A 127,047-nucleotide genomic window follows, 5' to 3' on the forward strand; every position below is an offset into this window, starting at 1 on the left:
TGTGTATGAGTGAACAGTCTGCAGCACCATCAAACTAACTGGAGATATTAAGAGTAGATGGAAATGTTTTGAACAGTTCTATCAAATTTACTAATTTGCTGTTTTTTTAAACTCAATGATTAAAGGCTTTTTTTCCCCTCAGATCTTCTTGAGAAATTTTCCTTTTGTTCAAGGAATTTTTCTGGGTTTTCACAAATATCAAAAACCTCAAAATGTGAAGTTTTTTTTTTCATTTTAAACAAAGGAAATATCTATATTGGGGGTGGGGAGGTTGTGTTACTTTTTGTTTTTTTGAAACCCTGGTATACCCCCAAAACACTAAAAAAGTGTAAAAGTGACGGTTTTATTTTGTTCAATAAGTTTTATGGAAAATATAATATATTTTTGACTTGCTCTGGTAACAGTTGAGAGAGATTTGCAATTCTTATAACTGGACTGAACCCTCAAACGCTTCTATTTCCATTGCAGAAATACAAACATTTGAAACACACCGAAGCTAACAATGGTGGCCATACCCCCCTGTGTTGCTTTAAATAATCTACCTGCTGTATCTCGTGTGAGGCTTTAGGGCTAATGAACATGTAAGTCAGCATTGTCTCATTACTTACACATTTGCAGAAAGGACGGTCGAAGAAAGCACCTTGGGGTGGATGTTATATGCAGAGATGGCTCAACAGTGTATGCTCCTTTCAGTGGCATGATTGAAAGACGAATTAACCCCCATGGAGGGAGTAGCGTCATTGATAATGGTGTCCAACTTCGTGGATCAGGTAACTGAGCTACCATACACTAATATTTAAATGAATATTTAATAAAGATTTGTCATTAAACAAGATTACCTTCTGTTCTTAACCAATTGGAGAGCTACGGTAGAAGCACAATCTAAACAAATTTAGACGGTAAGCAAATCATAACTGTGTAAAGTAGGCCAATGTCAACGTTTCACTCAAAACTATCTGGTCCTATATTTGAATACAGGTACAACTCTAACTCAAACACAAGGCAGGCCAAATTCTCCAACAAAAGGACCAGCAACACACTCCTTTTCCCCTCTAGCTCTCCACCCACTTAGACAAAGGAACAAAAATGAGGACCTAAAATGAAGGAAAAAAAGATGAAAATAAAAAGAAGGAGCTTGAAATACATGGTAGTTTGGTTCCGTAAGAAAAAAATTCCTCCCCTGACCTCCCAAAGACACCACTCTAATAACACCAACTTCATGAATACTGTTAGCTGGACTGCACTGGTGCTCCCAGCAGTGCTAACTAACACCAATGGCAGTACAAGATTGGAAGATAATCAGAAAATTGTCAGAGTAAAATCAGCCAAGCAGATCAGATGATGATCAAAGTTTGATGTTTCCTTTATCCTTCCTAAATCTTTTTTCCCCCCCTCCTCCTCCTCTCAAGGTTTCTGTGTCCAGATGTTCTATATCAGGCCTGTTAAATACAGAGGTCGGATCAACAAGGGGCAAACAATTGGAGAAATGATGCCAATGCAGAGAGTATATCCTGGTATAACATCTCATGTTCATGTCCAGAAATGTAACCGCTTTAATGTCACTCGCTACTTATAAATGGAAATGTATATTAAATGGAAATGTACAAAATCCCAAATAAAATTATCTGAGCAAACAAAAGCAAGTTTCTTCCGCCCCCTACTCAGATAGGGTAAATTGAAAAAGGTAGTCCATGGGAAAAGACATTTTATACATACAGAAAAATAAAAATGTATATTACTCCCGGGGAAATTCTGCGCCACTGCATGCCCACAGAATTCATGTCCCGCACAGATTTCTTTGCTTCCCCATAGAAAAATGACTTTCTGACAGGAAAGCAAAGGGAAGCCACAGGAGCAGTCACACGTGTCTCCCCAGTGAAGCCATGTGAAGAGGTAAATCACTGTGGGGGTGGGGATGCCCTGGCCAGTGGCTCCTACCCTGCGCTGGGCTCAGCTGCTAGATTTGGCTGGGCCGCAGGGGGAGGGAGGATGATGGGATTTTCTCTTTCCCTGCATGAAACGGCCAGGGCCAGGGGCTGGGCCTAAACTAAAATATGACTTAATTAGCTTCACAGAGACTTAGAGGGATAAATTTTGTGACTCAAATATTGGAATAGAGCAGGATAGCTTTTTTAAGAAAGACAGGCAGGGAATAAAGGAAGGACGGGTTGCATTATACAGCAAGAATACGTATACTTGTTTTGAGGTCCAGAAGCAGGTGACAGGCAGACTAGTTGAAAGCCTCTGGGTAAAAATAAAATGCGGATGTTAGGGGTGACGTTATGGTAAGGGTCTACATCAAATCAGGAAGAGGAGGTGGATGAGACATTTCTAAAAACAAACAACAGAAATATCAAAAACAAATGACCTGGTAGTTATAGGGAACTTTAATTACTGAGGCATCTTTTGGAAAAGTAATAAGGGAAAACATAAAATTTCCAATAATTTCTTGGAATACATTGGGGAACACTTTCTGTTTCAGAAAGTGGAGGAAGTAAGCGGGGAGACAGCCATTTTAGACTTGATTCTGCCTAACAGGCAGGAATTGGTTGTGAATCTGAAGGTAATTTGGGTGAAAGTGATCATGAAATGATGGATGTCATGGTTCATGCTGTTAGTCTTCTTGGCAACAAGGGCACACTGTTGACTCATATCCAGCTTCTCATCCACTGTAATCCCCTGGTCTTTTACTGCAGAACTGCCGCTTAGCCAGTCGGTTCCCAGCCTGTAGCAATGCATGGGATTCTTCTGTCCTAAGTGCAAGACTCTGCACTTGTCCTTGTTGAACCATCAGATTTCTTCTGCCCCAGTCTTCTGCCCCAACCTCATCAGATTTCTTCTGCCCCAATCCTCCAATTTCTCTAGGTCACTGTGGCCCTAGCCCTACCCTCCAGCGTATCTACCTTTCTCCCCAGCTTAGTGTCATCCACAAACTTGCTGAGGGTGCAATCCATCCCATTATTCAGATCATTAATGAAGATGTTCAACAAAACCGGCCCCAGGACCGACCCCTGGGGCACTCCGCTTGATACTGGCTGCAAACTAGACATTGAACTGTTGATCACTACCCGTAGAGTCCGACGATCTTGCCAGCTTTCTATCCACCTTATAGTCCATTCATCCAGCCCATACTTCTTTAACTTGCTGGCAAGAACACTGTGGGAGACCGTGCCAAAAGCTTTGCTGAAGTCAAGGAATAACATGTCCACCGCTTTCCCCTCATCTACAGAGCCAGTTATCTTGTCATAGAAGGCAATTAGATTAGTCAGGCATGACTTGCCCTTGGTGAATCCATGCTGACTGTTCCTGATCACTTTCCTCTCCTCTAAGTGCTTCAGAATTGATTCCTTGAGGACCTGCTCCATGATTTTTCCAGGGACTGAGGTGAGGCTGACTGGCCTGTAGTTCCCCGGATCCTCCTCCTTCCCTTTTTTAAAGATGGGCACTACATTAGCCTTTCTCCAGTCGTCCAGGACCTCCGTCGATCGCCATGAGTTTTCAAAGATAATTGCCAATGGCTCTGCAATCACATCCACCAACTCCTTTAGCACTGTCGGATGCAGCGCATCCGGCCCCACAGACCTGTGCTCGTCCAGCTTTTCTAAATAGTCCTGAACACTTCTTTCTCCACAGAGGGCTGGTCACCTCCTCCCCATCCTGTGCTGCCCAGTGCAGTAGTCTGGAAGCTGACCTTCTTTGTGAAGACAGAGGCAAAAAAAACATTGAGTACATTAGCTTTGTCCACATCCTCTGTCACTAGGTTGCCTCCCTCATTCAGTAAGGGGCCCACACTTTTTTTGACTTTCTTCTTGTTGCTAACACACCTGAAGAAACCCTTCTTGTTACTCTTAACATCTCTTGCTAGCTGCAACTCCAAGTGTGATTTTGGCCTTCCTGATTTCACTTCTGCACGCCTGAGCGATATTTTTATACTTTTCCCTGGTCATTTGTCCAATCTTCCACTTCTTGGAAGCTTCTTTTTTGTGTTTAAGATCAGGAAGGATTTCACTGGTAAGCCAAGCTGGTTGCCTGCCATATTTACTATTCTTTCTACACATCGGGATGGTTTGTTCCTGCGCCCTCAACAAGGCTTCTTTAAAATACAGCCAACTCTCTGGACTCCTTTCCCCCTCATATTAGCCTCCTAGGGGATCCTGCCCATCAGTTCCCTGAGGGAGTCAAAGTCTGCTTTTCTGAAGTCCAGGGTCCATAACCTGATCTGGAGTGCACTGAAGTCCAAGAATAGGCTTCAGGAGGCTTTAGATGAGGGCTGCATGGAAGTAGGGGCTTGGAGCTGCTCGCTTCTTTCCTAGCAATAGTGGAACACTTGCAAACTGCAAATCCCCAGTTGTTATTCAGTATTTATATTACAAAAGCACCCAGGAGTCCCACTCATAGGCCAGAGCTGCATTCTGCCGTGGGCTGTACAAACAACAGACAGAGATTCCCTGCTCCAAAGATTTTACAATCTAAGTCAAGCATGGACATTCTTTCAAAGTTCTGTAAGACAGACTTGGTGGTTGGATCAGTTATTCCTATGTCAGATAATATCAAAATCTTCTCTTCCAAAGTATGTATTCTACTTAAAAGTAAAAGGAAAGGGGGCATGAAAGGAAGAGGGCTGAGAGTACATCCACCATGTCTGAAAGTCCCATAATAAAATTATATGTGACCTAATTTTTCATTTTTTTTTTTTTTTTTTTTTTTTACAGCTAGGCCATTTGGGAAATAATAATTCCTTAAAGGCATACCCCTGGCAGAGGAAGAGCCAAGAATACAAACTTAGCTCTCAGTCCTCAGCTATCAGCAATAGATCACATTCCCTCCCTTCCCCAAAATAGCTTCAGTTTGCCTTATTCATTACTCAGTGGTCACCTTGTGAAGTACATAATTGTCCAACTAGCTGAATTTCTCCCCAAAGGGTGGGGGGGGGGAGCGGTGTTTGTCTGCAGACCTGCCCAAGTAGCTTTACAAATTACTTTGAATTCTCTTCCCACCTTCCATCCAATTAAATTCCTGATTTCAGAAAGATAACTACAGACTGCTGAGTGCAGAGAAAGACGTCTGCCATTTGTCCTTGATTTCTCCCCTTATTATTTTTAAACCCCTTGTTCAGTTGTTAAAAACACCCCAAACAAGTTAATTGCATTGCATTCTCCTATACCACGTAAGTACTTTTGCCAAAGGGTTTGGCATTGCTACACTGTTTATTATCTGCCCTGCTGGGACACCACGAGAGAAAAGGCTCTGTTGCCAGTCAAGATAACTGACACTCCTTAAATTTCCCTGATAATGACTGATTGGCTGGGAAATGAGACAACAAGCTCTTTTGGAGTGCGTAAATTGAAAGCAATGTATTTTACTTGAAACCACAACTCTGGTGATGCAGACAAAGATGCTCATCGTCAGAACAATCATTGTTGCCACCTTGATTTCATCTGGTAAGTCAAAATAATTTTCTAATATTGCTGATTTTGAACTAGAATTTTTTCCTGGAAAAACCACTCTTAAGGAAGTAGGGGCAGATCCGGTCTTAACTGCCACTTGTGCTTTTGAAAATCAGCATCTTAATTTTGTATAATTGCTTTAACAGCAAAATCCTTAAAAGTTACTGATAAAGATTACAGTAAAATAAAGTATTAATCTATGTCTATCGCATAAGAGAGACTATAGACAGGTAACAGTATATTAACTCCATCAGCAATTTGGGGTTTCTCCCAAAAGCCTCTAAATGGTTTTAAATAATGACAAAGATCAAAAGGCTTAGACCATTTTAAACTTTTTCTCTATCTGCAATCCTGTAAGGGCCAGAACCATGGAAGAGGAAACATTCTCTGTTTTTAAGTGAATTGCTGTCATTCAATGTAAGTCTGTTGGGTATAATTACATTTATATATTTTTCAGTTACTACTGTATAAAGGGCCTTTCCTCCAAGTGATCATGTCCTGTGGAAGGAAACAGGTTTGTGTGAAATACACACTTTTTACCCCAACATTTGCTCTATTTTCATTGTGAAGGCCTTTGCAGAACCATTAGTAGCTCACACATATTTCTCACATCCCTTCTTTACTAGTGATTCAGTGCATGTATCCACTTCTGTATAGCCGTTGGATATCGTTGCTTGTGCAGGACACCACCGTAACACCCATTTAACCATAAATTTCTTTATTAAATCTAAAGGCCAAATTGTATTTGTGCAATTGCTCCAAACGTGTTTAAAAGCTTAAGCAGTAAGCAGTTACATCCATACAATAATACACATCCGTAAGTATTTGATCAGAATACTCATGAAAGGATCAGTCTCGGGATAACTCTTGCATCCTGGCTTGCTTCAGCATGTTTGGATAGGATCTGATAAATACCCTTAGCAAGCCTGGTTCCTTTATACAGTGCAGCAAACAAGTGGCTGTTATTGTATAACATGTTGCTGTTACTAAAAACCACATTTTGGACTGTTTGGAGTCCTTACTGGTTCACTACGCACACACCTCCTTTATTGTTAGAACCATCCCGGATAATCTGGACCTTTTCCAAGGACTTTTCCTCTTATGTTTTCAGTTACCTTTTAGGTCCAATTTTTCCAATTAAGCCACATTTCAAGCACAGTATTTCCAATCAAGAGTAACATTTTTTAAGGCCTTCCCATGACTGCTAACGGCAAGCTATAATTTTTTTTAACCAAGCTAATTTAACCCCTTATATACCTATATAACCCTATAGTACCTATACCTACAGTATCTCTTTATACAATCACTTTATCAGGAAATAATAAATGCTCTTGGGAGTTCAACTGGATTCTTTGAATAACTGTAGAGGATTTAAAAATACAATTAAAGTGTGAAACCATAGAACTGTACTCTCCTGTGTGTAGATAAAGGCATGTTATTCTTTTCCATAACATCAGCTACATGATTTCTAGGCGTACTCATCATGGACATGGCATATATGATTAATTTGTTGTGAGTATCAGATATTGTAACCTTTTTCCTCTTCTGCAAATAATAATAACGTGGCTAAAGAGGCATCATTCCATTCAGCACAAGAATATGTCTATAGGTTTGTTTCTCTATTAAATTGCGAAGGGGCAGATTCTGCTACCTATACTCACATTGAAAAATACATTATTCCACAAAGAGTCCATAAAAATAAATGGAGTATATCTGAATAAAGTACTGTTATGAGCTGGATGGAACCTTGTTAAACATAAAACTGCCACCTAGGACAAAAGGACCGTGAGAAACCGCTAGGGAGCTTTTGCCTGAGTACTATTTTGGACAGGTGTGCAGTACGGGGCAAAACTCGGAATATGAAAGAGAGAGCGTGTGCCTAAAGAACTAGGGGTTCCCAAATGAAATTAATAGGCAGCAGGTTTAAAACAAACAATGGAAGTCCTTGCCAGCGGATGTTGTGAAGGCCAAGACTATAACAGGGTTCAAAAAAGAACTAAGTAAATTCATGAAGGATAGGTCCATCAATGGCTATTAGCAAATATGGGCAGGGATGGTGTCCCTAGCCTGTGTTTGCCAGTGGCTGGGAGTGAGTGACAGCGGTGGATCGCTTGATGATTGCTTCTTCTGTTCATTCCCTCTGGGGCACCTGGCATTGGCTACTGTCGGAAGACAGAATACTGGGCTGAATGGACCTTTGGTCTGACCCAGTGTGACCATGCTAATGTTCTTATGTAAAGAAGTATCTGAAAGTGCAGTGGCTGACCCTTGCAAAAAACTGGAGAAAGGTTTCTTGAGTCAGGGAGCTGGCTGAAAAGGATGCTCCTGCTGTTTCCTGCTATTCGATTCCTTCTGTGTTCAGAGACACAGGACTTTATACACTCTTTGTAAAGAAACAAAACTGCATCAGAGAAAATACCAGATCCTATCGAGTTCTACTTCCAACTGGAACATCCCCGGAGCCCCAAAACTTGGACTAGCCGCTTGGGTCAAAAGGGGTAACATTGATGCTAGGAGCAGCATCTAGCTTCTAAGGAGAGAGATTGTGAACTGGTATTCTTATTGGACCAAGATAGAACAAATAACGGAGGCACCAGCAGAATTGTATTGACCTTCTTTGGTGTGGTCAGTAGGTGCCTTTCCCAGCCTGCACAAATACTATATATAGATTCCAAACTCATCTCCTTGCTGGGGTCTGCCTTTCTTTAAAAAAAAGAGAACAGTAAGGAGCAGCTCAAACCATCTTTCTCTGATTCCTCCCTCAGGACGGCTTTCCCTAGACAGAGCTACGCCCACATCTCTTCTCTCTAGGTGGGAGAACAAGTCATTGCCCACTTACCCCTTTCCCAGCAGGGTAATAGGATGATATGTTTCAGGCCAATGACAGCCTTTTACAAGGATCTTCAAGGACTACGCCATATTGCAAGTACTGTGATGACATAGTTACTTATTAACCAAACTCCAGCCTGGGATATGCCCAGCAGTTACTTCAGTGGGTGCCGCACATGTATCTAAAGGCAGAATTTATTCCTTATACAGGAAAGAGACTCCATAACGATATTTATTTCTTCATATTATTAGTTCTTATTCTACACATTCACTCACCTCTTCATTTCACCCATTTTGTTCTTTTATCTGAACTACAAAGGAGTACTAGAGCTGGGGAAAAAAAAACTTTCTGGACACAATTTTTTCTCCCCCCGAAAATGCAGACTTGGGTTGTCATAAACATACAGCTAAAGGTAGCCTAGAATTCCTCCTTACCTGTAAGGGGTTAAGAAGCTCAAATAGCCTGGCTGGCACCTGACCAACAGGACCAATGGGGAAAGAAGATACTTTCAAATCTTGGGAGGGGGGGAAGGTTTTGTTTGTGCTCTTTGTTTTGTGTGGGGGTTCTCTCTTGGGACTGTGAGGGGCCAGACAGAAATCCATCTTCTCCAACCCATCCCAATCCAAGTCTCCAATATTGCAACCAGTAGAGGTAAGCCAGGCAAGGCGGATTAGTTTATCTTTTGTTTTTCTTGTGAATTTTCCCTGTGCTAAGAGGGAGGTTTATTCCTGTTTTCTGTAACTTTAAGGTTTTGCCCAGAGGGGAATCCTCTGTGTTTTGAATCTGAATACCCTGTAAAGTATTTTCCATCCTGATTTTACAGAGATGATTTTTACCTTTTTTTTTCATAAAATCCTTCTTTTAAGAACCTGACTGATTTTCCCATTGTTCCAAGACCCAGGGGTTTGGATCTTTGATCATTTTGTAACCAATTGGTTAGGATATTATTCTCAAGTCTCCCCAGGAAAGGGGGTGTAAGGGCTTGAGGGAATTGCTGGGGGAAGAGGAACTCCAAGTGGTCCTTTTCCCTGGTTCTTTGTTAAATCACTTGGTGGTGGCAACATTAGTTAAACCCAAGGTACAAGGGAGAATTTGTGCCTGGGGAGTTTTTAGCCTCAACTGGTAGAAATAAGCTTAGGGAGTCTTTCATGCGGGTCCCCACATCTGTACCCTAGAGTTCAGGGTGGGAAGGAAACCCTGACATGGTAGTAGCAGTGGGATCATTTTGAACCAGAAGCACAGGGGGTTTAAACAAAACTTTTTTTTCTCTCTCTCTCCCCTTTTGGCTGCTTGGAAGCAGGGAGAGGTTTTGAGCTGAGAGCAGCTGGAGTTCTTCTCTGCCTAAAGGCAGGGTAGTTAACCTCCTACAGGGAACCCTGACAGGTTGACTGAAACATTTCAGGAACATATAATGAATTCACAGAGTGGTTTAAAAAAAAAAAAGTTCCATTTTGACATTTTCAGAACTAAATTTTTTAGTCCAAATTATTTTGTTTGGAAATTTACTTCAGTTTTATTTAAAAATAAAAAATTAAAAAGTTTAAAAAAATGTTAATGGCCAGGAAACAAAAAATAAAAAAAAACAGTTACTCTCACAGTTTTAATCAGCACATCCCCCTACATGTTTCATAACAAGATTTGTGCAACCTGGAGCTCCACACCTCCTTCCCTAGAGGCTTACTAGAGAAGATCAATTTTTCTTGTATGTAACCCTTCCAAAATGTTGGGGCACACCTCTTGTGCTTGACGCCAATTTTCAATACAACCCTAGCTGCTAGTTAAGCTAGTGAGAGACACCCTCAAAATTTGCATACCTGATTTCTAGGTCAATGTTTTGAAGTTAATCAGGGTTAACCCACGCACTCAAATCTGCATCAGAATTTGCAATAAAAAAAAACAGGGCACCACCATTCCCATGATGCACAAATAGCATACAGTGGCGGCTACCCTGAAGAAGCCTGCTAAGAGGTATGGACAGGCTGACCATAGTTCAGCAATGCCACTAGATTGGCATACATGACTGTTGGCATCTCCCTGGTCACTGACAAAGGCCCTTGCAAGACTCGGAGCCTAAATATTTTCGATGGGATTGAGCAATTGTGACAGGTTTCAATCGGTCCACCAGGCCCCTCGGGCGGGGGGGCCCCAAGCCTGCGGCGCGCCCCTCGGGCGGGGGTGGGGGCGCCGGCCCGAGCCTGCGGCGCGCCCCTCGGGCGGGGGTGGGGGCGCCGGCCCGAGCCTGCGGCGCGCCCCTCGGGCGGGGGTCGGGGGGGCCGGCCCGAGCCTGCGGCGCGCAGTTCTGCTACCCAAGGCAGGTTGGCCGGGCAGGGGAACTGCGTTTCAGCCCAGGGCCCTGATAGTGGCGGGAGGCGAAGGTCCCGCCGCTCGGTCAGCGGGGGGCCATCCGCGCCCGCTGACCGAACACACCCACCCCACGGTGCAGTTCTGCCTCTGGGCTACTTCCTACCCGGTCTCTCCAGCGGGTCTCTCCGGTCCCTCCGGCTCATCCGGGTATTCCGCTGCTGGCAGCTCCAGCTCCCCCTCTGTGTCAGGCTCACGCTGGCCCGGGCTACAGCCGGGCCCCTCCAGGTTCTCCAGGTACTCAGCAGCTGGCAGTCCTGGTCGCCACAGGCCTTCCTCCCGGTCCGGTTCCTCCTGGCCCAGGGCCTCCCCTGGGTCAGCAGCAGGATCTCAAGGGAGCAGCCTGCGTCTGTCTCCCTCCCTGGTGCTCTCCTCACTGGGCAAAGGGCCCCACCCTTTGTACTTCCTGTCCCACCCTTCCCTTTCCAGGGATTGGCGTAAGCTTGGCCTGGCCCCGCCCACTCAGGCTGAGAGGGTGGCTCTTTACCCTCTGGTTCGGAGGGAAGCCACCCTGGCTCCCTACAGCAATCAATAGAAATCCTCCACAAGTCAATGGCTGGGAGTATGATAGCAACAAAATGTATGGCTGATTATGGATATTATCTTCAGAAAGAGAGAATGAGAGTAAGCGTGGATCAAATTTAAGCTCCTTGTTCTTGTGTTCAGGGCAATAAACAAACTGGACTCTAACACCTGGTGTGCACACAGTTTTTGTCAGTTAGGAGTGAGATTTTTTTTTTTTTTTTTTTTTACTGAAATAGTTATACTGGTACAACCTCTAGTGTGGATGCAGTTATACCAGTATAAAGGTGCCCTAAACAAGTATATCTTATTCCCCTTCCTCTACAGGAATGCCTATAAGCACCATTATTGTTTATATGAATAGAATTACACCTGTACAAGAGGGTTGATACCCATTTAACTACACTGGTTACTTTTAGGGGTAGACAGGCCCTAACACTTTGCTTTTTTGTCTTCCCACATGCCATGCTCCCCATTTATAAAAATCCACCACTTTCCTGTTGACGGAGACCTATGTTCCCTTCACCCGGTAGCTAGTTTAATCTACTGAATACGAGCATATAAAAACTCCTTCCCCACACATTCTGTACAAACGACATGGAAGTACAAAGCGTGGGATCTGTTGCACAGCTTTTCAGTGCTCCCTTTCCTGCCACCTGGTTTGTTTGTATGTTGTCTGTTAAATGGCAAGCTCACAGGGATAGGGACCCTTCCTTCTTACCTAACTGTAAAGTACTTAGCATGCTGCTAATGCAACACAAATAATAGACTAGATGCTTCACCCTTTGCACTGCTCTGGCTTGGAAGCACAAAGGACACAGAAACCTGGTTTAATCAGCTCATTCACTCTTAAATACATAACAGGCCAAGTTCTCCATCAACAGGACCCGCAAACCACTCCATGTCCCCTACAGCTCTGCACCCGTATAGATAATAGGAGAAAAATAAGGGTCTAAAGTGAAGAAGAAAAGAGCCGGGGGTTGGGGGGGTGGAGTATTTAAAGAGGGAGCTTGAAATATACTGTAGTTCAGCTCTTTAAGAAAACATTTCTTCACCTCTTCTTCCCACCCCATCCCCCAAGAAAAGCCCCAGAAATGCCAATTTCATGAATGAGTCCTGTTGGCTGGACTGCACTAGTGCTGGCAGCCCTGCTAGCACCAATGGCAGTACGAGACTGGAAAACAATCTGAAAATTGCCATAGTACAACCAGCCAAGCAGACCAGATGATGATCAAAATTTGGTGTTTCCTTAATCCCCCCTGTGACCAGGGTCCTAGCGGGGAGCCAGCTGTGGTCACTCAATTAGGGTGAACTGCAAAGAATGGAGCAGACAAACCCCAAAAAGCTGGTGGATATTCCAATACTTCGATTTACCAAGCCAGAATAAAACCGCTTCTTTATTACCTTACTGGTTACTCAGAAGTCCAAACAACACAGTTCCCTGAAAGTGATCCAGCCTCAGGCCTCCATCCAGGTATCCACATCAAATATGATGAAAATTTCTGTAAATCCTATTTCATCATATAAAAGAAAAGGTTCTACCAATCCCAAAGGATCGGACACATGACCTCCTAGGTTACTGAATATTCCAGATCTTACCCAAATACATGCTACAGCCAATTCTTATTAACTAAATTAAAATTTATTAAAAACGAGAGAGTATGGTTAAAAGATCAATATACATACAGCCATGAGCTCAATTCATTGAGGTGCAGATTCAGAGCAGAGATGGTGAGCTTTATAGTTGCAAAGAGTTCTTTCAGAAATAGTTCATAGTTTATAGTCCAATGTCCAAATATCATATTCAGGGCGTACCAGCATAACTGCGCCCTCAGTCTTGTGACTCAAACTTCCCCTAAGCAGATCTGATGAAGCCTAAGCAGATCTGAGATGACAGAACCCAGACTCAAGGATCTTTTATACAATTTCATGTCTTTTGACAAGCTGGGAGTTCAAAAGGTAATTAGCATGACTTTGAAGGTGATCCATCACTGGTACTTAGCTATATGGATTAATATAAGGCCATTTGCTCGTTCCTCCACCATTCACAGTACATTTCAGAGAGAGATGAATACCGAGATATCCCGTGTTTGCAATTCATTTAAATGCTAGGATGTTCTTTTGACCTCTGAACTATCAGAATACAGCATAGACAGGGACTGTTGATTACACTGTCCACCCTACTCATACATAGGTAAATACACAAAAACACAAACATTCTCTCTCCACATGTCTTTTGAGGGTTATTTATGTTGCAGGATGTTTAACCCTTTCAAACCATGTGTCACACCCCCTAAATCTCTTTTTTTCTCTCCCCTCTCCTCAAGGTTTCTGCATAAAAATATTCTACATCAAGCGGTTTACATACAGAGGTCGGGTCAGAATGGGACAAAAAATTGGAGTAATGCTGCTAATGCAAAGGGTATTTCCCGGTATATCATCTCATGTTCAGGTCCAGAACTGTGACTGCTCAGATCCCACTCGCTATTTACGTTGAAATGAATATTAAATGAAAATGTACAAAATCCCAAATAAAATCTTCTGAGCAAATAAAAGCAAATTTCTTCCCCTCCACCACAGACAGGCTAGATTAGAAAATATAATCTATGGAAAAGGAAAAGAAATTTTACATATACAGCAAAATAGAAATGTATACGCCAGCTGCAGTAGCCATGTGTCTCACTATCCACTTAGCATGCCGGTGCTTATTCGTCTACACAATGTCATCTCAAGCTCATCAATAAACTATGCCAGAAGTACAACCTGTCCCACTGCAACCTTTTTGAGTATCAATACTTGTTTTAATATTGTATCTTTGTCCAATACATAAGTTAGGAACTTTTCATTCCATTTATGGATTTTTGGTGTGTACTTTTAAAGAAGAAAGTGCTCTCTCTTTTTGCAATTCCAAATGAGTTCAGGTAATAGCAGAGGCAGGATAAACCTTCATTCAGCTGAAAGGCAGAGAGAGTAGTAGAGTCTAAGAGAAAAGTTTATCCATAATGAGAACAGAAAGGTAATATTTCTTTTTTCTTTGTAACTGACATTTATATGAAATCAATCACATAAAATCAGTAACATACCATACCAGACAGACAGGATTTATATGCTGCGTCTTCTAGTGGTTCTCCCTTTTGCTTTAAAAGGATGCATTTTCCTTCAACTACATCAAATTCAATCTGAATGGCACCCAGGGGGGAAAACGCTGACAGACTTTTGAGAACGTTCTCTTGTAAGCAGGCAGATGCTATGGCAACCCCCGCTATGACCAAGTATGCAGTGATTGTAAGCAGGCACAGGACTGGTATCTCTCCCTCCAAAGAAGTGAGTACTGAAGGACTGGTGAGGTAGGGCAGGGGAGCAGGCAGCTGTCAAGGTGTTTCTCACATGATGTCACACCTCAACATTCATCAATCCCATAATGGCCTGCTTTTAAAGGAACAGCAGAACTATTGCTGATGCCATAAGTACACCAACTTGTGTTTCAAAGTTTGCTTTTGCTTTCTAACATTTAAAACTCCACATTAACAGTTTAGGGAAATTTTCCTAGACCCATTTTTTATTAATAATAAAGCTTTACAAGTTTAATGTTTCTTTTGGGCCAGAGATTATACATGGAGAAAACAAACTAGTTTTGGGTATTTTAGTGTATAAAGGAGCATGGGTGTGAAACGGGAGAGGTGATTATATTTTTAATTAGAAAACACCCTTTTCAAAGAACACCTACTAGAACCAAAATATTTAAATATTGAAAAAAAAAGAAAATGAAAATATTTAAGAGCCTTTTCTCCAAACCACCACTGACACTGTAATGACTGACAATACTCGGGGGAGGAGGGGAAAGATAACAGAGATCTGACGTTCTGATAAACATCCAATAGCTCTAATGCTTGTCCAGATTCTCAGAGCTTCAGTGCATCTATCGTATCCCTTGACCTCCTACAACATCCTTTAGAACAGGCTCCATCTGGTAGCTTCAATACCCTGCACAGTACACTCTTCAGGACTGGGCCAACTAGCACATGGGAGTTTCTCTCACTAGTGACAGCATGATGTTTTGGGAGCAGTTTGTCCATATGCTCAATAAAACAGGAACTGGTGCCAATGCAACTGCAGGGGGAGTAAAAAGGGATCCAGCTAGGGCCATACCTCTCCCCGCAAGGATCCCTTGAACCCAAGAACAAACTGTGCAGGAAAGACACCCACCCACCCACACACGAGACATTAGGACCCAAGAGGTGCCTCCCCTCCTCACCACCACCTGGTCTTCTTGGAGAATTGCGAAGAGCAGCCAGCCAGAGATGCTAGTCACAGACTCCAGCTGTTACCAACAAGAACAGCCAAAGCAGGAACCTTCGGACATTTCAGGAAAAACTGCTGCAATTTTTCTACCTTTCTCTGCCCTGTGACTGTTAGCTCCAGCCCTCCACTAACAACAGGGTATGTCGACACTGTGGTCAGGAAGTGTGACTATAGAGACATGCCCAAGCTAGCTCTGATCTAGCATGGTCGCTGCATGGGCTAGACCCTCCTGCCCAGGATACTGGGTAAACACTCCCATGGTTGCTGGACATGTTGCAGTGGGTTCAGTGCTGTTGTTACTCGAGCTACCTTTGATCTAATTAGAGCAAGGCTAGGTCAGGTATGTCTACGCATGCTGCAGTTACACCTCCCAATTTCAGCACAGACACATCCACAATCTCTTCACCTTCCCTTCACTCCACATCAGGTCATCCCACCTCTCCTCTCCTGCCCTCTCGCACTCAGCCCCCTTCCTTTCCCTTTAGCGGATCCCTTCTTAAGTAATCTCCCCAAACACACATACACAAATCATGGAACTAAGACGTCGTTTGCCACCATCCCATTGCTCACGCTGTGTGGTATTCCCTTTGCCCCAGCCTGTCTCTCTCTTCTCTACCTAGACAATATTCTCTCTTGGTCACTTTGTACTCCCCTGCCAATCTGTTGTCACGTCTTATTCTTGGATTGGAAGCTCTTTGGGGTAGAGACCATCTGTTTGTTCTGTGGTTGTACAGCCCCTAGCACCATGGGGTTCTGCTCCCCAACTGGGGCTCCTACATGCTACAGGAATAGAAGTGATTAATAATAATGACAAGGATATCCATACAACACAGTACGCGACCACCAGATAAACTGCATTTATGCAAGTTTCATCCTGGTACGTCGCCAATGCCACATCAACAACGGGTTCTCTTATTTCCTTCCCAAACAACAAGCTGCTTCAGTTTCTTTCATTTGTTCTGCTGCAGAGAAGCTTGACTAGCCCAGGGGAAGTTAGAGAATGTGTCTTCATGCTTGCCTTTATATTTGTCATTCATGGATCTCAAAGCACTTCAGCCTTCTTTGTGGTTTCAATATTCACATTCCACAGATGGGGAAAATGCAGCCTAGAATGGTGAAATGATTTACCCAGGTAACAGCTAGTGAGTGAGAGTGTCAGGGATAGAACCCAAGGCCATCAGGTTAGTCCTGTCTCCACAGGAGCATGCTGCTCCTGATGTTGAAATAAAGCATGGACTTTTTCTTTTAAACACACAGGACTTTCATTTCACTGAACTGTTGGCAAAGTTACAATATAAAAATACTTTTTTAAGAAGATGCAGGTACATACAACAGCTCTTCTGTGGAGGCAAAGAAGAAAACTGCCCAACCAGCTTTGTTAACATTCAATCAAAAATGTGGTGTGAACTGACCAACTCTGATAGGATGAGGCCAATGGGGTTAAAGGCGTTTTCATGTTATAAAAGCTTGAAAATCAGTGTTCATCAGAGTAAGAATTCCAAACCTATTCTTAGCACAGTCTAGAGCTGAAACAGGGTCTCATATTTAGTTTTAGGGCACAACAAAGTCTTGAGATATTTTGTCACTTTGTGGGGTTGTTTATGAAAATACTTAAATATACAAAAAAGTCTAAACCAGGACTAAAAATGAATGCCAGTGGCTACATAAAACTCAAAACCAGCTAAACATAAATTCCCAAAAATGAAATTAATAAATCCCTCAAAACTATGAAGGGTTGTTTCTGGAGGTTACAATGAGGTCAATAGTTCTCAGCTTTACAACAGTTAATGATACCCCTAACTGCTGTCAAATAAATCTCTTCATGACAAAATTTAGTGCAAAATATAAAATGAAATTCTACTTAGAAAAGTGGCTAAGTAAACATGCAGCCTTCTTACTTCACAGTTCTGCTCCCTTGGCTTCTTCAAAACTGCTTATTTCACAGTGATTATTCCTTTCCTCTTCCCCCACCCCCCACCCCCAGGGGTTTTTACTCCTGTTAGCCCAGCCATCTGTAAGAGAGTGAACTGAATTCTAGCCTACTTGTGTGCAAAGTTACTAAGTTTCATTCACTCATACTTGTAAAAAAAAACCCACAAAAGGTGATGAATTTGGACCAGTATTACTCAGGCATAATCTAGTGAGCAGAAATTGTACTCTTGTAACTAAGGGCAGAATTTGGCCTGTAGATTTGTACAGATTTGCAGCGATATTTAAGAATGCAGCTTGATTTTCACATTTGCAAATTCCACCTGTGATCTGCGGTTAAGAAACATCTTTCATATCTGAACAAATTTAGTACAGGAGCCACACTAACTTTATTTTTAAGTGACTTTAGTAAGTTTTATTTAGACCCAGGACATGCAGAATTTGTTGCTGTTAAAGTTATAACCCTTCTGCCAGATGGAGTTGGCAGCAACAAAGGCCATGTTCATTATTTAGGTGTTCCTCTTAAAAATACAAAACAGTACCAGCTCAAGCCCCCATCCACTAATCAGGGAAAACCTAACAAGACCCCATGGGTTCCTCTAAGAGGGAATACTTCCCCACTTGTGAGCACTGAGTCAGTGTATAAAAAAGCGAACTATTATTAAAAGGGAAAGGGAACCAAGTGTTAATTTGGGAAAACACCAACCACATTCAAAAGCACATGACCGTAAGCAAACCTGATCCCACAGCGCATTGGGCAGTGTCCTTTGCCTTAGTTCCCCACTTTGCAGAGGGCAAATCCCATGAATTAATGGCCCTTTAACACATCACTCCCCTATCCCTCCACGGCACCCCATTCACAGTTGGCTGGCCTTGGTTAGTGAAGACCCAGAGTTCAGAGTTGTCATCAGAATAGGGCCTGGCCTTCTGATTATACTTCCCCGAGAACAGGGAGGTTACAACAAAGCCAAACAATTCCACAGCACATTATAGCTTCAAAGTGACTTGTGACCAAATCTAGTGACTGGAAAACTGATCAACGAGGGCAGCCTGCTGGTTCTTAGTGAAAACTACAATACTAACTGCTGGTGAAAGTGTACAAGCTTTTTAGACACAGCTTATTCAGTCCTATATTGGCGCTTGTCTCCTCTTCATGGGTGGGGGGAGGTGGAGAAGGGGACAATCAACGAAGTCTTGGTCCTTTGATATTTCACAATGGCTCATTTGGTTTCAATGGGTCTTGTTTGCAGGACCAGCACTATTCATTAATTAAGGCTTCTTTCCTGGTTGGTGGGTTACACAGTTACAGAATTCAGAGTAGCAGCTGTGTTAGTCTGTATTCACAAAAAGAAAAGGAGTACTTGTGGCACCTTAGAGACTAACTAATTTATTTATTTATTCTCACGAAAGCTTATGCTCAAATAAATTTGTTAGTCTCTAAGGTGCCACAAGTACTCCTTTTGTTTTTGTGAATACAGACTAACACGGCTGCTACTCTGAAATCTATTACCAGCAGGAGAGCGGGGGGGAAAAAACCTTTTGTAGTGATAATCAAGGTGGGCCATTTCCAGCAATTGACAAGAACGTCTGAGGAACAGTGGGGAGTGCGGGGGGGGGAATAAACATGGGGAAATAGTTTTACTTTCTGTAATGACCCATCCACTCCCAGTCTTTATTCAAGCCTAAGTTAATTGTATCCAGTTTGCAAATTAATTCCAATTCAGCAGTCTCTCGTTGGAGTCTGTTTTTGAAGTTTTTTTTGTTGAAGAATTGCAACTTTTAGGTCTGTAATCGAGTGATCAAAGAGATTGAAGTGTTCTCCAACAGAAGTTTTACAATGCAAACACTCATGAGATACCATAAAATACAGATGTTATAAGTGAGACCAATACATGCAGCATCCTACATGCATTTCATCAACTCTAAACACATTCTTATAAACTGAACTTCTATTTCAGCAATGCTAACATGCCGGTGAGCCAGACTGGTTTCCAGCTGTGCATTTGTCAGTGCTAAGTGAGGCCTTGGGGCCTTGTCATGAGCTGGCACCTGGTCTAGCAGTGTCATATGGGCTACTTCTCCAAACCACTAGCAGATGGTTGCAACCATGGAACAAAGTAGAACAATAGCTTAAGCCTTGCTCTTCAAACAACCACATATAGGTGATCCCTATGCTCCAAGCACTGCATTGGGAAAGAGGAAACGTAATTAATTACTGGATATAACCAGGCAGCAACCATCAGTTTCTCCACACCATTTATATGCCATGCCCCGGCACCAGTGGAAAGGATGAGCAACTGGCTGGCCAGAATAATGGCATTTTCCATCTAAAAGTTGCAGAATATCTACAGAATTTTTAAGTGCAGGTTTATCCTAACCCAACCAGCAATAACTTTGCCTGCTATAATTTCTGTGACCCCATTGAAAGGGTTATAAGGAACACACACATCAAGGGAAGGCAGCAGTGGTTTAGTAGGAGCAGTAGGAGCAACAAGTAAAACAGACATATTGGCTGTGCATAAAAGACCTAGGACATTTCACTGCATTTGGCTCCTCTCTTCAACTCTTGTGGATCCTCAAGGCCTGGGCAACATATTTCTAGTACCGCCCCCGCCCAGCCCCTCTCTGCAGCTCTCTTGGTCCCAGCTTTTGCAGCTGGAGGAAGATGTGGTATAACTGTACCTCCACAAGAGCTGTGCTATTTTTGAGGCTGTTGTTTCATTTCCCTTTGTTTTTATGTTGCAAGGGGCTAATTATTCCATTTCACAACTGGACACATCAACGCCTATATTTTTTCTTGACATCAGAGTTGCGTAATCTGAAAATTCTGCCTTCTATAGTTCTAAACTCTGATTTGCTGGGCAAACAGACTCAGCCTTTCTAGAACATATAAATAGCAGAGACGTTGTATGTTATAACTTTAATTTGGGCAGAGAACTCCGGTGAAACATCTGCAAAATGTTCCCACTCAAACTGATTGTTTTTATTGCCTTGGTTTCCATTGGTAAGTTAAGATTACTATTTCATTCATTTTCTTGAGTCTTGTTTTCAAACAGACTTTTTAGCAGATGGTGGAATATCAGCTTAATATTCTTGAAGCAAAATCCATCCTTTAAAGATTAGATAATTGACAAAATATAAAATTATTCATGTGCATCTATTTTAGCAGCAATTTGTAGTGACTACTATAATACACTACATGGTTTAAAGGGGGTAGCCAACAGGCGGACCGCCAGCCAAATCTGGACCACCGGACGCTTTTGAACAGACCGCGAAGTCTTATTTACTATCATCATTGTTATTTTTGTATTATTTTCTCTGAAGTCTAGACTTTGATTATAGCTTGACCAAGAAATTTGAACCTTGACAAAAAATAAATGATTATCCCTGGCTTAAAGTAACACCACACTAATTTCAAAATTAAGATGATTTTAAATTAGTCTTAATAGGTCTGAAAACTAGAGTATATGCAATCACTCAAGTTATTAGCTCTACATTATTTCTAGAGGAATTTACCTTTTACTGTGTCTTTGTAACACGATATTAGAGAAAGTCATATTGAGCAACTAACCTTCAAAGGTTGAAGAGACGTGACCCAATTCTGATCTCACTTACACCAGTGTAATTTCATTGATTTTAAACAGAATGAGATCAGCATCAGTCCCAGAGTCTCTGGTCTTGTCTGCACTAGGTTTTTTCTTCTTAAGACTTCCTAGAGTTGATTCCATTGGGGCAGCTAAATGAGTGGCAAATCAGGGAGGAGTACTACTTTAGACCAGCTAACAGCAGCGGTTTGCATTTTAACCACCCTGTCATCGAAATTCACACTGGGCTAGTTAGATAACAGGAGGTAAAAACACCAGTGACTGCTCTACACTATCTCTTCTGCTGTTCCTACCGCTAGTAGAAGTAACCATGGGAAATATTAGGAAAAATCTAGCACAGATGGAGCCTCTTTGTGAAAAATGGGGCTGGGAGAAACCAGAGCCTGAGAAGGTTTTTTTGCTGGCACTCAGCAGTTTTTTCTAAGGATTGTGTTTCCAATGAACGAAAGTTCTTCCTCTAACTAGATAAAACATACATTTCAAGTTCAACAGTGCTTTGCTGTCTAGATCCTACATCCTGTTTGCACTGGATAAAATTTATATACTAAATACAGTATTCCAAGCATTACTGCTTCCAAGTCACACTACCATCTTCTGAATTACGGAGTCTGGGTTGTCCATCTCGAAATAGAGAACTGAGTAAGGGCTGAACAACAGCCAAGATGATGGAAACAATGCTATTTATGTTAATATCTGCTTATGAATATATGTATTTTCTATATAAAAAAGATCTTTTCTTCTTAGATGTCTGTCAGATTCCCACCAGCCTTCAGTAACTTCTCCATTATCAACATACACAAACAAATGAAGGAGGAAATAGGTTCATTTTAACTCAGTACACTCAAGTAATTTACTTCTTTTCAGCCTCGCCAAGAACCTGATCTGGAGTGCACTGAAGTCCAAGAACAGGCTTCAGGAGGCTTTAGGAGTTGGGGCTTGGAGCTGCTCGCTTCTTTCCTAGCAATAATGGAACACTTGCAAACTGCAAATCCCCAGCTCTGCAGGTTAACTGTCCTGAGAGTCAGGGTTAGGCAAGCTGGAAAGGCCAAAATATTTATATGTGGTCTCCTGCTGCCCTGAGGCAGCTGCTCAACTTGCAGCTACAAAGGAGAATTCTTTCATTTTTTGACTTTGTGTGCTAAGCTTTCCTGTGAATAGGTCAGCCTGATGGAAAGCCAACATCCATAGCCTCCTGTGACCCCACATGTGTTCTCTTCTACTTCAGAGTTAAATAATGCCCTCAAATGCTTTATTACCATCATTAAATTTCCCCAATCAAGGAAGAGGATAGAATCTGACCCTTAGCCTCAGTTGTTATTCATTACTTACATTACAGTAGCACGTAGGAGTCCCAGTCATAGGCCAGGACCCCATTGCACTGTGGGCTGTTCAAACAACAGACAGATTCCCTGCTCCAAAGATTTTACAATCTAAGTCAAGCATGGGAATTCTTTTCGAGTTCTGTAAAAAAAAAAAAAAAAAGGGTTGGTTGGATCAGTTATCCTTATATCAAATCTCATAATCTTCTCTTCTAAAGTAAAAAACACCACTCTGCTTATATTACAGCAGGGGTCCCAAACTAGGGGTTGGGACCCCTCAGGGGGTCACGAGGTTTTTACATGGGGGGTTGCGAGCTGTCAGCCTCTACTCCAAACCCCGCAATGCCTCCTGCATTTATAATGGTGTTAAATATATTTTAAAGTGTTTTTAATTTATAAGGGGGGTTGCACTTAGAGGCTTGCTATGTGAAAGGGGTCACCAGTACAAAAGTTTGAGAACCACTGCATTAAAGTAAAGAATGAAAGAGCCACTAGTTTCTGGGACTCACACAAGCAATTTGTATTGGAAAGTGTCACTGTACAAAGCAGATTACTAATTAATTCCAATGTCCTCCAATTTTATCCCATTAGTAGCATAGCAAATACTTAATATGTAACTTTCTATCATAGAAAAATAGAAAATATGCTTAAATTTTCTATATTTTTTTAAGTTGTTGCAGGACCGTGGGGACAAATATGTGCTGGGAATCCTTCAAACAAAGTAAGGGGCTGTGATATCAAAGGATGTGGAAAATACGGCGCTACAAGGAAATCAAGGTAGTATGCTTATTAACACATTTTTTTGGCAATGCATTTTTTTCTTGGTTCATTGTTGTTGCTAAAATAACTAAATGTTCACTTAGAACAAAAAAATCTGAGTTTAGCAGCCATCATTTAAAGCACTTAAGCCTTGTGAAGTGTGTCAGAATGACACCACTGTAGACCAACTGATGAAAAAAGAATGTGTCAATGTCCTTCTTCTGTGCAATAACCCTCATGTGATAGACTCACACTGAGCATGGAAGATAGCGGACTCCATGACCCATTCAGTCCTTGACCTTCATATTGTTGGGGCTTTCAAGAAGGATCCTTACATACATTAGTGCTACTTCTAAGTATTTTTGTGATGGGAACAGGATATTTGCCCACTAGGAATTGGACTCAGACCACCAGATGATTATACACACAGCTCTAGACATGGGCAGGACAGAACTAGTTAAGAAATAACATTGAAATGGTCTCAATTCCAAGTGCTTGAGTGATCTGAGTCTCCAGCTCATAGGTCATATGCTCAGCTGGTGTAAGTCAGCAAAGCTCCTATGAAGTCAACTGGAGTGCCGCTGACTTATACAAGTGTAAGGTCAAGTGTTCTTTCTAGCCTCATAAGTGATCAGTCTGCTAGCAACATGAGGCTAACTAGGGATATTAACAGTAGAGTTGGTCAAAATATTTCCATCAAATTTATTTTTTTTAAATGACAAAAGATTTTTCCTCCCATGTCCTTGTGAGAAAATTTGCATATTGTTTATACATTTTTTTCTGGGTTTTCATATAAAAACAAAATCCCCTAGGCATGGGTTATATTCCATCTCTTAAAAAATTTAAAAGTGAATATTTTGATTTTTAAAATATTTTGCATGGAAATTGAAGCCTATGGTTGTTTTTTTTTAAACCAGATCTGATTAACTTTTAAGAGTTTTTCAGTTACTGAAGCTGGACTGAAGCCTCAAATATTTCTACTTGCATTACAAAGCTACAAAATTAAAATACAACTAAGTTAATAATAAAAAGCTGCAGCCCCAGTGTTGCTTTAAATAATCTACATGGTATAAGATATCAGACATTATGGCTATAGAATATGTAAATCAGCAATGTTTCATTACTTACACATGTGTACATTTTCAGAGATGGCACCATAAGACGACATCTAGGAGTGGATGTTGTATGCAACGATGGATCAACAGTGTATGCTCCTTTTAGTGGTACTATTGAGAGAAAAGTTATCCCCTATAAAATCAATAATGCCATTAATAATGGAATCCTACTCCGTGGATCAGGTAACTGAGCTACCATAGTACTGATCTTTGATAAACATTAAATATTTCTCATGAAATAATTTTCCCTTCATGATTCTTTCCCAATTGGAGAGTTGTGGAAGAAGCACAACCTAAACACATTTGGACGGTAAACAAAGCAAAACTGTACAGAATAGGTCAAAGCCTGTATTTCAATCAGAACTGTCTGTTCCTGTATTTGAATCCAAGCACAACTTATTCACTCTTCAAAACATGACAGGCCAAGTTCTCCATAAACAGGACCATCAACACAATCCTTTTCCCTTATAGCTCTCCACCCACTTAGACAATGGGACAAAATGATGACCTAAAGTGAAAAAAACAAAGAGGAAAAACAAAGTATTAGAACATGGATCTTGAAATATACTGTAGTTCAATTCTTTTAGAGAAAATTCTTCCCCACTTTCCGTCAAAGGACAACAGCCCTGAAAACCTCAATTTCATGGATACTGTAGACTGGACTGTACTTGTGCTGAAAGCACTTTTAGCACCAATGAATAGTACTAGAGTGGAAGATATTTTGACTCTGGCCAGAGTAGAAACAGCCAAAGAGATCAGATGACCAAACGTTGACGGTTCCTTTATCCTTCCTTAATCTCTCTTTTATTTTTGTTCCTCCCATCAAGGTTTCTGCGTAAAAATGTTCTATATCAAGCCTGTTAAATACCAAGGCCAGATCGCAAAGGGCAACAAAATTGGAGTAATGCTGCCAATGCAAAAAGTGTATCCTGGTATAACATCTCACGTTCATATTGAGAACTGTAACAAATCAGATCCTACTGGTAACTTATAAATGCAAAGTTACATGAAATGAAAACGTACAAAATTTCAAACAAAATCAACTGAGCAAACAAAAACAAGTTTCTTTCCTCCTTCCCAGAGACGCTGCCAAAAAAATGTAATCCACAGGAAAGGAAAAGATGTATTATGTATACAGCAAAATAAAAAGGTGTATGTCAGCCACAGTAGCCATGTGTCTCACTGCCAGGTTAACAGGCTAGTGCTTATCTGAACATGATGACATTGTAATCTCAAGCTCAGCAATAAACTATCCCAGAATGACCAGCCCGTCCAATTGCAACCTTTTTTGGTATCAATACTTGTTTTAATATTGCATCTTTGTCTAATATGTAAACTGTGAACTCTTCATTAGATGCATGGACTCTTGATGTGAAATATTAGAGAAGAAAAGTGCTCGCTCTCTATTTCTAAATAAGTCCAGGTAATAAAACAGGCAGGACAACCTCTTTATTCAGTTGACAAGCAGAGAGAAGAGTGGAGTCTAAGAGAATAGTTTATCCATAATGGGAACAGAAAGGTAACATTTCCTTTATCTTCTCATTGTGACGGAAATTGATAGAATAGCCCACAAAACCTCTTACACCCCATATGTGGCAGACATGATTTATATTCTGTGTTCTAGTGGTTCTCCCCTGGGCTTTAATAGGATGTGTTTTACTCCGTCTTCACCTAAGTGTGGTGTTTAGATGTTGCTTGTAATTATTAGAATTGGGAGCACTGGCTGTTGGGAGTCTGAAAGGACAGGAAACAGGAAGGAGTGGGGAGGAGTTGAGAGGCTGGAAGAAAGCTACAGAGGGTGCAGCAGCAGTTTGGTAAAGAGGTTTCCACTTTGAAAATAAAGTCCTGTTGAAGCTTGTTAGTACCTTGCCTGGTTGATACAACACTAAGTGGATCTGAATTGTAGCCTGGGGGAAAAAACACTGACAGACTTTTGAGAACACTCTCTTACAAGGCAGATCCCATAAAGGCCCTTTTCTATTACTCCAGTTTAGAAGGTCCTCCAGATCTTCTTGTATGATATTCTTGTCCTCCTCCATATTGGCAATATCTCCCAATCTTGTGTCATCTGCAAATTTTATTAGCACACTCCCACTTTTAGTGCCAAAGTCATGAATTGGTCCCAAGACCAATCCCTGACAAACTCCACTAGTAACCTCCTTCCAGCCTGACAGTTCACCTTTCAGTATGACCTATTGTAGTCTCCCCTTCAACCAGTACCTTATCCACCTTTCAAGTCTCATATTAATCTCCATCTTCTCCAATTTCACTCAATTTCCCATGTGGAACTGTATAAAATGCCTTACTAAAATCTAGGTAGATTAGATATTTGTCTAAAAAATCTGTTACCTTTTCAAAGAAAGATCAGGTTGTTCTGGCACGATCTATTGTTTGTAAAACCGTGTTGTATTTTATCCCAATTACTTTTTAGTTCAATGTCCTTAGCTATGCTCTTTTTCAAAAATTGTTCTAAAACCTTGCATACAATTGAGGTCAAACTAACAGACCTGTAGTTTTCCCGATCGCTTTTTTCCATTTCTTAAAAATAAGTACTATATTGGCAATTATCCAGTCATAGGGTATGACCCCCGAGTTTACGGATTCATTAAAAATCCCTGCTATTGTGCTTGCAATTTCATGCGCCAGTTCCTTTAATATTCTTGGGTGGAGATTATCAAGGCCCCCCTTATTTGGTCTCATTAAGTTGTCCTTCTCATTGTGTTTCACTTCCACCTGGGACGTGGAAATTTCTCCCTCCATATCCTCATTTGTCCCTGCCATTACCCCATAGCTCCCCATTATGTTTATTAAAAGCTGAGGCAAAGTATTCATTTAGCTGTTGGACGATGCCTAGGTTATCTTTAATCTCCAGCCATCCTCAATGCTTAACAGTCCCACTTCTTTCCTTGTTTTCTTTTTGTTGATATGGTTATAGAACAGTGGTCCCCAAACTCTTCACGTGTCGCCCCTGCTAACCCCTGTCCAAACCCTCCCCTCCCCCGGGGCACAGACAAGGGGAAGGGGTCAGTGGCTGGGCCCAGAACCAGGAGCCGAGGCCAGGGCCACAGCTGGGGGCAGGTCTGAGGCTGAGAACAGGGCCAGGAGCCAAGGCTGGGGGCAGGACCGGAGACACGGTCAGGGCTGGGAGCAGAGCCATGGCCGGGGCAGAGCCGACAACTGGGACCATGGCAGCAGCTGGGAGGTGGTGCCACCGCTGTGGGCAGGGCTGCAGCAGAGCTGGGCGGTGCTCCCTCCCTGCCCTCCAGGGGGGCTGGCCCAGGCCCTACTGCACCCCCTGAAACATCCCTCTGCACATCCGTAGAGGGGCACACCTCACAGTTTGGGACCACTGGTATAGAACCTGCTACTATTGATTTCAATTTCCTTTACAAGGTCCATCACTGCCTGGCCTTCGACAGTTCTCACTTTTTCCTCTATGCTTTCTGACCTCTGAGAGATAGCTTTCCTTATAGATCCTTCCCATTCCTTGTAGGCTTTCTGCTTTCTCCCAATAACTTGTTTCAGATGCTTGCTCATCCAGTTTGGCCAGCAGCCCTTCCCTATGAATTTTTTCCCCTTGCTTGGGATGCAGGCTTCAGATAGCTTCTGCAACTTTGACTTAAAATAATTCCAAGCCTCCTCCACATTCAGATTTTTGAGTTCTTCAGTCCAGGCCACTTCCCTAACTAATTCCCTTAATTTTTTTAAATTTGCCCTTTTGAAATCAAAGACCTGGTTGGAGACCTATTTAGTTGAAACTGAATTAGCTCATGATCACTTGAACCAAGGCTTTCCTTTACAACCAGTTTTCTACGAGGTCCTCACTACTTACTAATCTAAAATGTCATCACCTCTTGTTGGTTTAAGAGACTATTCGGAGAAGAAAACTGTCAGGTATCACATCCAGGAATAGCTGGGCCCTACCATTTTTAGTAGTGCTTGTCCTCCAACCTATATCTGGGAAATTAAAGTCTCCCATAATCACACAATTTCCAGTAATATTTATTTCATTAAAAATATTAAAGCAGTCTTTCCATATTCAAATCAGATTCTGGGGGTCTGCAGCAAACCCTAAGCACTATCTCAGTGGAACCACTGTTAGTTTTCTTCCCCAAAGTGATTTTGACCCAAACAGATTCTGTTTTATCCATTCCATCATTTCTAATTTCTTTCCAGTCTACCTCATTAATATACAATGCTACTCCATCACCTTTACCTTTATTTCTGTCTTTCCTGAACAGCACATACCATTCAATACCTGTACTCCACTCATGACTACTATTCCACCATGTTTCTCTAATCCCTATAATATCTGGTTTCACTTCCTACACCAGTAGTTTTAGTTCCTCCATGCTGTTACCCAGAATCCTTGCATTGGTATACAGACAACACCTTAGTTGTTTCTGCTTGACTTCACCCGATTAGGTACAGTCATTCCATTGCCAGTATCATCTACCTGACTGTCACTGGCATTAGCATTATTTTTCCTTTGGACATCCATTCTCCTCCCTTCTGTTGTATCCTCTCTTACTTGATTCCTCCGTCCACCCTCCCACACACACACACAGTGTTAGAATCAGGCATGGAGATTACATGAGCATCTCCCAACCATCTCTCCTGAATTCCTAGTTTAGAGCTTTTTTAATTAGTTGTGCTAAGCTCCATCCCAGAAGTCTATTTCCCTCCCTCGTCAGGTGGAGCCCATCTCGGGCTAGTCCTGTCACCACAGAAGAATGCTGCTTCCTGATGTTGCAGTAGAGTATGGACTTCAAAACAACAACAAAAAACACAGGACTATCATTTCACGGAACTGCTGGCAAAGCTGAAAGATAAAAATACATTGTAGGTACATAAGTAAGTTAAGATTACTATTTCATTCATTTTCTTGAGTCTTTTTTTCAAGCAGACTTTTTAGCAGAAGGTGGAATATACATTGTAGGTACATAAAATAGCTCCCCTGTGGAGGCAAAGGAGAAAACGGCTCATCTGGTTTTGTTAACGTTTAGTTAAAAATGTGGTATTAGCTGACCAACTCTGACAGGCAGAGGCCAGAGTGATTACAAGTGTTGCCATGTCACAATCCCTTGAAATCAGAGTTCATAAAAGCAATAACTCCAAAGCCTTTTTTAGAACAGTCTAGAGCTGAAACAGGGTCTCCTGCTTAGTTTTAGGGCACCACAAAGTGTTGAGATAATTAGTCCCTTTTGGGGGTTCTTTATGAAAATACTTAAAAATATTCCAAAAAAAGGTCTAAATCAGAAGTAAATATTAATGCCTGTAGTTATCGTGAGTTACCACACGCAGCATGAAATACCGCATGTTGCTAACAAATGAGTGAGTAGGAGGAATTTTAGAGGTAAAAGTTTGAGCAGGTTCCATTGTAACACATTTTTTCAGATTCAGGGTTTGAGGCACTCCCACCCAGCTGCTGCATTGTGGGCAAAGAAGGGTGGAAGCAGAGAGTGACTAAAATCCTACAGTATGAGAGAGTCAGCTCTTTCCAGTCTCCCCCCACAAACAACTTGGACATTTGAGATCAAAAAGAAGGTGTGGCGTTTAAGGATGGGATTGTATTCAGGTTAATTTTCCAAACATCCATCCAGTTGCCATTACCTCAGAAGTCTAAGGAACTCAGCCTTTCCCTGTAATTTCACTGCAGCCCCAACAACAAACCAAATTTCTTCCCTTTGGTTTGTGCATGTATGTGCTGGGCTGGGGGAGGAAAGGAACGGAGACTGACAATAAATGGGGGAAAGCCAGCAATTAATTAAGCAAGAATATCAATTAGGTAAGACTGCCATCACCCCTGTCTTGGCAACATTCTTTATCTCAGTCCTATCCTGGCTGTGCATGGCTAATGGGTCAATGCATGGGACCATCATCCACTGCCCTGCTCCCTACTTACAGTTTGTTGTCCAAGAAAGTTGGGCAGGTCCATCTCCAGCCCCTAAGGGAAGAGCCTAAGGTTTCAATGAGGTCAATAGTTCTCAGCTTTACAACAATTAGGGGTGTCATCAACTATTAACTGCTGTCAAATAAATCTCTTCATGACAAAATTTAGTGCAAAATATAAAATGAAATTCTACTTTGAAAAGTGGCTAAGTAAATACGCAACCTTCTTACTTCACAATTCTCCTCCCTTGGCTTCTTCAGAACTGCTTATTTCAGTGATAATTCCCTCCGGGCTTTTTACTCCTGTTAGCCCTAGACTGACAGCTACCACTATAAGAGACTGAACTGAATTCTAGCCCGCTTGTGTACCAACAGAACTGTTTACTAAGTTTCATTCACTCATACTTATAAAAAGCCACTAACAGAACTGAATAAGGACAGGACAAGTATTACTGAGGCATAATCTGGTGACCATGGGTTGTATCTTTGCAACTCAGGGCAGAATCTGGCCTACAGATTTTTAACTGGTGATGATATACAAGACTACAGTTTAAATTTCATGTTTGCAAATTTCACCTGTGATCTGGGGTTAAGAAACATCTTCCACAGTTGAACAAATTTAGTATTCGAGCCCCACCAACTTTTGTTTTTAAGTGACGTTACAGAGTTTGTTACTGTTAGAGTCACACACTTACCCAGGGTCAAAGAACAGTCACATTTACCATAGGTTTCAGAGTAACAGCCGTGTTAGTCTGTATTCGCAAAAAGAAAAGGAGTACTTGTGGCACCTTAGAGACTAACAAATTTATTTGAGCATAAGCTTTCATGAGCTACAGCTCACTTCATCGGATGCATACACATTTACCATAGCCACCTCAACATTCAGCTACAAGACAAGTGTATTTAACATTTTCATTCAGTTGCACAATTTTTCAGTGCTCCCTTTCCCATCACTAATTATGTGGTCTGTTAAACTACAACCTCTCAGAGGCACGGACCTTGTCCTGTTACCTACATTTACAGCATCTAGCAAAGAGATAATGCAATTAATAATGCTGGTCTAGATCCTTGGCCATTTGCACAGTCCTGGAAGCACAAAGGATATAGAAACCTGTCCTAAAGAGCCAGCTAGGAAATACTCTTGCACAGAGAAAGAGACAACACTGCAAATGAATACAGAACATTTCTTTCTCAATCTCATAATTACACAAACTTCAAGAATAAACTATTTTATTGCCCTAATGAGAAGAACGTAAATGGAAAAAACCTCAAATTCTTTGATTCTATCAGAGAAGCTAACAATAAAGTGACAGATTGTGAAAAAAATTTGTTTAGGGCTATTTTTCAAAACCACCAGCTAATAACTGCTGCCATGGAATAAGGTAGACCAATAGCTTGAGCCCTGCTCTTCAAACAACCACATTTGGTGATCCCTATGCTTCAAGAAGTGCATTGGGAAAGGAGAAAGGGAATTAATTACCTGATATCACCATGCAGCCACCACCTGGTGCTCCACACAGTATACATGTCACCACTGGAAAGGAAGAACACCTGGCAGGCCGGGATAATGGCACTTTCCCTCTGAAAGCAGCAGAATATGGAATTTTTAAGTGCAAGTTTATACGAATCCACCCAGCATTTAACATTGCCTGTTACATTCTCTGTGATCCCACTGGAAGGGTTATAATGAGCAGACACATAAAGAGAAGGAAATAGTGGGTATAGGAGCTGCAAAGTAAGAGAGACACATAGGTTATGCATAAAAGACCCAAGGTTTGGCTCATCTGCTCTACTTCTGATGGATCCACAGAGCCTAGGCAATGTGTTCTTGGTACCCTTCCCTTTTCTGCACTTCTCTTGGTCTCATCAAACGTAGCTGGGAGGACATGTCACAACTGTAGCTGCTCAAGAGCTATGCAATTTTTCAGGCTGTTGTTCAATTTCCATCTGTTTTTATGTGGCAAGGGGCTAATTATTACATTTCACAACTGGACATACCAACGGTTATCTTTTTTCTTAACATCCCAGTTGCCTAATCTGGGAATACTGCCCTCCGTAGTTCTAAACTCTGATTTCCTAGGCAGAAAGACTAAGACTTTCCAGAACACATCAATAGCAAAGAGATACCGTACATTATAACTTCAACTCGGGCAGAGAACTCTGGTGAAATGGCTGTAACGTGTTCCCACTCAAAGTGATTGTTTTTGTTGCCTTGGTTTCCATTGGCAAGTTAAGATTACTATTTCATGCCTTGTCTTGAGCTTTTTTTCTAACAGACTTTTTAGCAGAAGATTCAATATCAGCTAAATATTCTTGCATCAGAATCCATCCTGATGTATTTAGTTTTTGAAGAGTTAATGGAACATATATTCTCATGAACTATTAACTGACAATATATAAAAGCATCCATATGCATCTATTTTATCAACTATTTGGTGTAACTACTATAACTCACTACGTGATTTAAAGAAATGCCATGAAAACTGCAAAGTTAAGGTGGTTTTAAATTACTCTTTAGAGGTCTGAAAATGAGAGTATATACAACCAAGCAAATTACTAACTTTGCTTGGTTTCTAGGTGACTTTGTAATCCAAGTGCTACTGTACAGCAACAAGTCACATTGAGCATTTAATCTTCAAGGTTTGGAGAGATATGACCTAATTCTGACCTCCCTTACACCAGTGTAATTTCACGTATTACAACCAGCATGAGATCAGAATCAGACCCAGAGTCTCTACCTTGTCTGCACTAGGCTTTTTCTTCTTAAGACTTCATAGAGTTGATTCTATTGTGGCAGCTGCATCAGTGTTAGACTCTGGGGGGATGAGAGTTTAAACCAGACAACAGCTGCTATAGCCATTGTAACCATCCTGTCATCTGGATCCACCCTGGGTGAATTAGATAATAGAATGGAAAAGGCACCAGTGACCGGTCTACACTATCTGGTCTGCTGTTCCTACCACTAGTGGAGATAACTATGGGAAATATAAAGAGAAATCTAGCATAGATGGAGCCTCTTTTTTTGAAAACTGGGGCTGGGAGAAACCAGAGACAAAGAAGGTTTGGTGAAGCAGTCAAAGGTTTGTTCTAAGGACTGTATTTCCAATGTAAGAAAATTCTTATTCTAGCTAGAAAAACAAACAAGCATATTTCAAGTTCTATAATATTTCACTATCCAGATGCTATGAAAGTGTAAAAACTCCTGTTTATATTGCATGTAGATTTATGCGCTACATTCAGACTGCAGCAGGTTGAGTAGCTCTTCCTCCCCCAAAATTAACATAATACACCTGGAAAAGAAACCTTTGCTGGAGTTCAACATAATACTGGGACTTGCTCTTACAAGTTTAGCATGTATTGATTCCAGTCTGTCAGCCAGTCATCCTACCTCCCACTGAAGTTGAACTTCTGAGGCTGCTGTTACCGTTTAGAGCTGCACCAGTTCTCTGAATGCCCAGCTTTGGAACATGGTGCTGGGTGCAGCTGACACCAGCTCGCACACACAGGCAATGTCTTCTGTACAGATAATCCTATTGAAGAAACCAACCAGGGAAAGGGAGAGCAAAGTACTCTGAGGAATGCATCTCTTACTCTCCATAATCTTCCGAGTTATGGGTTCTGGGTTTTCCATCTCTAAATAGACAGCTGAGTAAGGCCTGTATAATAGCAATGGAAACACCACTACTGATATGAATATCTACCAACGAATATAGATCTTTTCTAGATAAAGAGATTTTGTAGGAACAGAGGGCTCTGCTCCTACATGTCTGTCACATTCACACCACTCTGATAATTTTCCCTCTATCAACACACACAAACAAGTGAAGGAGGCAACAGGTTCACTTTTCCTCAAACTCAAGTAACTTACTTTTCGTTTTGGCCTGGCACAGAACCTGATCTAGAGTCCATTGAAGTCCATGAATGGGCTCCAGGGGAGTTTAGATGAAGGCTGTATAGAAGTAGGGACTTGGAGCTGCTTACTTCTCACCTAGCATTAATGAAACTCTTGCAAGCTGCAAATCCCCAGTTCCGCGGGTCAACTGTGTTGAGAGTCAGGGCTAGTAAAGCTGGAAAAGCAGAAAAGTTATTTATGTGAACTCTCATGCTGCGCTTTGTCAAATTCCCAACATGCAGCTACAGAGAACTATTCTTTTGTTTTCTGACTCCAACGGTGATATAAGCTGACATCTGAATAGGTCAGCATAATAGAAAGCCAGCATCCATGGTGTCTTATGACCTCATATGTGTACATTCTTCTACTTCAGAGTGAAATAATGCCCTCAAATCCTCAACTGTTATCAATACATTTGCATTGAAGGTGGAGGGTAGTGTCTGATCCTTAGCCTAACTTACGGTACGCTATTTGGATTGCCGTAGCATCCTTTTAGAGTTCTGTCAGGAAAACTTGTTGGTAGGATCAGTTACTCCTATCACACAAAAAAAAAATCATAATCTTTTCTTCTGAACAGTGTATTCTACTTAAAACTAAAAACCAGCCATTCTACTTATTAAAGTAAAGAAATGCAGAGCCATTAGTTTGAGAGAGTCACACACGCAACGTGTATTGGAAAGTGACACATTATAACACAGATTTCTAATAAAATTCTAGCATCCACCGAGATTAGCTTCATTAGTTGCACAGCAAACATTTTATATAAACATTTCTGTACTGTTTAAGGCTAGAAAATTTGCTTCACTTTTGTATATTCCATTTCTTTTCAAGTTGCTGCAGGACCATGGGGACAGATATGTGCTAGGAATCCCAGCAACAGAATAAGGGGCTGTGACAGACATGGCTGTGGACATTATGGAGCTCCGGAGGTGGTATGCTGAGAGCCCTTTTTTTGTGAGGAACGGGATGTTTTGTTTGTTCATTGCTGTCGCTAAAATAATGAAATGTTGACTAAGAACAAAAACTTCTGAGTTTAGCCATCATTTATAGCACTCAGGGCTTGTGAAGTGTGTCAGAAGGACACCACTGCTAAGCAATTCGCTGAACATGAACCATGGCAACATCCTTCCAATGTGCATTAATCCCTCATATGATAGAATCACACGGAGAATGGGAGAGCTCTGATTAAGAATGGAGAGAGATTTGCAATTATTACAACTGGACTGGAACCTCAAACCCTTCTATCTCCATTGCAGAAAATACAAATCCGAAACACAACTAAGCTAACAATGGTAGCCATAGCCCCTGTGTTGCTTTAATAATCTACATCAGAGGTTCTCAAACTGAGCTGCACTCAGGTGGTCCATGGATAGTTCCCTCTAAGGTGCGTGCCTGGGCAGCTGCACACAAGAGAGTGAAGCGTCACCCACCTAATTAGCGGAGTCACACAGGCGTGGCTCCACTAATTAGGTGCCTGGATCCTGGAGAAGACGCACATTTAAGGTGAGGTGCTGGCCTTGAGGTGAATATGGGGCAGGTGGGAGGGGGCAGTGGGGTGAGAAGAGGGGGTGGGGGGGAATTTGGGACGTGCAGGGCTGTGGCGGCCAGAGAAAGAGGTGACTTTCTCCAGCTCCAGGGCTGCGGCTGCCGGGGAGAGATGACCCTCCTTCCCAGCCTCAGATCTCTGGTTGCTGCAGTGGGGGAGAGAGGGAGAGACCTCACTCCTTCCCAGCCCCAGCTCGGGGGCTGCCATGGCAGGGGAGAGAGGGCACATCTATCGCACTAGAAAGGTAAGACTACTGATATTAAAATATGAGTTGTGTGCTTTTATTTGTAGAACAAAAAACCCCAATTATTATTAAGGTGTTTTTTAAATATAGTGCTTTTCTCCAAAGCACTTTACAATAGTTAGCTAACGGTTCAAACAAAATTTGGAAAGATCATTAAGTGGTCCACCGAGACCCTCAGCAATTTTCAAGTGATCCGCGAAAAAAAGAAACATTGAGAACCGCTGATCTGCATGGTGTATCCAGTATCAGGCTTTAAGGCTAATGAATACATAAATCAGCATTGTCTCATTACTTGCACATTTACACATTTTCAGACTTGGAGGAAGAAAGCACCTGGGGATGGACGTAATATGCAGAGACAGATCAACAGTGTATGCACCTTTTAGTGGCATAATTGGGGGACCAGTTAACCCTTATAGAAAGAATACTACTATTAATAATGGCCTCTTCCTCCGTGGATCAGGTAACTGAAGCTATCATATCTAAATCTTTGATCAACTTTAAATATTAGTCATTAAATACATTCACCTTCCATTCTTAACCAACTGGAGAGCTATGGAAGAAGCACAATCTAAACGAATTTAAGCAAAACAACTTTATTGAGTAGGCCAAGGCTTGTGTTTCACTTAAAAGGGTCTGGTCCTGTATTAAAATCCAAGTACAATTCATTCACCCTTAAAAACGTAACAGGCCACCTTCTCCATCAACAGGACCAGCAAAACACTCCTTTTCCTCCATAGCTCTCCACCCACTTAAATAATGGGAGAACAATGAGGATCTAAAGCAGGGATCTCAAATTCAAATCACCACAAGGGCCACGTGAGGACTAGTACATTGGCCCGAGGGCTGCATCACTGACACCTTTTCATATAAAGGTACAAAAGCCCCCCACTGCCTCAGCCCCACCCGCACTCCACCCCTTCCATGAGGCCCTGCCCCACCTCTTCCCACCCCTTCCCCGCCCCCATTCCAACCCCTTCGCCAAAGTCCCCACCCCAACTCCACCCCTCCCTCCTCCTATTCCAACCCTTCCCCAAATCCCCGCCCCTCCTCTTCTCTGCCTCCTCCCCTGAGTGCGCGGCTCCCCACTCCTCCCCACTCCCTCCTGGACAGTGCTAAGCACCACCAAACAGCTGTTTGGTGGCAGGAAGCGCCTGGAGGTAGGCAGAGGAGCGGGGACGTGGTGCGCTGGCGGGGGAGGGGGGACAGCAGGTGAAGGGAACTTGGCAGCCGCAGGAAATAACTCCGGGGGGGTCGGAGGTGGGTGCGGGGAGCTTGGCGGGCTGTAGCAAATAACTCCGTGGGCCGTGTGTTTGAGACCCCTGATCTAAAGTGAGGAAACCACAGAGGAAAAAATAGCGCAGGGGGAGGAGCATGAAAACAGGAAGCTTGAAATATACTGTAGTTTGGGTCCATAAGAAAAAAATCTTCACCTTTTCTCCCTCCTCAAATTGCCCCGCTAATCCCAATTTCATGAATGCTGTTGGCCAGACTGCAGTAGTGCTGCCAGCACCAATGGCAGTACGAGACTGGAAGACAATCCTCAAATTGCCATAGTACAACCAGCCAAGGAGATCAGACGATGATCAACTTTGATGTTTTCTTTACCCTCCCTAAATCTTTTTGTTTTTCCTCTGCTCCCCTCAAGGTTTCTGCACATATATGTTCTACATCAGGCTGGTTACATACAGAGTTTGGATCAAGAAGGGGCAAAAAATTGGAGTAATGCTGCCAATGCAAAGTGTGTATCCTGGTATGATATCTCATGTTCAGGTCCAGAATCGTGAGCACTCAAACCCCTCTCGCAATTTATAAGACGGAAATGTACATTAAATGGAAATGTACAAAATCCCAAATAAAATTACTTCCCCACCTCCCCAGACAGGCTACGTTACAAAAGTATAGTGCATGGGAAACAAAAAGATGTTTTAAACATACAGCAAAATAGAAATGTATGTGTCAGTCACAGTAGCCATGTGTCTATCAGTTTGGCATGCTGGTGCTTATGTCACTATAATCTCATGCTCTGCAATAAACTACGCCAGAAATACCAACCTGTCCATTGCAACCTTTTTTGATATGAATACTTGTATTAATGTTGTATCTTTGTCTAATACCTAAACTACAATTGCTTCATTATATGCACGGACTTTTGGTATGAACTCTTTAAGAAGAGAAGTGCTCTCTCTTTTTGCATTTCTAAATGAGTCCAGGTAATAAGAGAAGCAGGACAACCTCTTTATTCCGTTGAAAGGCAGAGAGATTTGTAGAGTCTAAGGGAACAGTTTATCCATCATGCGAACAAAAAGATAATATTTCTATTATCTTTTCATTGTAACTGAAGTTTATAGAGTAGCCCATAAAAATCACTTACACCACCAGCCAGGCAGTCAGGATTTATATCCTGTGTATTCTAGTGGTTCTCCCCTGAGCTTTAAAAGGATGCATTTTCCTTCGCCTAATTAGATCAAGGCTAGGTCAGGTATGTCTTCACATGCTGCAATTACACTCACAGTCTCCTCACCTTCCCTTCACTCCGCATCTGGTCATCCCACCTCTCCTCTCCCGCCCTGTCCCGCTCAGCCCCCTCCCTTTCCCTTTAGCTGACCCCTTCCTAAGTGATCCCCCCCATACACACCAATACCACATCAACGACAGGTTCTCCGACTTCTTTCCCAGGCTACAAGCAGCTTCCGTCAAACTGCCGTGTGTTTCTTTCATTTCTTCTGCTCTAGAGAAGCAACAACCGCTTCTTGCATTGAGTAGCTCAAAGATTAGAGAAAGTGCTCTGACACATGCTTTTCTACTTGTCATCATCAATCTCAAAGCACCTGAGCCTTCTTTGTGCATTCATTATCTCCATTGTACTGATAGGGAACATGCAGCCTAGAATGGCGAAGTGATTTTTCCAAGCTAACAGATGGAGCCGTTTACAATCAATATTTGCATCAGAATAGGGCTTTGTCTTTTGATTATACTTCCCCGAGAACAACAGTAAAACCAATAAAGCCAAATACTTACAATTCCAAAACAAATTATAGCTTCAAAGTGACTTGTGACCAAATCTAGAGGCTGGAAAACTGATCAGCTAGGGAAGACTACTGGTTCTTAGTGAAAACCACAATACAAGCAATTGGTGTAACTATCCAAGCTTTTTGAACACAGCTTATTTAGTCCTATATTGGAGTTAAATTTCATTTAGTTTGGTTTTATTTTTGTTGGGTTTTGAGTTTTATTTTTTCTTATTGTTTCTCCTTTTGTATTTTATCATTCTAATAAATCCTAATATAGGAAACAGAAATCACTAAATCTTGTTCTAGTAGCTGTACACATGGTTAGATATTGAGCCCTAATTTTTTTTTTTTAAATTCAACCAATTCACTTTTAAAGGTACAGAATTGAAAATTTACCCTGTGCTGTCTGTGCATGGATGCACTGAATCCTTCTATAAAATCTATTGCTAAAGATAACAAGTTTCCTATTGAGTAACTACTCAAGGCAGAAGCAGCCTTCACAACACCCCTTTTCATGGGAATCACCTTTTTTAAAATTCTTAAACCAGATTAGGAAAGCATTGAATACAGCTCAGAGGAAACGTGGTGCTCAGAATCAGTTTCTGTGCCACACTAAACACATTTGACTTACTATCATGAGGTAAAAATCAATACACGCTTCAAAATGTTTAAATCTCCACAGAAGATGTCATTTGTTAAATAACCTCACAAGCACTAGAGGCTTGTTACTAGGAAATCAAATCAAATACCTTCAGTGAAGTGGATGTGTAGGTCTTGGAAGTTATGTTGCATCTAGTAAAGAATAAGGTAAACTCTTATGAATGGCTGTGAAGAAGGACTTCATTGGCCAGATCCTCAGGTGCTGTAAATTGGTGTTGATCTACTGACGATCCACATATGTAAAGAAGGATCTCAAAAAAAATTCTCCTCGGGGCTGAAATCAAACCAGCCGGATGGCATTCTAGTCACATTACGTTGTGTAGATTGGCTGGTGTGACTTTGATGAGCTATGTCAGGGGTTGGCAAACTATGGCACGCGTGCACGCTGCTGTCTGCCGGGGACAGCAACGTACCATTAAAAATCCGGCCCGGCCTGGCCCACTCTTCTCCGCCCACCATTCTCTCCTTGCAGGACAGGCAAGCTTCCCCCTCCCCCCACCTCTTCCCCCAGCGTGTGGGGTTCCTGCCCCTCCTTCTCTCCCTCCCTGCGGCCGATCAGCTGACGGCCCTTGCTACGGAGGGGGAAAGGGAAAAGCGGAGCCGCAGCGCGCTCTCTGCTCCGGGGACCTTGGGGAAGGGGTTGGAATCAGGGCATACCCCTCCAGCCCCCTGCCGTGAGCCGCTCAGGGCAGAGGGCTGGGAGCACCCCCACAACCCCAGCCCGCACTCCCAGCCCTCTGCCCCAACCCCTCCTCACACACACCTGCACCCCCCCACACCCCAGCCCCGTGCCCTGACCCCTGCACTCCCCCACAACCCCAGCCCTGACTCCAGCATCCTCCTGACACACCCCCAGCCCCCTGCCCTGACTCCTGCACCCCCCCCACATACCCAGCCCCCCCACACCCCATGCCCTGACTCTTGCACCCCCCACATCCCCACCCCCACCACCAAACGAGAGCTCCTGCACACACAAACCCACATTCCCACCTGCACCCCTCGCACCAAATGGGAGCTGCCCAGGTAAGCGCTCCACACCCAAACCTCCTGCCCCAACCCTGAGCCCCCTCCCTCATTCTAGCTCCTGGCCAGACCCTTCACCCCCAGGCCTGTTCTCAGTGCACTCCCACCCTCATCTCAGTGCAGAGAGAGGAAGAGAATGGGCCAGAACCAGGGAGAAAGTAGGTATCTACTCTATGTGGACAGGGCCGGGACCCCAGACCGGCAGTGGGCTGAGCGGGTCTGGCAGCCGGGACCCTGACTGGCAGGAACTGGCGGATGGAACCCCAGACCGGCAGCAGGCTGAGCCGCTCAGCCCGCTGCCGGTCTGGGGTTCTGGCTGCCGGCCCCTTGCCAGCCGGGGTCCCGGCCACAGGCCCCACTCAGCCCACTGCCGGCCTAGGTGAACGGAACCCCAGGCCGGCAGCGGGCTGAGCAGGCTGGCGGTGTAAGATCAGCATTTTAATTTAATTTTAAATGAAGCTTCTTAAACATTTTGAAAACCTTGTTTACATACGACAATAGTTTAGTTATATAATATATAGACTTACAGAGAGAGACCTTCTAAAAAACTTTAAAATGTAGTATTGGCTCACAAAACCTTAAATTAAAGTGAATAAATGAAGACTCGACACACCGCTTCTAAAAGGTTGCCGACCCCTGAGCTATGCTAATATAGACCAGCTGAATGTCCAGCCGATAACTAATAAAACTGTGCCAGTCAGTGTGCATGCTTTACATGCTCCTCTTCTACTCCTTTTATTTATGATAAGCTGACGTCATTACACCATCTCACTACCCCACTGCCCTCTTTGGTGGTCTCTAAGATAAAACAGCACAGACCATATTTTGTACTTCATTGCCAATGAACTCAAACTAGACCATTTAGTGAAACTACATTGATATTCTGCCAGTTTTGTTTCAGGCAGATAACCCACACACCTCCTGGTGTTCTGTCCCATCTAGTGGCACCGAGACCACTTCGAGAGAGATTAATGAGTCTGCGCTACAGCCTTAGCTAAGTATCAGGGGGTAGCCATGTCAGTCTGTATCCACAAAAACAACGAGGAGTCCGGTAGCACCTTAAAGACTAACAGATTTATTTGGGCATCCATGCATCTGAAGAAGTGGGTTTTTTACCCATGAAAGCTTATGCCCAAATAAATCTGTTAGTCTTTAAGGTGCCTCTAGACTCCTCATTGTTCTTGTAGCCTGAGCTAAGGGCCATATGGCTTTTAACTCATGCGCTAAGCTCCAGAGGTCCCAGGTACGATCCTGCCCGCTGACGACTGGGTCTGTCGGTGTTACAAGTGGGGGCTCATCCAGTATTTCAACTGGGAAGTCTCTGAAGCTTGGGACATGCTTCCTCAGCTAGGGTAAGTATGTAACCCACACACCTCCTGGGTGTGGTGTTCTGTCCCGTCTAGTGGCACCGAGACCACTTAGCTAAGGCTGTAGAGCAGACTCATTAATCTCTCTCTTAGAGCCATAGGGTTTTTAGTGCACGTAGTAGAAGCTCATGCACTAAGCTCCAGAGGTCCCAGGTTCAATCCTGCCCGCCAACAACTGGGTCTGTCGGTGTTACACAGACAGGATATTTTTTATTAGGTCTTTCTTTAAAAATGTTGTGGCTTCAAGTATATGTAATTTTCCCTCAGCTATTAATGACAATTGGTCTCGGAAAAGAAAACAGAGACAACACTGCAAGTGAATACAGCACATTTCTTTCTTAATACCACAACTACGAAAGCCCAATAACAATCTATTTTATTGCCCTCGTAACACGAATGCAAATGAAAAAGAGAAGCTAACAATAAAGTGACAGGCTGAAAAAAAATGATTTAGGGCTATTTTTTGAAAACCACAAGCAGATGGCTGCTGCCATGGAACAACATAGAACAATAGCTTGAGCCCCGCTCTTCCAACAACCACATAGAGGTGATCCCTAGGCTCCAAGCACTGCACTGGAAAGAGGAAATATAATTAATTACCTGATATCACCAGGCAGCCACCACCTGCTGCTCCACACAGTATGCATGTCAGTGCCACTGCACCACTGGAAAGGAAGAACACCTGGCAGCCCGGGATAATGGCACTTTCCCTCTGAAAGCAGCAGAATATCTAGGGACTTTTTAAGTGCAAGTTTATACTAATCCACCCAGCATTTAACTTTGCCTGCTACATTCTCTGTGATCCCACTGGAAGGGTTATAATGAGCACACACATCAAGGGAAGGCAATAGTGGGTATAGGAGCAGCAAAGCAAGAGAGACATATGGGTTGTGCATAAAAGACCCAGGATATTTTACTGGATGTGAGTCATCTGCTCTACTTCTTGCAGATCCTCAGGGCTTAGGCACTATATTCTTGGTACCCTTCCCTTTTTTGCACCTTTTTAAATCCTATCTGTTGTAGCTGGGAGGACATGTCGCAAATGCAGATGCTCAAGAGTTGTGCAATTTTTCAGGCCCTTGTTCCAGCTCCGTCTGTTTTTCATGTTGCAAGGGGCTTATTATTGCATTTTCCTTTCACAACTCGTCATATCAACAGTTGTATTTTCTCTTAACATCCCAGTTTCTTAATTTGAGAATTGCTTTACATAGTTTCAAAGCTCTACTCATGTGTGAAGGGGTAGGCAGACAGATTAAACCTTTCTAGAACACAAATAGCAAAAGACACAGCGTACATTATAATGCTGATTTTAAGAGAGATTTCTGGTAAAACAGCTGCAAAATGTTCACACACATACTTACTGTTTTTTGGCTAGGTTCCCACTGGTAAGTTAAGATCATTATTTCATGTATTTTCATGAGGGTTTAACAGACTTTTTAGCAGAAGCTTGAATATCAGCTAAATATTCTTGCAGCAAAATCCATCCTGATATATTTAGTTTATGAAGAGTTAATGTAAAACACAATATTTTAAAAGACCTATTAACTGACAAAACAAAGCATCCATGTGCATATATTTTATCAACTATTTGGCATGATTAAATATTTTTTGAATATATTATGTTCATTGTGCTGCATACTTTCATTGTGCTTGTTTAAAGAAATGCCATGAGAATTGCAAAGTTAAGGTTGTTTTAAATTACTCTTAATAGGTCTGAAAACTAGAGTATATACAGCCAGCCAAGTCATTAGCTTTGCATCTAGAGGATAACTCGGGGTGGGGTGGGTGTGGGCGTTGTCTGTGTACTGAGAGGGATATTTGGGCTCAGTCCCTGAAAGTATAATCTAAAGAGGTTAACGAAGTTCCAAATGAAGCCATTTTAAATCAGTATTGGGAAACAGAATAGGGCCTCGTCTTCTGCTTATCCATGTGTGATAACAGTGAGGTTACTATAAAACCAAATACTTTGAAGATGCATGCTACAGAACTGCCAATAGAGACTTGCAACCAAATCTATCAGCTAGCACAGCCTGCTGGTTTGTAATGAAACTACAAGAAATTGTTAGTAAATCTATACAAGCTTTTCAGACAAAGCTTATTAAGTCCTGTATTGTAGTTAAATACATCTAGTTTATTTGTAATTTGTCATTATTTCTCTTTCTGTATTTTATCATTCTAGTAAATCCTAATACATAAAACAGAAACAACAGACTCATTCTAGTGGTCAGACACAAATGCACACTGAGCCCTAGTTACTTGTTCTACGGTTAGCCAACGCACTTTTCAGGTACAGAACTGAAATCTACATTATGCTCTCTGTGCAAACGGGATGCATACCCTTCTATACAAATGACTCACTAAACAATTTGGTTCCTACTAAATAAATACTAAAGATAGTAGCTGCCTTCACACTATCCATTTTCATGACAATCCCAATAGACTGTCAATGGGATTTTGGCTCCTAACTGCCTAAATCACTTTTGAAAATGAGATTCAGGATCCTAAATTAGTAAGGAAGCTGAGCACAGCATTCAGAGTCTGCATCCAGACGCCTTCCACATGCCTCTGTTATGCAAGCTGAGCAACTATATTTGCCTTCATTGAACTATGGGTATGAATTTAGGCACCTGATTCCCACTGAAATCTATGGGAGCTAGGGGCCTAAATACTTTAAGGATCTGCAACCAGCTCACTACCCCATTTCTCTTTGGTTGTCTCTAAGATTAAATATTGTAGATCATATTGTGGACTTCATTGCCAATGAAGTCAAGCTAGTCCATTCAGTGTGACTAGACTGCCATTGTATACATTTTGTCTCATACCGGTGGAGAATTTTTTGAGCTCCTGTATATTATAAAAATACAAGACTTTTTAATTTTCCATCAGCTACTAATTACAGTTGGTTTCAAAAGGTGACTGCTAAATGGACGCAACGCTGCAAATAAATGCAGTACATTTCTTTATCTCATAACTGTACAAAGCTCAAAGCACAATGCATTAATTCTCTTTCACTACATCCTTGGCACTAGGGAATCAAAGAAGGTCAGTTTATCAGAGAAGCTAACAACAAAGTGACAGACTGTGAAATACCATTTGGGGCTACTTCTGAAAGCAACCAGCAGATTATAGCTGCCACAGAATGAGGTAAAACAGCAGTTTGAGCCCTGCTCTCCAAAAACCAAATGTTGGTGATCCCTATGCACCAAGCACTGCACTGGCTCTCTCTAATTTCATGGATGTTAATAGCCAAAGTATGCAGCACAATGAAAGGCTTAAATAACTCAGCACCAGTATAGCTGAGGGAATACCTATTGACCTACACCGCTACAGAACAGCGGGTAGGAAATCACCAATATTCCTGAAGTGCAATCCTGACTAATAACGCCTTTGCCATGGAAGGCCCATGACTTCTGGTCCATCGCTTCTCCAGGCACAGATATACTTTTGTGACATTTCTCGCTACAAACTGACAGTTTGTGTTCATTGTAATTTGTGGACTTGTTGCACATACTACACTGTACAGAATGCACAATAGCTGGGAACATGGAGGGGAAAGGTAATTGTCCCATATCACCATGCTCCACACAGTTTACATGCCAGAGCCACTGCACCACTCTTCTATTTCTCATGAACCCACAGGGCATAGGCATTACTTTCTGAGTTCCACTCCCCTTTCTGCCACCTCTCTTGGCACAGTTACAGCCCCTCATCAAAAGCTGTGCAATTTCTCAGGCTGTTTCATTTGTCTGATTTTATGTGGCAAGTAGGTAACTATTGCACTTGACTTTCAACAGTTGTATTTTCTGCTAACATCCTAATTGCCTAATCTGAGAATACTGCCTTATATCGTTTCAATACTCTACTCAAGTCTGATTGGCTGGGAAGACAAACAGCCTTTGTAGAACACACAAATAGCAAAAAGACTATACATTATAACTTTGATTTGATAGAGAACTCTGGTGAAACAGGTGCAAAATGCTCACACTCAAACTGATTGTTTTTGCTGGTTTGGTTTCCGCTGGTAAATTAAGATTACTATGTCATACATTTTCTTGATGCTTTTATTTCAAAACAGACTTTGTAGTAGAAGTGCATCAGGTTTACTATTAACGAAATATTCTTGTAGGGAAATCTATCCTGGAGTATTTATTTTATGAAGGGTTAATGTAAAATACGATGTTTTAAAAATCTATTATCTGAGAAAATAAAAAACGTGTGTCAGTGATATGGAGTTAGTGATTTGACACACTAAGTGGTTTAAAGAATTTAAATTAGTTTTTGAGACCTAAGAATATAGGTATATACAACCATCCAAGTTATTAGCTATGCAACATAATAGCTACGCTGTTAGATAAAATCACATTGAGAAACTCTTGAGATTTAGAGAAATGACCCAGTTCTGATCTCACTCTAGTTTAACTTAATTGATTTATAACCAGAATGAAATCAGAATCAGGCCCAAAATCTCTAGCCTAGTCCACACAAGGTCTTTCTGTAAATTTCCTACAGCGAACCCACGAGAAATTCCAGTAGTAGAATCAGGAGGGTTCAACAATAGCTGCATTGCATTTTAATCACACTGTGGCTAGAGCTGCCCTTGGCAAAGTTGGATAACAGGATGGTTGGAAGACCAGTGATCAGTCTACAGTAACTTTTTTGCTGTTTCCACTAGTAGTAGTAACTGTAGGAAATTTTAAGAAAAATCTAGCACAGATAAAGCCTCATTGTGAAAACTAGGGTTGAAAACTAGCAAACAGCCATAAAATGTTTTGTGAAGCACTCTTCTGAAGATCAGCATGATGAAAACCCAACATCTATAGCCTCCCCCATTATATACTCTATTTCAGAGCTAAATCAGGTCCTTAGATCCTTGATTAACATCAATACATTTCCACTGAAGGCATCTGACCCTTAGTCTAAGTTAATTATTTGTACTGAGGTAGCAGCTAGGAGCCGTAGTAGTGGACCAGGATTCCATTGTACCAGTGCTGTACAAAACAATAAAAAGTTAGTTAAGGAGGCAACAGTGAAGCATGGTAATTTTTTTAGGAGTCTATAAAGAAACTTGTTGGTGTCATTATTTTTTTTAGGTGTAAGAATAACTAAATAAATAAAAAAAATCAAAGTCTTGTCTTCTGAACTGTGTATTCCACTTAAGACAAATACATCTGCTTCCACTAAGTTAAAGAAAGAGCCACTGTTTTGTGCAAGACACACAATGTGTATTGGAAAGTGACACTAACAGATCACTAATGAATTTCAATTTCTTATTTTTAATCAATTATTTGCACAGAAAATATTTAATATGCAACATTCTGTCCTGTACAAAAATAGAAAATGCACTTACTTTTGTACATTCCATTTCTTCTTAAGTTGCTGCAGGACAATGGGCACAAATCTGCGATGGGACTCCTTGGAACAGCATAAGGGGCTGTGATAAGTATGGCTGTGGATATTATGGAGCTCCAAGGTAGTATAATTTGGACACAGGGTTTTTGGTAATGGCTTTTTGGGGTTGTTCATTGTTGCTTAAATAATAAGAATGCTAATAGAGAACAAAATAGACTAGCGAGCTTAGCCGTCTTTTCCAAGCATTTAAGGCTTTTGAAGTGTCAGAATAACACTGCAAAGCAATTGACTAAAGAACAGAGTGAATGTCCTTCCAATGTGCAGTAGCCCTCATCTGGTAGAATGGGAGTAGAAGTTGTCTTCAGACTCATTCATTCATTGGCTTTCATTGATGAGGCTGTCAAACAATTGTCCCAAACTACTTTAGTGCCACTTCAGTTTATTTTTGTGATAGGGACCGGACACTTGCCCAGTAGGATCTGGTCTGGAACCACCAGATAATTTCCCTTTTCTGTTGACTATTGCTATAGATCTGGGGCAGAACTGAACCAGTTAGTAAAAATGATATGGTCTGTAATCTCACTTCCAATCAGCTGAGTCACCTCAATCTCCCAGCTCATGGGTGAGATGATCAGACAGTGTAAATCAGGATAGCGTCAATTAAGTTCCTCATTGCATTTACACCAGTGAAAGGTCTCACTTCAAGTGTTCTTTTTAGCTTCATATGTGAGTGGACAGACAGATAAAATCTCTAATTTCATGGTGCTAACAGCCGAGATGGTCAACTTTCCATAAAATATTTTTGTTTGTTTTAATGAAAGATTTCTTTGCCTCACCCCTAACACAAGCGAAAGAAAATTTCCATTTTGTTCATAGATTTTTTTTTTCCTGGATTTTCGCTGAGAAACAAAATCTCCAAAGTGTGATTTTTGTTTGTTTGTTTTGCTTTTTTTCAGTTTTGAAAGAGGAAAATATTTCAGTTTAGGAGTTTCTTTTTTTTTTTTTTGTTTAGAAAGCTGGGAAAATGCCACACACAAAAATTGAGAGAAGATTTAAAAACAATTCATAATAAAATCAATTTTTGACCAGCTCTGCTTAGCAGTTGAGAGTTTTGCAATAATTAAACCTAGATTGAAACTTCAAACTTTTCTACTTCCATTGCAGAAATACAAATTTTAAGTGTAAATAAGCTAAGGCTAGTCCATTTTGCTTTAAAGAATCTACCTGGTACATGGTAACAGGCTTTATGGCTAGAGAACATGTCAATAAGTAGTGTCACTACTTACATATGCCCATATTTTCAGAAATGGCAAAAAGCACCTAGCAGTGATCGTTAAATGCCAGGACGGATCAGGAGTGTATGCTCCTTTTAGTGGCCTGATTGTGAGATGCATTAAACCCTTTGGAAATAATAATGCCATTGATGATGGAATCTTACTCAGTGAAGTAAAAACAGGTAACTGAGCTACCATAGATAAAAGTCTTTGATAAACTTTAAATACTGGTCATTAAATAATTTTACCTTTCTAGGCAATTGTAGACCTATGGAAGAAGAACAATCTACACAAAAGTTAAAAGCTAAGCAAAGCATAACTATAGAGTAGGCCAAGGCCCATGTTTCACTCAGAACTGTCTGTTCCTGTATTCAAATCCAAGTACAACTCATTCACCCTTAAAACAGTTCAACATCTCCATCAACAGGACCAGAATACACCCCTTTCCTCCTATAGCTCTCCACACACTTAGATGATGGAACAAAATGAGGACTTAAAGTAAGGACAACCTTGTAGAAAGGGGAAAGTAGTATGAGAACAAGGAGCTTGAAGTATGCCATGGTTAATTTAAGGGGGGGAAAAAATCTTTCCCGCCATCCCTCAAAAATACCAACTTAATCTTAATTTTATGTATGCTGCCAGAGTAGACATAGCCAAGGGGATCTGATGTCTATCAGAACGTTGACTCTTCCTTTACCCTCCCCTAAAGGTTCTTGCATAAAACTGGCCTTTATCAGGCCGTTGAGAAGCAGAGGCTGGATCAGGAAGGGATCTAAAACTGGAGTAATGCTGCCAATGCAGTGTGTGTATCCTGATATAATATCTCATGTTCGCATCCAGAACTGTGACCACTCAAATCCTACTGGCAACTTATAAATGGAAACTTACATTAAATGGAAGTGTACAAAATCCCAAATAAAATCTGAGCAACCAAAAGTGAGGTTTTTTTTTCCCTACCCCCCATAGAAAATCTACCTAAAAATTTCGTCCATGGGAAGGAAAAGACATTAGCGCACACAGCAGAGTAAAAGTGTACATGGTGTGTGTAACACGGCCTGTAGTGACTCAAAGAACGTACCAACCTCAGGGCAGACTTAAGAAACAGGGCACATACCCAGTGATGAGCTGCCAAAATCTTAACAACCGGTTTCCTCCTCACCACATGAGGGGGTCCTGCCCCATCCAACCCCCTGCGTTCCTTGATGCCCCTCCCAGGACCTCTGCCTCATCCAACCCCCTCCCCTGTCTGCCCCCAGAACTGGGCAGGAGGGTCTCGTGGGCCACCGTAGTGGGTGCCCACCCCACCCCGCCCCTAAGAGCCAGAGGGACCTGCCAGGGGGCGAGCTGGGGAGTCCCAGCGGCGCTTACCTGGGGCAGCTCCCGGGAAGCATCCGGCAGGTCCCTCTGGCTCCTAAGGGCAGGGTAGCGTAGCTGAGGGGGAGCAGGGGGAGCGGCTGCTACCCCCACTGATCACATCAAAAGTGGCGCCTTAGGCACCAACTCTGTGGGTGCTCCGGGGCTGGAGCCCCCACGGGGAAAATTTGGTGGGTGCAGAGCCCCCACCGGCAGCTCCCCGCCCAGCCCCAGCTCACCTCCGCTCCGCCTCCGCCTCCGAACACGCTGCCCCGCCCTGCTTCTCCGACCCCCCGGCTTCCCGCGAATCAGCTGTTCGTGCGGGAAGCCGGGGAAGGCTGAAAAGCAGGCAGTGGCTTCGCGCTCAGGCCCAGGGTTATTCACGTAGCTGGAGTTGTGTAACTTAGGTCAACTTACCACAGTAGTGTAGACATCACCTCAGAATTCACCAACCAATTCTCAAGTGGAAACACTGCATGCACTGTAACAGCCTAACCATGGAGTCACGGACAGTCTACTTGTGTATGCCAATCTATCTCGCTACCCAGGGGAGCATATTTTTGTGATACCTGGCCACTAACACCAAGCATCACAGCAATATTCAGGTTACTCCAAGCTCCAAAGGAGCAGTCACTTACCCCAGGTCAATTGCACCTTAGATCTCACATCAAAGACAATGAATATAAAGATTCATTAACTAGGAAAAGGAAATTAGAGTGTTATTTACAAGGTTAAAGCAGGTAAACATGTGTACACAAATGAGTTACAGTTTAAGTTTCAAAAGGCAATAGAAGCCTCTATATTCAGCGAGCTCTATACGTCCTTTAGGGCTAACTCAGGCTAAGCAACTGGGGATCTCTTGCTTATGCCTAGAAAATCCCCATCCCCACTTCCCCTGAGTCCAAGCACAGACATTAATCAGTTCCTTCAGGTTAGGGTTTTTTTCTCTCTCTCCTGCTACATGCCCTGAGCTGCAAACTCCCGCCAGGAGGAATCCACTCACAAGACTCGTCTTCATGGGGGAGGGTAGAACACACATCGTTTGTCCTCTTTAATGCCCCACAATATCTATGTCTGGTGTCAATGGACCTTTCCTGTTGGGCAGGACGTAACACCTTCCATTGCATATCAGTACCTCACTTTAATTAATGTCCCTCTTCTGTCTGGTGATTTACATACTCTCAGAGGCTCACAATATAACCGCTCAAATATTACCTTACAATATAGGTGTGACATTCTGTACCTCATGGGAACACCCCACACCACCATGTTCATCCTTATAAAATGATTGTGTGGTATCTAATGCAAAGTTTGTCGTGTCGGCTGTCTTCGGAAGGCTCATGATGCACGGAGCATTGTTATTATAGTGATGGTATAGGTTGTAATTTCATGTATATAGTTATTAGGCTGAAAATGTGTCTTCATGGCTTAAAATAAGTTCAGGCAAAAACTCTCCAAGAGTAGAGGGGCAGTTCACACGTCATCAGGGCACGTATGGGACAAACCCAGCCCAGCCTCACAGGAACAAAGGACACTGGTCTAGGAAGCAACAAAGGATCTGTTGGCTCTCGAGTGAGTCACCCCCTTTTCCTTGGTCCGACAGGCACTACGATGAGGTAATGCTCACCTGACTCCGAGGGGGGGGAGGCGCGAAGCCAAGAGAGAAGAAAGAACATGATAAAAGGGAGAGACGTTTGCCATGCTGTTCCTCTCTCTTCCACCTCCATCTACAGACATCACCGCCAAGCGACTGAAGCACGGATCAAAGGGAAGAGCCTGGCTGAAGGGCAACCAGCCAGCCTGTGGAGAAAAGCATCTAAGTTTGTAAGGGCACTGAAAGCGTTAAGATCAGCTTAGAATGCGTTCTGCTTTTATTTCATTTGACCAAATCCGACTTTTTGACTTATAATCACTTAAAATCTATCTTTGTAGTTAATAAATCTGTTTGTTTATTCTATCTAAAGCAGTGCATTTGGTTTGAAGCATGTCAGAGACTCCCCTTGGGATAACAAGCCTGGTGCATATCAATGTCTGTGTTATATTGACAAACTCATATGAGCTTGCAGCGTCCAGCGGGCATAACTGGGCGCTGCAAGACTGAGGTTCCTAGGGTTGTGTCTAGGACCGGAGATATCGGCTAGTGTTATTTGGTTGTACAATCCAAGGAGCAGCTTACATGCCAGAGGCTGTGCGCGAACAGCCCAGGAGTGGGGTTCTCACATTTCAACTGGTTCACTACTTCAGTGAGGGTGGCTCGACCTTGGGCCACCTGGTTCATCAATAATTGGTTCGTCTCCTGTTGGACCCGTACTGCCTCTTGCTGGGTCACCATCTGTACCCTGGTAGCTTCTTGTTCGGCCGCAGTGGCCTGTACCAACGCCTTCGCTACATCCTCCATTTTTTGTTTTTTTTTAAAAAAACCCCTGCCCTGAGATGGCTTGCCACCGAGCCTTACTCACTCACTATTCCACTTCTGCCGCCTCGTGTGGCAAAGTACCTTGTTCTCCTCAGCAGACTCAGTCCTTTTTAGCCTTGGAGACAGCGGCTTGGGCAAAGTCACCAGCCACATTTATTGAACTTTACAAGTTCAGTGTTTCTTTTGGGTCAGAGAACAACTTTCAAATTCTACATGGGGAAAACAGGCTAGTTTTGGATATTTCCAGGTCTAAAATAATACAGGTATAAAGGAGGGTAGTGTGCTTTTATTTAAAAGCAATATTCAAAGTTTTTTATGTGTGTTCACTTATAATACTAAGTGAAATCAAGATTTTTTTTTTAAATGATGCAGAGAATTAAATATACCTACTAAAGCCAAAATATTTAAAACATTGTAGAAATACAAAGCATGGAAGTATGTAGGAGCCCTCTCAAAACCAATACTAACACTGTAAAAACTTATGATTCTTAGGGGAAGAGGGGAAAGATAAAAGTTTGAAGTTCAGTGTCGATAAATAGTCAAAAGCTCTAATGCTTGTCCAAACTCTGGACTTGGATACATCTACCATATCCCTAGTTCTATAACATTCCTTAGAACAGCCTCTGTTTGGCAACCCCTAACATCGTCCCTGTTGTTTTGCAGTAGCCTACTATCATCTGTTACTTCTAGATGGCATATCCTTTGTCCTCCCACTAGACTCCCTGGGACTTCCCATCTTACTGGTCCCCAACTTTCTCTCTTCCCATAAATCCACCAGGAACTGCACACGCTTTCCCTATGGAAGGTATGATTATCTTTAACTAAAAATGTATAGTATGACTTATTTTATGAAATACAATTCTTTTTTTTAATTGTTGAAAGCAAGTATAGCTCCATCTTGGCCTAAAATAGAAAACTAATTCATATTTCAGAATCAACATATTTTTAGTTAAAAATAGTCTTCATAAAAAATAGGCGTGTGCGTATGTCTCTAAACTCCAAAAGCAACTCAAAGGATCAATATCTCCCTTTTGGCTGTGGGGACAGTATCTAAGATAAATATGATTCAGCAGGGTTTTTTCCTGTGGCACTCAAGGAAAGGTCAGTCAGGTATTTCAGTTACAAAGATCTAGGACAGATCCAACTAACATATGGTAGTTGCCTCACCAGTGAGATTAGGATACTTCAGTGGGCATGTTCAGCTCCACAAAAACCGTCTTGTAGCAGAGTGTGTGTGCATGTGCGTGCAGAGAGATGTACCCAATATAATGATTAGGATGTCCATGCAACACACTGCACAACCATTTGATAAACTGCATGTATACATGTTTGATCATCGCAACTATCCAACAATTCATTACAGATGTGTTCTCTTACTATTCCAAACTGCAAGTAGCTTCAGTCAAAACTGACTTTTTTTCCTCTTTTCTTCCTGCTGGAGAGAAGGTACAACCATCTCTTGAATTTATTAACATTTGGGAAGATCAGAGAAAGTCTCCTAACACTTGATTTGATAGTTTTCATTCACAGATCTAAAATCACTTGTTCCTTCTTTGCAGTTGCACTATCCTCATTTCACAAATAGGGAAACTGCAGTCCAGGGTATGTCTACACAGCTAAGAAAAACCCACAGCTGGCCCATACCAGCCAGCCTGGGCTCATGGTGGTTTCACTGCTATGTGGACTTCCAGGCGTGGGCTCAGGCCCAGGCTCTAGGACTCTTTGAGTTTGGAGGGTCCCAGAATCTGGGCTCCAGCCCGGAATCTACACAGCAATGAAACAGCCCCATAGCTTGAGCCCCGTGAGCCTAAGTCAGCTGGCAAGGGCCAGCCATAGGCTTTTCTTTGCTGGGTAGACATACCCCTACAACGGTAGTCATTAGCTCAAGGTGACATCAAGTCAGTGAGCGCACTAGAGACAGAACTCAGGTCCACCATACTATTCCGATATCCACAGGAGTATGCCTGCTTCCTTATGATGTAATCAAGCGTGGGCAGTTTTTTTAAACATATGGGACTATTATTTCATTGGATTGCTGGGAAATTCAAAAGATAAAAATCCCTTGTTAAAAAAGATATAGGTACATAAAACAGCTCTTTTGGGGGAGACAAATCTGAGGTATGTTTAACCAGTTTTGTGAATCTTTAATTAAAAAGATGTGAGCTAACCCACTGACAGATTGAGGCCAGTGGGGTTAAAAGCAGTCATGTTACACACCCTTGAAATCAGAGTTCAAAACAGCAATAATTACAAACCCCTTTATTAGAGCAGTTTAGAGTTGAAACAAGGTTTCATGTTTAGTTTTAGGGAAAAGCAAAGTCTTGAGGTATTTCAGTTACTTTTTTGGTGGAGGGGTAGTGGACGAGAGTTATGAAAATACTTAAAAATATACAAGTAACTCATTCACTTGCATTAATATTTACTGCTATCGTAAGTGCTTCTATGCTGCATAAAATAACATTATTAACAAAGGTTCAACTTTGAGCAAGCTCCATTTTAATATATATTTTTTTTCAGTTTCAGGATTTGAGGCACTCCCAGCTGCTGTACTGTAAGTAAAGGAGGAAGCACAGGGTGACTAAAACCCCACAGTGAGAGAAAAAGTCAGCTCTTTCCAGTCCCCGAACAACTATGGCAGACGAGGAAAATAAAAAATGATGTTAATTTTAAGGATGAGAATGTACCCAGGTTGACATTTCAGCTAATAATGCAGTTATATTAACTAACAGAGAAACAACAGTCTTCCCCTACTATTAACCTCCCCCCCCAACAATAAAAAACCCCCCGATTCCCTTCCATTTGTACTCCTATGTATGTTTACCTTCACCTGTCACTTATTCTAAAATGTTGCCCTTTAACTACTTTCATTAAAACCAATAGAAAAATTTTCAAAATCAGTGGGCAAATTAGATCAGTTTATTAAATTTACAGTTTAAACAAAAATTACAAAAATCTTCATTAAAATAATATTTGGAACTAATTTAGATTATTAATTTACCACTTACGAACTGCTTGGTTAACAAGTGATATTACACAGTCTCTACTACAATATTTGTCTTGTATAGTTTGTAAAAACTCACTACTGATCAATTCAAATACATTTAGTGTGTTTTATCCCGATTAGCTCTTATTTTATGTTGTGTATAAAACTTTTCAAACCATTCTGTTTGAAGGAATGGAGGAGTTAGCCAACACCTAACCCAAAATTATTTGTACAGCAGAGAAGTTAGATTAACGAAGGAAGTAACTCTACTTGGCTTTTACTTTGATGTGACAAACCTAATACAGATCAACCAAATGCACACATCTCTGATTTGCTGCTACAAGCAGGTAGCTAGACAAACTATGGTACAGTGCACTACAATTTACATTAGTGTATAAAAGTGGATCACAAAAAACAAACACATGATCTACTTTGTACTAACAACCTTTACCCCATTTCAAGTAAAAGAAAGATCGCCTTCACCACAGGATTCTTTAGTGTGGATATGCAACAAGTCAATCCTGCAGTCCTTACACAGGCAGGACATTCATTTAGGTTGCAAGTCTTGCTTACTTAGGGCTTGGCTACACTTGCAGATGTAGAGCGATTTGGGTTAAACCAGCCTCGTACAGCGCAGTAGGGAAAGTGCTGCAGTCTGTCCACACTGACAGCTGAAAGCGCACTGGGGTGGCCACATTTGCAGCTGTACTGGAAGCAGTGCATTATGGGCAGCTATCCCCGCGTTCAAGTGGCTGAAGTGTGCTTTTCAAAGGGGGAGGGGGTGGCGTGGAGTGTGTTGTGAGTATGTGGGGGGAGAGAGAGTGGGTTTTTGTGGTGCTGAGAGTGTGTCAGCACACTGTCTTGTAAGTACAGGTTCCCCTCCCTCCCCCGCCTCTCTCTCACTCAAAGCAAATATTAGCTGTTTGTTTTTTTTTCCTCAGAGCTGATAAGCAGCCGGCACCGAAATGGAGCTCTGAAAGGGCCACTTCCGCATTCCTGCCGGAGTTCACAACAAAGACAAGAGAGGCCACTTCAGTTAATGGCATTATGGGACACTTCCGGAGGGCAATCAGGGCGCTGTACCGTAACTCCTCGTTCACACTGACGTTGTAGCATCTCACCCAATACGCAGCAAACCGTATCCCTCTTGGGGAGGTGAAGTACCAGCAGCGCTCTAGCCAGGGAGTCAGAGAGCTCTACGTGCCTTGCCAGTGCGGACGGGGAGTAAGTTAGAGCACTCTGGGCGGCTTTATTGCGGTATAACGTGCAAGTGTAGCCAAGGCCTTAATGAAAACAGGATCAGCCCCCGACACTCACTATAGGAGGATTTAGTGGTTATGGCAGAGTTCTGCGAGGCACAGCTGAGGCGCCCCAATTCCCAGGGGTTAATGGGGCCAGTTTGGCCCCTAGCGTTAGAAAAGCCTTGCGTTGCTCTAAGCTTTCAATTTTATGCCAGGTGGGGAAAGAACTGGATCCAGGTGGTATACCCCAATCACACACTCCTCCCTACCAGCATACTTCTGTGCTGGTGTCGCTGAGATATCATAGCAATCCCTACACCAGGAAGAGGAATACAACCGTGACCATTTCGGGACATCTTAATAGACCCTTTGTGAAGGGAGCATGGGCCAGAATCCTGACAGTTTAGTATTTAAGATAAAAAAACTGGTCTTAAAGATAAAAGTATACACTTTATCAAATGAAAGAGCTACTATTTCCTATATACAGTTACCAAAGTGCTTCATTGCTTAGCCAAGAACTGAAACACCATGAATTAGGTACATCAATTTTAACAAGGTTTTTTTTTTCCCTGTACAGGTAAGTCAGTACATAGGAAGAGAAACAATGAATTATACAACACTATCTTTATGGTATAACTTACTGATAAAGTAAAAATTGAGTACAGAGTTAAAATCAAAAACTTTTTCTTTATTGCGGCATAGGTCCTTAATTTGCCACAATATTCAAACACATGTATACAAGCACATTAAAACAGATTTAATTAGCTACACTATTTCAGATTGCTATTATGATACAAAGTATTTGTTCTGCATGTTCACTAATAATTTTCTGATGAACAAGTGGATAAACACTGCAAGTAATAATTTACCTGAAAGTTCCATTTAACTCCCTATCAAGCAGGCTAGCTTCAGACTCCCTTTAACCACATCAGAAAGACTAACATCATAGAACACCTTAAAAAACTTTGTACTAAGTGTGTTTAATGGAACAATTTAATTTAACAGAGGCCAAATGAATATGCTTAATTTAATTGGAGGAAGAAACATCTCTAACCCACAGACATCCTTTCAATGTATCTACTGTAAACTATACGAGCTTCTGTTTTCTAATTTAATGTAACACTGTCACTCAAGCACTTCGCTTTAGCCTATACGCAGTTCATTAAACTTGAGAAATTTAAAATTAAGTTTTGATGCTTTATTTTATAATTTCTTATTTGCATAGTAAGCAACATCTTGATCTAACCAGTTTTAACCATATAGTAATACTTTCTATAGCTAGTTTACCAGGTAGGCATCATATCAGGGAACCACATTCTTCCAAGGTGTTTGGAGACTTCTGAATGAATTTGATCCAGGTTGTAATCATTATCTGGAATTAGTACCTCCTCCATAATAGAAAGCTGGGTGAGCCTCCCTCCACACATCTTTACAAACTCAATAAAACCTCTGCAGGTAACCTCACATTCACCAAGGCCCATCGCTGTTAGGTTCTTACAGCGTTCAGCAATGCAAATGAGTTCATCATCCAGTGGCTGAAGTCCATTAGCACATACCACCAATTCAATCAACCTCGGGCAGTTCATTCCAATACGACCTAACATGGCTTTGCTTACTGCACGACCAAAGTAAAGGTGCGTAACAGGAGTTTCTTCTCTGAAAAATGCATCAAATTCCTCTTCATATAAAAAGAAGTACATCACAATATTGACTTTGGGGGAGTGCTTAACAAGTGCATCCCAACTTTGCTTTTTAATAGTATGAAATTCAATTTGTCCAGGATTTTCACTCACAACATCTATGCGAAGATGTTCAAGATTAACATGTTTCTCACTAGAAAGAGCCAGCAGCAGTTCATCACTTAGTATGTAATAATTCAAAGCCAGTTCCCTAAGGCCATGACACTGGTCAGCAACACAAAGAATTCCTAAGACAAAAAAATGAAATACATAAATTGCATATATTTCTTTTATAAAAGTACAATATATATTTGTATACTTAGCTTAAATTAAAACATTTTATTCAAACTACAAAACCATGTGGGTTTTTTTTTTAGTATACCCATATCCCAGAACAATGTCTAATATTTCCAGAAAAGCAATGATAATAGAAAGGATTGTTTTTATAGGTTGGGAGGAAGTTCAAAGCAGTCAGCTTTACAATAGTTCATATTTGATGGCACCCCTAAATGCTGTCAAACAAATCTCTTCATTTAAAAAGTTAGTGTAAAATATAAAATGAAGCTATACTGTGAAAAATGGCTAAATATGGAATCTTCCTACTCTGCAGTTCTGCTTCTTTTGCGTGTTCATATCTGCTTATTTTAGTGATTATTTTCCCCCTACTAGCCCTAGAATGCGCCTACATCCGTAAGAGAGTGAACTGAATTTTAGCCTATTTGTATACCAACAGAACTGCTTACTCAATTTAATTCAGTCATACTTGTAAAAAGCCACTGAATGCAATGAATAGGGACGAGTATTACTGAGGCATAATCTGAAGACAACAAGTTGCACATCTGTCACTAAGGGAACAATTTGGTCCACAGAAGCTTTAACTAGTAATGATATTTAAAAATGCAGTTTGATTTTTAGTTGTGGAAACTGCAACTGAGCTGGCATTCAAAAGCCTCAGTACAGAACTGAACTCATTTAATATTTATGTTGAGAAAAACAGACCCTCACAAACTTTTTTAATGACAGGTTTCAGAGTAGCAGCCGTGTTAGTCTGTACCCACAAAAAGAACATCGGATGCATCCGATGAAGTGGGCTGTAGCCCATGAAAGCTTATGCTCAAATAAATGTGTTAGTCTCTAAAGTGCCACAAGTACTCCTAAACTTCTTTAAATCACTTTAAGATGTTTTTAGACTCAGAATATGCAGAGTTTGTCATTGATAAAGTTATAAACACCATACATAAATGCATAACGTTTATAATACCTTACATAATTCAGGAAATTCAATGTTATCTAATTTCCCATCACAAATTTGTATTAAAGCTTCTTTTGCACGGCATTACTTGATTTTAAACAACTAAGCCACATAAAGTTATGTTTTTTCAATGAACAGAGATACAGGTACTGTACATGCTCATGTTATCTTGAGTATATTATGGAACACAAGTTGACTAGTTTAGAAAATACTGTGCATGCTATGAGCAATTCATGAATTTGAATACTTACAACTCCATTATTTCAAGCAAAATTTCTTCACACAGCAAGGGTCTTGTCCTTTATACTTATGTTACAGAAAGAGACAGTACTATATATAAACAAGTACTTGCCTTCATGTTGGGCTAAGTGCACGGAAGTTTAAATTTTTTTTTTTTTAAATCTAAAATTTAATTCTTTACAGAAGTAAAACAAAGCATTAGAATGATTGAAACAGCATGGACGAATCCCAGAAACAGGAATAAAACCAGAAATATTTGAAGTCATATGAAAGGTATATCAATACTATTCTGATGCTTTCCTTTCACTTCGATTACTCCAAAAATGCTTAACATTAAAGAGGACATTTTCCCATGCTCTAGACAACTGAGAATAGTTAAGTGGAAGGTTTAAGTACCACCTCTGAACTGAGAATCTGCATGAAAGATTTTAAGTGGAAGAATAATTTATTCCAAATGTTAAGTACCTGAAAAAAGGTTAACAGAAATGCATCCCAATAGTAACTATTGCATTACTACTTCCTTTTTAAACAGATTTACTACTCACCAGCAGGTGACACATGAGGACAGCTGCTCATTTTTAGCAGTTTTAGAGTATCGCTATTGTTAGCAACAAGAACCTTCAAAGATGGATCATCAACTGGTGTGTCATCAATTTTGATGGATGATAACGACTTGGAGTTTACAAAAACTACTGTCAATGCTGATGCAAAATGAGCCTGTTCAGAGAAAGTGACAGGGGGTGGAAGTTATCCTTCAGTGGACATTTAATGTTATTATATCCATAGCATAGTTGATTGAACCTTTGCCTCAAGGTAGAGCCACTAGTTTTGTGTTACATGGACCAAAGGGGTAAAATAATTAGCGTAATTATAAATTCTTATTTAATCAATCCCCTAAGTTATGTAATAAAGAATATAGTACTTACTCTCAAACTAGGGGTTATTTTAATGCTTACAGTGAACACAAACAGTTCTGCCCTCTTCCCCATTTCCCCTCTTTTCAAAGAAAAAAAAGTGCATACAATGAAGAGCTTGAAGTAGCTACAGAATACCAGTAAGTAAAAATACCAAATTAAGAAAAAAAAAATTTTCATCAAGAAACTGAACTGAGACCTCTCAGGACTAACATTTGATGGAGTGATAATTGAGCCCTAGTTCATTGAGAGAGAAAAAGGAAACGATATACTTACATATGTAAAATTAAGTACCGTAGCACCTCACTTCTGGAGATCTGATTCATACCACTACAATTTTGGAATCTTGAATAGGGCTGTCAAGCGATTAAAAAAAATCAATCATGATTAATTGCGCTGTTAAACAATAACAGAATACCATTTATTTAAATATTTTTTGATGTTTTCTACATTTTAAAGTATTTTGATTTCAATTACAACACAGAATACAAAGTCAACAGTGCTCACTTTATTTTTTATTACAAATATTTGCACTGTAAAAAAAAAAGTATTTTTCAATTCACCTAATACAAGTACTGTTGTGCAATCTCTTTATCACAAAAGTCGAACTTACAAATGTAGAATTATATACAAAAAAAACTGCATTCAAAAATAAAACAAAGTCCAATTAGCCCTATTCCTTGTTCAGCCAATCACTCAGACAAACAAGTTTATTTACATTTGCAGAAGATAATGCTGCTTCTTGTTTATAATGTCACCTGAAAGTGAGAACAGGCGTTTGCATGGCACTGCTGTAGCTGGCGTCACAAGGTATTTACATGCCAGATGCGCTAAAGATTCGTATGTCCATGGGCAGCAGGTATAATTGGCCATGGGAAGCTCTGCCTCCCCCAGCGCGGTCACGGCCACTGGACCCCCGGTTGCACAGTTTGGCAGCAGGGTTTTTGCTTTATTATACCCCATGCAGGTTCCAGGGTGGCAGAGGAGGCACATACCACCTCCTCAGCCACCCCGGAATACGCCTGGGGCATACCAAGAAGTGTCTTCTACAGATGCTTTTCCCCTGGGTCATGGGTGGGTTGGGTCTGGGGAGGGAAGGTGAGGCATGACTGTAGCCAGCCCCGAGCTCCTCCAGGCGGGGGGAGGCTTCGCTTGGGGATTCAGCCCCCCTGGCCTGGGCTCCTCTGGGCAGGGGGAGGTAAGGGGGAGCTCTGGGCTGCGGCTAGCCTGGGGTTCTTCTAGCCGGGGGGTGGGGGTAGACACACTCTGGGCTACAGCTAGCCTGGGGTTCCTCCGGGCAGGGGGCGCGCAGGGGATCTCGTGGCTCTGGGTAGAAGGGGCAGAGCTGGGGGCTAGCCTCCCCAGGCGGTGGGTGGAGCCCCACTCTATCATATGCCCCTTGATGCTTCAAGCACCATCCCAGAGGCCATGCGTCCATGCTGATGACAGGTTCTGCTCGATAACAATCCAAAGCAGTGTGGACCTATGCATGTTTATTTTCATCATTGAGTCAGATGCCACCAGCAGAAGGTTGATTTTCTTTTTTTGGTGGTTTGGGTTCTGTAGTTTTTTGCACCAGATTATTGCTCTTTTAAGACTTCTGAAAGCATGCGTCACATCTCACCCCTCTCAGATTTTGGAAGGCACTTTAGATTCTTAAATCCTGGATTGAGTGTTGTAGCTATCTTTTGACAAAATGCAAAGAAGATACCAATGTGAAATTTCTAATTTGCAGTGAAAGTGTTCTTAAAAACGAACAACATGTGCTGGGTCATCATCCGAGACTGCTATAACACAAAATATACGGCAGAACGTGGGTAAAACAGAGCAGGAGACATACAATTCTCCCCCAAGGAGTTCAGTCACAAATTTAATTAACGCATTTTTTTTTTTAAAACGAGTGTTATCAGCATGGAAGCATGTCCTCTGGAACAATGGCCGAAGTATGAAGAGGCATATGAATCTTTAGCACATCTGACACGTAAATATCTTGTGAAGCCAGCTACAACAGTGCCATGCGAACACCTGTTCTCACTTTCAGGTGACATTGTAATTAAGTGGGCAGCATTATCTCCCGTAAATGTAAAGAAACTTATTTCTCTTTGCGATTCGCTGAAAAAGAAGTAGGACTGACTGGACTTGTAGGCTCTAAAGTTTTACACTGTTTTGTTTTTGAGTGAAGTTATGTAAAAAAAATAAAAATACATATGTAAGGAGCACTTTCATGATAAAGAGATTGCACTACAGTACTTGTATAAGGTGAACTGAAAAATACTATTTATCATTTTTACAGTGCAAATATTTGTAATAAAAAATATAAAGTGAGCACTGTACACTTTTTATTCTGTGTTGTAATTGAAATCGATATATTTGAAAATGTAGAAAAACATCCAAAAATATTTAATAAATTTAAATTGGTATTCTATTGTTTAACCGTGTGATATCATAATCATTATTAATTTTTTAAATCACGATTAATTTTTTTGAGTTAATCGCATGAGTTAAGTGTGATTTATCAACAGCCCTAGTCTTGAGCCATGCATTTGCTTCCCAGATGTTCCAAGTCTGGATTAATAACCATGCTTCAGCACAGTCTTAAGACTCATTCAAGTCAATAGGACATAAGCAAATGCTTAGATACGTTCCCAACTGGGGCCATAATCAATGCCACATGACCTAGAGTTGTGGATATATAGTTACTAGTTTTATAGAAGCCAGTATCAGTGGGGCAAAAAGTTCTCTAAGAATGGAGTGTTGTCAAATGTAGGTCATACTTTAAAATACAAACATGAAAATGAGTGTTTAGAGAAATATATGGCAAGAAATAGAACTTTGTGCATTTGGGTACTTTAATGTTAAAGTGTTGGGTTTGTAAAAATTACTTTTCTTTTTAATTCAATAATAATATCTACATAGTTTAACATGCTTAGATATTAAATGATTTGTTACACTATCTATCAAGGTAAAATTTGATAGTCCATAGGACATTACCTTGGAGACGTTCATAAAACTTGGTTTTGCTGTTGAAATCAAACCTAATGTCTTGATAGAACAATTCACCAATTGAGAAAGGATGTCACAGGCAGCTTCTGCAGACTCAGTACTACTATCAACCTAAAAGACAATTTTAAAACCCTGAAGTCATTTTGTATTGCTTCCTAGAAAGTCAACAGCATGATAAAATATATTTAATATCCAAAATAGAATAGCACCAGTTTTTTTTAACTAGTAGATTGCACTATACCAACTTTTATTTGCTCCAAGAAAGGCATGTGAAACTTATTAAGCAGTTAATAATTTGAAGGCAGCAAAGAGTCATGGAAAGTACTTGCCTACAATACTTACTACACTGTGTGATTAGCAGATAAACCCTGTTCTGACAGTCCTGATAACACCAGACATCTTAAGGTTATCCATCTATCTTTGATTTGCCTCATCTCTGCATTTCTTTATCAACAATTTGGACGCATGACTAGTACTGAATTGCAGGTTAATGTATAGCATAAGTCCATAGCTGATACCTCTTCCTTCATAATTATCAACTGTCAGACTTTTGGGGTTTATTCTGGTCTAAAAACAGGATAAATAAAAGTAATCCAGCAAAGTGGTCCACATTACACGCAGTGTAGCCTAGTGAAACTTGGAGACCTGGGTTCTATTCATGACTCTGCCACTGTCTGCTGCAAGACCTTGGACAAGCCTCTTTACATCTGTATTTCAGTTTCCACATCTGTAAAATGGGGGTGATACCTACCTCCTTTGTCAAGAGCTTTAAGATATGAGCTACATATTGTTATCTAGATCACTATGCAGATGAGATATTAAGAAGCAAATCAGTTGTACTACGTGAAGTAGCTACATGTACTTAAAGTAACTGATTAAAATGTTAACCATGGACTGCTACAGAACTGCATCACAAGAACTCTGAAGGCAACTAAAAAACAAAATTACTAATGACAGTGTTAGGAGAAAGAAACTTCTGAGTTTAAACCTGACTTTGACATCAACTCCCCCTCTGTGGTGTTCACAAACTTAGGGCTATTTTACACTAGAAATTCACCCATGTAAGGGGACCTGATTACAACATTATAGTCCCCAAATGTAATTAAGACGGTCTTCCAGTGTAGATTCTATCTACGTAATTGCTATACTTTGAGTGGTGTATCTCCAAGACAAGCTACATTAATATCATCTGAATGGTCTAACACCCGAATAAAGGGAGGACTACGTTAAGGTGGTACTCTAAACATGAACTTAACACTTGTGTGTGTAAACATTACTGTGCTGTTTCTTGGATATTAACATTTCTCAATCATCTCAATATTCATGTGCAGCATATAAAAAGTTTTGAGATATCCTTTAACATATGTAGTTAGATATACTATTTTGATTACATTTTCTTTACCTCTCTGCTTTAAATTGCTACGTCTAAGAGGTAAAAAATACTCCTTCCCTCCCAGAAGCTGAGAATTAGTCAGTAGAGAACTTAGTTTAGTGCAACTATAAGAAAAACTGTGGATAGGACGTCAATCCTAGTCTTACAGAATACTTCCACTGACAATACTGGTCTTGTAATTTTTAAATACAAAAGGTAAAATAGCTACTATTTATTTAATGTCAAATTTACTACAATGCTGTGCAAAATTAATTTTTTAAAATAATACGCTAAATTAAATACAACAGGCTATGGAAATCATGTGAACTAGATACTGTGCATGTACAGGAAGTACATAATTTTAGCAAGTGCTTCCTTTTGAAAAAAATTGCTGGAAACATCTTCGAATATAACTTTCCATGCATTCAATAAAATAGTCATACCAATTTATCCTTAAAAAAAGAAGTTTTTGGATGGAGACGCAATACAATTTACAGACATCCAAACACCACCGTCCTGTAAAATGACAAAACAAGCCTCCACTCCTATCTTTACCTTGAAGCTGACATACTGCAGATCATCAGCATGTCTCTTGATAATTTGCTGAATCAGATCAGGGTGAGTAGACTTTAAATAAGAAGTAGCTGGTTGGTTAAGCTCAAATTCAAACTTCCTCCACAGGTCAGGAATATGAAAAACTTCATTCCACCTTCGGCAAACAGAAGATGCCCGTGCTCTATCTACTAAAGGCAAGAACTGAAAAATATGTAAAACTACATGGAGTGGCAGGGTTCCCCAGTCCATCAAGGTTTGCAGGTGAGACTTGCCAAATGCTGATCCATAGAAAAATGTTTTCTGCTTTTTTGATCTTTGTGGTGCTTGGAGAACTGGGTTCTCAGTTTTAACAGTCCGCCTGATTCTCTTCATTTTGAGAGCAAACAATTTCAGGTACTAGAGTGGTGTGATGTAATGAAGGTACAAAGCTTTCTGTACGTTTTCAAGTACAATAGATCTCTAAAAAAAAAAGTACAGAAGATCAGAAAAACAAAAACAGACATGTTAGCAAACCCACCATACAAAATGTCTCTGCACTTGATACAATGTGCACACAGTAGTAAGAGTCTCATTTCCATACATAAGGTATGCTCTGTAACGTAATTAATGAAACCAAATTTCCTAGGTCCAGATGACCTACCCAAGGACAGTTTCATCTGCCAGTATTTCATGTAAGCATACCACCAACTGCCTTCTAAAAAATAATATATATAAAATTAAAAAAAATAAAAATAAGAAAGTTAACTATACGCATAAGTTTCCACTGCAAATAAAAATATGGGATTTGCTACTAGGTTTAAGTAAGTAGGCTCAAACTAGCAGGTCCATTAGTAATTTCTAAGAGCATATTTGTCTTTGTTACAGTTTAAGGTACACTGTCAATGCGTATTTTTTCCCCAAAGTGATGGACCTGTGAAATGCCACACCACTTTTTGTCTTATTCTTTTAGCCAATATGGCAAAATAAGGCTTGTCTACATAGAGATTTAGCAAAAATTAATCCAAATTGATTAAAGGTGTGAATTTAAAGTGGATTAGTTAAACCGCATTGAGTAAGAGTGTCCACATAGTGTTTAGCATTAAAATGATTAATTCAGTGAATTAAGCTAAACCAAGTTAAGACCACTTTAACTCTGTGTAAGTGTCAAGACAGGATTTAATGTGGACCAATCAATCCACTTTAAATTCACTTTAGTTCATCTGGATTAAGGCTTGTCTACACAGGAAAATTAAGTGCCACTGGATTGTGAAGTCTGAGGAAGAATCACCCCCACACTGCCTAACAGCTTGTCCAGGTAAATCTAATTCAATGAACTTCTGAATACCTACTTTCACCCATGTTCCTTTTTAGAAAAAGGCAAATGCACAAAATATCATTGCACATAAAAGCAAGGCAAGACACACTGATCAAACAAAGTGGATGAACCCACAGAATAGTTTTTGAATCACATAACCTAGAACTTCAATGCTTTTGAAATACTTCACTTTTTTTGAAGTGGGGACAAGGTACAGTGCATAAAAGATGAAAAAAATAAAAGATCTAGAGTTTATTTTACACATTTGCAACGTTTATCTAGGTTACAGACATTTATCTGACACTTGCCCCTAGAGTGTAAGGAACCTACTTCAGCATGCTGTAACTTCACAAAGAAACTAGTTTATTCTTGACCAAGCTTGTGAGACCTTACATAAAACTGGATGGCATTTCCATGTCTTTAATATGGTAACTTTTAAGTGCTGTATCAGATCAATTCCAGAATTTTCAGGAATGTTAGGTATCAACTGTCAGAACTCTTAATTTGGGGTACACAACACCATCTGTACTGAACAGCCACAGCTTCAAGCCCCTCTAATAACTGTCGTCTATCAATTAAAGAACTGGTTATGGAACCCACTAACACCTTCCAGCATAACAATACCCCTTGTATCATCTCTTCTCATCCTCCCAATATAATTTTATGGCAATACACCGAATGTCCTATCTTTCAGATAAAAAGATGATAAATAATGGTGGGAACACAGCATAAAGGGAGGGAGGAACGGGGATGCAGAGACCACATGGGCTGGTAGAATGAGGGACCCTGAAATGGAGGGCAAATAGAATCCCTGGGGCTCGAGGGAGACTGGGGACCCTGGGATGGGAGGAGAAGCCGAGGGGGCATTGTAGTAGTTCCTTAAATAGAGAGGGTTGGAGAGTAGCAAACAGAGTGCTTATGGAAAAGAGCAGAGAAATGCAAGCAGCTCTTGGTGTATGCAATGAGTTTGGCCTAAAAAAGCAACAAAGTGTTGCAATCCCCCCCTTTTATGGCACACAAAAAATGTACTATATACTTCACAAAAAGACAACAGCTTGTAAATTTGTTGCAAGGTTAAATTTAGTTGGGCAGCAAGGAATGAGGATAACAGCCAAAGAAAAACAATCAAGTGGTAATTCATCTTAGGCATGTGCATAACTTCATGGTTTCAGGGTTGCTTTTAGAACTATAAAAAGAAAGATACTACTGACTCATTTGTTATGGGTAGTGAGCTTTCAGAAAGGATATACCTTATGTTAGAGGCTTGCTGTTAAGAATTCCACAATCGCAGGGCAGCATACGTAAGGCAACAATACATTTGTGCCTGTTTATGGGTTTAAATCTAAATTGCTACAGCATATGATCCAAACACAAATTAGTTTTATTAGCAATGAAAGAGGTCTCCTATTTGCCTACCATAAAACTTACCCTCATTTGTTATGTCTTTGTAGTTTTGTACTGTCTAGTCTTGCACTTTGACAAATTGTAAAAGTGCATAATTCTATTGGAAACCCTGTGATGAGTGCCATATTCAGAAGCCTATACAATCTTTTTGTAAAATAAAATAAAAAATTAACCACAAAAAAGAAATTAGGTTGGTCTAAAAGGACCTATTTAATTGTGATTTGTTTGCATTTTACATTTTCACAATATGTAACTGCATAAAGGCCATATACATATTGTGGCTAGGTATACTTAAGAACCAAACAATGACAGCATGAACATGAAATGGAAGTGTCATGCACAGATTATGTCCCATTTCAAATTCCTTTAAAGGGACCTTCCCACTTTCTTGATTTTTTTCCAGTGCTAACCAATTCTTGAAGATATTATGGCATTTTGTCAGTTTCCAAAACTAGTTCTAGACACTAAACAGATAAAGCACTCACAATTCAAGCAAAACTTGTTAAATAATTTAATCTGACCACACAGGAGTCAAGAAATGTAAACTATCAGCCTTGATGCATCTTTGGGATTAGAGGGCGTTCAATTCCCCACTTTCTCATGAAAATGGAATTATTCAAGGCTATGTTGAACTCTATGGACCAGACTTCAGTACATATTACAGTTTAAGATACACATAGGAGTGTGTAAATTAAACAGAATACAACCAAAGCATGTTAATCCAAGAAGTCATTAATACAATCTCTAGAGGGTTTATCAGTATGCCATAGATAAAGCATACGGACTGAATGTCAACTTTTACTTCTCTACAAACAGAATGTCTATGAAAACTAAACAATTCTCACTCAACATTTTGCAGTATACAGGGTACTATAGAAACCTGAGACAATTAATCTCAATGATGACAAGCCTAACTTTTTGCTCGTTTTAGGACAATGTCTGAAAAAAGCAAAATCCCTTTCTTAGAAAGACAGGGTGAGGTAATACCTTCTGTTGGCGAGAGAGAGACAAGCTTTTACTGGACAACATAAATTGATTGAATAAAAGATATTACCTCACCCACCTTGTCTGCCTAATATCCTGGGACCAACACAACTACAACAAACCCCTCCCTTGTCCTTTTTGTCCATGAACTTTTAAGAAGTTTTTTTTATCAATTAAAATACGGAAGGTAACTCTTATCCCAGTAAGCACCTTCTATATATTAAGGGTGTTTCAAAATTAAAGCCAGTACCTCTCCCAAACATCCAACCACATCTGAAATACTGATGTACTTTCACCTTTTCAGGAACTTCCAGGTTTCTGATATTACTGTCTTATATCTCTCTAATATCTCTATGGTTTGGAGATAAAGAGGGAGATTTTCAAAGGCACAAATGGTAGCTGGGGCAAGCCAATAGGAGTTGGATGCCTAAATTCCCAGCTGCACTAGAGCTGCAGCTTCATGTTGCCAAGCAGGGGGAGGGGAGTAAATTTTTGCATGTACCCCCAATCTCTGAGAAAAGTGGACTAACAGTATAGGCCTAAATGAGTTGACAGTCAGGTCTAAATCTTAGAAGATCACATGCCCACATCATAACTGGCATCCTTGTTAGCTATGTCAAAAGAGGCCAGAGACAGAATGAACATGAAGGCTTTAGATTTGATGAAGCTTCATCAAAAAGGAAGGATCTTAGATGGACACATGGTCAATGTTATAGGCAGTTCCTGCTACACTGAGGGCTCTGAAGATTAAGATGATGACTTTAAATTGGCAACAGAAGCAGACTGGGAGCAAACAAAGACTATGACACAGAAATGGTGTGTTTATGGTATCCTAGTCCACTGAGGAGATGGGTAGCTGTATTCTCCCCAATATAGTGTGCCTGCAAAGCTTTCATATTTAGTATTAGAATTAGTTTCTGGAATCTAGACTATGAAAAAACTAAAGATCTGGCTGCAGTGATCCATATTCTGAGAGGATATTCTTGTGATACATATTCCCACAGTATTCTTGTCAACAAGTTAAAGAAGTATGGGCTGGATGAATGCACTATAAGGTGGGTAGAAAGCTGGCTAGATTGTCGGGCTCAACGGGTAGTGATAAATGGCTCCATGTCTAGTTGGCAGCCGGTGTCAAGTGGAGTGCCCCAGGGGTCGGTCCTGGGGCCGGTTTTGTTCAATATCTTCATAAATGATCTGGAGGATGGTGTGGATTGCACTCTCAGCAAATTTGCAGATGATACTAAACTGGGAGGAGTGGTAGATACGCTGGAGGGGAGGGATAGGATACAGAAGGACCTAGACAAATTGGAGGATTGGGCCAAAAGAAATCTGATGAGGTTCAATAAGGATAAGTGCAGGGTCCTGCACTTAGGATGGAAGAATCCAATGCACCGCTACAGACTAGGGACCGAATGGCTAGGCAGCAGTTCTGCGGAAAAGGACCTAGGGGTGACAGTGGACGAGAAGCTGGATATGAGTCAACACTGTGCCCTTGTTGCCAAGAAGGCCAATGGCATTTTGGGATGTATAAGTAGGGGCATAGCCAGCAGATCGAGGGATGTGATCGTTCCCCTCTATTCGACACTGGTGAGGCCTCATCTGGAGTACTGTGTCCAGTTTTGGGCCCCACACTACAAGAAGGATGTGGATAAATTGGAGAGAGTCCAGCGAAGGGCAACAAAAATGATTAGGGGTCTAGAGCACATGACTTATGAGGAGAGGCTGAGGGAGCTGGGATTGTTTAGTCTGCAGAAGAGAAGAATGAGGGGGGATTTGATAGCTGCTTTCAACTACCTGAAAGGGGGTTCCAAAGAGGATGGCTCTAGACTGTTCTCAATGGTAGCAGATGACAGAACGAGGAGTAATGGTCTCAAGTTGCAATGGGGGAGGTTTAGATTGGATATTAGGAAAAACTTTTTCACTAAGAGGGTGGTGAAACACTGGAATGCGTTACCTAGGGAGGTGGTAGAATCTCCTTCCTTAGAGGTTTTTAAGGTCAGGCTTGACAAAGCCCTGGCTGGGATGATTTAACTGGGAATTGGTCCTGCTTCGAGCAGGGGGTTGGACTAGATGACCTTCTGGGGTCCCTTCCAACCCTGATATTCTATGATTCTATAGGAAATGACAGTTTTCTAGAAAACTGAAAGATGACATTTTCCACAACTGATGCTACCTGATTTTCCAGGGTTAGTAAGGAGCTGAACAAGACTGAAGGTTCACACCACTTTGAAGAACCAAAAGTAGGTATGTTCAATGCAAGGGAATACCAGTGGGAAAGACAGCATTCTAACTAGTTCTATGAAGAGATACCTCACTATGACCAGCATCACTGCTGTCTGTTTTGTAGATAGAGGACTTCAATCCCCAGGGAAATTATTCCAGCAGCTTTCAGAAGCAGTAAATCCACTTTAAAGATTATGGTGAACTATGATCATATTTATATGACAAAAACCAAAGAATATGAGACAATACACAGAAAGTTAAGGAACTCCTCAGAAACTCTGAATTGAGTAATTCAGACGTATTCCCACCCACACACACTCTTCATACTACAAGTTTGAAAGGTAATTAGGTCCAAGAACAGTCTCATACAGCTATTTTTTCTGACTACTATAACAGAAAGATGAGAAAAGTATTCTGCTCTTTGTATTAGCAGTTTCACTGTACTTAAGTTTCCTGTTTTGTAGTCTTCACACAGCAATAAGGAGATGAAAACCACGTTAAAAAAAGTCACAATAAATTGGGAGATTTAATAACTGAAGTTTTGTCTTTTTAACTGACTAAATAGTAAGTTTTTCTGATCTAACTGAAAAGAGTGTTTCAAATCTAATCAAGAATTTGATTTTTACTAATTTAAAGAAGAGCAGCACACTAGCTTATGTTAATATACACTTAATGTGTTGCTTCACTTTTCAGACCATTTTGTCAGATAGTCATCTAACTGACCAATTTAACAACTGTTCAGAGAATCACTAAATGGATCTGCAGTAGAACATTAAAGTTAGTGTTCTGATATTACAGGCAGAGTTGGTAGCTTCCCATTATAGACCCCGTTTTTGGTTCCTTGTAACTTTGACAACTTTAAACTGCCTGGGATGCAATTTTCCATGCCAGAGGTCTTCCTCCGGCTGAATTTTTTGAAAAAAATTCCATCAGCCAAAGTAGCTCAGCTATTTCTAAGAATAAGGTATAGGGAAAACATGCTTTCCCATGTTAATTTCTGGCACCATCTTCTTTGATTAGCAACCACATGCTTTGCATGAGGGACTTTCATTTGGCAGGGGGAGTCTTTTGTTTCAAGGATGTGCCTCATTATTTCCGTGAAAATCTGCCCAAATTTGGCCAATTATAAACCTTTGACACACTACATCTTACACAAGCTCAGAAGAGACTTGCTAGAGCTTCACAGCTAAATGTCCTTAAGATTTTGATTGCATGCCCCAGCTTGGAGCTGAGCAGGACTTTCCTTGAAATTGTTGCACAAGATTGCTGCAGGCCAGGCTGGACAGCAGAACTGAGAGTTGGTCTCCTGTGCTCTCAACGACATCATTGCTGGGCCCAGGAAGGATGGAAGAGGAGATCTCAATTTGAATGCAGAAGGACCACAGGCAAATTAGGTGGGGTAGATTGTGACTGGATGAGCGCCAGTGTGCGGGGAGACCAAAATCCAAAAAAGCATTGGACAGACAATGACTGGCTGGGCAAGGAGCCCGGAGAAGGGAGACATGACACATACTAGATGAGGAGCCTTGGGAAAGAGACCATGGGGATAGGGAACATAGGTGGTGGGTGATGAATGGAGGCTGGCGGGATCTGGGACTGGAAGTTCAGAGGGGTGAGACTAGGCCTGGCTGGACTAAGACTGGGATAAGAAGCCTCAGGAGTGGAAACTGGGGCTTCCTAGGTAAGGAGAATGGGACTAGGAACCATGACTGGCGGAGACAGGGCAGAAGGGGTCATGGCTGGGGGGAAATGGGAAGAAGAGTCTGTGCCCAAGAGATGCCTCTCCAGAGAGAGTCTCACCATTCCTCTGCCATCAGCACATATGGAAAAAATGTTGCGCATATGCATTACAACGATCACATAAGGGGGCCAAATTAAGGTAACACTGGCAACCTTAATCCTAGCATTTCCAAATTTTGAGTGCTTGCCCTTGCAATATTATGTTTTATTGCATCTTTTTGCATGCAACATATTATCCACTTCAAAATTTCACAAAGTAGTACACACTGCTAAAATTTTAATTCTATTCCTATGACTCTAAATCATCTAAATGATACAACTATGAAAAATGTGGATACCCTTTCTCTAAACATAAAGGGTCAGCTGCTCAGAAGCAGACACTTGGCACCCAGTATAGATGAGGAGACAGTGCGCAGAGGCTTGCTGTAAACTGCAGCTGCTGCCATTGGTCCCCAAGGATTGTTTGGGCAGTTGGGAATCATGAGACTGCAAGAGTGTGACCACACCCCATATGCGAGGGTGAGGCCAAAGAGTGGTATAAGTAGTATCTTGTAAATGCTGAATATATATGGTACATGAAATGCAGACTGCAGGTTGTCAGCCATAAGAACAAAATATGGTAATTATTACATTAACTATCATATTATTTTAGTTTAGCTTTTTTTGAGTCCGATATAGTTTTGGTATTCTATATACTTCTATAATACTTTAAAACTCTTGCAAAGTTGCATCACAGTGTTATGTGATACCAAATTTAGAACCACAATATGAAAAAAAAAAAGTTTATTGCTTATAGATCATGGACAATCACTATAAATGTAGATTTTTTTTTTTAATTTTCCTTTTATACATAGGTGTTCACAGAACCTTCTGTTCCATTCTGGCATTAACTAAAATCTAAAATAAGATGTATGTCACATATACAGCTATTTCTTAAAAATAGTTTACAATATATTCTCTACAACTGAAGTTAACTACAGTCTAATTTTCAGGTGATACAATCAAGGTAGCCTTGAATCAGAGGTGCACATGCACACATACCTCCAAAGAATGTGGAAGTTCCTGTCTAACATCAGCACCTTTCAGGTGTTTGAACATCCATCCCATTGCTGAGTCATCCTGTATGTATGAAACCAGAAGGCAGGGAGGGGTCCCAGAAGATGAACTGACCTGTGAAGTCATCGACCAAAGACAAACTGACCTGCAAAGTCTGGGAAACCCATGAGGGACTTTAAGAATTCTTTAAGAATTCTAAAAGTATTTTAATTAAACAAAGAGCACTACTGAAGAAGCTAGTCTCAAAATGTTCGCTCAGCAAACAGTTTTGTAACAGAACAGTGATCTCCAAGGTGCATGGCTCTAACCTTGTGCCACTTTATACCTTCAGAATGCACCCAGTTAGCATTAGTTGTACAACTATAGGGATTGAAGTTACACAATCAATACCATATTATTAAACCACCACCACAACTATATCATTCCCCTCAACCAAACAAGTCTGTAAAGGGATACACAAGTTTCCATGTGTGGGCAGGAAAAAAGGTGCTGCTCAGCTCACACAAGAGAATCTAAGAGCTGGGGAGCTGTACTTGCCCGATTTTAAGCAACCAAAACACAGGACAGAATCTGTAGACAGCATCCAGAGATTTTTTATTTTTTTTTAAACTTCAGTGTCTCAGTTACAGTAATCTTGTATTACTTGTACATCCCACTGTTACACGATGTTCCTAACAAAAGTTTTTTGTTTTGTTTTGTTTTTAAGTTGACTGTATCCTTTGATCACTTTTGGTTGTTCTGCACCTGCACCACCTTTCTGCAAGAATGTTATCAATTATTACAGTATATAAGAAAACTGACAGTAAATAATATATTAGTAATTACACAAATATACTATGCATAAGACGACAACTGAAAACAAAGAAAATGTGACATACAACATGCACAGATATTTTACAACTAAAGTTATAGAACCAACATAATTAGATATAAAAGACCAATTTTGAAAGTTGTATAGGACAGTCTGAGGCAATTTTCTTACCTAAAGAAAGCTTCCAAGTTATGGTGGGTAGTGGACAAATGAACTGTGGTAGCCGCGGCCATGGGGCATTCACCAGCATTTGTCTGCTTTCACTTCCTGACTAGATAAAAATGCGACAAAAAACGTTTAAGTTTAAAAATTAACGCTGAGATTCCATCCAGTATAAGAATGAGTGAGTTAATAAGGAACTACAGTCATCTCATTAGCCTTCACCTTCCCTACTGACGTTCATACAGAGAAATTTAGCATCCCTCAGCATCGCAAAAACAAGTTTGGTTGTGTCAGCCCAATGTCACGTAGATGTTTTTCCATACTGCAAATACTACAGATAGAATTGGCAGTCTTTGCTGAAGATAAGCATGAAATTGAAAGATGAGTGTTACAAGTTAAGAGTAAGTGTATTGGGCAAATTATATGAAGGAGTTTAAACAATTGCTCTACTGATCCAATGCTACTAGTCATGTGTTGCCATGAGCACTGAACTAAAAAAAAAAAAAAAAAAAAAAAAAATCACTACCCAAATTAAGTATTAATGTCATCTAAAGTCACAGAAAACACTAAGTATATTAAAGAGCAACCATATAGGCTTTTCCTTGTTTTTCCTGTGTCAAAGATTTATTTCCTTTATCACATTATGATACTATATAAGGAGCTCTCTGGATCAATTTCATCTGTTTTAAAACAGCATTAAGAATCTCTTTCCCATAATCAGATCAGTAAGGTTATTTTTGTGAGAGCATAGAGTGGATATTAATATGCTACTTCAGTACTTTTTGGTATTTCTGGAAAATACTAACAGAAGGCTCACTCATCCCATCTGTCCTATTTTCAGCACTTTGGTATTTCTTCCATCATTGTTCAATTTATATAGTTTTATATAGAAACTATAGTCTAAGGCAGAGGTGGGCAAACTACGAACCGCAGGACCGTTCTGCCCGGCCCTTGAGTTCTTGCCCAGGGAGGCTAGTCCCCGGCCACTCCCCTGCTGTCCCCCCGCCCCTGCAGTTACACCACCGTGCGCACAGTGCGCTTGTGCCTGCCCACCTCCCAGGCTTTCCAATAAGCCAGTCATGCTGGTCTAAGCGGCATGGTAAGGGGGCGGGGAGGTTGGATAAGGGGCAGAGGGTCCCAGGGGGCAGTCAGGGGACAGGGGGTGGTTGGATAGGCATGGGAATCCTGGGGGCCTTGTCAGGGAGCAGGGGGTGGTCAGGGAACAAGGAGCGGGGAGATTGGATGGGTGAGGAGTTAGGGGGTGGGAAGTGGGAGGAAGCAGATGGGGGCAGAGGCCAGGCTGTTTGGGGAGGCACAGCCTTTCCTACCTGGCCCTCCGTACAGTTTCGCAACCCCCATGTCGCCCTCAGGCCAAAAAGTTTGCTCACCCCTGGTCTAAGGTAAGAATGCTATTTGCAGTCACCTTCTACTTAATTATCTCAAATTCCACAGCTTTCCAATATCATCTTTGGTGGTTTGTTCATTATAACTTTGACCAATAGCACACTTATGAATCTGAACATGCCAAAAAGTAGGAGATGCTTCTGTGTTTCATTAAGATTTAGGTTGGGGTAACTATAACAGCTAGTTATTTAAGATCATCATAATTTACAATTCATGGTTAAATACGTTCCTCTTACTTTTCCTTTTCTGAATATGCTTAGACGGTCCCAGTATAGATTTATACAGTAAATCAAACAGGTGCTTCCATGTTTCACAAAGAATTAGACTGGGTAACTATACAACAGTTGGAGACTTAAGCTAACCACAAACTGTAATTTGTAATGAAGTAGATTTCTCTTATCTTTTATTGAAATATTAGAAGTTCATAATACAGATTTATACAGTAAATCAAGCAATTACATTTAATCTAATAATGGTTTGTGTTTGTATATGAGAGAGTATTGATTAAAATTTTGGAAGACATACAGAAAATTTAAAGAACGAGAAGTACTTGTGGCACCTTAGAGACTAAAATTTATTTGGGCATAAGCTTTTGTGGGCTAACATCCACTTCATCAGATGCCTGGAGTGGAAAAAACAGTAGGAAGACACACACACACACACCCACCATGAAAAGATGGGAGTTGCCATACCAACTCTAACAAAACAACTTTAATTGATTTGTCTCGTTAGAGTTGGTATGGCAACTCCCATCTTTTCATGGTGTGTGTGTACGCGCGCCTACTGTATTTTCCACTCCAGGCATCTGGTGAAGTGGGTCTTAGCCCATGAAAGCTTATGCCCAAATAAATTAGTCTCTAAGGTGCCACAAGTTCTCCTTGTTCTTTTTGCTGATACAGACTAACACGGCTACCACTGAGAAAATTTAAAGTTACCTAAGGCTTTCAGAAAAGAAGCAAACTCCTGCAGTATAAAGAAATTTCCTTAATGTAACTAAAATAACAAAAAATATTGCACATAGTGCAGACAATGCCATCTAGTTTAAAAAGAAATGTGATAATAAATATGACTAATAATTAACAAAGGTATAACAAGGTATTTGTTTCTTATTAAAAAGGTACTCCACTTATGCGGAGAAGCCAATGTGAAGTGAAAGTTTAAGGTAAACCTAACCAAATGTTATAAGAGCTAAATAACCATAAGGTCTGTCCGACGGTATGACTAGCAGCTGCACACAAAGCTTAACATAAGAAGTGATCCTACCAATCTTGTCACTGAACTGTAGGGAATAACCAAGTATTTGTACAGTGTATAGACAGCTGCTTTGCCTTATTGTTTAACTTACATCCTATTGGTGTTTGATCAAGCAAATAACTTTATACTGCTGCACAATGAACTACTAAACAAGTACAGAAAACAAGGAATGTGAAGAGACTTTAAGTAAAGATATTCTAGCTTCAAAACAGACATTTCTTTAGGCATCTAGGACTGGTGACAGAAACTGCAAATTGGAAAAGAACAAAGAGCTATGCAAGATTGGCCAACGGTTACACCACAAGAGAGAGGGAAGCAGTCTGGAGAAGTATGTTGCTGACTGGAACTAAAATAACGGGCAGCTGTTCAATGATTGCCTTGATAAAATGTCTCTTGCAACCCATTATGTCCCAAGAGGTTTTGCACAAACTGGTGAAGTCTAACATGTCTTATACAAACTTGATGGCATAAGATAACTGCACCTAAAGATTAATAAACTTTCCTTGAAGTTCTTGATCCCAGGACTGAATGGTAAACAGTTGAGAAACAAAAATGCAAATTGTCACCTGGGCAAAATTCATGTTCTTTGTCAGGATTTTTTTTATTCTGAAGGAGAGAATTGCTGAACAAAACAAGGCTGGTTTTATACAGTTTCTGATAGGTGTTGAAGACTGGTTCCTCTTCTTGGTGAAGTTATGTGGGCAGGTCAAAAAGTGACCCAGGCTAGTGGCAAAGATTTGAAACATCCAACCGGCATAGGAGTTGAAAGCAAGACAGAACACCCTGACCAAAAAAACATGTAATTTTGCTCAGCTGGCAACTTGGCTATTAAGCTACATGCTTCTTAGAAAGTACATACTTAAGTTAAAGTAACTGTAAATAGCTAAATACGTATGATGAACACTTGTGTTTCTCCAACAACTTTGATTTAGCATGTTTTCTAGACAACTAAGATTAATAAGCTATTTATAGTTTTGAAGCCACAAAAAATTATAAATGCTAGGCCATGTTAGTGTAACGAGACACTGCTTAACCCCACTAAAAGATAACTGAGAGAAGCCTTGAATGTTTCAGAGATCAATCTAGAAATCAGGAATTTTGTGATAAAAAGTTGACAATTTTCCAAAGATGAAAAAGCTTTGACCTGACTTCTAAGTTTAAGATTTTTTCCCCTTATTTGAACAACTGATTGAAGTGACATTTAGAATATACAGTAATGGTGAAATTCCACAGATATTAGAATAGTTTTCAAATCATTATGTGCATACTGTATTTGGGGGTTAGAGTGATGATGTGTGAGGAAAAACTGGAAGAGCTTGGCTGCAAGTATCACCTTGGCAAGGTAAATGAGTTGACATTCGTAGTAATTAAATAACTGGTTTAAATTTCTAAAATGCTAACTTTAATGTTTGGCTGGACTGCCACAGGCAGTCCATAATTTAATTGACACACTGACATAATTCTGTATTTAAGAATGCATAGTTAAAATGCATACCTGGTACCAAAATCATCTGTCTAGAATAGTAAAGAATTAAGAAAGTTTGCCTACATAACAAGAGTGAGAGAGATCTTGAATCATTGTATTATATTTATTGCCTGACAAGTTTTAACATCGCATATTGTTAACATCGTATGCTGGTGTCATTCTTTTAAACACTGTAAATACTAACTAATCATTCTTATTTGGTTTCCTGTAATTCTTATTCTGCAAAATAGAATTTAAAGCAAATAAATTGCAAATAACTCAGCAATCTGTACTTTAGCTAAAGCCTAGAGAACTATGAGAAACCTAATTAACCAACTCTCTCTCCCAGATCTATTTAATGTGTGTTTTTATAATGTCTCTCACAAGCCCGATGCTCAGGATTCCAATAGAAAGTGTTTTTAAACTTATACATAACCCTGTGGTGTGTGCAATGCAAACAAAGCTGTTTTGTACTTGTGAACAAAAACCAGAGAGAAGTCAAGACACTAAAACAAGCAAGACTGACAAGCCTAATTAGCACAGAAAGAATGCAAAGACAGAATAATAGGTGAAAATTCAATTTTAAAAAGGTGTTCATTTACAGGAATCTAAAATGTTACCTACAAGAAAGCTGTCCCCCCTCCCCCCCAATCCTCTTTATCCAAGATCATACATCCCAAAGAAAGCAGTATTTGCTTTGAATACTATTATAAATAAAAACCCCAGCTCAAGCCATGGGGCTCAAGCTTTGGGCTTCAGCAGGGCTGGTCTTCCAAGGCACTGTGGTCAAGATGCAGAATAAGCACAGGGTGCATGGCTGTGGAAGCATTGGGGGGAGGGAACAGCAGGGCCCGGGGTGTTGGTGGGGAGCCAATGGGGGTCTGGGGGATCCTTGAGGACTGAGAGAGGCAGCAACAGCTAGAGGTGATTTGGGGGTTGGGTGGCAAGTGGAGGCAGCAGGGGTCAGATGCACCAAAATACAAGTACATTATTTTTTGTTATTGAGTCTGCAAAAAACCAAAAACCTACATAAATCAATTACAATGATTTGGAAACATATGTGCACATTCATTTGTTTTTCCTAAAGTATTTTAAGAAAATTTAAGTAAATTAAGAAAATTTAAAAAAAAGCAAGAGTCGGTGGCTGCACTGAGGCCACCAAAAAATTTGTTGTGAGAACTACTTTAATGGAGTTTAATGGCTTAGTGTCTGCTCCCATTGGCTTCACTGAGGGCAGCATCAGGTCCTAAATAAAGGGAAAGTCAAAGCTTAAAGAAATAAGAGTGAAGTCAGTAATAGAAGACTAATTATACTCAATTACCAGTTAAGATGAGACTACTGTTATATCAGAGGAAAGAGACAGCTTGACATTTTTGTAAGATAAACACCACCCTGATCAGGAGATGTTTCATTGTGTGAAACTCTGTCCTCTAAGTACTGACAACTGGAATACACTTACTTCAGAATGCTATTTGAATGTAAAAAGATAAGCTCTCTTCATAACAAGTGACTGTCATTCCTCCCTCCTTCAATGTATGTATGCATGTCAGAATGTGTGTGATGACAGTTACTTTAAATATGAAGGTGGGTGCCAGACTTTCAAAAAGGTTCTAATTTGTTAGCCCAAATAATTTTAAAAAATAAGTTATAGAATTTGTTGCGTACTTTTACCCATGACTTTAATCTTTTGTTTTTCCAAGTAGTAAAAAGCAATTACTCAGAAATCCTGTTAAACTTCTGTTTGAAAAGCAATCCCCTTTTTCAGTTTTATCTTAAAAGCTGCTTCTTTTAAATCTCCTTATTATATAATTTATTCAATGCTTCAATGAAACACTTTAAAGGCCTCCCTACAGTATTTTTACCTATCAACTCTCCCTATTCTTTATGAAATAACAGAAATTAAGATGCTCCCTACAGTGTTTCCCGAAGCATTTCACCCTAATTTTAAGTAGTATTCTGTGCACTCGAAATTAGAAAAATCCTTCCTTTTGCACCTGACACTCTCCTTTAAAAAAAAAAAAAAAAAAAAACCAACTGCAGAGACCAACAACTATGAGAAGTCTTTTGACCGAGCCCCCAGTTCAGCTTCAGCTACAAACTGAAAGGTGACAACAACCCAGCCAAGCCTAACAGAGTATCACTGAAACACTTGTTCCTTTCAGTTAATGTCAATATTACCTCCGCCTACTAGATACCAGGATCTCCAAGTCTCTCACGTGAGAAGAGATGTCCAAATGAGTTTAGTGTCTGATGGAAGATTTTGCTTAACAGCAGTGGAGATGTCAGGGATATTTCACTTTTATCTCCTCTCACTCCGAGGGCACCAGTCTGAAAGAGCCCAACCCGAACGGGGGAGGAGACCATCACAACCTCAGCAGCTGGGCCGCTGTTTATAAACAACCACCGGAGACGCGCACGCGACAGGACGGACGTCAGGAGCAGAAGCAGCTTTGGGGCTCAGAGTGAATTAAGGTCTAAGAGGCCAATGGCCATTTACTGCGGCAGCTCCTGACGGTGCGGGTTAGGCCTCCATCCCCCCGCCCCCGTCGACAGCCTGCATCACCCTCAGCCCCCCGCCCCGCCCCTACCCCCTTGGCCGCCCTCGCCACTTCCCCCGGCGCTCCCGGCCCCAACCCCGCCCACCCTCATTCACGTCCACACCGCCTCCTCCGCGGCCCCAACAGCGCCCCCCGTCCGCTGCCCCCGCGCAGCCCGACAACAGCGCCTATTCCCCGTCCCCAGAGCTGCTGCTGCTCCTCCTCCTCCGCGCCGCCGCTCGGCCCGCTCTCAGGGCCCTATTGTGCAGGAGCTAATTCCCCCGGGCGCGCCTGCCGGCAACCCCCCCCGGTCCCTCACACTCACCGCCGCGGCCGCGATGCCCCCCGCCGGCTGACTGAGTTGAGGGGTTCGGGGGGCGGGGGGGTCAGAACCTTCTAGGCCAACAGGGAGCCAGCAGAGCCACGGTCCGCTGCCGTGCTTCGGGGGGGGAGGGGGGATGTGGAGCTTCTTCCCAGACTCCCCAGCCGAAGGCACTCCCTGCAGCGCATGCGCTGCTCGCTCCCGGTCACCTGTGACCTGACGCATGCGTCGTGTGCGCGTTTCTGTTCTTCCGCCGCTAGGTGGCGGGAAAGTCCATTCTAGCGTCACCTGCCTCTGCTGCGCCACAAGGAGGCGGAGGCTTCCGGAGAGCGTCAGCTTGTGCTGAGCGGTTCGGTGCTTAAAATGGGGTGCGGGACCCTGCTGTGTCGGTTCCCCTGGCCCCGCTGCCAGACAAAAGAGCCCACGCAGAGAAGCTCAATGTGATGGGGGGGGAAACGGTCTCCCTCTGCTCCCCGCATTGCAACCCACTTAGCCTACCCCACCTCCCTCACCTACTGCTGAGACCCGCTTTCTCCTCCTCACCGTGCCCAGCGGCACAGCCTGCTACTTAGGGGAGCGTCCAGTCTGTGGCAGGCGTCGAGGTGCTGCCCCCCACACCCCGTGTTGAGGACCCAAACACTCTGCCCTCCTTCCCAGGGCCTGCTACAGTCACATAAACAATGGGAAGAATAAATTGTCTCTGTTCCCCCCCGATGGAAGAACAGAGGAGAGTGGTGTAAAGGTGGCGTTAAGCTACCCTGTGCTCCCTCCACCCAGGACCAGCAATGGACCGGGCTGGTTTCTGGGGTAAGTTAGAGCAGCCTTGGGACTACTCCACACCCCGCGGCCGGTGACCCCGAGAGGCAGTTTTAACATCCAAGAATGGCCTTTCGCTACATCCTTTTTGGGGAGGGCTGTGAGAGGATAGTATAGAGTTACTGTGTAGGTATATAGATCAGCCTTTGGTCGCCAAAGAAGCAGTCCCTTTAATTAAACACTATATAAAATAATACCACGCATTTTCCCTTCCTTCTCTAGTTGCCTCTCCTTTGGAAGTAAGATTTCTATAACTGGCAGCTGGTACCTTCAGGGCCTAGACATGTTGCTGGATCTTTCTAAATAGACCTACTGTTGCATGCAAAAGAACATCAAGAGAATACTGAGGAAAAGTACATTTTCAATCCTAATTGAAATGACCTTATCCTTTTATTATCTACTAGAAAACATGTAGTATCAATTTATTAGGACTGAATCCTAATATTTATTTTATTTTGAGTGTTTAAATGAGACAAAGATTAATCATAAGAACGGCCATACTGGGTCAGACCAAAGGTCCATCCAGCCCAGTACCCTGTCTACCGACAATGGCCAATACCAGGTGCCCCAGAGGGAGTGAACCTAACAGGTAATGATCTAATGCTCTCTTTCCTGCCATCCATCTCCATCCTCTGACAAACAGAGACTAGGGACACCATTCCTTACCCATCCTGGCTAATAGCCATTAATGGACTTAACCTTCCTAAATTTATCCAGTTCTCTTTTAAACCTTGTTATAGTCCTAGCTTTGACAGCCTCCTCAGGCAAGGAGTTCCACAGGTTGCCTGTGTGCTGAGTGAAGAAGAACTTCCTTTCATTTGTTTTAAACCTGCTGCCCATTAATTTCATGTGGTGGCCCCTAGTTCTTATGGGAACAAGTAAATAACTTTTCCTTATTCACTTTCTCCACACCACTCATGATTTTATATACCTCTATCACAGTGGTTCTCAAATGTGGTCCACCGCTTGTTCAGGGAAAGCCCCGGGCACGCTGGTCCTCAGGTTCGGCCAATCGCGGCTCCCACTGGCTGCGGTTTGCCGCTCCAGGCCAATGGGGGCTGCGGGAAGCAGTGCGGGGCGAGGGATGTGCTGGCCGCCCTTCCTGCAGCCCCCATTGGCCTGGAGTGGCGAACCGCGGCCAGTGGGAGCCGCGATCAGCCGAACCTGTGAACGTGGCAGGTAAACAAACCGGCCCAGCCCGCCAGGGGCTTTCCCTGAACAAGCAGTGGACCACAGTTGAGAACCACTGCTCTATCATATCCCCCCTTAGTCTCCTCTTTTCCAAGCTGAAAAGTCCTAGCCTCTTTAGTCTCTCCTCATATGGGACCCGTTCCAAACCCCTAATCATTTTAGTTACCCTTTTCTGAACCTTTTCTAATGCCAGTATATCTTTTTTGAGATGAGGGGACCACCTCTGTATGCAGTATTCAAGATGTGGGCATACCATGGATTTATATAAGGGCAATAAGATTAATGATTCCTAACATCCTGTTTGCTTTTTTGACTGCTGCTGCACACTGCGTGGACGTCTTCAGAGAACTATCCACGATGACGCCAAGATCTTTTTCTTGATTAGTTGTAGCTAAATTAGCCCCCCATCATATTGTATGTAGAGTTGGGGTTATTTTTTCCAATGTGCGTAACTTTACATTTATCCACATTAAATTTCATTTGCCATTTTGTTGCCCAATCACTTAGTTTTGTGAGATCTTTTTGAAGTTCTTCACAGTCTGCTTTGGTCTTAACTATCTTGAACAGTTTAGTATCATCTGCAAACTTTGCCACCTCACTGTTTACCCCTTTCTCCAGATCATTTATGAATAAGTTGAATAAGATTGGTCCTAGGACTGATCCTTGGGGAACACCACTAGTTACCCCTCTCCCTTGTGAAAATTTACCATTTATTCCTACCCTTTGTTCCCTGTCTTTTAACCAGTTCTCAGTCCATGCAAGGATCTTCCCTCTTATCCCATGACAACTTAATTTACATAAGAGCCTTTGGTGAGGGACCTTGTCAAAGGCTTTCTGGAAATCTAAGTACACTATGTCCACTGGATCCCCTTTGTCCACATGTTTGTTGATCTCCTCAAAGAACTCTAATAGATTAGTAAGACATGATCTCCCTTTACAGAAACCATGTTGACTTTTGCACAACAATTTATGTTCTGCTATGTGACTGACAATTTTATTCTTTACTATTGTTTCAACTAATTTGTCCGGTACAGATGTTAGACTTACCAGTCTGTAATTGCCAGGATCACCTCTAGAGCCCTTCTTAAATATTGGTGTTACATTAGCTATCTTCCAGTCATTGGATACAGTAGCTAATTTAAAGTACAGGTTACAAACCATAGTTAATAGTTCCGCAATTTCACATTTGAGTTCTTTCAGCCTGAGGTCTACAAATTACACAGGAGAGAAATTTAGCTCTACTTACCTGATCACTTTTAAAATAGACTATTTGTGAGAGTAACATATAGGAAGGTGTTTACACCAATCTTGATGGTCTAGGTGGATTCTGTTAATACACAAATAAAAATGAAAATACAGGTGTGTGTTAGTGAACAAGACTGCAGTGTGGGCACTAAGAAAATACTTGATCGACATCCTGCATAGATTTCAGCAGTTAACAGCTGGTCTGTTCTTGCATGAGGAAAACAAGTGTTTCTCTATGTTTATATTTATTCATGAACAATCTGTGTTCATTACCCACTGCAACCATACACTTCTACTAGTGCCCATGGATTTCCTGGCATTTGCATATGACAGTAATTAGCTGACCATAACATTTTACCATATCTTAATATAGTTGTAGACATATACAAAGTCTTTAACTGTGGGATAATTAACTTTATGTACATTTATTATATATTGCCAGATTTATTTTTTTGTATGTACAGGATGGCTTTTACTTTTGTTTTGACCTGTAAAGGTATTATGTCAGCATTGGTGTAAGTGTAAGAATGGGTTATGTTGCATGATTTTCAAACGTGAAACTTTTTTTCTAGAGGAAATCCTCATTTGATTAGAATCCAACTGTTTGAAGTACAGCTGTGAACTAAGGAAATGTAGTAAAGAGCTAAGAAGAAAAAATTGATGTAAATATGCATTATACTATTTTCATTTAATCTTCAAGTTATTATAGAATATAAAAAAAAGAAATCAGTTTATTACAGAAAATCACAAATATATTCTTATCTATAAAGTACTTGACCGCATTATAATCAACACTTCAAGAAAGAGAGAGAGAGAGAGAGAACAAAACCATGGTTCAGTATCTGTTCTTTGTTGTACAAAAAAAATTACATGCACAATTTCTCTTTAAATAAACTGTTATTAAAAATACCAGAAACTTTTGGCATTACTGTTACTCTCTACAGACAAGAATACAAGGTAGATAGTAAACAGAGATGAATGGCGATTTATAACTGTTGGCATCCAAATCTACCAGTCAGATGCTTATCCTTGGTGCACTGCCATTAACCATTGGAATACTATAAGGAATAGGTCTGATTACACTTAAGTGATATTCAGATTGTCCTGTCTTTTGTTACTCTTTCTTTGTAGAGAAGCAAGTACATGGTTTTCTCTATTGAGGTTGCAACAACTTACATATGTGCTTAACTTTACACACTGAGAGAAATCCTGTCTTTAAAAAGTTAGGCAAATTTGTGTTTGCAGGATGAGAATATATGTTTTGTAAAAGCTGTATATTAAGAATATTAAATATATTAAGAATAATAGGAGTCAGATATGCAGGAAGGGGAAGTGACAGGACTTTTTCAAACTCTAGCCACAATTCAAGTTCCACCAACTCTTGATGGAAATGTCATTCAAAATAGATCATGTAGGTGTTCATAGTATGATCATCCTCCTTCTTTATGTGTTTTGATCAGCTTTGACATTCACACCATTATCATTAGGCTTCAAAGTAACTGTCACCCCCCCCCCCACCCCAGAGATGAACAGAAACAGTTCACGCCTTTCCTAGCTATTACTTCATGATGCCTGCACTGCAGACTCTGGCAGGTTACCAATGCATTCATTTTCATTTGGTTCAAATTGTGAAGATTAGTTTTATTTTTGCAACTGTAAAAGCTAGAGATGAACACATTAAGGTGTTGACTAATTTTGGGGGGGGCAATTTGAGACATCTTTTGCTTGACTTTCAGAGGCTGTGTAGACCAGCAGTTTAGTTACCTGAAAGCTAGGTAAGAGAATAGAAAGATGAAAGGAGAGAGGGAGGAATGGACGAAGAGATGGAAAAAAGAGAATAGAAGGGAGGAAAATTGAGGTATAGATTTCTGGTGAGAGTATTGGTATAGATTCATATTGATGAATTTTCCTCCAGATAAAATGGAAGAATTTAAATTACAGTATAGAACTTTTCCTATGGAGTCTAAGCTAAGCTGCCAGATTTGTACCCAAACCTAAAGGAATCATTCTGAAAGAGGAAACATGATTTGGCAAGATCGTCTTCTGAAGCATCTGTACCTTGATTTGCATTGGCTGCTTTAAAAAAAAAGTTTTTATACAGAACCTAGAAAAATTGTCACAATACATATTGATACAAAATGAAAAAAACTAAGCAGATTCTTATGATATTCCAAAATATGGCAAGCACTTTTAGTGATAACCACGATATTACAAGAGAGTTTATTTAATATCAAACACGTTGCTCATGAAGACAACAGCTGTAATTGGCACCCATTGAACCAGCTTGATATATGATATCTTGCCCTGGGATGGCAGAATTTTGCTTTTAATAAAAGCTTCTGGCATCCTTTCTGGGTAGGTGCTGCTGTCTTCATTGCACTGATTTTCTGGCATATTTTCATGAGCTTCATGGTCTTCAGTACTTCTTTCACAATGCTTGAAATTCAGCTTAATGTTATCAGAAGAAGCACAGTTTTGCATCCCTGCTATAATATTTGCAACCACTCTAGTTTTCAGAAGATATTCACTGACTAGCAAAATTTATTGTAAAACTAACTTTTTCTGAAATTATGCTTTCTCTCAAAAAATTCCTTTAAACCAACCATTAACACGTAGGGCAGCAAATAATACAACAGTCCAGTGGTTCTTCTTTCCTTTCCTCAATTTGTTTCTGATCATACTCCATTTCTTCTCTCCCTTGTGTTTTTATAATCCACTTTAGCAGAATTTTGAAATTGTTTAAATTAGAATTTAGAAATGCAATTACAGCAATTTCTCTTCCAAAGGTCTTCCCTTATTGGCCCTGAACACATTGTAAAAGAGCAGCTAAACTATGGATTCTGCTAGGTGGCCTTGATGCTTTTTGATTCAAGAGAGAGTGGTGAAGGCGTGGGCAAGAATATGCATGTCCCAGTCAAGTGATTTCACAATCTCCTCAGTCATTTTTATGCATTCACCTAACTAAACGTAATTAATTTGTGATTTATAATTCCATGTGATTTATTGTGCTTTGTTCAGATAATTCATCAAAGCCTAAAAGATGGTGTAGCCTCCTACATCCCTCCTCTCACTAGCCTGTGTCCCGGGGCATTCTCATGAAGTGGGCTGCTAGGAGGAGTAGCATTTCCAGTCTTTTCTTGGGATATTTTTTGTCTGCAAACAACTTTAGGCTGAGATTTTCAAAGTCACCTATGGGGGTTAAATGCACAATGTTATCAGAACAACACAACCTAAATCACTGAGGTGTCTGAAAATTTCAGCCCAGTCTCCACTAGGGGATCCATCGGAACCCTGTTGATAGAGACTGCAGAGAAGAAGTGCTGAACGAATGTATCCCTGGTACTTGGTGACCTTTGTTAGAGGAAAAGTTATGGGTGCCTAGCATGAGAGCTATTCCCCGGTGCACACTCTTCCACCGAAGTCTTCAGTAAAGTCTGGACCAACAGAAGCTGATCCAGACCCTGAGTGAATTTGGCTTTCGGCCTGTGTATGCTGTTTTCATAAAAATTTCGATCTGAAGCACACCAAACATGCAGTCTCAACAATGTCCTGCTAAATTCTAATACCAATAAGCTTTCACGCTACATCAATAAATGTAGCTATTAATTATCATAATCATTAAATGTTTATATTAGGTCAGTGACCAGAGGCTCCAGTCAGAACTAGGGCCCCATTGTGCTGACCAAAATCTAAGTCCCTGTCATGAAGAGCTATATTGGAAGTATTTCACAAATACTACTGTAAATGCAATGACCAATATTGTGTTGTCATTCTTTTCTTTACAGCAAAATAGTGAAGCTATTGTATGATTAGACAGTGCAGCTCTAATGGCTTGGCATTACCAAGGAGACTGAATGACAGTAATACCCTGGAAATGACAATAATAGCCTGGAAGTAGGTTAGCATGTCATGTTTGATGGAGGCTTGCTAGCAACTCCACTAGGCAACAGCTGTTTTCAAGGGCATGTGACAAGAAGAAACCTGCTTTAGTAAACATGTAAGTTTCCAGATTTGTTTGGTTTTTTAAAAAAAAATATTTAAAAAAATAGCTGTAAACTGTCATTTAAATTTTTAACAGCTATTTTTTAAAAAGGTCTTCCTTAATAGTTAAGAAAGAGCAGGGAGAAGGTTTGAGATGTTCAGATATTTTTAAATGCTATAGTCAGGCTTGTAAAAATGTATTAACATCTTCTAAAATTACTGACTCCATAAACAAACAGTAAGCATGATTTACTAAGCAAGTCATCTGAACTGTGGTACAACCATACAAACCATTCTTTTCCCCTTATTTGGTCTGTGAGTTTAATAGGTGGTATATTTCAAAATCATTTATTTATTATGTCAGACACTGAAAACATGCCTTCCAGAAAAATCTAATAATAGGTGCAGGTCAATAGCATTCACTGAATTGCAAAACAAAAAAAGACAAAGGACTAGTCACTCAGTGAAATATTAACACTGGCTGCAGCTTTCTCTGTAAACAAGCAGCTAGAAGAAACATTTTAGCGGCTTTTAGTTTTTCTGAACACGTACACATCTGATTTTTCCAAAGTAACCCCCTTGTTTCCTTTTCTATTAAAGAATACTAAAATATTCATCTGGCAAGTCATGGTACTTTAGTGACAACACTGGTGGGAACCCTAGGGTACATAAGGCTCCTGAAACAGAAAGTTTATTTTTCTGTATTGCACCATCAGACTCTCAATGTTTAACAAATGATGTGCAGTAAAAGTGCCAAAACACTAACACGTGGTGACATGAGGTTAAATGTAGGCTAAAAGTTGATGAGATTACTTGAATATAAAAGATTATGACTGCCATTTTGAAAAAATGCTTGTCTCTAAATTCAAATGTGAAAAATATTAAGAAAATCAGATGTGGAATGTAGTTGAGATTTTCTATTTCTCTGTTATCCTGTATGCTGGGTATTAAATCTCTTAAGATCAGTGTATTTTAGTCTCTAAAAGAAAAGTAGGAGCCAGCCTTCATAATAATTCTGATTAATCTCTCTGCACATTAATTTTTAATTGAGCTGTAGCTCACGAAAGCTTATGCTCAAATAAATTTGTTAGTCTCTAAGGTGCCACAAGTACTCCTTTTCTTTCTGCAGCTTCTGACAGGTTACTCTGCCCACTAATTATCCACAAGGTATGGGCTACTTGCTATTAAGACTAAATATGTTCTAATGATCATAGATATCAAAGTTGCCAGCAAGCTTAGAAGTTTTCTGCTGTGAAAAAAAATGGTCAAATATATAGTTGTCATTTTTGAAAAACAATTATATTCTCCAAATCAGAATATTTATCACACACACACGTCATGGATGACTTAGAAGTGACAAGTTACATACAGATGGCTCACATATACTTGAATTCTGATTAATAACTTTAAATAGGGGGAACACATAATATATATTTAGCTCCTGTGTCATCCCTAATATATTTACAACTATAATTAGCACCTTTAACTAATGGATGTCACTGCCACAAGAAAACACAAAAACATCAGGGCATGTATGGCAAAATCCTCCCCTGCGGATTAGTCCTGTGTAGAGAAGAAACTCATGAGGCCAGATCTTAGCCTCTATTAATTCTTCTTTGCACAATTCCATATACACAAAGCTGATTTAAAGATGGCCTAGGTGGCCATCTGAGGATTGTATTTGAATAGGAACAACTCCTAGTGAGTTACTGCAGCCTGGAGTAATATAGGTTATCCAGTTCATGCTGGGGATTGAACTCTGGCCCTCAGCAGCTCCAGAGATTTAGTGGGTAATAAAGATGGCCCACAGCTTGGCCAGACTCAAATATCAGTCCCTCAAAAGAAGGAATTTGAACGAGTGTTTTCATTAGTTTCCTGCTTTACTAACATCTACTAAACATTATCAGATTTATCCTCCAATTAACTGGATTATGGAGAATCTTCTCAGAAATGTGTGTTACATTTCACCTAGTCCATGGGGAGAAACTACAGACCTGCTTCAAAACTTTATTTTGATAAATCCTTGACCAAAGCCATTTATTTAGCACAGTAACTCCATTTTGGACATCTGTAAAGTCACAGAATGAACAAAATTGAGAAGCCATAATCTTAGAAAATTTGAGAAATGGGAGATGCCAAAATCTTGGTTCATTTGAAACTACACTTGAGTCTGCTAGATTTTACAATTTATCAGCAAGTCACCATAAGGTTGTGGAATCAGTTTATTACCATGAATCTAACTCTTTTTTAGTCAAGCTCCACAAGCCTAGGCTAGATGTTTTCTAATTCGGGAAAGCCTAGTTTTTTGTTGCGATCTATTCTTCAAATCTTGCAGGAAGAGAGCCATATGTTAGGAAGTTTTCAGAGTAGCAGCCGTATTAGTCTGTATTGGCAAAAAGAAAAGGAGTACTTGTGGCACCTTAGAGACTAATCAATTTATTTGAGCATAAGCTTTTGTGAGCTACAGCTCACTTCATCGTAAGGATCACCTTTCTAGGAGCTGATGTTTGCAAACCAAACTTTATCTTCTAATTTTGCAGAGGAACCTGAATGCAGAATAATTTCTGTTCTGAACGGTCTTCAGCCTTGCTTTTTAATGCTACCCTCTCCTGTTCTCATTTGTCTTTTTTTTGGTACTAAATCTGCCCATTTATTTCTTTGGTCTCAGGATCTGAGCAACTTGTTGCTTAGGTGGATCCAATATCAATGCCTCTTCCTTGCTATCTTGTTGCATAAATTTCTGATGTTCTTTCTTGGGTGGGTATACACATTAAACCTGCCACACTGGTAGGTTAATAGATAAATGACCCAAAGCATTTGGTTCTGTTGTATATTTTCAGATACAAATGTTTTCGAGCGGCTTTGAATTTTTCACAATACATCTTCCTATTCCTGTTTTCTTAATGGGGAGAGAGAGGAGGGGAAAGCAAAACACACTGTAGGTCAGTTTCATTCCTTGTGCAAGTCCATTGACAGCAGAAGGATTGTGTAATATGCATGTTATCTTGTGTAACGTTGCAGCAGGCAAGAAGCAATGGAAAGTTGTATATTATATAAATATTACTCATACAAGTTTGTTGGAGTACACACTTGCATGGCAGGTGTCAAGGAGCACACAAGGTGCAAGGCCATAAGGACAATCAGGCCCTTGGAGTTGTAGAGTACTGGTTGCAATTTAAAATACATCTGAGTTCTAGAACTGTATACATTCAGAGCAATATCAATAACCTTTTAGTTGATATAAGCATTGTGGAGAAATATTTATTTATTTAACCTGCAAAAGTGGCATCACACCTTTATATACTATAGGGCAATCTCCTTGTATTGATTTTGATAGAATTTGGTTGTTTCATAAGAGTGCACAACTTTATTCTGGACTAAATACTCCTGATATCCTTAGTATGACAAAAGATTTGGAAAGTGGACACTGAGAACTTTCTGTTACTTGTTGGTAAGAGACAAATCAGTTTCTGGTGTTTTTTAAAATCTTTTCCCCCCTCTCTCCAGTAAAACAATGTGGGCCCCAATTAAAACGAATAAAATATTCTGTAATATTTAGTCTTGTACTAACATCCTTTTAGTTATATCTTCCCATTGCATTTTTCTGTAGTGTTATTATAAACAATAGAAACTCCCTTTCTATCACAGAAGGGAGAGTAGGAAAGAAGGCAAAGTACAGTGACCAGTTGTCTCTGAAAAAACAGGGGTGTTTCTGTTGTCAGGGCTTGTCCTTGTGTCACCGTCAGTTTCACCAAGGATAGTTTTGCTGTGGTTTTTGTAACCTCTGCATACAGACTGTCTGCTAGCTGGGTCAGTGACATTGACAACAGGCCATCTGAGAATATATGCATCTCAGGGACCTCCCCAGCAGGACTGTTATATGCTGATACCTTGCCCTTTAGGGTAGAAGGGGGGTTGCTTAGCTGACGAGCAAGCATCATGTTCTTGTTCACCCCCCATGCACACCTCCTTGATGTCTACCATAAATATCCCCTTCATGCTACTGTCCTCTCCTCCTGCTCCCTGACAAATGTTCTGTTTTTTCACAATCAAATCATAGAATATCAGGGCTGGAAGGGACCTCAGGAGGCCATCTAGTCCAACCCCTGCTCTAAGCAGGACCACTCCCCAAATCTGCTCCCCTAAAGGCAGCACATCTCTTGAAGAAGGAAGGGCAGCAACTTTTGGGTTCTGCAGTGTTTAACGGTTATGCCCCCTCCTGTAGCCAGGAGGCTGTCAGTCTCTTGCCCACAAGGGGAGCATGTGATGGAGATAACACTTCCATAAGTGTTTTTAGCAGTTTTCCCCTCCTGTGGGTTTGTCCATGTTGCCCAGAATTGATGCATGAACAAAAGAACCATTTTAGTACTCTTGAATTGTCTAGGCTATTCCATGGTACCTTTTCTTCACTAATTCAGATTTATGACCTCTTTAACGAGAGAGGCATTTGTTCTTTCTCATTCATTTTTCTGTGCCATATCCAATGCCCTACAATTCTCTAAAATATTTAGATCAGTTAAGCTCGATTGCCCCATTACGTCTAGTTTCTATCTAGAAGCCTAGCTAGTGAACAAACAACTCAGAACTAACTGACTTCCTACTATTTGAGATGTGGTTCCTTTGCGCAGCACTCCAAAGAATGGATTATTGCTGTATGAATCCGCTCCGTTTGGTGTTACTTTAAGAAGTTGCAATAGCACCACTCTGTCACAAGAGGGAGCTCACATTACTCTAGTGCAGTGGTTCCCAAACTTTAACAACCCGCAAACCCCTTTCACTAAATTGTGAAATTTCGTGAACCCCCTCCTAAAAATGAATATTTCCTGGGGTTTAAGCTTAAATTCACTCAGCACTCTGTGGGGCTCCTGTTGCTGGACCCCGTTGACCGCCCTGATCAACTGAACTCCACTGAGCTCGGGCTGCAGGTCCCGCTGACTGCTGGGGCTCAGGCTGCCAGCCCCAACTGCCCGGCCCCACTCTCCCTGGGGCTCGGGCTGCTAGCCCAACACTGAGCGCTGGGGTTCGGGCCGCCGGCTCCTCTGCTGACGGGGGCAGGGCTTGGGCTGCCCTGCCCCAATCTCCCTGGGGCTCGGGCTGTCTGCCCTGCACCCGGGTCCCACCTGCTGCCTCCAATGCCCGGGGTCCTCTGGCTGCCATGAGTGAAATTTTTCTGGCAAACCCCTATAACGTTCTGCGACCCCCCAGGGATTCGCGAACCCCAGTTTGGGAACCACTGCCCTAGTGACATCTCAAATAGTAGGAAGTCAGTTCCATGAAAGCATCAGGTATTAGCTACTGCCAGAGGCAGGATAGCTAATACCTGATAGGATATTATCCTATCAAATACATTTATTCTTAAAAAATGGTAATTACAAATCATATGCCATTGGTCCAATATCCTGCCTCTAGCAGTAGCCAACACCTGATGCTTTCCTAGAAAAACCCCAGCACCACTTACCAAATTTAGTGTGTCAATTCAATGGTACAATACTGGGTGTTTCAATTTCTAACCGAGGAACTTAAATGCTAGAAGCAGCATTAACTCCCTTCTATGCTTCCCCCACTACTGGAGAAGGTAGGTAGATCACAGCCACAAGGGACAATAACCCTAGAAAACAGAGCAGAAGGCAGGGCCCAGGACCCATAATATTAGTTCTGTTTTCCCTATGGATCTGCAGGTTGATCCTCTTCCCACACATCTTGTCTGCACATCTACCCCATTAGAGGTAAATATATCAGGGTGCAGAGTCAGAGTAACAGTAATCCAACAATCCCTGTCCAGCAGAGGAGTACCCCTAAAGGACGGCTCTAACCAACATAATTTAGAGCAGCCCGTAGGTTCAGCCCCCAGTTAAGCCAAGGTTCACGTTTCACTCCCACCATGGATCCTCTGCTAAATTCAGTTTAGCTATGCCCTGAATATTGCCCAGAATTCCTAATATTATATTTTATCTCTAATTCTTTTTTATCACTATTAATTCTATGCATTAAAAAAGGAGAACAAAACATAAATAAAGGCCACCCTTCTCCCAGCTGCTAATGGCAGCTATGCTGGCTGGGTTTACTCTGTTTAGGGGACTTTTTTTGAAAATAAATAAAAATATGGCTCAAGCCCACACCCAGAGCCCTACTCCTACTTCTGTCTCTGAGAAACTGAAATACAGCTTTCCTGGTCACCTTTCTAAGTGATTCTTTCCCACTTGTAAGAACTCAGAGTCCTTGGGGACATAGAATCAGAAGTATCTTTTATTTGGGGAAACGGGGAAAACCGTAAAAAGACATATGAGAACTCTCTTTCTCATATTCAGCAAGCTGAACAACCCAAATCAGTGCATCAGGAGTTAGGTCAACCCCAGTTCCAAATAATAATGGTCTGACTTACAGAGGTTCAGAACTTAGTCCCACCACAAAACCCACTCATGGGTGCAGTTAGACTCAGTAATAGTTAAGGGGTAATTGGCCTCTGCCAGACTGCTCCAGTTCAGAAAGAACCACTCTGCCAGGTCCCACTCCACTGGGGCTGCCTGGTCCAGTTCTGTGATATCAGCTCTGATTCCACTGGTCTGGTGAATCAGGGTGAGGTGAAGTCAGTTTAAGCACTGCCACAATCTGTTGTGTCACTGCATAGTCATCTAGGCTTTGTTGCTGACCCAGCCAGGCTTCACTGTGCAGTCATCTCTGCATGGCTGCTACTACTACTCCACTCCTGCAGATTCACTCCACACCAGGCACAGAATCTCCAGCTGGGGAACCCAGAGCAAAACAGGACCCTTCATCTGAGTCTCTGGTTCTCGGAATAGACCCCCTAGACTCTGGGACAGAGCCTTCCCCTTCTGTATTAAGCTTGAGTTTTGTTGTTACCAAACCAAAGTCCAAAGTCATATTAACCCATTTACTCCAGAACACAAATTCCTTTGCTCTTTCATCAGAATAGTATTAATAATAGTTATTTATACAATCAAAACAAAACCCAAGCAAAGAAACAAAACTCAGTAGGTGGAATTACTGGTAAGCAATGTTACAACTGCTGTAAATGAAGGTAGCCCCGGCTGGTTTCTTCCTTTTTTCCCCTACAGAGGGAACAGAGAGTTCCCGCCCTGTCTTCTGGCTCTGGGGTTTACGGGAGTAAGAGAAGAAAGTTACACAAAACCAGTCTACTTAACAACTGAATATTCTTGTACCACACCTGCATGCCAATGTTTTCCTTAACTCCCTGTTTAAGTTTGTGACAAGACTGTGTAAACAAACTTGTGTCAATCTATTTTAAAAGCTTCTCTAATTCTGAAAGTCTGGGCTTCTTCCAGGAACACTAAATATAACAAAGTTGGTCCCCAAGCCAGGTGTGCAGTTGTAAACATGTCTCAAGCTGTTAGGACTCATCAGCATGGCACAGTAACCTGGAAATGTTAACAGACACACTCAGAAAAGGCCTGGAAATTAAAATCCTGTCTAACCTATAACTTTTAACTGAGTTTGAAACCATTCTAAGACATGGTCAACTCTAAACTTGGTTTGTGTCCTCAAACAAACACACCTAATGCTTGTTTTGCCCTTGCTGGTGGCCTAGGCTAGCATGCAGGTGTCTTCCTGTAACAAGTTCAGCCCACTGTTTTTTGCAGTTTAGATAGGACCCCCTATCTTTGTGGCCTGGTTGGTACTTTTTGGATATGTGGAGGACACTCCAGAGTACATTGTCCCACAAGCTGCTGCTGTTATTTCATGTGCTCCAGGGACTTTACTCTCTGATGAGGCAATATGAGATAGCTACTCAGATTTTTTCAGTATACCTTGATATAAGCATGATTAGTAAGCTAGGTGTGAATTCACAGTTATCACATGATCATGTTGTTTTGAAAAATAAAGTAAGAGAAGTACATTCATAAAACTCAACTGTGTTTCCAGGAAAGATTCTGATGAAAACAAAAAAAGGTTTCATTTTTACTGAAATTCTTCCAAAATTTTCAGATTTTCACTAAAAAAACCCTGAAACTTGAAAATAGAGAAAGTTTTCAGCTCCTGAAAACCAAAACACTTTTAGTTTGGGGGTTTTTGATGAAAACATGAAAATTTAGTCAAAACTGACATTCTGATGAAAAAATATTTTTTGTCAAAAACATGTTTGGAATGAAGTAATTCAATTAGCTCTAGTCACAACTGGTTGTAAAACACAGTTGTACTTGCAGTGTTAGGGTATCTAAAGAGATACTTCCAGGTTAGATTGCTCTAGGTTAGTAATGAACCTTAACAGCTGTTTCAGTGAACACTGTTCCAATGTGAAAAGACACTTTACAAAACAACACTGGATATAGGGAATTATTAACAAAAAATTTGACATTCATTTAGATGTCAGTACTCAATATTCTCTCATGGATGTATCATAGCAATGCTATCTAATGTAACAAAAAATTTAAGTTCACCTTGACTTCTTTATACATTTCAGTACTGTACTTAACAGCTGCATTTTTCATGTGCAAACAGACCCACCACACATTCCGCCCTCTGTGCTTACTTTGTTCATCTCGTGCCAATCACCATCATGTTAAGCTACACACCTCCAAAGGACATTAAGGTTGCAAAGTCAAGCACTCCAAAGTTAGGAAATGCCAGAATTAAGGTTGCCTCTGCAATCTTAATGCAGCCTCCTTGTGCATATGTATTATGGTACAGTCTCTGACTACATGATCACATACTGCTTTTTCCTGACAGCAGCGGAATGGTGACACTTGGAAATCTTGGGTTCCATTCCAGGCTCTGGAAGAAGTGTGCTCTAGTGGGCCCAGACTCCTCTGCCTCTTCCTCCCAATCTTGACTTCTTCTGCCCAGTCCCCTCCAACCTGTCCCCATCCCAGTCCTGTCTTTTTCCTATCTCTGGATCCTTGTCCAAGTCCTACTCTCGTGACCCAGCCAGTCCCAGTCTCCCACTCCAGGCCTGCTGTCTGAATCCCAGTCCCCACCATTACTCCCAGTTTTCTCTCCTTCCCCATGTTCATTCCTAGAGTCTTGCCCCACTGGTCCCAGTTTGCCCCTCCTGTCCAGCCAGTCCCAATTCTCCCCACCCAGTTTCTCATCCAATCTATCTTTCCTCTCCAACCCACTGATTACTGTCTCAGTCTCCCCCCATTCCTAGCTACTTGTCCCAGTTTCTTTGCCCAGCCAGTCCCTATTCTGCCCCTGCACCACAACTACTTCTCAGATCTCTCTCCACGCACCCCCATTCCCACCACACTGGTCTTAGTCCCAGTCTTTGTCCAACCAGTTCCAATCCACCTCCTTGCCCCACTCCCCCAGCTCCTTAACCAACCAGTCCCAGTGTTCCCAACCAGTCCCAGCCTTTCCCCAGCCCTGGCTCCTAGTCTCATTGTCCAACCAGTCCCACTCACCCCCTCCCAGCCACTAGTCCTAGTCTCCTTGTCCAACCAGCCCCAGCATCCACAACCCTTCCGGCTCCAATTTCCAGCCTCTCCCACTCAGCTCCCAGTCCCAACCTCCTCTCCCCCCCTTTAAATTCCTAATCCAAGCCTTCCCATTAGCTCCCAGCTCCCTTACCCAACTAGTCCCAGTCCCTCTTCCCACTTCAGCTCTAGTGTCACCAGACTCCTTGCCCCAATCTAGTTCTTTCTTTACCCCCGGTCCATCTTTTGTCCTCTCTGCATTCGAATCAGATGGGTTCTTCCTTCACGCTACCTGGCCAGCAAGTTGGGAAGTGTCACTAAGAACACAGTAGAGACAGGCTCTGATGAAAACAAAAAAGGTTTCTGGACCAAGCCTGGTGCAGCAACTACTGGGAAAGTCCTTCTGAACCCTTGTGATACCTGAGCTGAAGCATGCTCAGTCACTCTGTGAGGGTGGCACATGCACAGTTGAGCCACATATAGGAGCTATGAGGGGATGAAGCCTGCTCAGTGAGGACAGAATCTTTGGAGAGTTTAAATGCTAAATATCAAAGAAGCCTTTACTGGGCATGTGGGGCTACCATTTTTCAAAGGCCTATAACCTGGCCAAATTTGGGCAGATTTCCATGGAAATAAAGGCACAGCCTAGACACAAAGGCGTCCGTCCCCCATCACATTTCAAGTCCCTGCTCCAAAGCATGAGGGCCCTACATCTGTTCAAGAAAGGTCAAGAATTTTTTTTTTTAAACATGGGCAAAAAATGTTTTATTCCCTAGCCTCATTCTTGGATATAGCTGAACCATTTGGGCTGAAATTTTCCAATAAATAATCAGCCTGAGGCAGACAACCAGCATGAGAAATTTCAGCCCAAATGCTTAAAGTTTTAAGCAACTGAAAACAGGGTCTTATAATGGGCCAACCTTAATAATAGGGGTGCTACCAGCCCTGCATATAATACCTAAACTCTGGTAACAAAGGTTTGGGGTATGCTTGTGTATGAATAGGATTCTTTTCTACATCATTTTACTTCTTCCTTAAGGAGCCTCTTCATCCTCTTCTTGTTTATTCACACATTATTCCTTGACCATCTACAGATGTCCCTTTCCTTATATTTTTTTCTCCTTATTCTTCTTTTGCCCTTTTTTTGATATCATTGTCCCCCTCTCTCACTTATTAAACCACTCCTGCTGCTGGGCCTGTCTCTTTGTCTGTTCCATATGGTTGGCCTACCCTGAGCAATTGCTCTTACCATGAAGTATGCTCCACTGTCACTCTGGAAGAAAATTTAAGCATTATTTAATCCAGCACTGGCAGGCATCTCCTACCACCCATCCCTGGAGAAATCTTTGAAGTTCCACCAGCTGGGGAAGTTACCTACTACAGGACAGGCCCAACAAAGAAAATAACAGAAATAACAAACAAACAAACAGAAAAATAACAGAACACTACTAGCCATCACCTTCAGCCCCCAACTAAAACCTCTCCAATGCATCATCAAGGATCTACAACCTATCCTGAAGGACGACCCATCACTCTCACAGATCTTGGGAGACAGGCCAGTCCTTGCTTACAGACAGCCCCCCAACCTGAAGCAAATACTCACCAGCAACCACACACCACACAACAAAAACACTAACCCAGGAACCTATCCTTGCAACAAAGCCCATTGCCAACTGTGTCCACATATCTATTCAGGGGACACCACCATAGGGCCTAATCACATCAGCCACACCATCAGAGGCTCGTTCACCTGCACATTTACCAATGTGATATATGCCATCATGTGCAAGCAATGCCCCTCTGCCATGTACATTGGCCAAACTGGACAGTCTCTACATAAAAGAATAAATGGACACAAATCAGATGTCAAGAATTATAACATTCAAAAACCAGTCGGAGAACACTTCAATCTCTTTAGTCACTCGATTACAGACCAAAAAGTTGCAATTCTTCAACAAAAAAAAACCTTCAAAAACAGACTCCAAGGAGAGACTGCTGAATTGGAATTAATTTGCAAACAGGATACAATTAACTTAGGCTTGACTAAAGACTGGGAGTGGATGTGTCATTACACAAAGTAAAACTATTTCCCCTTGTTTATTTCCCCCCCTACTGTTCTTGTCAACTGCTGGAAATGGCCCACCTTGATTATCACTACAAAAGGTTCTCCTCCCTCCCCGCTCTCCTGCTGGTAATAGCTCACCTTTCCTGATCACTAGTGGTCACTTTTGATGGGCTATTACCAGCAAGAGAGTGAGTTTGTCTGTGGGGGGGCGGAGGGTGAGAAAACCTGGATTTGTGCTGGAAATGGCCCAACTTGATGATCACTTTAGATAAGCTATTACCAGCAGGAGAGTGGGGTGGGAGGAGGTATTGTTTCATGGTGTCTGTGTATATAATGTCTTCTGCAATTTCCACAGTATGCATCCGATGAAGTGAGCTGTAGCTCACGAAAGCTCATGCTCAAATAAATTGGTTAGTCTCTAAGGTGCCACAGTCCTCCTTTTCTTTTTGCGAATACAGACTAACACGGCTGTTACTCTGAAACCTATCTTGTTACAGTCTGTATGATAACACCCATTGTTTCATGTTCTCTGTGTATATAAAATCTCCCCGCTATATTTTCCACTGTATGCATCTGATGAAGTGAGCTGTAGCTCACAAAAGCTTATGCTCTAATAAATTCGTTAGTCTCTAAGGTGCCACAAGTACTCCTTTTCTTTTTACTGGTTGTAGTGCTTTACCTCCAGTTTGCATGCATGGGGCTATTCTGGTATCTGGGGATTGCTGGAATGCATATCCTTTGCCCCCCACTCCCAACCCTGATGTAAACCCCACACTGTTCTACACCACTGGAAATTTCCCCTGTGCAGGGTGGATCCTCAGTTTTCCACGTAGGGCAATTTAAAGACGTTTTGCACTATCAGAAAAAGTGGGTGTGGACAGGTTGTCCCTATGTCCTGGTATTTCCAGTTGCTGGAACAGTCTCTGGGGACCATTAGTTTATAGTAGTGTTGAGGCTTTTCTAATTTGTATTGAGGGACTGGCCTAGAAGCTGAGCCAGCCAAAGATTGTGTGTGGGGTGGAGGCACAAACAGCATCTTTGGGCCCTATGGTAAAGGACTGTAAATAGGTAATACAAATTAAAGGACCACCTGCACTTATCTTTCCCTTAGCAACTATCAAAGTTTACTTCTAATTGTATTGCTATTCTGACAAATGTCCTATGGCTTCCAGGAATGTTGCAATCTTCACAGTCTGATAGGATACTTTTTTTCCCCTGTTGTATTCTCCTCTTTTATTAATACGTGATTAAGGCTTTGGAAGCTTGCAAAGCAAAATCAGTTTGGTGGGAAATGCTTTTTCTGACACCATGGAACATCTATATAGCCAGATGACTGATTTATATCCTGCCTGAAGTCAAATAAAACAAAAAACTTATCTACTCTCCCACAGGGTGCTTATAAAGTCAGAAGTAGACTGATTATTATCTGTACCTCACAAGTCATGATTTCCCTTAATATTTCACTCTATTATAATTCCATTGTATTGGGGAGGCAGGGGAAACTCCCATCACTCCTGGGTTTTTTGTTGACATAATATCTGGAAATGAATATTTGATATGAAAGATCACAGATTAAAAAAAAAAACAATTATTGACTCAATAAACAAATCTAGCAAAGCTATTTTCCTGTGCAACCTGTTCCTGCTGGTATTCGTCCGCTTGCCTTTCAATTTGTGACAGTAAGATACTTTGCATTGTAAAACTACCAGAAGTTTAGCATTTCATTTACTCTGTGTGATGTTACCATTTTTTCTAGATTACAGACTGATACAAGCTTAGTATTGTTTTCTTTCTTGATACAATACCAAATTTAAGACACCCAAAATTATACTAGTACTGAGAATATTTGTGTGCGCGTGTGTGTGTGTGGTTCAGTTTTTAATGTTGTGTATATTTCAGAAAAAATTTAACTCTGATGACAAAGATCAAGTGGGAAAGTGGTAGCATGAAGTGTTTAGCAGGATTTGCAACCTTTAAAGCTGATAGGGACCACCTGATGAAGGCAAGTAGGGTGCAGACCTGTCACTCTTCAATCAACAGCGAAGACTCCTCGCTGCTCCTCTGCTGAATATGCCTGTGCAAAGTGGGTGTGATCCCCTCTTGCAAAGAAGATAGTCCCTGTACTTAACATCACCTGCTGCTATATTACAGGATACCTTAAGCCTACTCACATCAACAGCCTCTACATCCTTGCAGGTATTGCTCCTCCTGATATACGCCAGGAAGCTGCTATTAAAGCACACAAGTCTGTGCACAGATCCAAGACATCCGCTATATGATATGATCACCAATGCTGAGTTGACTGAAATCACAACAAAGTTTTCTTGCTATCATTAAACCCCTAACATTCTCACCCAAACAGACAAGGATTCAGTTATGAGAAACAAGAGTAGAAAACAATCTTGTTACCACTGGTGCAGATCAGCACTGGACGGCATGCTGTTGCCTTAATGAACTCTGCACTGAAGTTGGCTGGTCTAGAGAGGCAACATCATTGGCCACGATTCTTGTGACTGCAGAAGAGAGCCTCAAAATATGAAGCATCACCTGCTATGACAGATGATTGAGCGCAAATGCACTTCCAGTGACCTGGCGAAGTGCAACTTTCTTATGTTTGTGCTCTCTGATTGAAATGAATATGGGAAGGCAATGTTTAAAAGTGTTACTGGTTAGAATGCATCCGATGAAGTGAGCTGTAGCTCATGAAAGCTTATGCTCAAATAAATTTGTTAGTCTCTAAGGTGCCACAAGTACTCCTTTTCTTTTTGCAAATACAGACTAACACGGCTGCTACTCTGAAATTGTCTGTTGCAGGACATTGTTTGTCTGTCTAGACAAGTAATCTTGTATGACAAGCATTTAGCCTACTTTACCCTGTTCCACTTCCTTTCAAGCAAAGAATATAACATGACAGACTGTTTTAGTGAGATTACTAGATAAAGATATTGGAGATAACAGAAAATGTAACTTTGTTACAGTAACAAATGGATTACTGTATATGCAAAGCTTGTTTTCTTTTGGCAGCTATGCAGTGGTGGGGGGCAAATTGGAGAGAGAGAGAAGTACCACAGAGAAAGTAGAAGTTTCTCAGATCTGCACAAGAGAGGCAGGTAGGAATAACCGTAGCTGTGAAGTAGAAGTGGAATACACTCCTGTACATGGAGGCTTAGAGCAGAGACAGCCTTCCCAACACGGTTGTCTCCAGGCTTGCAAAGTGTCCCACTGACAGAGTGTTAGAATCTGCTGTGAAGGTGTAATTCTGCCACTGGGGAAGAAGCAGTGTGAAGACACAGGATTAGATTTTGTGCTGCATGCCTCAGAAGAGGCAACACTGAAGGCACAGCCCAGGAAGAATGGGTTATACTGGTAGGTGTCTGTACTCATCTTGGTTGTGTACCCATTGCAAATGCTGGAGATTTTGGTGGTTATTATTGCCCTTGCCATGAGTTGCACTATGATGCATCTGGCAGAATTAGAAAAGATCCTGCTCTATCCAACAAGTTCCATATTATGTATTTGCTTCTGATTACTTAGTTGTGGTTGGTTAAATAGCTGGACATTTGTCTGCTTCATCTTTTGCTGTATGAACATTGTGAAAAAGGGTTAATATTCTGGTGTGGTAAAAAACCTGAATGATCCTAAAAAAATGTACCTAATTGTCTAAAGTCACTCTTATCAAGAAGTGTGATTTAATGCTTCCCAATAGAGAATCAAACTGGAGGGGGGAGGAGGGGGAAAGAGCAGTGGCAAAGGGGACTTGACATCACCTTTGTGCTGCCTGGAATCTGGATTGCTGTGGGAACAGAAACTGCCCCAGCATAATTTACAGCAGGCTCCTCATAGCTACCTATGGAGTCCTGGTGGTGCTCAGCACTATTCAGCTACACCCTTGATGTTCCCCTGTCATTTCTGGGCCTACCTCAGTCCTACACTGCTTCTGTACTGTGAGAATTCTTTGGGGCTCCTTCAGGGCACCTGTACACAGAGTGGTGTACAGGGGCCAGAGCAGGGGCCAGAATCCACTCCAGAGTGTGTAGTTTGAAGTAGTGCATTTGAAGAGCCTGACATTTGAGTTTACCTATCTCAGTATGGAGGAATTTCTCAGCTTTCATGAGCTCCATCTGAAGGAGAAATAGCCTGGGTATCCAGCAAGGGTTAGCTTATTGTAAGTGATAATACCACCTTGTGTAAAATTGCTCCTATCACAGTTGTATCTTGAGCCCAAATAAGATCACTGGTAAAATTTTCAGAAGTGCTTAAATGACTTTGGCGCCTAAGTCCCATTTTCCAAGGTGACTTAGGTGCTTGAGACTATCTCTTTGAAAGTCACTTAGCTGTTGATGAAAATTTTACCCACAGCTCCATTATACAAAAACACAAAGTAAGAGACAGTCCCTACCCAGATGAGTTTACAATCAAATCATTCAAAAAAGACAGAGGATGGAGAAAAGGAAGTATTATCCCCATTTAATAGATGGGGAAGTCATGTGCAGAGTGATCAAGTGACTTGCCCAGTGTCACACAAGAAATCTGTGCCAGAGTTAGGAATTTAACCTCGGTCTAATTTTTTCCTCATCAAATGCTTTAAGCACAAAATCATCCTTCCTTTCATAATTGTGGCGTATGACTAAAATATTGCAAGCTGAGATGAAGGAAATGTATATCATAGAATATCAGGGTTGGAAGGGACCTCAGGAGGTCATCTAGTCCAACCCCCTGCTCAAAGCAGGACCAATCCCTAATTTTTGCCCCAGATCCCTAAATGGCCCCCTCAAGGATTGAACTCACAACCCTGGGTTTAGCAGGACAATCTCAAACCACTTGAGCCATCCCTCCCCCCAGAAGTAGTAGAAATCTTATAAACAGACACATTTTGCAGATTGCTAAGTATTTTTCCTCCCTTCTTCCTCTCTCATTCAAGGGAGTTTCTCATTATGATGTTACAAAGGTAACTTTTCTTTGGATGCAGACTACATTCATCCATTGAATAAATCTGACAGTCAAAACTAAGCTTACCAGCTGTAGCCTGTGATAGGTACAGTTATTGTGAAATCATATGTCTGAGTTCTAATCAAAAGGGTTGTGGGACCAGAAGTGTCAGAGTGTATTTTCCCCACCCCCCCTTTATTAAAGTAAACAAGTTTTAATAGTGTATCTGCAATCTTATGATCCCAGAGATCTTCCAGTCATCTATAAAAGTGCATCATTGTTTTGATTTTACATTTGGTTTTATAGAACATGCACACAAAGTGCCACAATAACAGGGTGATAGAAATGTTATAGCAGTTTAGATGTGCAACTGGAGATGCATCCCAGGAATCCATGTATTAGCAGCTAGATGAGCAATACTCAGCTCTGCTCAGGGTCTGACACTAGATTGGAGGCCTGATTCGCACGCTATCTGACAGCAGTGGAACTACGTATTTAAAGTCAGATGCATGTTTAAATATCTTGCTGACTCAGGGCTTGATGGGTGAATTTGAAAGTGGTTAATTTGGACTAGAATCCAAACCATATGGATGCTTAGTTGAATGTAGCCAAAGCTATTTGGTATAAAATGTATAGAAGAACAAAGATTTTGTAACTTCTTGATTCCAGCTGTAGTGGGAATACCACAAGAAAAGAAAAAAGTCTCTGTTGTGGTATTTTGCTACTCCTCATCTTGCCTGAAACCCAAAGGCAAAGAAACCCAAAACACACACAAAAATACATTGCATCAAGAAGTGTACTTGATCTAAAGCGTATCCCATAAAATGCAAAATACATTTAACTAACTGTACAGTTGTATCAAGTACATTTTTCTATCTGTAATTCCAGGCCTGTTTGGTCATGATTGGTATTTATTCCTGTACAATGAATAACTTAAGGATATCATTCCTGCCACCATGCTGCACTGGGTTCCCAGAGACATGCCCAACCTCACTACCAGGAGGCTTTATTTTGAAAGAAAAAGAAAAAGAAAAAAAAAAGGGGGTGGGTGGGGGGGACTACATCTGTGTATGGGACTCTCGGGCTGGTAAAGCCTCTATAAGGCTCCAGCTGAGATGGTGAACAACTGACTTCCAGGAGACTTTTCCAAGCTTCTTGAAACTCTGGAGGCCCTGGATCAGATTTGTGGTCCCACTCCACCCCTTTTGCTCCAATTTGAATACACAGGGGGTCAGATTTCATCCCTCTCTCTCCTGTTTGGGATTCCCCAGTGGCTGGCAGTAAGGTGGCATAGCTGGTTCCTGTGTCACCTTCCCTCCTGCCCCTGATGAAAGGGTATGTTTGGCTGGTGAGATCTGCTGAGTGGAAGCTTAGTGCAGCAGAGAATCTGGCCCTAGTTCTCCCTCAACTCATGCAGGATAGAAATAACTCACATGAAAGTCAATGGGAGTTATATCCTGAGAAGGAACAGGAGGGCTCTTGGTTGGAAGAGCAGAAAAGGCCACCTCAGACAAGGGCAGTTCTCCTAACTTGTGCCTAGGATCTGGTTCAAAGTCCAATGAACTCAAAGGGAGTCCTTCCATTGACTTCACTGGGGCATTGGATCAGAATGTAAGTTGTGTTAATTGCTACTTTTTTGTCCCTTAATGATAACTACCTCTTTTTAAAAAAAACAAACAAAAAAACATAACACACTGTTAGCATAAGGAACTCACTGCCAAAAGATATCATTGATGTGAAGGGCCGGATTGTTAAACGTATTTAAACACCTAAAGATGCAGATTCCACTAGGTGCCTATCTGCATCTTTAGGCACCTGTAGACTTTTTAATATCTGACCTTAAGAGCTCATGATTTAGAAAGGATTGGACATGTAAAAGAGGGAGTCAGCAGCTTTAGAGGATAACAGACTGAGTTTAAGATGACTAAAAAGCTAAGCTACCAACAGACCCAATGGTGGTTCTGTCAAGTTACAGTCCAAAGGAGGTTATTGACTTGAGGAAGGGGTCATGGGATAGGTACACCTCATTAGGGGGTGTCAGATTGTGGGGGTTGTCAAAATGGCCATTTGGTGTCCCAAGTGGCCTGGATCTAGATGGTGGCCCTGCAGCTCAGGGAAGTATGGCCCAATGGCCAGAGTCAGAAAGGCTGTCCTTTGGTCAGGGCAGTATGGCCTCATGGTCCAAGTCTCTGCAGCAGACCTGCAGCTCAGGACAGTATGGCCTAATAGCCAGAGTCAGTGGGGCTGTCCTGCAGTTCAGGGCAGCACAGCCTAATGGCCCAAGTGCATGTAAGGGACAAGTTGGCCCCTCCAGGCATCAGCTGCCCTGGTAGTGGGGCAGGCAGGGTAGGAGGACCCAGGCCCACCCTTCTCCACCAGGTCATGGCCCAGGGCTCTAGGGAACCAGCACTTCTATAATCAGCCTCACTCAGTCATCCAACACTACAGTTTTGTTCCCTTGGCCTACCCTACCCTACCCCCTCTCCTTTCTTCCAGTGTTGGTAGTATCACAGCCTCCACTGTCTTTCCTTCGTCTTCGTCAGCCTCAGCAGTCAGCTGGAGGTCTTCTGGAGTCTCAACCCAGATGGCTTCTGTGTCCTGGAGCTCTGGCAGTCTCCTGACAGGTATCTGCAGCACACATCAGCAGTCACCAGTGGCCAGCCCAGGCTGAGCTGAGCTGAGCTACACCCTTGTATACTTTGGTGGTCCCAGTTGGAGCATGCTCAGCAGAGGCAAAGGGGCGTGGTTTGCTCAGCCCACAGAGTATGGTTAACACCTGCTGAATTGGTGTGGCGTAGGTACAACCTGTCACAGAAGGACTCACTGGGTATGTCAACACTGCAATTAAAAACCCACAGCTGGCCAGTGTCAGTTGACTTGGGGTCATGGGGCTCAGACTAACGGTCTGTTTAATTGCACTGTAGATTTTTGGGCTCAGACCTCAGCCCAAGCCTGAATGACTAGATGGCAATTAAACAGCCCCTTAGCCTGAACCCCAGGAGACTGAGTTATTTGCCACAGGCAAGCCAAGGGTGTCTAATTGCAGCATAAACATACCCACTGATTACACACTTACTACTAGCAGCCTATGTTCAATAGCTCATTTTTGGAAATGTACAGATTCCCCCCAACATAGAGTCATGGAGGAATAAAGTACAGGAAGTCTTTTCAACAACCACCACCGCCAGACATTGTATCAGGACCCCATCAATTTTATAATGTCTGGTTACTTTTTTGGAACAGAATAAGAGGTTGACCAGACACAAATGGATCTTTTAAATAAGGTAACAAATATGAGTTATGAATAAGATTTGTTAATACTTGTATTGAAAGTTCACGTATGTTAACAGTGAACACATAAAGGTAAAAAACCCCCCAAAATACGGATAACTGAAGTGGCATTATTTTCCTGCAGAGTTACCGAAACTAAGCTGGATATCACAAATGTCAACCAAATAAAGTCACAGGAAATGTGCCTTCTTTATTGAACTCCTGGGGAGCTTATATTCATAACTTTGTTAGACAGTAAAAATCAAGGACTCAGTAAAGACACTGGATTTATGGCTTACTGCAGTCTATAATCCATTAACACTCCTTTGTCGTACAACTGCAGAGATATTAACTGCCTATTTCACCTTCAGTGGTCCCTTAGAATGTGTTAACTAATTTAGCTGTGACACAGAGTACCTTTCCCAGACTTGAAGAAGAGCTCCGTGTAAGCTCAAAAGCTTGTCTCTTTCACCAACAGAAGTTGATCCAGTATGAGATATTACCTCACCCACCTTGTCTTTAATTTTTTTTCTGGGGAGTCAACCATGCTTGGCAGTCCTGCTCCCGTGGAGCCAGGAGGAGACCATGGGCAGTGTCCTACAAATGCCCTGAATCCCTTGGGACCACTTGCATGCAGAGAGACATAATTAAAAAGATCTTAACGTGCATATACAATAGCTGCTTTAAAATCTGATCCTCCAAAAAGCTCAATGTATGCTGACCCGTATTAAAATCACTGTATTTGTTATGCACTGTCCCTCCAAGGATTTCAAACTGCTTTTCAAACAGTGTTAAATAATTAAGTTTCATAACCCATCTGAAGTATGTAGTATTATCCACATGTTAAGCAAGCAAGGCACAGAAGTTACATTACTCACCCAAAGTTAAATGGTGGGTAAATGGCAGTGTTAGGCATAATTCCCAGGAGCCTTGTCCCCCAGTCTTCTGATCTACCCACTATTCACACTCCAGCCTTCGGTACAGCATGCCATTTATAAGTTACTGTGGAAAACTGATTTTTGTAAGTTCTTTGAGGAGTGAAGTTAGTTAGTGGAGCATTTCTTTAACAACTTCTGCAAAGAAGTGTTCTCTAATACAAGCAGTATCAGAGCAGCACATGATCAGCATATAAACAGAACAGCTTTACCACAGGTAAGAGTGTTTTTTCCCCTTGATTCCTTGGCCTTTGTCACAATCCCCCACACCGCCTTGCAGCTGGGTGCAGTAACGTAGGATTACCATCTCAGTTTCTTCTCTCAGGCTGCTTTAAAAATTCCACCACAAGTTCTCTTGCATCTGAGATTACCTCTGCCCAGGATCAGTTTATTATCCCACATAGTGCAAGTAGTCCTTGAAAGCCCAAGACAGTAAATTTGTCCCACACATAGTGCACATAGTCTGTAAAATCCCAAAACACAGTCCAAAAACACACTTCACCTCATACCCCTGCTCCAGCATCTTCTGCCATACCCAGGATCTTCTTTGGTCTGTACCTGTTCTTTTAGTAAAAGAAGCCACCCTAGACCTTCCAGACAGAGTCCTTCCCAGGCTTCTTTCTGATTTGCAAGCCTCTGCCTAGGAAAGGTCAGCACACTAGCCCTTCTGCTGTTTTCCTTATGCTTCTGTTCTCAGCCTTCTCCAGGAATGCTGTGTCTCTAATTCTCTCCAGAGATCTTCACCCCAATCACAACTGTCTTCTTTTCATTTATTTACCCCAGATACCTGCTGTCTTAATCAGGTCAACCTGGGAAACACCTGTGCTGGTACAATCACTCCAGACACATTTCATGGAAAGGGACCAGCAACCCTATGACAACTATCACAAACTTTAAAACTATTATTTTACAGTTTCTTTTTTTAACTGAAATGTCACATGACATCTGCAGCACAGGTGTGCCAGGGTTTGCATCAGGTTGCTGTTTTTGAATGTAAATATTTTTATGACCTTCTTTCCACTGGAAATTCAGAAAACAACTCAAGTGGACATTTAAGTGAAAATCTGCAACAGGGCATAAAGGAATCTACCACTGTCTTAAGTTTACACAGATAATATCATCAAACAGTAGGACAATGATGCAGAAAGAAAACTTCAGTTTTCCACTTAACATGGGAATTGAAAGTCCATGCCACCATCAAAGAGGGAAAAAAACTAATGGCACCTACTCTCCAAAGCTTGTAATTGCCAATAACTTCACCCACTTAAGATGCTGAAAGGAGATATGAAAATTTAAAAAATCACTGTGTTGTATAATAGGATCATCCCCCTTCTTTCTTGAGAGCTTTATTCATTAGTGAAATAGTGACAATGTTGACATTTAAGACATTGTTAGCATTCAGAGTTAACCCTGACTTAGTTGCATAGGCGAAGTTCACACCTCTCTGGACTATTGTTTCAGGCAGTCTGCGGTTTCAGACATCACTGTTGTAATAAGCTTACCTTTATTCAGTCTAATTACAGCCATAGGCTGCTCTAACTCATGCTAGAGGATGGTTCAGCCTCTGGACTGGAGAAGGTGGAAAAGTTATTTAGAACTACCTTTGCCTTCCCTCTCACCACCACCTTAGCTGTGCTGAACATTAGCTTGCATTAGCTAAGGATCAAGGATTCTATTGTTTTCAATGGAAGTTAGGAGCCTAAATAGTTTTGTGACTCTGGGCCCAAGCCTCCATATGACCAGACATAAATTCTTTTGTGCCACTGGAAAAAAAAATTGTAAAAAAAAGGATGATTGAAAGTCATTAGTGTTCATCTAAAATATAATTTTATTGTTTTCAGCAAATTACTCTTTCATGTTTTATTTAGATAATAAATACAATAAATAACATTTTTTTCTCCTTTGTCATTTTTTCCCGCTTTTCTCCTTTTTCACTTGCTGAAAGGTTGTTTTGACGAGCGTTAAGAATTTCTCTATGTTCCCAGTGGAATTTGTGTGACAGTGTCCTTTACAGAACAGGAGCTGTGGTAGAAAAAAAAAAGGCAATTAAACAAACAACAAAAAATGGAAAGAAAAATAAAGTCCCTCCCTCAACATCGTGGTTTTAAGTGCTTAGGATCTGAATAAAGACCTGTGTGGTAAGGGGGGTTGGGTTGCGGGTGTGGATGGTGATGGGTTCTGTCACAATGAATCACCTTAATTCTTTCCGCATCTCCCTAAGGCCAGGTCTACACTACAGACCTATATAGGTATAGCTACATCGCTCAGGGGTGTGATAAATCCACACCCCTGACCGACATAGTTTTACCAATCTAATTCCATGCGTAGACAGTGCTGTGTTGACAGGAAAGCTTCTCCCGTCGACATAGCTACCGCCTCTTGGAGAGGTGGATTAATTATGCTGACGGGAGAAGCTCTCCAGTTGGAGTAGTAAAGTCTTCACTAAAGCACTACAGTGGTGAAACGTCCCCAGTGCAGCTGCACTGCTGTAGAGCTGTACGTGAAGACAAATCCTAATTCTTCTGGCAGTTTCAATGATTTCACCATTTCCTCAACTGATATGTCCGAGCCACTATTTTTGTCCTATGGATACCAGTGGATTTTTAAAAATTGTATTTATGCTGCTATATTGACGGTGAGCGTCAGACCAACATCTGGCTCGTGACCACAAATCAAGTTCAAATCTTGAAATAATTTCTTTCCCTCAATCAATATCCTATGACAACTATTCTTTCTCCCGGATATCCAGGAAAAGCTATGAGCCGTCTAATTATTTTCGCATTAGAACTGTTGGAACTATTGATTTAACCCAACAGAGCTTCCAGTATCCTTTTTTAATGCTGCACGTTACTTTTGGCTAAACTGCCATCGTTACCACCTGAGAGACAAAACAGGTGCACTGCTGCAGCTGCCCTGCTATAAGCGTGCTCGTGTAGCCATTGTCTCTCTAAAGCTTTGTCTACGCTAGCACTTTTGTCGGTAAAACTTGCGTAGCTCAGGAGTGTGAAAAAAACCCCGCCCCCGACCAACCTGAGTTGCACTGACAGAAGCACCTGTGTAGACAGTGCTGTGTTGGCAGGAGAGCTTTTCCCACCAACATAGGGTACCGCCACTCATTGGGGGTGGTTCAATTATGCTGGCAGGAGAGCTCTCTCCCATCGGCATAAAGCAGCTATGTGGGAGATCTTACAACAGTGCAGCTGCGTCAGTACAGTTGTGCAGATGTAAGGTCCCTAGTGTAGACGTAGCCTAATATCCAGGGACCAACACAGCTAAAACTACACTGCATACAGCTAAATACCAGATGGAACAGATTGTTGAGCATAAGTAGTTAACACATATTTCAAGGGACCATTCAAGGTGAAAAGTCATAGGGAGAAAAGGAAGGGGGGTGGGTGGAAAGCAGCTGTGGGGAGCTGTTAGTGGGTTGTAGATTGTTCTAATATAATGTTAACTTCACCTTGAATGGTCCCTTCAAATATGTATTAATACTTATGCTAAACTATCTGTTCCATCTTGTATTTAGCTGTGACACTCTGAGTAAGTTTCCCTGACCTGAAGAAGAGCTCTGCGTAAGCTTGAAAGCTTGTCTCTTACCAACAGAAGTTGGTCCAATAAAATATATTACCTCACTCACCTGGTCTCTCTAATATCCTGGGAATGACAGGGCTACTGCATATTGCTACCAGCTGTCATAAATTTCATATTGGCCAGCCTTCTACAGACAGAACAGTTGGCTCATGAATCCTGAGTCCCCAGAAAAGGGGAATTCAGGTGAACTTTTGTTTTTCCCTCTGTATACCCTTCACCTAATACTAAAAATGCACAGACCTCATTGGGTGCATCTACGCAGCGAGTGGCAGCCCGTGGCAACGAGTCTCAGAACCCCGGTTGACAGACTCGTGCTCGTGCTAGGGTACTAAAAATATCTGTGTAGACATTTGGGCTCAGGCCGGAGCTTGGGCTATGAAGCCTGGCCTGGAAAGCTGCACTGAATTGTTTTCAGCGCTCTAGTAATACTGCTCCTGATCATCCAGAAGTTGTCAGTTGAGCTGTCTAAGTGTAAATCAAAACCACAGCAAGTTTGTTTTTTTCTTTACACATCAATACTTTAAAAAAGGATTTAAAAATCAAATTGCCAAATCAGCATTGAAATATATGCCCATATTCTGGCAGACAGCAGCTCCAGAGGTATCCCCAGAAACATGAAGATTTGTCCTTTTAGGAGCCTGAAAAATCTATATAAAGGTCCATGGACATTGTTGAGTCAGGAGACACATGCTCTGATATGTAGATCATCTCCTGTCACATATCGGTGTCACTCCAGAACACCTTTCTGCACCTTCTGTCAACAAAGGACCATGTAAACTCCTCTCTGTGGTTTTGAAAGGAGCCAAAATAGGGGTTGCCAATTTTCACGCCTCTTTCCCACAGCTGGACACATCTTAAAGTTGGGAACCTATGCAAATAGTTTGCTATTGTCTGGCACAACAAATTTAGTCAAACACTTAATTATAAAATATTTAGGTTCAAAATCTCTTATGTAAAAGAAAGAAAATAATAAAAGAAATTTTTACATTTTTGCACTGTTTCTTCTGCAGTAGCCAAAGCGATCGATGAACGTGACGAATCTTGTCCCTCACGTTGGCACCAACTTGCAGTGTTTCATTCATTCTTTTAAATCCATCCACAAAGCACGACAATTCACAGCCAGTCTGGTAAATGAAGAATGTATTATAGAAAACCTAATGCAGGCTGGATTACATTTACTTTAAACTATACTCATCACAAGAAAGGAGAAGTGCTAATTCATTAACATAGCGGAATGTCACAACTGAAGTAATTAAGGTCGCATTATATTGCACACTGACTGAAGAACTTTGGCTAGTTTTTAAAACAGAAAAGCATCCTATCTTTAGTAAGAAACCAGTGCCATATTTCACTTAAGACTTGGATACCTGAAAATTTAAAGATATATGGACTCAAACACAATCCAGGCTAAAATTAATTTTCAGCATATCTGGACATTTCAAAAATGTGGAGGCCTGGTGTTGCAGCTTAACCCTCACACCAGGAGTCTTGATCTCTAATCACTTAGCCTCTCTGCCCAGATTTACAAAGGTATTTAGGCACCCCAACATTCAGATAGGCACCTGGTAGGATTTTCAAACGCATCTAATAGGGTAGGCACTTAACTGCTATTGAAATTGCAGATAGGAGCCTGTCTGCATCTTTAGGTACCTAAATACATTTGTAAATCTGGCCCATAAAGAATTTATAACTGATTATGCACCTGATCCAGCTCCACTGACATTAGAAGAGCTATTTTTGCCATTTATTTCAGAGGAGGCAAGATCAAGCCTTATATGTTGCTCATATATTAAGAAACTTCTTCACAAACTTTTAAAAATCAAACGAAACCAATTTCAACATGGAAACTGAACACTTTACACAGTTGCAGTATTTAAAGAAAAATCGGGCATATTTACTTACCCAAGAAATAGGGAGACATAAACATGACTGAAAATGAAAAGAATAATCATTACAATTCAGTATTACCAGCCTAGTAAATATTTTGCATACAAATTGCAATTTAATTTTGTAATCAATTTCAAAGGGAGAGTTCAGCCACTTACATTAGTCAGATTACAGTCGCAGGTTTCAAATTTTTCTTCCTAAAATGATAATGAGTGAAAGATCCACAATTACTATCATTTTATAATTTGCAAATCTCTATTTTTACACAAAATACCAAATAATCACATCACTTACAAGTAGCTCATGCGTATTCCTAATAATCTCATCGACTTTGCAATACCCTTTTGCTTGCACGTAGAGCAGGCCACAGCAGAAGACTATGTATGACAGCATTCTGGTGTTCAAGTGCAATGCAATCTGATGGTTGACAGAAGAGCAGGCAGACGCGCCTTTAAATTGAGTCTTGCACAAAATTCCCTTTCTAACGGGGAAAAACCCTGCTACTAAACTGATACCAAGTGCCCACTACTTTTCCCTCTAAGTTTGGACTGCATTTGGAAGAATCAAATACGTAACTGAGTCACCTAGTGAAGTGGCTTTTCCTTCATGGTGGGGAAATTCATGAATGCTCCTCTGAAGTGATTAATTTTTATCATTGTTTTGTCAGACCACAGCAGGAAACACAAAGGTTGAAAAAAATCTTCCACAAAAGCATTTTTTTGTTCAGATGTGGATTTTGCCTCTCATGGTATTTCAAATCATGTACCATGAAAGCAAATATACAACAACGTTGCCCAATGCAAAGTGTCTGAGAAGACAGTACAGAGGCACACAGACTGTGGCTTTTCCCCTCAGTCAGAGAACCTTTCTGTAAGAGGCAAAAAGGCTGCAGGATCTTGTTGACAGCAACATGGCAGTAAAAAGGCCCAAGTCCTTTCTACAGGTTCCACAGGTAGAGTTGTATCCACAGTGAACTACAGCTGCAAAGCTTGTGAGTGCCTCCTTTGGGCACTTGAATCTGACCTCAGTTTCATGGGTGCAGAACTTTGACAGGACAGTCCCTTTTCTACTCTCGGCCTGAGCAGGTAGGAAAAGTTGGATACAAAAACGTGACCGAACAGGGATTAGCCTGCAAATCCAGAACAACAGCAGAAGTTGTGAATCAGGCTGAGCCTAACAGGACCAAGGCTCCTGGGGCATAAAGACCCTTTCTTCAAACTGCACTCATTGGCAGTGCAAGAGTTAGTCCCCATCCCTTTTCCTTTATAGGTTTATATAGGTTTTTGAAGTTTCCCCCCTTCTGTTATGCAACAAGATCTTGAATCCTCCACTGGTCAGTCTGAGCGTACCCTGAGTGGAAATTTTCTGAAGATTGTCTTGAAAAGAAATTATCCACTTCCCATTTCACAGCTACACTTCTTGATTACAATGTAGACTGTCTCTTGAGGAAAGAGCTTTCTGTTTAGGAAGAGCAGTGGGTGTGCCTCTCTCTGTTTCTTTGGACAAAACTGCCCCACGCCAACGTTCAGTGGTGTTGGCCTGAAGTATAAATACCTTAATAAAATTGGTGTCGTGTAACATTGGCAGGCTACTCAATGTCTCAGAGAGATGAAAAGGCTATTTCACAGGATTTCAAGCAGTAAAGTTGTCTGGGGGCTTTATTCTGGGTAAGGTTCACAGGGGAATTGCTGTGGTGACAAACCCTGGCATGAACTATCAGTAACAACCTGGGAATTCTCCCACTGCTTTTCTGTGTTAAAGGAAGGCACATCCACTAGATTTTGCTTACTGGCAGCCAGATTTGGCCTTTTACCAGGGGATACGCTAGGTAATAAGTTTCATGCTTTCTGATGCAGTATTTAGCAGGGTTTGCTAGTAGGTCTACCTCTGTTAGGGATTGCAATATCATTGCTATCTTCTGTAGATGAGTATCCAAGTCAACATGTTAGATCCCCATGTCATCAAGGTATGCAACATATATTGGTTATGAGGCTGAAGGATTTGATCCATCATTGGGGGAAATTTGGGTGCTCCAGGAAAGCCAAATGGCATTGTCCAGAAGAGGAACTATTCACAGAGTGTGGAAAAAGCATGTTTCTCCCTGACTCCAGGGCAACAGGAGTCTGCCAATACCCTTCTGTGGGATCTAGCATAGTGACATAATGCATCTTTCCCAAGCTACCTAAAAATTCATCTTCACAGGACAGAGCGTATAAACTGAATGTGTACCCAGGACACAGAAACAGGATGTTTCTGTGCATGGAATGAGATTATGTCCATGCCTGGATGGCACAAAGTCAGAACAAAAGAAAATAGCTGTTAAAAACGCAGTATTTTACTCTAGGTCAACGGGACTATAAATGGGTACCATCTGCAGTCCTGGCTGGTAAGCCCTCCTGGTGATTAAACAGCATGCACACTCTACCCATACCAAGTATCTTTATTATTATTTGTGCCTTAGGCTCCAGAGACAACACAGCATAGCAGCAGACGGAAAAGGCTTCCTTCCTGCACCCTGACACAGTCTTATTCTACTTGCGTTCTTCTCTGAGCTATCTAGCTGGTGACCTAATTACCTCATTAGCTCATCAGACTCTCTACAGGTGCAAGTGATCCCCACTAACCTTCCAAAACCAAGCAGTCTACCTAACTCCCTACTACTCTAACTACCCATTGCCCTGTTCTAAGTGACCAGGGTGCTGCCTCCAAAAAGGGGCTCTATTTACAGCTGCTAACAGCACCCTCTCACATACCTCTTCCCTTTCTGTGTTTCTCTAGTTAGCTAGGACCCCCTTTCCACTGGGGCTCAGTTTTCCCCTGCCCATGCTCTGTCTTCCTTGTAGGGGCAACAAACCCTCACCACCTTAGTATGACTTTTCGTGGACCATCTGTGAGGGTCTTCCATTCTCCATCCACAGAATAAACACTGTTTAGGTGTTTTGGCCCACAGGTCATGACACAATGGACATCCTGCAGTCTTTTGCCCATGATCTATCCCATCCTTTTCAATGCTCACTGGGGCTCTTCCCCAGCCAGCACCTCACAGTCTGATGATCTATGTTTTCCCATAGATGTTAGGGATCTCTTATGGATCTCTCATGCCTCTGGGCCTTCTAACTGGGGTATAGTGGGCTTGGCTTCCACTCTTTCTTTGGGTTGTCCTTCTACAAGGTGACCCTTGCTCCTTCACTCATGTCTCCTCCATTCTGCTGTTCTCCACCTGGGCTCTGCTCTCTCAGCCTGTTAATATCTGTCTAGGTTGTACTCTCTACAGCTTTTCCTCTGCTCTGGCGTTTCCTTCTTGGGCCCCACTTTCTTGGCCGGTTAGTATCTATCTAGGATTTATTTGTATCTCAACTTCTGCCATCCATTGAGATTCCTTCCACAGGGCCTCCCTTCACCTACTTAAAGGGAATGGGTCCCAACCCTAAGACCATGGGATAAGGCAAAGTTTTCACAACTTCAACACTTTTTCACCTGAACCTCCCCGTACCTCTCATGGGACTAAGTTCTTTTCTCCCCTTGTATGCACTCAATGACTTGAGTTTCTCCTTCCCATAACCACTGCTGTTCAACCAACCTGCTCCGCAGGAGCAAGCAGGCAGATGCAAGCATAAACTGTTCTAAGATCATGGCATCCATGACTGCTTCCACATCCTGCCTCCTTAACCTCAGCCGTTGGTTGGCTCAATCAGTCAACTTCTGCGTAAAGGTTCTAGGCCGTACCCCATTAGTCCACCTGGTGGTCCTAAATATCTGTCTCTACCTTGCAGCTGACAAGCCTGCATGGTCCAATATAGCAGCCTTTAACACATTGTAGTTCTTGGTGTTCTTCTTGCTTAACACCATGTAAGCAGCCTGGGCTTCTCCTGCCAGATAAGGGGCTAACCATAGGGCCCATAACCCTTTATCCCAGACTGGGCCAATAGCTGTTCTCTCAAAAGTCAGTAAGACTGCACTGGTGTCACCCCCAGGGCTCATTGTACAGAGCTTCAGCCCTGCCTCCGACTTCTGTTTCCCACAGTAGGACGTATCAAATTTTGTATGTGCTGCTGTACTGAGTCTCTGTCTTCACAAACTCTTAAAACGCTTGCTGACGCTCTCCCTGGTGCTTGCCATCCCAGCCGTCTGCTGGAATGCCTGCAGCATCCTCTGCATCTCTTTCTGTTGCTCAGCTAGCCCCCGTATCAGCTCCTCCATCTTTTCCCGGGCTCAACCTGTCCTCATACAGGCCACCTCTCAAACCTTCCTGGCTCTAGCTGACAGGTGCATCACAGACAAGTGCCCATTTGCAAACAGGTTTCCCCTCCAGCCTGGAAACCCTGACTGGTAAGCCCTTCTGGTGACTAAACAGCACACATAGTCTACCAGGGTACCTTCATCAAGTGTCTTTATTATTATTTCTTCCTTAGGCTCCAGGTCTAACACAACATAGCTGCAGATTAAAGGGGCTCCTTCCTGCTCTCTGGATCAGTCTTTTATACTGCTTGCTTTCTTCTCCGAACTGTCCAGCTGGTGACCTAATCATCGCGTTAGCTCACCAGAGTCCCACTAACCTTCCAAGCCCAACTTGCTCCTACTCTGACTACCTAGTGCCTGGTGTGTTCTCAGTGTGGGCTGGCTCCCAAAAGGGGCTTTATTTATAGCTGCTAACAGTACCATGTCACAGGGACCAAGGCTGAATCGCTAGTCAGTGCTGGGTGTATGGCCAAACTTTAGTCCCACAACATTTGGTAAACCATAAAGAAAGGACACATGCTGCACTTTTGTTGTGGATTCAAAAGTAAAACCAGAAAACATCAGTGAGAATGAAAGGAAATGACCATCAGCATTGTCCTTCAAAGATACCCCAGCAGTAAAGGGTTCTGAAATGTTTTGCACAATAAAGGCCCAGTCCTGCTCACAGTGAGGTCAATGGCAAAACTCCCATTCGGTGTCCATGGGTGCACAGCCTAGGTGAAACCGAAAAAGCTTGGTGCTTTCTAAAAAGCTGCATGGTGGGGAAAATGACCTATTTTACCCTGAGCTTTTTGAGGAATATCTCCATTCATTTGCATAGAGAAAATGTACTCATCACTTCTGAAACTGCATCACACTGGAGGAGTGCATAGAGGATAAAAGAGACTTTCTCTTTTCATTTATGTATTCTCAAGAGAAACTTTATCTACCTAATCTGTAGCATTCAGTCACTCTGACAGCAGGAGGTGGGAGGCTCAGGGTTAATCAGCAGGAAAACCTCAGAAATACACTGTGCGCTGACAAAGATGGTTTCAAAAATGTTCAAAGAGTAATTACTTCAATTAGATTTTATTCATTGCATCTAACCTTTTTGTGTCAGGAGGGGCACGGTAATGAGACTAGAGGTGAGTAAAAGGAGGAAGATAGAAGAGGATTCTGGAAGGTCTCGCTCCAAAAGGATGTCAGACAATATTTATGGTTTGCATTTCCTTTGTCCTCCTGTGAGAATGGGAGAGAACCATGGAGGATGAGCACTGCGGGTGAGAGAGAAAGAAAAATACACCTCACCGGCCAACTGAGCCACATGACTCCTCCCTTTAAACTGCACTTGTTGGGAGTGCCAGGGCCACCGCTACATCTTTTGTCTCTTTCTCCCCTTCTATTACGCCATGAGATCCTTGTCACGTCTGATTTGCAGATAAATCTGGAGCAACTGCCATAGGTGCTGGAACTAGGGGTACTACCACACCCCCTGGCTTGAAGTAGTAATAACAACCCAAATACATGGTTTCCGCCTTTTAGCGCCCCCCCACTATAAAAATTGTTCCAGCACCACTGGCGACTACAGTGAATTTACACCTTTATATATATATATATATATATATATATATATATATATATATATATATATATATAAAGCAAAGGGCTTCTACCCCGTTTGATTTATATATATATATATTTATATAAATCAAATGGGGTAGAAGCCCTTTGCTTTGTATATTATGTCTTCATCTATTTCGTTCCCTTGGCCTTTCTTTAAATAAAACATGCCAAAATATATTGAGGTATTAGAAATTTGTGGATTTCAACACAGAAAAGAAAAGTGAATTCAAAGTAAATTCAGCATTCAAGGCACTGTGCTCATCCTGGCTTCTGTCTCTCACACAGCACCACCATTGTTTCCAGGATATCCCAAAATACAGAAGTAGCAGCAACATTATAAGTTACTTTTGTTTAGACAATGGCATTTCTGGCAAACGCCATCATTAGCTAGCAGAGTGCAATGACAGGCAGGTTACAGACCTAGGTTCAATTTAGAGAGTAAGATTGGGATTTTTCAAAAGAACCCAAGAGAGTTAGGCATGCAAATCCTATTGAAATTCAGTGGGGACTGGGCACCTAACTCCCTTAGGCATCGTTGAAAATTCCAGCCCAAAGGTCTTTGGTGTTCTGGCTTTATGTATCAACCCTACGCGATATATTTTTATGATGATGCACAGTAATATATGAATGTGTGCCACCATTAATATAAAGAATTTGTATGCCTAACATATCATGGGAAGTGAGCTTTTAGGCTTTGGATTGTGGATAATCAGGATAAGCGTCCAGACTTTTGAGTGCTTATCATTAAAGATAACCCATCACCAGGTTTCTAAGAATATTCTCATAATTCTTTCCCTGTGCAGTAGAAAGATTCCCTACAGATGGAAAACACCAAAATGACATGCTGTCTTGTTTTAAGTATCAAGAAAGTTTACGGTATACACTTATCAAGATGTTGCAGAGAGCATGCAATTTGCTAACCACAAATGGGACATGATAGTGTTGAATAGTTTACTTTTTCCGGAGATAAAGCTGCTTTGAACTTTTTTTCATTTAGCTGACGCCAACTCATGTGCCACCACCTTGCTGCAACTGTACGAATAAAAGCAACGAGCTACACAATGTTTCTCCACCAAAGTGTGACTCATACAGAACAAATGCTGAGATTGGCTGTGACTCAAAGTGACAAAAGCAAGAGGAGCCCAAGTAAAACTCCCACTCTGCCTTTCTTTCTAGACAATGAAGTGAGAGCTTACTATGGAGAGCATCTCCAGTTCTAATCAGTCATGTCATGGTCACTGGAGAGATCCTTAGAATTGAAATAGTTTCTGTGGGTTTGGAGCCCGGAAGCCAATTACTAATGATTGTCAAATCGTTAGATATTATGAAGAAATAAATAACCATAGTACTTGAATTGGTCAGAAAAAAGAAGTGTGGGGTTTTTTTCAGCAGAAAAGTTTGCCTTTTCATTGAAAAACTGACCTTCTCCAGGTTTCAGAGTAGCAGCCGTGTTAGTCTGTATTCGCAAAAAGAAAAGGAGTACTTATGGCACCATAGAGACTAACCAATTTATTTGAGCATACGCTTTCGTGATGCTTATGTTCAAATAAATTGGTTAGTCTCTATAGTGCCACAAGTACTCCTTTTCTTTTTGACCTTCTCCAAATTTCTAAGTTCTGACAAAATTCAAAACATTTTCAAGGAAAACAGGGTGCTGAAGCCTGTTCTTTTCACAAGTGGGAGGGAGGAGGAAAAGGGGGCAAATTCTGTTTTCCTTGAGAACAAACTGGTGAGGACACCATCACATTTCCAGTTCCCAAAATACATTCAGATCTAAGTCATCCAGGTCTCACTTAACAGCACAGTAGAAGCCAGTGCAGTGACAGACCCTGAGGACAAGCAACATTGCAGGTGATCCTTTCTGCCCGTACAGCAGTCACAAGTCTGGTAACACTTGAGGCATTGCAAAGTATGAAGCCCTTGGAGCAATTAGCTGGGTATTTTGTTGCAAGAGTATCTCACTCCCAACAGACTCTAGAAGCAGGGGAAAGCAGGAGTCACCAAACCTCACATTTTTTCTTATCTTTTAAGGTTTTCCTTTTATCATTTTTACTGCCAGCATCTGCTGTCACAGGAAGGAGTCCCGTGGTGGTGGAACCTGCTGTTCTCATGCCTGAACCTAGAGCCCAGATCACTCTAGTGATTAAACAGGATTAAACAGCTTTCATTTAGGAAGCTCATGTTCATCAGCCCCAGTTCTTACACTAAGCTTGGCCCCCGTCATTGGAAATCTCTTTGTCGTCTTCAGAACCAGGATGTTGTGGTCCAGCTAGTTGTCCACGCATGGCCTTTTTCTCTATAACTCAAGAGCCTATGTATATTATCTCTAGGAACTTGATGATCTATACTGAAGCCTTAATACCCCACCTGTACTGCAGGGTTTTGCTTTATTTTTTGGCTTAAAGAGTAAATTACATGTAAAAACCATTGAGTTATTATTAAAAAAGACATTCCCATTCTGCAGGACATGTGGATCTTAATAAGTCTTTTGCTCCTCTAACTTGTGATTCTAGAGCTTTGTTAGCATATATAATTTCTGAAGAATTTCTTTGAAAATTGCCATAATTGATACAATTTTCTCTAAGACTTGGATCCAGCATCCACTGAACACAATGGAAAAACTCCCGTCGTCTCAAAATGTACATATAACACATTTATTTAATTTGTATTCTGGGGAGATGGGGCATGTGCATGCTTGTCCTGTATAATTTTAACAATTAAGGTTTTTTTCCCACTTCTTACTCTGGAGTTCATTATTTTTTCCTGGAATGCACTTTTATTTTTCCTTTATGGTTACAAAAAGTCATTTGATGTTCTTAGCTCAAATCAGTGATATGTTAGAGAAGATAAATCTCTCGCGAAGCAGAGTGCTGTTTGCTATGAAACACCATGTCTGAATCTTGAAAGAAATTGGGGAGACGACATTTCACTCAGAGTTGTAGGAAAAAAACCCCCATATCTTAATTTCTGACAGATAGATTATAATCTGTGGTTTACAAGCAAAGTATAAAAATGTCATGGGAGAGAAGATCAAATATGAGACACATGGTAAATTAATTTTATCACACGGAATATTGGTTTATGTGGTGGTCTTGAAGATGCTAGAGATAAGAATGTAAACGGCATCATACTATAGTATCCATTGTTGAAGCTATTTCATTTTGGTTACATAATTTGAAGACAATGGGCCAGATTTTGGTCTTTACTATCGTATTTTTATACTGCTCTCTTGGAACAAAAGGGCCATCCAGCTGGCCTACATGAACAGCTGGGGATTCTTTAGATGTGGAAGAATCCCTGGCTGGTGCAGCGTCATCATAACTATGATTTTAACAGGATCTGTAAAAATCAGTAGGAGCCAAATTCAAAGGTGTTGTGTAAGAAGGGAGTAAGTAGTGGGTAGGAGACAAAGTGAGTTTCCATAAGTGAATATCAGTAAGGAAATCTCAACGAGTCTAAGTTGACATATGTAGTATGGCTATAAGAAAATGGAAATTACACTACATTAGATTGTGTCTAAACTCCCCTTGGATTTGGCCCGGTGCTTGGTCTGGCCCTACTGGACCTGCAGCAGCAGTTATCCCAGAAATACTGACCTTAGGTCAGTCCGGAGTATTGCCTTAGTCATGTGATGCACTTGGTAACAGAAAGAGATGTAGGCGCAGTGGGGAAGACATCCTATTGGCTAGCAAACAGGACAGTGCAGGACCCCAACAACTCAACAGGAATGGACTACTTTATGAGACTGTTTCAGAGGACTTTGGTTTAACAAAAGTTGAAGTCCATTCCTAAGAGTGATTTTTTACTTCAAGTCCTGAGTGATGACTAGAGGTGAACTTTGGGGGCTAGTCTCCACTGCAGTCAATGGGGGTAGTACCAGTGACTTCCCTGGGAAAGGGATCAAGTCCATAGGTCCTGGATGTATCCAGCTACCGCATGGGAGTGCAAGGAGGGGCTGGGAGTTCATGAATCCCTCTCATGCTGTTGCATCCCTGCTCAACAGCTGGGGCCTGCTCCCCATGTGTACCAGCGAACTCCGTGAGGCATTATTTGTCCCAGCCCCAGTAACTTTTTAAAAGACGGAGCCTTTAAATTAAATTTCCAGGTCATTAGGGAGCAATTTGGCCTTGCTCCTAGGATCTGTCAGAGATCAGGTCCTTAGTTCAAAAACACACTAAAACAAAGGATTTTTTCTCATTTTAAACAGAGGGGGGGAAACAGCAGCCTACGAAATTGAGCATCCTCAAGCCTCTGCATAAGGACTTCAAAAAGGTCTTGTGAATGCTGATCTGCAAGTAGAGTTATAACTACCCGATGCTGCACCCATATCCTACCTCGCAGCCAGAAAAGCCTAACATGGTCAGGAGAAGATAAAAAAACAAGTATCTGGGAGATGTTATCATCCAGAGAAATTGCCAGTCGTAACGTCAAATACTGTAACTGGACTCATTTAAAAAGTGAGAACATTTCCGTCATGCGTTTTCTCTACCCCAGTCAACTACAACAATAATAGTAATATCTTAACCATTTTAAAAAAAACAACTCACAACACGTTTTAAGCCCTTCATTCTTTATTACTTTGAAGACAGGTTTTAAACCTTTTCAGAGTCAGTCTCCATAGACTTGAAGGCCAGCAGGTACCATTATGATTATCTAGTCTGATCTCCATAACCAAGCCGTGGAACTTCACTCCCTAATTTCAGCCTCAAGCCCACCGCAGAACTGATGCATTGGCCGAGACTCAAAGCCAGACCTCCTGCATGGCCAACAAGAATTCTGTCACTGAACCACCAACGCTGCAAAAAGCCTGAGCAGCGAATCTGCGTGAAAGTGTCATGAAGCAACCTTGCAGTGTTTTGCTTAGTTTGTGGTTTTGTTAAACTCAAGCTAAGCTCATCAAAAGATTTGTCCAGTGCCAGCAAATGGTTCCATCAAACTGGGCCATGTTTTGATCAGACCTGTTTCCTGCACGCCTGGTCAGCATTTTGAATGAAGCCAGGCAGAGTTCTGAGTGTTCTCAACTCTTTCAGCTGTTCTATAATAAGCTGCCTTTTCCCGTTTCTTAAGGCAGGGTATGGCGCCATCATGTGGTCAGTGCTTTCACCTGTTTTATATTTTACTATTTTCCCCACCTCTTCTCTGTTTTATTATTTAACTTTCTCTCCCCCTCCTTCTTTGCCACTTAGGTAATATGCTACTATGTTTGATGGCCCATTCCTGCAGTCTTCTATTTAATGTGAGTTTGGCTGAGTAAGCACTGCAGGACCTATCTCAGTCTGGTTTGTACTGCTCCAAACAGAAATACACCAATAAAAATAACTGAGAGAAACCCATGTTGCTCTCAGTGCTGTATATGCAAGGAGCACTAGAAAGAATAAAGCAAAAGAACAAATGATTGCAAATACGCATTGATTAGCACTTTTACAAATGTTGTAATACAAGGAAATTCTATAGTGAGATTCTGTTCCCAAATCCCTCCAGTTCTCCTCCCATAGGCCCCACTCCAGCAAAGCATATAAATATTTGCTTAATTTTGTTTTAAACATTTTTGCTGGATTGAGTCCTTCCCCTACAATAGCCCTAACATTTTAAAAATGCTAAGCAATCTCAGTGGACCTATGTCCTGGCCTAAAGTGCCTATTCCACTTGAGTTCGTTTTGTTTTTTAATTAAACAACATTATCCATATGCTAAAAGGCCTAAAGCCTTAACATCCCATCTGCCCTGTAGGAGATTTCCCATCATGCACTGGTTTCCAGGAGCACAGTTGGCTCCAGGATGTACCTTTCAT

General features: G+C 41.4%; 4 protein-coding genes across 9 annotated transcripts in view; 3 read left to right on the forward strand and 1 right to left on the reverse strand.

Annotated features, from left to right (window-relative positions):
* The window catches only part of LOC141991945 (leukocyte cell-derived chemotaxin-2-like), a 6,285-nt gene extending 4,708 nt beyond the window's left edge, over positions 1–1,577 (forward strand). The window contains exons 3-4 of the mRNA XM_074960411.1: positions 619–770; positions 1,410–1,577. Coding sequence (XP_074816512.1) covers positions 619–770; positions 1,410–1,576 — 319 coding nt within the window. The 3' untranslated portion in view covers position 1,577. The remainder of the gene's footprint in view (positions 1–618; positions 771–1,409) is intronic.
* Positions 1,578–20,308: 18,731 nt separating this feature from the next.
* On the forward strand, positions 20,309–25,441 carry LOC141991944 (leukocyte cell-derived chemotaxin-2-like). The gene is made up of 4 exons (XM_074960410.1): positions 20,309–20,395; positions 22,987–23,092; positions 24,221–24,372; positions 25,017–25,441. The coding sequence occupies exons 1-4, from the start codon at positions 20,350–20,352 to the stop codon at positions 25,181–25,183; spliced, it is 471 nt and encodes a 156-aa protein (XP_074816511.1). The 5' UTR covers positions 20,309–20,349; the 3' UTR covers positions 25,184–25,441.
* Positions 25,442–32,248: 6,807 nt separating this feature from the next.
* LOC141992654 (leukocyte cell-derived chemotaxin-2-like) lies at positions 32,249–49,326 on the forward strand (the record flags this gene model as incomplete). The annotated part of the gene is made up of 7 exons (XM_074961986.1): positions 32,249–32,306; positions 34,805–34,905; positions 36,094–36,226; positions 37,412–37,567; positions 47,201–47,297; positions 48,481–48,632; positions 49,160–49,326. Coding segments are annotated over 7 exons (864 nt in total), but the record flags the coding sequence as incomplete, so codon positions are not given.
* Positions 49,327–55,113: 5,787 nt separating this feature from the next.
* LOC141991946 (F-box/LRR-repeat protein 21-like) lies at positions 55,114–82,239 on the reverse strand. 6 transcript variants are annotated; one of them, XM_074960414.1, is made up of 7 exons: positions 82,118–82,239; positions 75,142–75,241; positions 74,145–74,273; positions 65,459–65,917; positions 63,520–63,642; positions 60,160–60,331; positions 55,114–58,370 (listed from the first exon to the last, which is right to left on the reverse strand). In XM_074960414.1, the coding sequence occupies exons 4-7, from the start codon at positions 65,828–65,830 to the stop codon at positions 57,727–57,729; spliced, it is 1,311 nt and encodes a 436-aa protein (XP_074816515.1). In that variant the 5' UTR covers positions 65,831–65,917; positions 74,145–74,273; positions 75,142–75,241; positions 82,118–82,239; the 3' UTR covers positions 55,114–57,726. The 6 variants fall into 6 exon arrangements, with proteins under 6 accessions (XP_074816515.1, XP_074816517.1, XP_074816516.1 ...); XM_074960416.1 differs by having other exon boundaries at positions 75,142–75,237; positions 82,118–82,232; XM_074960415.1 differs by lacking the exon at positions 82,118–82,239 and adding an exon at positions 81,434–81,668.
* Between the last annotated feature and the right edge of the window lie 44,808 nt (positions 82,240–127,047).

This window comes from Natator depressus, chromosome 8, assembly GCF_965152275.1.
Source record: "Natator depressus isolate rNatDep1 chromosome 8, rNatDep2.hap1, whole genome shotgun sequence".
In the NCBI taxonomy this organism is placed as follows: domain Eukaryota; kingdom Metazoa; phylum Chordata; order Testudines; family Cheloniidae; genus Natator; species Natator depressus.

Excerpts from the sequence above, each read along its gene's own strand:
- LOC141991946 (XM_074960413.1), bottom strand. The coding sequence starts at position 65,830 with ATGAAGAGAATCAGGCGGACTGTTAAAACTGAGAACCCAGTTCTCCAA. Across the intron at positions 63,643-65,458 it reads TGCAGTATGTCAGCTTCAAG|GTTGATAGTAGTACTGAGTC; the intron begins GTAAAGATAGGA and ends ATTGTCTTTTAG. Across the intron at positions 60,332-63,519 it reads GTTTTATGAACGTCTCCAAG|GCTCATTTTGCATCAGCATT; the intron begins GTAATGTCCTAT and ends TTCTCTGAACAG.
- LOC141991944 (XM_074960410.1), top strand. The coding sequence starts at position 20,350 with ATGTTCCCACTCAAACTGATTGTTTTTATTGCCTTGGTTTCCATTG. Across the intron at positions 20,396-22,986 it reads TATTGCCTTGGTTTCCATTG|TTGTTGCAGGACCGTGGGGA; the intron begins GTAAGTTAAGAT and ends TATTTTTTTAAG. Across the intron at positions 23,093-24,220 it reads GGCGCTACAAGGAAATCAAG|AGATGGCACCATAAGACGAC; the intron begins GTAGTATGCTTA and ends GTACATTTTCAG.